This window comes from Lipophrys pholis (assembly GCF_963383615.2).
Source record: "Lipophrys pholis genome assembly, chromosome: 13".
Taxonomy (NCBI): domain Eukaryota; kingdom Metazoa; phylum Chordata; class Actinopteri; order Blenniiformes; family Blenniidae; genus Lipophrys; species Lipophrys pholis.
This window is the reverse complement of record NC_137632.1, coordinates 25,101,016-25,244,619: the sequence shown is the minus strand read 5'-3', so window position 1 is coordinate 25,244,619 and position 143,604 is coordinate 25,101,016. Positions and strand designations below refer to the sequence as shown.

At 43.1% G+C, this 143,604-nt stretch overlaps 7 protein-coding genes and 1 long non-coding RNA gene across 8 annotated transcripts in view; 3 read left to right on the top strand and 5 right to left on the bottom strand.

Annotated features, from left to right (window-relative positions):
* The window catches only part of gli2a (GLI family zinc finger 2a), an 85,961-nt gene extending 72,660 nt beyond the window's left edge, over positions 1-13,301 (top strand). The window contains exons 8-14 of the mRNA XM_080479064.1: positions 446-556; positions 1,710-1,850; positions 4,466-4,615; positions 6,321-6,485; positions 7,477-7,758; positions 9,573-9,936; positions 10,103-13,301. Of these exons, the coding sequence (XP_080335190.1) occupies positions 446-556; positions 1,710-1,850; positions 4,466-4,615; positions 6,321-6,485; positions 7,477-7,758; positions 9,573-9,936; positions 10,103-12,375 (3,486 nt within the window). The 3' untranslated portion in view covers positions 12,376-13,301. The remainder of the gene's footprint in view (positions 1-445; positions 557-1,709; positions 1,851-4,465; positions 4,616-6,320; positions 6,486-7,476; positions 7,759-9,572; positions 9,937-10,102) is intronic.
* Positions 13,302-23,052: 9,751 nt separating this feature from the next.
* On the bottom strand, positions 23,053-34,943 carry tfcp2l1 (transcription factor CP2-like 1; the record flags this gene model as incomplete). The annotated part of the gene is made up of 15 exons (XM_080479089.1): positions 23,053-23,199; positions 23,273-23,324; positions 24,103-24,245; positions 24,357-24,439; positions 25,090-25,180; positions 25,254-25,347; positions 25,475-25,526; positions 26,080-26,177; positions 27,024-27,134; positions 27,231-27,383; positions 27,470-27,576; positions 27,895-28,000; positions 31,705-31,778; positions 33,498-33,655; positions 34,888-34,943. The coding sequence occupies 15 exons, from the start codon at positions 34,941-34,943 to the stop codon at positions 23,162-23,164; spliced, it is 1,416 nt and encodes a 471-aa protein (XP_080335215.1). The 3' UTR covers positions 23,053-23,161.
* Positions 34,944-37,228: 2,285 nt separating this feature from the next.
* On the bottom strand, positions 37,229-93,185 carry clasp1a (cytoplasmic linker associated protein 1a). The gene is made up of 39 exons (XM_080478423.1): positions 93,052-93,185; positions 90,725-91,358; positions 83,376-83,454; positions 82,740-82,843; positions 81,961-82,052; positions 81,397-81,472; positions 81,177-81,274; positions 80,532-80,602; positions 72,178-72,318; positions 71,986-72,059; positions 71,767-71,859; positions 71,531-71,676; positions 69,443-69,578; positions 69,244-69,314; positions 67,831-67,890; positions 66,785-66,862; positions 66,527-66,694; positions 65,814-65,860; positions 65,269-65,439; positions 61,893-62,000; positions 60,065-60,229; positions 57,909-58,067; positions 55,933-56,036; positions 55,016-55,039; positions 53,507-53,751; positions 52,610-52,673; positions 51,889-52,052; positions 50,512-50,590; positions 50,292-50,435; positions 45,519-45,668; positions 45,077-45,183; positions 43,457-43,604; positions 42,841-43,087; positions 42,623-42,679; positions 41,234-41,424; positions 41,023-41,151; positions 40,120-40,326; positions 38,313-38,429; positions 37,229-37,698 (listed from the first exon to the last, which is right to left on the bottom strand). The coding sequence occupies exons 2-39, from the start codon at positions 90,920-90,922 to the stop codon at positions 37,612-37,614; spliced, it is 4,599 nt and encodes a 1,532-aa protein (XP_080334549.1). The 5' UTR covers positions 90,923-91,358; positions 93,052-93,185; the 3' UTR covers positions 37,229-37,611.
* A 1,966-nt stretch (positions 93,186-95,151) lies between these two features.
* Positions 95,152-100,835, bottom strand: nifk (nucleolar protein interacting with the FHA domain of MKI67). Its single transcript, XM_080478902.1, has 6 exons — positions 100,578-100,835; positions 98,760-98,888; positions 97,938-98,046; positions 97,286-97,497; positions 96,105-96,167; positions 95,152-95,869 (listed from the first exon to the last, which is right to left on the bottom strand). Exons 1-6 carry the CDS (start codon positions 100,698-100,700, stop codon positions 95,627-95,629), a joined length of 879 nt encoding a protein of 292 aa, XP_080335028.1. The 5' UTR covers positions 100,701-100,835; the 3' UTR covers positions 95,152-95,626.
* A 592-nt stretch (positions 100,836-101,427) lies between these two features.
* Positions 101,428-123,939, bottom strand: tbc1d8 (TBC1 domain family member 8). The gene is made up of 20 exons (XM_080478647.1): positions 123,560-123,939; positions 117,511-117,621; positions 117,151-117,269; positions 116,840-117,068; positions 115,856-116,096; positions 114,617-114,824; positions 112,671-112,868; positions 111,308-111,457; positions 111,035-111,185; positions 110,129-110,343; positions 109,873-109,990; positions 107,749-108,034; positions 107,122-107,263; positions 106,916-107,014; positions 106,744-106,812; positions 105,553-105,814; positions 105,057-105,122; positions 104,875-104,961; positions 103,855-103,976; positions 101,428-103,073 (listed from the first exon to the last, which is right to left on the bottom strand). The coding sequence occupies exons 1-20, from the start codon at positions 123,684-123,686 to the stop codon at positions 102,696-102,698; spliced, it is 3,378 nt and encodes a 1,125-aa protein (XP_080334773.1). The 5' UTR covers positions 123,687-123,939; the 3' UTR covers positions 101,428-102,695.
* LOC308118930 lies at positions 121,933-123,937 on the top strand. The gene is made up of 3 exons (XR_013935910.1): positions 121,933-122,793; positions 122,884-123,442; positions 123,515-123,937. It is a non-coding gene; the product is annotated as an uncharacterized lncRNA (long non-coding RNA).
* Positions 123,940-127,469: 3,530 nt separating the features above from the next.
* pdcl3 (phosducin-like 3) lies at positions 127,470-131,765 on the top strand. Its single transcript, XM_080478646.1, has 6 exons — positions 127,470-127,553; positions 128,168-128,285; positions 128,807-128,897; positions 129,246-129,389; positions 129,734-129,942; positions 131,233-131,765. The coding sequence occupies exons 1-6, from the start codon at positions 127,548-127,550 to the stop codon at positions 131,379-131,381; spliced, it is 717 nt and encodes a 238-aa protein (XP_080334772.1). The 5' UTR covers positions 127,470-127,547; the 3' UTR covers positions 131,382-131,765.
* nms (neuromedin S) lies at positions 131,522-139,471 on the bottom strand (the record flags this gene model as incomplete). The annotated part of the gene is made up of 7 exons (XM_080478230.1): positions 131,522-131,578; positions 133,812-133,886; positions 134,935-134,988; positions 135,085-135,111; positions 135,208-135,264; positions 135,791-135,837; positions 139,399-139,471. The coding sequence occupies 7 exons, from the start codon at positions 139,469-139,471 to the stop codon at positions 131,522-131,524; spliced, it is 390 nt and encodes a 129-aa protein (XP_080334356.1).
* Between the last annotated feature and the right edge of the window lie 4,133 nt (positions 139,472-143,604).

The following is a 143,604-nucleotide window of genomic DNA, read 5'->3' as shown; positions in this document are numbered from 1 at the left end:
TGGTGGTTTTAATCGAAGGACGGTAATGAGTAAGAGAGTGGACGGGTGATTGTTGAGGGAGTCAGGGGGGATTAATTCAACACTTAGGCTCAGGGCCTCGTTTAAAAGGCAGTCCGGAAGTAATATTCACCACGTCACCAACGTGTGACTTGGAACAGTTGAGCTCATGTTTGAGTAAAGTTCATATTGTTCACAGCTACATTTTCACCATCTGATTCAAAACGTGTAACATGCAACACATCCTGCATAACTTCAGTGATCTGACGACTCATTGAGGCATCAGCAGCAATACGGACGGAGCTTCAGAATCTCTGTCACGTCCAGGTTTTCGAATCGATTGTTCTCAGTCCGCCTGCTTGTTGATCAGGATCCGATGGGCCAAACCTACTAAGATGTGTGAACACACCTTCCTTACCACCTCTGCTCTTCCGTTTCTATCTTTCAGAACTCTGGTGGAGATCCAGCAGTGAGCAGCACAGTCAACCCACTGACCACCAAGAGGTCAAAGGTTAAGACTGAAGGAGAGGGCCCACTGCCCATTTCACCAACATCTCAGGTGAGTCAATCAAACTAAATTCCGCCAAACCAACCACTGCTATCATTAAAGATACCATATGTACACATTGACAATAATACCTTTTTTTTTTGCAATATGCGTGTTGCTTCTTATTACCTTGTACATAGGACAGACGAGGCACCAGAGCAAGGGTATCAGGTTCCTTCTGGTTCAGTGGTGACATACGTCCCAGTTTAATCATAAGAGATCTATATATAATACCTCAAATAGGTTATTTTTCTTTTGTTACAAAGTACTAAAACACTAATTTCACATTGACCTGGACACTTTTAAAGGAGTCAAATCATCCAGCTTTTCAACACTGTCACATGGTCTCGTTGGTCCAAAAAAGTTGTATTCAAAGTTTATTGACCCAAATCCAGCTTTTCCTTGATTTTCCTGCATTTGAATATCGGATCATATGAGCTGCATTCAGAATCTGCTGTGTCTGTGTGAGCTGGACTGGCTCCGCCCACACGTGCCCATCTTGGAAAGATTAGGAAGTACTTCCTCTCGTGGTGCCATGTGTCGAGGGCCCACCTTGATTGTGATTGGCTAAACCCCCGATGACACTATATAGGGTTTGATTTCGGATTGGCTGGTTGGAGTAACACACTTTTTATAACCTGAATCAAGCCAGGGAGAGAGATGATTGATTCTCAGGCTATTTCACATTTCAACGTTAACGTCTCTTCTTATGTTCCGCTGGCTGGCTCTGAGAGGCGTGACACAACAACACTAGTGAGTCAGCTCACTGACTTTTCTTGCCATCTGATACTCTGTGATACTGTATAGAATTTAATTTAACTTGCACACTGTGCCTTTAGAGGATGCAGTGTTTGGATCTGCGATTGCCATCTAAATATTTTTCTTTCTTTCAGTATAACTTACCCTCTATCAGCTACTTAGAGCAGCCTCACTGTTAATCAGAGGCGAGAGGTGTTGTCTTGGAGCGAGAGCAAACATCTCCCACTCTGTCTATAATCAGGAAGTAGATAAGATAAAATGCAAAACAGCACATCAGGCTTTCTGCTCTTATTGACCACAGCATTGGGTGAAAGATCTTTGTTTGCATATTTTCTCTTTAAGGAATTCCGATATCTGTACGGCCTGCGAGTCTCTGACAAACTGCTGTATTTTTCATTCACCCAAGGATCACGGCGGTGGGATCTTGGACCTGAGTGAGGATTTGGATAAAGATGAGTGCAAACAGGAGCCCGAGGCCATATATGAGACCAACTGCCACTGGGAGGGCTGTTCCAAGGAGTACGACACCCAGGACCAGCTCGTTCATGTGAGTGCTGAGTGAGACCTCGATTCGACATTCAGAGGTCATCTACTGTGTCAATCTTACGTTCAGCTCCACAGTACTCTGTGGAGTGGCTTGTCTGCGTGTTTAAGGCTCATGATCAGCATTAGATATGTCGCCTACAGATAGGAGCTTTTGGGGCAGTGACACCAGCAGCCATGGGGGGGCAGTGTTGAGATAAGAAGTGCTGTACTACTCTTCTTCTTGATATAAGTCCACCGTGTTGATGTATGAGCAGCGTCCTCTGGTAGATTGAATCCAAAATGGAGCACATGCATCCGTTTACATACGTACATTCAGCGTGAATAAATCTTTAGTTTGTTTCATTGTGGTCAATCCATCAGATCTTCAGTGTGTAAAAAGTCAAGCCACCGTTCATGAAGCCAACGCTGAGCGAGTCCGGCCTGAGAGCCGTCCACTGACTGATCCTTTCTTGTTTGGTCGGTATGTCCAACGTTAATGAGCCGTCCGGCTCTCGCCAAATTTAAGCCCTGGCTCTGCAGCTGTGACCTCGCGCCCCACCCCCTCCCCAACAAACCTGTCAGGGCTTCGTGACCCTTCACCTCTAACATCTCACTCCCAAGCCCTGAAGCCCAAAGGGCCGGCCATAAATCCATCGTCATGTTGCCTTTTTGGAGCCAACTTCTCTTTTCGCTCTCCGCTTCCTGACGGGCTGTCAGTCATGTCGCGGCGGGGGGACGAGGTAAGAGGGGCAGGTGTGTGTTCCAAAGACGGGTCGGGACCGGCGCCGTGTCACTGCCGACATCAGCAAGCGGCGAGCAGAGTTGGTTCCAAGGTGATTTGATGGATAACGTGAAGCCAACACATTCCTGAAGTCTCACAGGACGGCCGTGGGGATTTCTTCAGGTTTCTGCTTCTATAAACTCTCAGAATTCAACCTGAGAAGTTTTGTTTTTGTCTTCAACAATTCCCCACATATCCCTGAGTACTTCTACAGTTACACACATGGTTTTCACTCCCAGTCAAACAGACACACATGAACTTGCATTGTCTTTTTTTTTTTTTTTTTCTACTATTTCCTTCGTTGTCTGTGGAAAACTGGGCCCTCTAATAAAAGATTGAAATCGCTTCCTTGGGATCCTAGACATCCAGACCTTGATAATAACATATACTAAACTGAATCTGATGATGTTTAAATAAACTACATTTCTGTAAATAGAAGTAATACTGACGACTAAACAACCTCAGTGATATTAACTCAACCTTAAGCATGAAGAGTTTTCTATTATCGATTACATTTCTGTCTCTTTAATGTGAGTGTGTGAACCGATTCATATCAGTCAACTACCTAAATGTGAGCACGCTCACTCACATGCACACACACATACGCACGCACGCACGCGTACGCACACGCACACACACACCTGTGGGTTTCTCCTGGCTTCTGCTTGACCAAAGTGATCCCACTTTAAAAGGCCCATAATTGTCGACTCACAGCTGCGAGGAACCTGAAAATAGAGACCTGTTCTCGGGTCACACACTTTCCATCCCTCCTCCTCCCCTCAAAATAGATCTCAGCAGAATCGCCGACCGCAGAGCTTTCTCGCTGGTGACGACGTGACCACCTTGTGGAGCGTTGTGGGCTGGGATGTCCTCAGGAAATGAAGTGGTTCCTACGAGTGTGTGAATATTTGCATGTGGTGTGTCTGTTGACAAGTGTGTGTGTGTGTGTGTGTGTGTGTGTGTGTGTGTGTGTGTGTGTGTGTGTGTGTGTGTGTGTGCAGGAACTGGAACTTTAATGACTTGTGTTGTGACTGATCACCTGAGCTTTTTATATTTTTGTTTTGGTCTAAATCTCTTTTATATTTTGGGATCGTTGAGCATAAAATGATCCGACATATGTATTGCACTTTTAAGTGTAATGAAGTAATTTCAGGTCAATACAAATAGTGGACATTCTTTATTTTTATTGTTGGAAGGGAGAAAAATACGCCAGTAAATCGCAAGAAGACTTAGTTAATTGATGCATTTAATTTTTTTCATCAGTTATTTCAAACGCACGTTACATGCAGTAAGACATAAATATACACGATGATACATGATGGATTATGTAATATTCTAAGTATTTCTTTCTCCAGCAGGTCAAATCTACAAACTCTTTAATTTTATTTTGACAAACATGCAGAAACTTGAAGTCATCGTAAAACTCAGATGCAGGTTTTAAGCATCACACAGGAAACGTTGCACATTTCTTGCTGACATCCTGACGCATTGAGACGGAGGTCGCTAAATCCTCTTCCTGCTCACTTTTTACCCGGATCAGAGGAAGCTCCTCCTGCGGAGAGATGTTCACACGAACACACACCCGGCCTGAACAAACACGGACGGTGGTTTTACAGGTTGTGTCTCACTGACGGAGACGCAATAACTGTCAGCCGTAATGGATGACGCCGTCGGCTGACACATTGAGTGACGGCGTGGACGTGAATGGGTGAAACACAGAGGATGTTCCAGTGGGAAAGAAAAGACTCAAATCTGCTGACTTGTATTTAGTGTCCCAAACGCTCGGTATCCTGTCTGCGGGTTTTTCCGTCTGGGATAAACGGTACATGTTCACCCAGATGATTTTCTCTCCGCAGCACATCAACAACGACCACATCCACGGCGAGAAGAAGGAGTTTGTGTGCCGTTGGGAGGAGTGTTCCCGGGAGCAGAAGCCCTTCAAGGCCCAGTACATGCTGGTGGTCCACATGAGGCGGCACACCGGGGAGAAACCCCATAAATGCACGGTGAGAAACATAATAATTTGCCATGAATATATTTTTTGATGCAGTGTAGAAGCAATGGGAGGATAAAACATTAACATTCTCTTACTACTACATTTAACTGATTATGATATATTTATTAAAGGGGTCATATTATACAGCTTTTAAACACTTTCACATGATCTCATTGGTCAAAAGAACATTGTATTCAAGGTTCATTGCCCCAAATCCAGCTTTCCCTTGATTTTCCTCCATTTGAATATTGGATCATAGGAGCTACATTCAGAATCTGCTGTGTCTGTGTGAGCTGAACTGGCTCCGCCCACACATGCCCATCTTGGGATCAGGAGGAAGTACTTCCTCTCGTGGTGCCATGTGCCAGAGCAGAGCTGCCTAATTGTGGGAGGAGTCAAAGGGAGGGCCTACCTTGATTGTGATTGGCTAAACCCCCGATGACACTATACAGGGTTTGATTTCTGATTGGCTGGTTGGAGCAACACACTTTTTAAAAACTGAAACAAGCCAGGGAGAGAGAGGACAGACTTTCTTCACTTCTTAGGCGTCATTCCAGGTATGGGGACGATTATTACTGTTGGAAACCATTAGAAAGTCAGTTTTGTATGATATGTCACCTTTAATGTAATGACAACAAATAAAAAGCTATAAAACATGTTATAAAGTAAAAGTATGAGTGTGAAAGGGAGAACACTTCTAATGAATAACTATAGACTGAGCATCACTTTAGAACAAACAAGTTTTTTTTTTCTCTATTTTGATACAATATTTGCAACGACGTCATGTGAAACATGAGGTTCAGATTGAAAGAAAAGGGAAAATGCTTGTGCGGTGTGAGTTTAGAATTAGAATGCGTCCCCAGTTTCATGCCCAAAGTCAAATAAGCGCCATGTTATTTGGCCACATTGGCAGCGAGAGCGTTTCAACCCATCAAGCTATCCCCTTTTTTACCAAAAGCAAAAAACAGACTTATAAATAGTTTGTGGGGATTTCTTTGTACTCACCACTAGTGATGTCTTCCATGTTGATAAGTCATGGATGCTTCACTGAAGCCTTCGTTTGCATCAACTTGCGAGCCTGTTTGCTGGGCTGCTTCAAAGCTCCCTCACTGGCTCTTGTGAATGCATTAAAACAGATGACTTGTGAAGGTTGAAAAAGCTGATTGACAGCGTGGGTGTGTAATTAAAATCTGCAGACAGGCAGGGGGCCGTGGATCCTTATTAGAGCATAGCCGCAGATTCCGCGCACAAATCCCACAAGCATCTTCTCATAACACGATAACTCCCCTTTAGTCTTGTGTGATAAGGGAGAATCTTTTGCTTTTTCATCTCATCTCGGAGCCGCTCTAATTTGATTCTCTTTCAATTTCAAAGCCAATTATGCTCACAATGACTTCTCAGAAGGAATCCCAAATTATAGCTTGTACAGTACAAGCGAATACAAAGGCTAAACACAGACTTCTTTTTGTCTCAACAAAGCACACCAGACAAAGAGCTCCACCACACCTCACACTTAGTTTAGATATTTTCACATAAAAGTGCTTTTTCTTTCCCCCCCAAACTGTCGTGGGGCTTTGCCTTTGTGTGGCACGCCGCAGTAGGTGGGCAGAGGTCCAGGAGCAGATTACATTTAAAAACTGAAACACACAGCTTTTCTGTCATTGCCATCACTCTCAGTCAGTCTCACTCACTCTCTCTGGGCCATCTCTCCACAGTTTGAGGGCTGCTCCAAAGCGTACTCTCGCCTGGAGAACCTCAAGACCCACCTCAGGTCGCACACTGGGGAGAAACCCTACGTCTGTGAGCATGAAGGCTGCAACAAGGCTTTCTCAAACGCCTCAGACAGGGCAAAGCATCAGAACCGGACACACTCCAACGAGGTATGTTCACCACAACTCACATGCTGCAGATGTCGTTTGAGCAACCAGCATCGCCGTTCCGGCTCAGAGGCGGGCAAACGTTTTGGCTCAGGGACCACACTTGACTTTTCAAATGTGACAGACGGGCCGGGTCAGCTCCAGATGCATACACAGCAAACATAAACATAAAAAAGGCATTACGGTGTTAATACTTATATCCACACTCATCACTCATCTAGGATCTGTGGGGGGCACTGTTTCATTTTATTTAACTTTTTTATTTCGAACATGCTCAGATTGAAATATGAAAATCAACAGTTCACACCAATCAACCAAAGTTAATTCACCAATCAAAGTAAATAAGTACAGCAGAAATATAGTCAGGTTGCATGTCTGAAAAGGAGTGGAAATAAGTACAACTTATTAAATCCCACCCCTTCTCCACTATAATATAGCACTATGAAGACTAATCATCTGTTGATAAGGTATAAATAGATTACACATGCATTTTTTTAAAATAATATAATAAAGCATAATATACAATGAATATAATAAAGTATAATCAGGATTATGGAAGGATATTATTTTAAAATATGACAAATAAATACAGATACATTTATTCTATCACATTAGACTTTAACTACAGCCTGATTACAGTATTTTATTTCTTTATTATTTTTGTAAATTTTATTTAGTAGCTATTTCTCTGTACATACGTATTTTTAAATGTTTTAGTTACTTTGCTGGTTGGGGGACCAGCAAAGTAAGCTTTTCATTGTAAAGTATAAATATCTATTTATCTGTAAATATGACAACTAACAGTTCCTGAGACAAAGGCATGTTGCTGTGAGTGATGTGGAGTCGTACCTCGTCCACTTTATTCACCACAGACACACATTAGTTGTGGCACTGAAGCTGCTCATGGATCGTTTGTAGTTTTTGTAGGCCTGCATGCGAGCGAGTGAGAACCCCTCTCCTCCGATATGAGAATTCTTTCAATCGATCTCGACAGAAACCGTACGTGTGCAAAATCCCGGGTTGTACCAAACGCTACACGGACCCGAGCTCTCTCAGGAAGCACGTCAAGACGGTCCACGGACCGGAAGCCCACGTCACCAAGAAACAGCGGGGCGACGCTCCGCCGAGGCAGCAGCCGCCCAAAGGCAACGGGGAGAACGAGGTGAACGCCAAGCACGGTACGAGAGGCGTGGACGGCAAGATCGAGGCCAATAGCACTTCTCGAGGAGTGGAGGACTGCCTGCAAGTCAAGTCTATCAAGACCGAGAACTCTGTGGTGGGTACCGATCACACTGAGCGCCGATGCTGGTATCCGCATGGCGTTTTCCCTTTTTACAAGAACAGTAAAAGACGGTTTCCCACTTTACTAACACGAGCTGAAGTGATGTTTCCTCCTAGTGCCTGCGTCCTTTCTAACTCACTCTTTGGTTGCCGCTTGACCTTGCTTCTTTCTTTCCCCTAAACCTTGCTATTGGACAGACTTCCCTGAGGTGAGCACGCGGTCTCGAGTTACGTCACCTGCATTCTTGCACGACCGCAACGTGTTATGTTGATCTGTGTTCATATGCTTTGCTATTTGTAAGATATCAACATACTGTTGCATGTTTTCTGCATGAATCGAAATGACGAATATAGACACATGCGAATGTCCTCCCAATACAAAACAAACAATCTCAATGCATTTAATGTGTTGAAAAGGTGAACTCTTGAAAGAGTGCCCAGTGAGCCAACCTCAAATTCAAAACAATGAAACCACGTTTCAGTCGGGTGTAAATCGAGTTCGACCTTTCAGCACTATGTTGTTGGTTTTTTTTTGTAAACATTACAAGATTAACATCTTCATTTTGTGAACTGTTGAAACTTGTCTGTACACGTTGCCTGATCTAATAAATGTTCCCATGCATTAAAAACAAAACAAGCAGAAAGCATACAATAGAATGTACTCATGCTTGCATCAACAAGAAAAATACCACACACTAGATTTAGAGCTCTTGCCGCCGTGAATATGGAGTATCGCTCATGTGTTTCATGTCAACGAAGTACAGGGAGTAGTTTAACAGATTCATGTAAAACACAATGTGATTTACAAGAATACAAAAACGTTCTCAGTGACAGATCATCCCCTATCTTTTTCAAAAAGCTCTGCCTCGGGAACCGTTTCCAAAAGACTTGCTCCCAAAACACAATGAAAGTTTAATGTTTTCACTCGATGTCGTTCCCAGGTAAACGGGCTCTAAGTCAGAGAGCCCAGACCGTCGTCCAACTGAGATCCTGTGAAATGAGCTCAGAGAGAAATTCTAATCAAACACTGAAGCTGGAGCGAATCTCGACACACAAACAGTTTAAAGTTAATCCCAATTATTTGTCTGAATGAGAGGTTCATGAGATCTTGAATCCAGTGCTCACTTTCTTTTTTTCCAGCAGCACTATGAATCCTTAATGACCATGTTCCATAGAGACATAAAATCTAGAACTTGGAGGGCTAACAGGTTCGCCACATTGTGTGTTTCTGCTTGAGGCTTAGAGGCATGAATTCATGCAGGAAACTGGAATATCTGTAAAACTTAAGGAGTGTTCATGCACACTCTACGTCCAAAAAGTCACTGTGACAGAAAGCCTAACCACTGATCTGTGTCTTGTAACTGTGAAATTAATATTCAGAGCCCGGGACTGTAGCATGGATGCTGCACAAATAGTGCAAGCATCAAGCTGAGATCTTTTCTTTGGGTCAGCGAGAAATACAGTCACCACGGAATTGTTGCTGACAGAACCGATCAATTATCTACTCTTTTCCCTTAAATAAATCATACTCCTAATTAATTAATGACATTATAGAACTGTAGGCCTACATTAGTTTTTACAAAACAACACCACAATCAGAATTTTTTAACTGTGGAGTTTATTTAATATGAAAGAGTTCTGCAACACACTGATTCGACTTCCATGTTTTGTGATGATTTATAATTTGAAATGTTGTTTTATATTTGTTTCGATTCAGCTTCTCATCTACTCATTAAAGTATGTGTTTTGCAGAATACAATTGACGGACTTCTCTTTTAATCCAACTTGATTTCTGCTGTCCTCCTCCAGACGTATCAGTCCAGTCCTGGCGGCCACTCGTCATGCAGCAGCGAGCCGTCGCCCCTCAGTGCCAACAACAACGACAGTGGGGTAGAAATGGCCATGCACAGTGGGGGCAGCTTTGGGGACCTCAGCACGCAGGACGAGTGCCCCATGGTGGACTCCACTGTTCCCACCGGGGGGCATCACGCCGGGGTGGGGCTTCAGTTGAGGAAAGCTGCAGGTCACGGTGGCGCCGTTACCATCAAGATTGAAAACATCAAAAAGGAAAGGCTGAAGACAGTGAGGGACTCCTGCCTGTGGGGTAACTCTGCACCGCAGCCACCGCAGGGCCAACGCAACAGCATGAAGCTGCCGCCCATACCTGCAGTCGGTAGGTGCATCAGGTTAAGGAAGATGTTTAGAGTGTTCTGACGCCATGACGAAGGCACAATGTATAAGTGGTCAAACAAAAGATTTCCATATTCAGAATGTTTTGCTTTTAATCATTAGAAAAATGTCTCATCTATTGATGCCGTCATGTTGCTTTTGTCTCCCAGGTTCCCTGCTAGAGAATGCTAACATGGGTGGTACGTACCCCGGCCAGCGCATAGATCTGTCCTCATGTGACGTGACGCTGCTGAACCAGCTGAATGAGCGACGCGACAGCACCACCAGCACCATGAGCTCCGCCTACACATTGAGTCGACGCTCCTCGGGCATTTCACCCTGCTACTCCAGCCGCCGCTCCAGTGAGGCATCGCAGTTTGGTACCAACCGCCACAACAACATCAGCTCAGCGGACTCCTATGACCCGATCTCCACGGATCTGTCTCGTCGCTCCAGTGAGGCCAGCCATTGTGGAGGCGGTGGTGTCGGTGGAGGAGGAGGTCTTCCAAGTATTCTCAGTCTGACACCGGCTCAGCATTATCGGCTCAAGGCAAAGTACGCTGCTGCCATAGGGGGCGCTCCGCCGACTCCACTCCCTAACATGGACAGAATGAGCTTGAGGACACGCATGGCGCTTTACAGTGACTCCCAGGAGGGCTTATTGCACCAGTTCCATCAGCAGCCACTAGGAGGTGTGCCAAGGCGGTGCAGTGATACTGTCTATGGCACGCAAAGCATGATGCCCCATGAGGTACCCACCAGCCTTCCTCGCCGTGCCAGTGATCCGGTGCGCCGTCCCTCATTGGACCCTCTATCCTTTTCAAGGGTTCAGCGATATAACAGCATGAGCAGCATGAACCCAATGAATGCTCCTTCAGCGGCAGACCGCCATCACATGCTGGCTAAACAGGGCTACACTCGCTCTGATGGAAGCTTACAACGCTACCCATTTGCCCCCAGACCACCTAGTATTTCTGAGAATGTTGCCATGGAGAACATGGCAGTGGATGGAATGATGGGTGTGGGGGAGCCAAGTGGGGAGGATGATATAGTGCTTCCAGATGACATGGTACAGTACCTCAGGTCACAGAATTCTGGCTCCTCGGGTCCCAACGTAGGGCAGGTTGACTATATTTCCAACAATCAGACTCAGGGCTACCATCCAGCCATGGCCCCTCCGGTATCTTTCCACATGCACAGGAGGATGGCAATGGTAGACGCCACCATGGGCCAGTCAGGGCAGGATATGCAGCCGAGTGGCTCCCAGCAGCCTTTCCCAGCACCACCGGACAGCATTAGCAAGAATAACATGCCAGTGCAATGGAATGAGGTGAGCTCAGGGACAGTGGACTCCACAGCCAAGCTCTCCAAACAGCAGCACCATCCTCTTCGAGGGAACCTTGCTGTTGTTCCTCAGAGGCACAACTTTGGGTCTTTTCCGGCACAGGACCAGGGCCCAAGCAACAACCAGCAGATTGGGGCTATGAGTCAGAACATTTCTATACAGTGCTATGCAAACCACAACAGCCGAACAAATATCTCCCTTCAGCAGCACCAGCTTCAAAAGCAGTGCAACAGCATGACCTTTAGTGAGCAAATGAGTCCTCAGCAAGGATTTGGCCAAGAGGTCGTCCCAAATTCTATGTCTGGGAGCACGAGCATGAGACCCACCCGCAACAATATGGCTGATGCAGAATTGCAAAGTTATAGAGCAAGGACACAGGTTGATGGGTTTCCTCATGTGAGCCAATTGGATCAGCAGCAAAATTACAATGTTCTCTCTCAGCAGCAGCACAATATTCCAATTGGAGGCAGAGGAATGTTACAACCCAGGCCTCCCCCGGAGCCCAAGTCCAATGCCAGACAACACACTGGCATGTCACAGCAGAGCCGAGTACCCAAACTGTCAGACGTGAACCCCAGCCTTGGCAATGACACATCTGAAGCAAGCCCAAAGAGACCCAATGGGGCAGTGGCCCACAACAGCAACTCCGCAAATCAGAACTCCTCTGTGTTCTACACAGATCAGATTCATACGTTGGAGCCTTCTTCTGTCAACTTTGATGAACCCATGTCGCCTCGTACCAGCCAGGCTCCCGCCACCAACAACTCTGGAACAGCTAACCTGGCCTCACCAGGAGTGAACCAGGTCTCCAGCAGCACAGTGGACTCCTCCACTGGAGGGGCAGCGGGTGCAGAACAAGTCCAGATTGACTTTGACACCATGCTGGATGATGGAGACCACTCCAGTCTGATGTCCGGCACCCTAAGTCCTGGTCTTCTACAGAGCCTCTCCCAGAGTTCCTCGCGTCTCACCACACCCCGCAACTCCGTCACCCTTGCGTCCGTACCGGCAGGGATTGGCAACATGGCCATCGGTGACATGAACTCCATGCTCACAGCCTTGGCTGAGGAAAGCAAATTCCTCAACATGTTGAGCTGAGAGCAACTGAACACCTCATCGTCCCTCCATTCTTGCCACGTCCATCAGGAATAAATGGGCGACACAAGAAAGCACTGATTGTAAAATGCAAAACTGACTATTTCATGTACTTTTTCCTCATTGTCCATGGTGATTTTGTAATATATTTCCTTCGAATCATTATATGTTACAAAAGACAATAGAAATATAGCTTAGGTTTAAGGACCATTTTCTATCAACATTTGTTAAAAAGCCATACTTTTTAGCTACCAATATATGATAACCCAGGGTATGTAAATTCATTATTGCCATTCAGTATTTGTAATAGGCCTTTTACAAAGCGGTGCACTGATAGCAGTTCACATAGTGCCTTGCTGTGGACATCAAGTTGACCAGGGAATGGATATGACATGTATTTATCGGATTATTTTCCTCATGAAAACCATTATATATGTAGATTATACTGAATGGTACTCACTCTAAAATATGCCATGGCTTGTGAGCCTTAAAATAGGTCTGTTGAAGGCTCATTTGCAAATGATCACTTTCACCTAATTAAAATAAATAAATAAATAAAACCTGTTAATTTTTATTTTCATAACAATAACTTTCATTTTGAGCAATAGAACACTTTAGACACATGTTGACCTTTGCTCTTATGAAAGCTTGTGACCTTTTGAGAAGAAGGGATTTTTGGTAAACTCTGAAAGCAAACTTTTAAAAGCTTGAGTTATTTTATTGGTTTAACAGCTCAAAATCTGTGTGTAAAGTTGTAAAGTAAATACATTGTTTAAAAAAAAGGGTTTCCCGTGTCTCAAAGCTGATCATTTTAAGAACCACATGTGCTTGTATCCATGCAGACATGCTCTTGTGTATGTGCACAAAGTAAAAAAAAAAAAAAAGAAGTCAGTATCTGAGTTGTGTTGCCACGTTCCTGTAGGCCAAAACCTGCAGTGATGAAAAGTACAAGGGATTATATACCTGTTAAATCCTAATACAACCTGTTGTGCTGCCGTGGACAACGTCTTTTACTGTACATACACACAAAATGTACACAAATGTTAAGAAAGACGAATAACTGTAAGCAGCAACCACAATTACAGTAAATAATCCATGATTTTACAGCAAATCCGGGCATACGATCTTTGATCTCTTTCTGTTTTCTATTCCTTTCTGTTTGAAAATCCCCGTGGGATAGAAACCACATTTCAATTTAAAACCAACGTGAGAGCAGTCTCAATTTAGCAACTACTTCTCCACTGCATGTCTTTACTCCTGCATTTAACATGAAACTCTTCTCCTTAAGTCCTTAAGGGGAATAACCCAAGCCACAAACTATGCATGAAAAAATGTACGCATGTCTACTGTAAACATTAATCCTTTAGATTTGCACCTAGTGCAGGTATGTCACAACACAGGAAATAAGAGAAAGGAGTTATACTGTCGTAATCTGTGTTTTACATGCACCCATTCAGGAAAGGCTTTTTAAATTTAGTGAATATGCAAGGTTTTCATGAAAGTTTCATACAATTATAAGCAATTATTCCAATTAATAGGAAATCTGCCGTTCTCAAAATTAGGCATTTGGCAGCCCGTGGGTGTACAGCGTTTAGATTCACAGATATTATGTGCCTCGTTGATCGTGGTCTGAGCTTTTGGGGAAGGAGAGAAAAAAATCTGATTTCCTGCTTTGCCCATTGGATCAGAGACGCTAACTCTCCGTGGCCCCATCTCACAAGGGTAAATGATTGAAAAGGACAAGGATATGCCTCTGTTGTTCATCCTTCCAGTCATACAAACCCCCGTGTGTCTGTTGAGGAGCATTCTCTGAAAGAATATACAAGTACCTCTGTGTGTTCTCGGCAGAGATCGAGCCCTAATTATCACATTCATATATCCTCCCTCGCTGCATCCCATATCTCCCCTGGGCTCCGGATGAACTGCAGGGTCCGGGAAGGGACGCACAGACTCAGAAAACGAAATCCTGTTTTGGACGGGATTGGACAAACCAAGTCTGCAACTTCCTCAGTTTTATTATGTTTGTTGCCTTTCTAAATGTCTGTGTGTCTGCTACCATCCACTCTTACTATGCTTGGTGTGTGTGTGTGTGTTGGGGGGGTGGGGGGGTGGGGGTCTGCATGTGTGTGTTTGTGTACATAATTTTTGTACATTTCAAATAAACTATCATTTTTTTCGGTATAAAAATCTCTGTTGGGTCATCTTTGAAGCCTCATGGTCTGTGGTCACGTGTGTGTGTGTGTGTGTGTGTGTGTGTGTGTGTGTGTGTGTGTGTGTGTGTGTGTGTGTGTGTGTGTGTGTGTGTGTGTGTGTGTGTGTGTGTGTGTGTGTGTGTGTGTGTGTGTGTGTGTGTGTGTGTGTGTGTGATTATTAACTCCACTGCATCCACAACACAGTGGCTCAAATATTCGCAGTGTGAAAATAACCAGTTCTAATGATTCATTCAATACAACCAGTCAGACCAAAAACTGTGTTTACTTTGTTGATGTGGTGCACTGCAGTTTCACCACAAGTATGTGATGGCATACAAGATCATTTCAAGGGGGTCATATTATGTCAAATTTATTTTCTAATAGTTTTCCAACAGTAATGATCGTCCCCATACCTGGACTGACGCCCCAGAAGTAAAGAAAGTCTGTCCTCTCTCTCCCCGGCTTGTTTCAGTTTTTAAAAAGTGTGTTGCTCCAACCAGCCAATCAGAAATCAAACCCTATATAGTGTCATCGGGGGTTTAGCCAATCCCAATCAAGGTAGGCCCTCCCTTTGACTCCTCACATAGTCAGGCAGCTCTGCTCTGGCACATGGCACCACGAGAGGAAGTACTTCCTCCTCTTCCCAAGATGGGCATGTGTGGGCGGAGCCAGTCCAGCTCACACAGACACAGCAGATTCTGAATGCGGCTCCTATGATCCAATATTCAAATGGAGGAAAATGAATGAGGCGCCTCATTCTTACATGAGAATCAATCCAAAAACCGAAACATAGAATCAGAAGTATTGATATTTTGGAAGTGATGCTCACGTTAGCACCAACCAGCATTTTATTGTGGAGCTCCTCTGATAATCAATATTTTATTTAAGTGAATGATTCAGGCACAGGAGAGGCAGTGAAGAAAGGAAGTCAGTGTGAGCAAGTGAGAGAGGACGGCCACTGTATGGACGCAAAGCGCCGACAGAGCAGTTTCTATCAAGCGTTCTATCAAAAATTGATAGCCTGAAGAACTGGGCAAACACAAAGAAGGAAAGAAGAAGAGATGATAGGGAAGGAGGGGAAAAGTCAAGCTAGTCAGAGGTGGGCAGCAGAAGAACAGACAAGACATCAGGGACTGATGGAGGGTGGTGGTGGGGGGGGGGGGGGGTGTTCACAGGAACAGATGCTAAAAGAAAGAGAAGAAATCACTTTTAATTTGACAAGCAATTCAGCTGGGGACCACTGAGAAGAGGAGCACTCTGATTGCTTTTGCCACTGGAATTCCTTATTCTCTTAGAGAGAGGAAGGGAGAAAAATAGCCCCGGGGTAAGGAGCCTCGGCAGAGAGCAGACCCAGAGCCTGGCGAGGCAGAAAGGGATGATTAGACAAAAGCATACGCCATGAGGAGGGATGAAGAGGATGGAGGGCACGCCATGAGGAGGGATGAAGAGGATGGAGGGCACGCCATGAGGAAGGGTGAAGAGGATGCAGGGCACGCCATGAGGAGTGATGAAGAGGATGGAGGGCACGCCATGAGGAAGGATGAAGAGGATGGAGGGCACGCCATGAGGAAGGATGAAGAGGATGGAGGGCACGCCATGAGGAAGGATGAAGAGGATGGAGGGCACACACAGCGCAGGGGGAGTCGGAGGGTCGTCCTGTTTCAACATGTGTGTTTTAAACCAGAAACAGTCTGAATGAGGCTGTCAAGCTTCTAAACTCAGAGTAAAACCTTTTAAAGTGTTTTAATATCCAGGACACTCTCTCTCTCTCTCTCTCTCTCTCTCTCTCTCTCCCTCTCTCTCTCTGTGTCTCTCTCTCCCTCTCTCTCTCTCTCTCTCTCTCTCTCTGGCTCTTCATAAATAAAGTAGAATTGAACCTGTGCACATCTGAAGAGGCACTGGAGTGTGTCACATCTTGCTCTCTGACCTCTAAGGCCAGGTCATCATAATAAAGCAACTGGAAGGCCTTTCTCTGGTGGCGGCGCTCAGTTCCTCATTAAAGGTTTCCTGCTCTGAGCCTCAGATCAGAGGAACGTGACCCTCGCCAGCAGCTCCTGCTCCCCAGAAGCTCCGGGCTCATCCAGCCCACGCCGGCCCCGGGGGCAGAGCGTGCCCCTCCTAAACTCTGGAAGTGCAGGAATTGTGATCGGCCTCGGGGATGTGTGTGATGAAGGCCAGCATTGTGGTCTTCCTCGGGGGTCTTAAGAGTCCAGGGTTAGTCCGTGACCCCTGATCGTGACCCCCCTCCTAGGTTATCCTCTATTGCCAGGCGAGCCGGGGGTCAGATGCTCTGAGCTGGCTGCTGAGGAATGCATCATTCGATTGAAGTGAGGAAGATCTTTTCATTAAAGACTCATGTGGGAGACCCGGGGGGGGGCTCCTCTTAGCTCAGCTCTGTTTCCAGCTACTCTTTATGCTTGCTGGACTTTTACTCTTCCTGTTGTAACCAGCTCTGTGAAAGCACGAGTGGGCGACTCGTGGCTCCCACACACAGCTCTCCCACTTTGAAGTCTTGCTTTAGAACTTTGGCCATAGCCGTCAAGTTTTTTTTTTTTTCTTTTTTTTTGGGTGAAGTTCCTCCAGTTTGGCCAGCTGACATGCTGTCCAGGCCACTCTGACCCCGGCACCTCCCAAACACAGCACAAACCCTATCATTGAACCACTAATAGGTGTTGGCCCATTAGTTCACCACCCTGAACATGAACTCTTGACCTGTAACTGCTGACTTGTTGGACTGGTATTTTCACACAGGACTCTTAATTATGTCTTGGAAAAGCCGTCAGCAGAGCAGAGTAGCAGAGGACTGGAGCGACTGGAGCCCTTTGGCCTTCAAGCCTCGCAGACAGATTTTCAAACGTGTTCGTTTTTCTTTCATCACAAAGGCCTGGTACATTTTTTTAAAAGAAAACAGCACAGAGATAATCGTCATTCCTTCGTAAATCAAGGAGACCGTTGGTGCCATAAGGTGTTTTAATGAAACCAAGCCTGGCATGCAGAGGTCAATTTCCTCAAAGTCCCACCTGGTGGTTTGTATTTAGCATGAAGCTGGAGCATCTTAAACGTATCATATATTCACCTGGTTTTCCCTACAGGGATGGAGGCAGGAAACGGATACTGCTTCCTTTAGAGTAAGGATTTCAGCTACTTAGGGCCAGTGAGTAGGTACTCGGTTCATGAGGAGCAGTAAAACGTTTCTGAATGGTGTATGAAGTCTGTGTTTCGGTCGGGCATCTATTCGTTTCTATTTCTTGTGTTGTAAAACTGAAACTTGACATGTTTTCATCACAGTCCTGCCCTGAACACGTCCATCTGCTAAAGTTCATTCACAGTACTGGTGGGCGAGTCGATCTAAATATCGATAATATTGATACCGACGTTGGTATCGATATCGAACGATACCAGTGCAGTGAGACCGATATTTAGTTTCAGCTGTGCTCCTCTATGCATGCATGCGGCTCCATCCTGAACACTACTTGAAATGATATGTTGTTCTAATTTGTTCTGCAGTTATAGTTTTATACACTTTGTATATTTAGTTGTTGGTTTTTTTTGTTATGACAAAGTATTTTCTGTTTACCTATAAACCTTTACCAAATTCTGTTTTAGGTTTTACCTTATTAATAAACCAAAAGAAAAATCCCCAAAACATTTATAGGTCATGAAAAACCAGTCTACATTTGGCGATTTGATAATACATTCCTGGGAATTTTATCAGTAATTTCTGGGAATTTTAACTTGCCGGGAAGTCGATCAGTAATATCTGGGAATTTCAAAAGTAATTTGCTACCCTGATGTATTCCACAGACCAATATCCAGTCACAGTGAGAGCGCCACCTGGTGGATGGACATGAGGTGCCGCATACTGTAACTTTACATGAAACTTTATCGAATGTGATTTGACCAATCAGATCGCAGTCAGCCCTCATCGCATCCACAGGATAATGTACAATGTCAGTCGCAGCGCCACCTTGGGGACATGTTTTCAATCACTGACCAGCTATGACGCAATGTCTGTGTGTGTGCGTGTGTGTGTGTGTGAGACACACTTATGTCTACATGATCTCTACTTTATCCGAGCTCTTGGTGATCTCTTCTTTTAAGATCTAATTCTTTCGTGTGCGCCGAACACGGACAGAGAGCCTGTCTCCACTCGGCTCTGAGCTCAGAACTCACTCAGGTACCGTGTTAAAGTCCATGCCGGGACGTCAGCTTTTAGCACTCCGAAGTGTCAAAACATCCCATTTTAGGTGGCAAAGCATTATGACACGTCGAATATCCAGCTACATGAGTGGGGATGACTCAGAGCATGACTGCGACTCGCAAGAGCTCAGCTCTTAAATACCATCACTCCTGAGTAACACTCTGCCCCGTGAGCAGAGGCCTGAACCATGAAGCCTGATTTTCTCCTATGGTGGTAACTTCAGGGATGAAGCCCATCCTACGTCGCTGTTTCACTTCTTACCGGGGTAAATCACTGTGGTAACTTACGCTGCAGGGCTAACCTGTGAGATCAATCGTCATAAAAGCTCCGCCTCTTGACCAATCAGATCTCTTGGGAAATGGCCTGCCCATTCTTAGGCCACGTCCACACGAGCCAAAACGTCACTATGAACACGACTCAACATTCGGCTTGATACCATGTAGTACATATGCCAGGCCTTCAGGGGCGCTGTGACTCACCAAATACACCAAAATTGCGGAAGAAGACATGGAGCACATAGAAATGTAAAAATGGACTCCTGCGCAAAGATATCTATACATAGACATAATAACGTATCATAACACATTTGCCGTCCACACCTCAAAGCCGCGCCGGGGTTGTAGAAATTTCCCCACTCTGGAACTTTTTCCCTTTTCGGGCTTCTAAAGCGGCACCTCGTGTGGATGATCGGCGGGGCAAAGGGGCAGTCCCCCCAACCTGACCCCCCCCCCCCCCCCCCCCCCCCCCCCCCCACACCCCCACAAACGGATGGTGTCCATTTCCAGCCGTGTTAGTGTGACCTGTCTTAGACTATATCAATTAACTGGTGTGTATGAAATGTATGTCTCCTTCCTGTTTGTTTAGAAACATTTAAAATCCACCCCTTCATAACCCCCCCCCCCCCCCCCCCCCCCCCCCCCCCCCCCCCGTATGTAAAAGCACCCCCCCCCCCCCCCCCCCCCCCCCCTTGTTCAGGGTGAAAAACATGCTTTGTGATGATTCCACTGTTCTCCGTGGACTGCATGTCTGTGTGACAGCGGTTCAGCAGCCAGACCTCAGCCCTAAACCCCCCCGCCCCTACACACACACACACACACACACACACACACACACACACACACACACACACACACACTGCTCGTTTCTGTCCATTAGCAATCCAGAGGGGGAGGTTTGCCTGAAAACAAACAACAACAAACAAAAGACCAAAGTGAGGAGTGAGGAAGGTGGGGGGTGGGGTGTTAGCGGGGTAGGGGAGCTCGTACTGGGGGGTGGGGGTCGGGGGGGACTTGTGTGTGAAAATAATTGCGAGGAACAATTTCAAACAGATGTCTGTTTGGACTTGGCCCTGGGCTCGTGTCCCCGTTAAATATAGTGATTTGATTGGAAAACAAGCAGTGCGGGATGGGCTGGCGGCCAGCCAGACCATTCTGGGGCTCTCTAATGACCCCCGAGGGTCGAGGGGTCGTCGGAGTAAAAGCGGATCAGAAAGGAAGTGGGGCCAGCGGCCAAGACAAGGCCCATTAATCCAAGCCCACTCTCAGCGGAGGCCATCTTTTTTCACTCGGCCATCAGAATTAAAATACAATCACAATTGTCACATTGTGCTCCCTCCAGTGAGCGAAGGTTATAATTCAGACAGAGGAGACAGAGATGGGTGGGGGCAGGGGGGGCGTTAACATGGTGGCATGGGAGGCATTGCCTGTGTGTCGGGGGGGAGAAACTTTTTCTAAACATCCACAGGTTCCAAACTCCCGAAAAAATATTCATAAAAACAATCTCACTACTCGATTACATTTATGTCACAAGGAACCTTCTCCCAAATTGTCCTTGAAATGCTGGTTTAAGATCTCAGAGGGGGGGTGACTGTCTGGGCAAAAATCCCCGAAGGCAAAGCGGACCACAGGTTTTTCTCCCAATCTTTAGTCTGTCCTCCCCTGAGCTTGTCTCTCATGTGGGGTGCCACAAGGTTCAGTTCTTGGCCCGACCCTGTTTCTCCCTCTATACGCTGCAGCTTTGGTCAATTATTGCGAAGAACAATCTTTAGTGCCACTGTTACGTTAGCAATATTCAGATCCACCAGAGCAAACCAGCTTTAGGGACATTGAGGAGTGGCTGTTATCTAACATTCTGATTTGAAATAAGAACAAAACATAATTCATTATGTTTCGTGGACTGATAACTGACATGGCAAGTTTTGGTGGAGTGACTTTGAGACCGACAAATCTTGAGGGGACAGAGACTTGAAATTTAACAAACAAAGGGACACGGTCGTTTGAGCAAGTTTGTTTTATTTTGGCGTCCCCCCCAAGTCTCTCATCAGCTGCCTGCACTTTGTTAAAAAAATATTGCAGCACATCTTTTAACAGACGGGAGCACATCAGCCCGGTCCTTCTCACTCCTCATCGGCTTCCAGGTCGCAATTCTTTTTAAGTTTTCATGTTTGTTTTTAAAGCTCTGAATGGACTTGCTCCACTTCATCTGAGCTTTGAGCTTTACAGGACCAGAAAAAGAGTTCTGAGGTCAAACTCTAAACATTGGGGTGACTGACCGTTCTCTGGAGCTGCACCCAGGCTCTGGGGTGACCGGGCTCAGGAGTGACCAGGCTCAGGAGTGACCAGGCTCTGGAGTGTCCAGGCTCTGGGGTGACCGGGCTCAGGAGTGACCAGGCTCAAGAGTGACCAGGCTCAGGAGTGACCGGGCTCTGGAGTGACCAGGCTCTGGAGTGACCAGGCTCTGGAGTGACCAGACGGTCTCTGGAGTGAGCAGATGGGCTCTGGAACAAGCTCCGCCCTGACAGTCGACCATCACTAATCTTAGTCTTTTTAAATCAAAACCTTTCGGTTTAAAATAACTTTAAATTGACATTTTATTTGATCGATTGTCTTTTATACGTACGTTTTCGTGGCATTTTGTATGTGAGGCCGTTTGGGACATTATTCAGAATCAGCATTCACACAAGCGTGCGTGTGTTTTAGAACATGGCGCCACCGAAAATCTTCCACTTTATGTTGACTTACAATCATTTGTCTTCATGAGTGCCTTAGTTGTTGCCTGGTGAGAATCAAGCATATAGCTTATCATATAGAAAAAAAAGAAATATTTAGCACAGCATGAATACAGGTTGGGATACAGTACATTAAACTGTTTTGTTTGTTGTTTCTTTAAAGTGAAGATTTAACATATCAAATACAGGAGAATTCAAATGAAATAAACTGTCTGTGTCCTACTTGAGCACGAAACAACTCTATATTCTCGTATCACATATCTACAGCGATGATGAGCAGTCAGACTGATAAAGCACACGGTGATTCGTAGGATTGTGGCGCCCTCCTGTGGACAATATAGGTCGATTCCATTTAAGATCAGATTCTTCAACGTAATTGGATTTGCTTTGTATTTAACAAGATTGACTGTTAAATACTTAATTACTCACTGAACTGGGTATATTAAATGTTAGAAATTGTTAGAAATAGTCTGATACAGTTAATTATGCTTATGTTTCCTAGTGAAATATAGATGAACGAAGCATCTTCCTCCCACTGTCGGCTGTAACTACAGCTACAATCTAGATTACAGAGCATCTTAATCCTTATGTAATAAGATGACATCCAGATTCTCGAGCCATTGCCTGTTTAACATCACATTCAATGGCTCGTGTGAATGTACAGTCGATTGAAAGTACATTTTAAATAAAGTCTGAAATAGCATTATTTCAGAGCATCTTTATTATGAGACTGCATTTCAAATTTTCAAAGTAAATACATTTTTTTTTTTAAAATCAACTTTTAGTTCCTTAAACGTTATTGGTATACATGTAGAAAAAAAACTTTCAAGTACATTTCTAATGCTTAAATATTTCTCTTCAGTGACTGGATCAGTTATTCTGCTAATTGTGAAACATTATAAAAATGGCAGCATGCAACCTGTACAAAGTTCTACACATCCATCAGGCTCATTTTTTTCTCGCATTGTTTTTCCCCTTGGAGCTGTCGTACATGAGGCTGCAGATTCTCTGATTTACCAAAATATCACTACGATGCTGAAAATTGTTCCTTTTTTTTTTTAGCAGATCTGGTCGTCTTCGTCCAGCAATAGTTTCAAGCTTGTGAAGGCAAACATCAGAATATTATAACAGCAGGCTGATGTGTCTTTCTTTCCCCACTTTGTTTTATTATCAAGATAATTACCTGGCAAGTTCACATTAAGGGAAAAAAACATGAAGCAGAAAACCTCAATTACTCATTACAAGTCATATTAAATATGAGCAAAGACACAAAAATACAAAACGAGGAGAAACAGGAAGGACGAAGAGTAAATCAGAAGTCATATTATTGAGAGGAAGGGCGGCTCATTTACAATATGTACAATTTCACTGGTGACAAGATCCTGCTGGTCATTTCAACACGATGTGGAAGCCGTCGGTGTTTTCATCTGTTGAAGGAAGAACAAAGAGGTTCAAGAGAGCCACGCGTCCTTGGTTCTGATCAGACGGGAACCGTGTTACCTCTTACGGTGCTGATGACGAAGCTGGCTTCCTCTCTGAAGTTCTGCACCATCTGGAACGAGTCATTTCAACAGAAACGGACCATCACATGGCTGCATGCGTCAGGAAAAAAAACATATCAAGTGAAGCTTCAACGGACTAAAGCTGAAAGCTGGAGTGTCCAGACGTTGAAAACGTGCAGGACGGGTTTCTCAGAGTAGATGAGGCTCCATTCACACGACACACAAACTGAACCTTTTCAAAAAAAGACTTCCGCAGTGCAACTTTTTCCAGTTTTGTGTGGGAAGAACAACAACAACAGCAAACTGCAGACTGATGCTTGTGCTTCTTGTTCTTTTACGAATGTTCACTACGCCGTCGTCTGCATACAGACGTCTCCCTGCTTCAGCAGACCGAATCTAATGAAGACATCTTCATCAAGCTCCTGTCTGCAATTAGTTGCGCTGCAACTGGGAAAAACACGAACATACAGGACGCCGGCAACTTTCCTACAAACAGCAGATGCTCCCGGTGTGGCGATACAAAGAAGAAAGAGTCTGAAGGAGCTTCAACGTTTCATTGCCGTTCTGTATGCGTGTGTTGCAAGAAAAACAAAAAACACAGCACCCACTAGTGGCCGGAAATGTGAACTACAGCATACTCGGGGCTTGCTGGTGTTTCCGTGTCTCAAATGTTTGAAACGTTACTGATGTCAGAACTTTTTAAACATGAAAAGTTGACGCGTGAGATCAGGTCAATCGGACGTGGTCATGTGAGTTGAGAGACGTTTGGCAGCTCAAGTCTGCACCCAGGGCCTGCAATCATTCCACCAGCAGGAGGCGCCAGCGTACCTCATCACAGACTAAGACGTAGATCCCCGAGGATTTCTGCCTGTAGATGTGTATAATCTGCTGCGGGGTGATGCTGTACATCTTGGCTATCTTTTCCGACAGGTCCAGCAGAGTCAGCTCCTCCAGGTACACGGCCTGGTAGACTGCAGGGACAGAGAACGCAGCTGAACGTCACAGTGGACAGGTCACCTCTCTAACAACCCACAGATTATTATTAATCTAAATAATATCTCTGATAAAACAAGCACACTCACTGTCCGCCGCTCCAGGTTTGAGGGGAAGTTGATCCCTGGCCTGCTGCTGACACACATAGATGGTGAGACGGGGCTGAATATACCTGTGAAGTCAGAGCAGAGTTGTAGCGTTCCAGTTAACTCTGGACAAGATAAACACAGGACACACTGTGGCACGAGTCCTTTACAACGAGCATTAATCTATGAAGAGCAGTAAAAGCATGTTTAAACTAAACTACGTTCAAGGTGAAAAGAAAATTAGTGGGAAATTACTGAAACTGTTGGATTTTTAGTTAAAAACCACACGTAAGGCAAGAATAAAAATAAAAAAATAGATGTGTTTCTGTAAACGGTTTTAGTTTATGGATTCAGATTTGAGAATTAATCGTTTTGTTTTGTTTCTTTAATTGTAGAAGCTTTACTTGTATTATGTTCAGGGTTAGGAAAACAACTTCTAAAACCTTCGATCACAAATTATAAGAAGGATGTTGTCACATTGACAAAATGTTTTTTTTGTTGCATTGTGTATTTGGTTAACTGATTAAACTATGACTAAAAAACTACTACTACAACGCAGTTATTTTTTGCTGTTGTTTAGATGTTCATGCATTCATCAAAATATCCTGGTACATACTGTCTGGGACCACTAGGTGGCACTGTATGCTTGCAGAAAGCTGCTAAGGTACCACAAAAAAAACTCCATTACTGCTGTATTTTAAAGCCAGAACAAGAAAAAAAACCTCCTGCATCTTACCTTCCCTTCATGGTGTTGAAGAGGCGAATGCCGTCTGCCGGACCGCAGATCTGGATCAGGTCCTCCCTGCTCATCCTCATTAGATCTGCCCCTGCAACGACAGCAGAGAGTCTGCAGCTGATCTCCAGCCAGATCCTCTGATGCAGGGATCCACGGGTCCTTACCTGAGAAGCTGGAGAAGAGCCTGGAGTACGGCGAGAACCTGTGGCGGTGCAGCCACTGCTGAGTGTCCTGCGGCGAGCAGGAGGGCAGGAGGTGCTACGGGTCGAACACGAAGAGGAGAAGAAGAAGAAGAAGAAGAAGAAGAAAGAAGAGTGAAGTACAACCGACTCCAGAACAAATCACCTGAAGGGAACAGAGACGTTCACGCAGCTCAGGTACTCACATCGGAGCAGCTGGCCACGAACAGCTCCCCCTGCTGGTTTGGAGAGCAGTTCCTGGAGAAGCACCGACATAAAAACCAGAGAAAACTATAGTAAACCAAATATTAGAGACAAGGCAACAGACGGATAATGTTCTCAGTACTGAAAGAGAGAAAACATTCAGATTCACTACGCAGAGCTGTGAGGAATCAGTTTCAAGAGGAGGCTGCCTCCCTGAGACGGAACAACTGTGGACATTTAATTTACTTTACTATGAATACATGTGGAACTCTGCTATGTTGTATGTGTTCTATAAAATGTTGAAAATAAAGAGTTAAAAAAGGAGAAAGAGATCAGATTATCCGTTGAGTTTTCAGAAGTAATAATACTGTAATCATTTAAATTTACACAATTTGTCTTAAATATTATCACTACTAATATTGTTGTTGTGTGAAACATCCTCGTTCAAAATTCTGAAACTTAATTTGAATAATTTCCTAAATCGTTCACACCTTCTCAATATTTCAGAATCAGAATGGAAAATGGCGACGGTGGTTCGGGGGGGGGGGGGGGGGGGGGGGGGGGGGGGGGTGAATGTAGTTTTTGATGGAGATAAACGCAGACTCACCCCTCGGGGAAACTGCAGGGCGCCGACGAGCCGTTGTAGACCGGAGACGGGGCGCCGCTGTGGCTGCTGAGATTCAGAGCATGAGGCCACGGGGAGCACTGCACAGAGGGACGAGACGGGTGAGACGCTCTGAACTGCCAGGTTCTGCTGAGTGCTGGTATAAAACAAACTTGTCTTTTCTCCATGTGGGACCCGGAGCTGACAATCTTTTCTGAATCGTTTCTTTAGCCCGTGTTTCATCACAGCTTTGACTTTGTGACGGATCAGCCCCCAGAATTAGGTTGGTTTTTTTGTCTGTTTTCCAATTTCAGACTTGCAGAAACGCTCGGATACGCTTGATAACTCCTTCCACCAGCAAGTCCATTATCAGAGCTCCATCCACCCACTTCAGGAAACGACGCAGTATCGAGCAGAATGTTCTCATGTGAACAGGACTAATGCGTGATCCTCATCTGAACACACTGATGTTGTTCATGGTGGTAAATCGTCAATCGATCACCAGCAAAGTGAATGTGAATAGCCGACTCTCTGCAGGATCTTAGTAGATCTCAGTCGTTGGCCAAAAAACATGGAATTCAGAGTTTATTGACCCAAATTCAGCTTTTTCTTGATTTTCCTCCATTTGAATATTGGATCATCGGAGCTGCATTCAGAATCTGCTGTGTCTGTGTGAGCTGGACTGGCTCCACCCACACATGTCCATCTTGGGAAGAGGAGGAAGTACTTCCTTTCGTGGTGCCATGTGCCAGAGCAGAGCTGCCTAATTGTGGGAGGGTCAAAGGGAGGGCCTACCTTTATTGTGATTGGCTAAACCCCCGATGACACTATATAGGGTTTGATTTCTGATTGGCTGGTTGGAGCAACGCATTTTTTAAAAACTGAAACAAGCCAGGGAGAGAGATGAGCAGAGAGGACCCGGTGTTGTGTCTCGGTTTACGTCTCACCTCTTTTAGCAGGGTGGTCTCATGAGACGGCTGATACTTTTCTCTGTCCTGAGGGGACTTTTTATCCATCTTTTCTTTATCCGTCTTCAGTTTGCGATCAGCTCCTTTAGGCTTAAAAACGGAGGGAAAAAACAGTGACGCTCAAGTTTTGTTTTGTTTTTTAGAAAAAAGGACCTTTCGCAGGAAACGGTTGAGAAAGTGTCTTACCTTAAAGACTTTGACCTGGCAGCTGGACGAGTGGACATGCTCCATGTACTCGCCATGTTCGTTGGTGGTGAACGTGTCCACCTGGATCCGAAAGGGCACCCCCTTCTCTCCGCCATGCTTCCTGGGGGTGAACTCGGTGCTGATGCAGTTGACCTGGAGCGACGAGCGAGAGCAAGAAAGGGAAGTTGAACAAAAGGCACAAACCTCCCCGAGGACGTGTGGCGGGCGTCGGTTATCACCTGGATGAACACGGAAGCAGTCTTGACGGGATCCCAGAGGAACTCGATGGTGTTGAGGTGCAGGGGGTGCGATCGAGGCTCTACTATCCCCACGGACAACGGGATGTCTGCCAACAAGGGTTTTTGTTTGTTTTTTCAATCATGACAACAATTTGGGTTTTCAGTTCTTCTCATCCAAAATATTTATGCAAAGGTGACATTTATTCTGTGACTTAATGATGTAAAGGCAATATAGTACATGTTGAATTATTAAACTGGGAATTTCACCAGCGAAGGAGCCGGGGAAACAACTGCAGGAATTCACACGTTATGTAAGTCGATAAAACAACGAATTGAGTTGATTTTAGTGCTTCTGAAGGACGTGTTTGGTCCTCATGGCCAGGCAAAGACAAACACGGTGTAACAATCTACTTTCCGCAGCTCACCGATGTCCAGGATTCGGTCGCCGGGTCGGTTCCACCTCCATCCCTCCAGCTGCTGGTGCTCCATGTACTGCAGCCGACGGTCGTGAAACACCACACGCACTATGCTCTGTGGAGAGGCGGGATCGGGGGTCAGGGGTCAGCCACCACAGGCGCTCTCTTCATGTTGCACGTCACAGCCGACTGGAGAGTCTCGGTTCATTTCAGCTCCTTCCATTCCCAACAAAGTCACACTTCCGACAGAAAAACGGAGAGGCGCCGTCGTTCAGTACGGCGAAACTAGACTGTCGGACCTGCAGGGAGAGGTTTGTACCCAACATGTGCTCTGAATGACCCCGCTCATTCAAATTGTTATCTCATGACAAAAAACAAACAAATGGACTTTTAATGTCTGAAAAGAGGAACAGACCGGCCAGCTGATAAATAAATAAATAAATCGACACATCATCACGTCCGATGCTGCTCTGAAGAAGACTGCAGTCGAAACACGTCAGCAGGATTAAAAAAAAACATCTTTCTCTACAAACTGTCGCTTAAAATCAAACGATATCATAAAGTGCCAAAACATCCTACAAAATAATAATTGGGAAAAATAGGGTTAAAAAAAAAAAAAGCAAAAGGGGACTTAAAACAGATGAAATTGGTAAAATGGGCAAAAAAAGTAAAGCAATGAATTGATAAAGCAGCACCACCCCCCCACCCCAAAAAAAAAACAATAACAAAAATGGGGCATTTTTAGTTGTTTAGAGGATTTAATAGTTTTAGCAGTTTCAGTGGTCTTTTTCTTTTACCTCCAAGGTTCAAACTATTTCTACCATTTTTAGTTTATTACAAACTTTGAGCTATTTTAGCTGTTTTGATTTTTACTTTTTTGTAGTTTTTAAATTTCAGCTACTTTAAGCTGTTTTAAGCACGTTCCCTTTACCTTTTTTTTTTTTTACCCCATGGAGCAGTTTGTTTTAAACTTGTAACGTAACCTTTTCTCCACATAAACATGGATGTAAACCAAGTTTTCATTTTCTGAAAGGAAACTTTTTTCCTCGACTTTATTTGGATTTAATCCTGTTAATCTCACCAAGAGAAGACTTAGCTGAAAGGTAATGGATTTGACAGTCGTTTTTAAGGGTTGCCTCGCATGCATTTAAAGGGGTCATATCATCCAGCTTTTCAACACTTTCACATGGTCTCGTTGGTCCAAAAATTTTGTCTTCGTAGTTTATTGTCCCAAATCCAGCTTCTCCTTGATTTTCCTCCATTTGAATATTGGATCATAGGAGCTGCATTTAGAATCTGCTGTGTCTGTGTGAGCTGGACTGGCTCCGCCCACTTCTGGGGCGACAATCATTACTGTTGAAAAAACATTAGAAAGTCAATTTTGCATAATTATGACCCCTTTAGAAATAAAACTTAACAGTTCTAAACCCTCCCAGCTGTAATTCTCTACGATCGTCAGCCTCAGTACAGACGAGGACGACACAAAGCCATTTTTATTTTTCAATTCTGTCTTTTTCCCTTTTAAAACATTGTTCCATAAAACGGGCAGGGACACAGATATTACTAGTTGAGAACATAAACTTGAAAACTATTGGTGGATTTCTGAGAAATTTGCACAGCGGTTCCGAGTAAAATTTCCAGCGAATCCCAGTATTAGTAAGACTAGTGGGTCTTTCCATTTAAGCTTTAAGCGCACAGAGGTCCTCTTAGCAAACACAATGAAATGTTCCCACCACAACCTCCAGCTTGATTTATCTTCTATTCTATTATCCTTCAAGGCCATTTATTTTCTCTCCATACAACACAATACTCATTTTACCCAAAGTCCACGTGGCTTTCTAATGCATGTGGAACCACATGATGAAACGTGTTCTCAGAGAAGGATTTTAGAGGCCACACCAAGTACAAAGAATCCACGTTACCGGGACATCCGACAACCTGTGAAAGCTCGCGGTGGCGGGAACGTTTCACTCATGAGCGAGCGCCACAAGTCAAATTGCTCTGGATCCAGCACGTCATGTGTTTGCTCGGACGCCAGCTGTCCCCGTTCCCGCGTTACTAGGATGCTTCAGCTAACATGACAGGGCGAAGCAGTGGCAGGCTGACGACGCAGACAGGCGGCGGAGGGGGGGGGGGGGGGGGGGGGTGACCTCCTCACACGAGCTGTGGTCAGTATTTATCCAGCAAACCCACAAAACCCAAAGTGAACAAGTTCCACCTGATGAAACGTTAAAGAAAAACATCCAACTTCTAATCCCAGAAAAGCCGGGATGTCGTGTGTGGAAGTCCGAACTCGTCCTGTCGAATGTTAAAAGAGCCAGAATAACTTTCTAAACGTTGCACGTATGGAGTTTGTAGTTTGCATCAAGACTCTTTTTTTTTTTTTTTTTGAAACATGGGGCTCTCAACAAAGTAGAACGAGCAGACAGCAGAGCGCATACCTTCGCCAGCGCCACATTTGTCACCATGGAAACCAATGGATTACAATGTAATTTAATCCACCACACCCTTCCTCACACATTTCACTGTTTCTGTGTGAGCTGGCAATACACCGCTCTTTCTGGATACTTGCTGAAACGAGATATTAGCTGCGACCTCCGATACGCCGAGTACAGCACATGTTCACTACGGTTGTAGTGAGCAGTTTTTCTGCACATGTGCGAGTCAATTGACAATAACAGTGGACGAGCCGTATGTTCACTAACATTTCTGACACCATCGTCTGCATACGTGGAGTCTCATTTCTGACACACGGCAGATACAAAGACAATTTAAAAGAGCTTGAATGTTTCAGTACTGTTCTGTGAAAGTGTGGTTTAGAGACTGATTAGTATCATAGCAAATCATCGCATTATCTGTGTATTTGCATTGGACACATTTGCCTCGTTTCCACCGCACAGAATGTCACGGGACGGTACAGCAAAGCGTACCCAGACCCAAATCTAGGCCGCAGATATGTGACGTCATTACACAACAGCAGTCTCAGCTGGGGGCGGGCCCCGACCCGGCCGGCCGTTCGGGGGAGAGCGGACGCGACGCGGGGATGGATGCCCGACCGTCTGGCCCGTTATAAATATCTCATCGGCATGGTCTTCGGTAACCCGTTAAACCAAAAACACGCTAACAAAACAACGAGTGCAAAGCGGAGTACGTAAACAACAAAAGAGGATTCATACGGCCGATGAGATATTTAAATATAGCAGGCGTGTCGAGAGTGACGTAAATCACTGACCAATCAATTTGCTCCTCCTTAACCGTTGTTGTGTGTTGCTGGGTACCCGAACAGAAAGGTGCCGGAAAAAAAAAATCGTAACTCTTTGTTACGGTTCTTTCAGTACCATCCACAATTTTTGCAGTGGGAACGCACTGAAACCCGAACCGAACCGAAGCGGCACATTCTGTGTAGTGGAAACGTGATTCTGGAACCAGCATTGGGACATGAAGATGCTCGAAGTCTTCAGAGAAATCGAAGAAGAAAGTAGAAGAAGATGATAGATGAGTGTGTGTGTGTGTGTATGTGTGTGTGTGTGTGTGTGTGTGTGTGTGTGTGTGTGTGTGTGTGTGTGTGTGTGTGTGTGTGTGTGTGTGTGTGTGTTAAAGGGGAAACGGTAAAGGTGAGACTGGGTGATGGTACCGAGCTCTCCGAGGTCGACACCCCGCCCCCCGAAGTGGAAGGTTTGAGGGACCTGCCTCGAACCGGGAGAGCAGAGGAGAAGAAAGAGGCAAGAGGTCACATGGGAGTCAACAAAAAGAAACTAAACAAAAACAAACAAACAAACAAACAAAAAAACAAGACAAACATAATTCCTTAACACCTACCTTCACATATTTGCTGCTTATATCTGTATACTCCACTAGTTTTCTGTTAAGCATACGGATTTCGTAGGACTGACCTACATTTTAAAACATTAAGAAAAATCTGATTAAAATTGAAAACTGGGAGGAAAAAAAAATAAAATCAGTCAATCAGAAAAGGAAGAATCGAATTAGAAACCTTCAAAGCCAGCCACTAGAGAACTGTTGCACATCTCCAACCAGATCAGATGTAAAAACATTAGGTGTTATTAACGAACGAGGACCGGAGCAGGTCCAATTCCCCCGGTGCAATTAACTTCCGATCAACACATCGCAGATGTTTTATTTATTTATTTTTTTGTATTTTAGCTCCAAACAAATTACAGCAGAGCAGAGAAGCAGAGCGGTTACCAAAGTTCACCAGGAGGCAGAAAAGAGCAGGACGAACATTAGAGAGCAAAGAGGCACAATTAACACCGAGAACCAGCGGAGAGAAGCTCATGTTGTAAACGTTTCCTGTGTCAACCAACCGGATTCACTACAGTAAAATGATTCACAGATTATGAAGATGTGGAACGTTTTTTTTATGGTTATAAAAGGTTATAAAAGCTTTAAACCGACTTTACACCTTGGAATGATTTTTCTCATTATTTTAACACAGTTTTACCTGATTACGGCTTGAATAACATTCACCTCCCAAACGTCCCAACTGTTCAGAACTGCGGGGATCCCGCTGCAATAAGAGTAGCATTTTGTTTTGTCCCAGCTAGAGGATTTTATCTTGAAGTATAGGTGGGCTTTTATGTTTAGTCTGCAGAGGTTCACTTTTGTTTCACGGCTCAGCAAATGTATCGTGATAAAAAACATGGAAGGAGTAAAGAGCGTGAACCAGGGAAGGAAATCAGATTGTGGTCAAATCACACAAATGATTGACAGCTAGAGTCATTTCATGGACCAGAGCAGAAGTCAAAAGACAAACTTAATTTTTATTATTTCTTAAAAATTATGACGGGGAAAATATCATGCTGACTTCGGCAGTCTGAGGTTCTCTACCGCCCCCTGGAGGCCACATGCTATGCTTTAATTTGGAATTTTTTTTAAAGATAATCTAGATTCTAGAATGTACAAGTTTTAGACACTTTAGCAGCGTTTTTTAGTCATTTTAATGATTTTACATTAGTAATTTGTGCCATCTTTCATTAAATATTTATTGGCATTGGTTTCTTTAAAAATATAATTTGCCGTCTGAAACCAAATATTTTCGCCCGTCAGTGTCGTCAAAGCCCTCACGCTGTTTACGACTGTATGAGACGGATTTAATTACCATAATTTCCGGACTATTGCACCTGAATATGAGCCGCAGCCACCAAATTTAAAAAGGGATGGAAAAAAATCACGGAATTACGTGATGCACCTGAACGCATCGTCCATGTATTGGCGGCTTAAAGCTCTTTAACATGTTCCACATCGAGATCCTTTGCTGTGCAAAATGAAAATAGGATAAAACTGTTTTATTTACATGAAATTCTTTGGGAGCTCCTGCAGGACTGAGTCCATTTGACCTGAACATTTTGCTGGAAATCTGAGTGAATGATTTTGACAGGAAGTCCATATAGTCACAATTTATTTAATTTGGTCGGAAAAAAAACAAAAAAACACACACTCTTTTTTGGGGGGAAATTTAAGAATTAAAGGGGTTCATTTTGCTTCCACAGTCAGCGAGGTGTTTCTGTACATGTGATGTCAGAGTGACTGGAGACGTGACAACATGAGCTCCTTCACCCGCTCACCTCACGCGCAGCAGGCGGGGTCGTTACCTTGGTTCAGGTACGTGAGCGTCTCGTCCTGCCGTTTGACGGCCGGGGAGGTGGCGGCACATAGCTTGTAGTGGAAGGGCGTCCCGGTGTCGCTCTGGGCGTCGCTCCGGGCCTTCAGCCGGGCTTCCTCGCTCTTCAGGAATGGAGCCAGCGCTTCTCTGGGGGTGGGGTCGGGGGGGGGGGTGGGGTCAGGGGGGACAGGGAGGCTGAACCACTGCTTCACCGGGTAGAAATATTGTCGGGTAGAAAAAGTGTTTCGTTTCTGCAGAAATAAGTGGAATGCATTTTCCTCTGAACTCACCAACTACGGAAGAGTATTAGAACCACTGAAGGAAAAAAATTGTAATTCTGAGGTGTTAAAAAAAAAAAAAACGACATGCACTTTCAGAGAAAAATCAAAAAATCAATGTCCAGATATTTTTTATTTTCAAATCAATGTTGACATTTTTTTTTTTCACAGAGGAAAAAAAGAATCCTCTTTGAGAAAAAAGTCTTATCTATTCGTCGTTTTTTTTTTTTTTTTTTTAAATACAAACTGGAGAAATGAGTCTCTTCTGGTCCATCCCTCATCATTTGTTCCCCTGGATGTCGAAATAACCACGTGAAATCACATGATTCCGACTATATAGGGTTGCTTACCTCTTCTGAATTTCTGACTTTACACTGAGTTCCTGGTTTAATCATGCATGTTATAAAAAAGAACCTATGACCACCCTGCAGGGGTCGGCTGCACTACCTCTTGAAAGTCCTAATAGTACTGGTGAGAACTGCACTGTGTTTATGAGCTAAGGCCTATTCTGAAGTATAGTTTCACCTGTTCATTAAACTGCCTGCAATGCACTTTATAGAAGCAGTCACATGCGCTGGTTTAGACTTTATTGCAAAGTGCATGATGATTTTTTTTTTTGGTAAATTTCGGCATTGAATATCGACTTCTTTCTCGATTTATTTAAAAAAAAATTAACCTCCGAATTTTTTCTTTATTTGGCCCAACACTCTTCCATACAATTACACTTTGATTCAATGTGCATATTTCCTTCAACTGCTTTAAAAATGAGTTTATACTATTTTTCATCTCTCAAGATGTCAAGCAGTGTTTCCAAAAAGAGAAAACTATACAAAGATATGTCTTTTGATGAATATGTTTAATATGAATATGATTTTTAACCTGTATTGGTTCATTTACGCCCTTTTGACTGCTCATACCTCCACCCTGGTATTTATGTTTCTTTGTTTTCTCTTTGTGATGGATGATTGCATGCTTAGCCACCACGAGAGTTTGTAAATGTGTAACTAAAAACAAAACAAACCAAAAAAATATATAACCACAATATTTTACCGGAGTTTTCTGCCTCGCGCAAGTGGAAGCAGCGCGAGACTCCTGCTTTACCTGATGAACCCAGCGGAGTGCTGGTGGTAGGACTCGGGCTGCGGGCAGAACAGCATGTTTTCCTGCGTCTTCTTCTTGGTTCTGGACGGAGAGACTCTGGACGGACACCCCCGGAGGACGGAGAATCTGGACGGACCTCCGCGGCTGCAGCTCGACAGGTTTGTGAACCCGCGGCTCGCGCCGCCCGCCTTTTATATATACACATACGCGGCTCTTCGGTGACGTCATCCCCAGAGGGCTGGGAGCGCGTGTGGCGTGCACGCACCTCGGATAACCCCTGACGGGAGAACGTCACGCAAAACTCCGTGAAAATGGTCCCAATCGTTCATGCTGCTTTGTTTTTTGTTTTCTTTCTTTTTTTAAAGATACAAATTTATCATGACAGACAAGTACAAAATAAAACAGGAAGTAGGAAAACACACCGGCAGTCCTTAAGGTTTTATCTTAAAAACCAAAGCAGCAAAAAGTACATTTATTTCAGCAAAGGCATGGAGACCATTTTTGTTAAATTTGGACATTGGGGGGGTGCAAGAACTTAGACTGACCTCTTCAAAAGGAGTCATATTTTCCAGCTTTTCAACACTTTCACGTGGTCTCGTTGGTCCAAAAACGTATTCAAAGTTTATTGCTGTAAATCCAGCTTTTTCTTGATTTTCCTCCATTTGAATATTGGGTCATAGGAGCTGCATTCAGATTCTGCTGTGTCTGTGTGAGCTGGACTGGCTCCGCCCACACATGCCCATCTTGGGAAGAGGAGGAAGTACTTCCTCTCGTGGTGCCATGTGCCAGAGCAGAGCTGCCCAAGAGTCAAATGCGCAGGTATGGGGACGATTGTTACTGTTGGAAAACCGTTAGAAAGTGAATTTTGTATAATATGACCCCTTTAAAATATTGTTTAATATCTTGGAAAAAAAAACCAAAAGCAGCACAAACGGTCATTTTTTTCGGCACCAACCAGAACTAACGATTGGGACTAATTTGACCGAGTGTTGTGTGGTAGAACAGCTCCAGAACCAGAGCCTGAGAAGAAGCACAGTGCAGCTCCAAGAAAAGAGGAAACAGAAGAAGCAGCTCGGGTCTGTCCAGGTTCATGTTGCTCTGGTGAGCGGATGACGGAGGACAACACACACCGAGCTCCGCTCGGTTTCCCCGCCACAAAACTGGAGCCAGAAGACAAATGAGTTCTCGGTTTATTTTCTTGAGCAAACGGTTTCTTTACATCATCATCATCAGCAAACCGGACGAGGGTGGATGTTTAACAGAAACAAAAAGCTTCTGGAGAGTTTCCTTGTGAGAACCAAATAAAAATCAAATAAAATATATAAATACAGATTTTAATCTTACATGAGCGACGGAGACGGGCGAGGGACAGTTTGGACATGCATAGTGAGCAGCTGGAGGGATGGAAATTGGGGGGAGGGATGGGTGGGGTGTGGGAGGTGTGTGTGTGTGTGTGTGTGTGTGGGGGGGGGGGGGGGGGGGGGGGGGGGGCTTTACATGAACACATGGAAATCCTGTACATTCATTTACTTAAATACATGAATCCGTGTCATCCTCCAAAGAGCGTCTAATAACTAAAAAGTTCCACAATCAGCAGTCCAGCATGTAAAATACTAATAAATCAGATCAATCCGATCTCAGACAGAGTTTCTGTACCGCTGGGGGGGTGGGGGTGGTGGCGGGCGGGCGGGGCGGGAGGTTCCCGATCAGCGGACATAAGTTGAGAACCAAACAATTAAAGCTTTTCTAAAAACAAATTTCCTCCCTGAATACTGAGACAAACAAAAAGCTCCAATCAGCAGCAGGTTCACACAATCCTGGACAGACGTGACAATGTTTACAAGTGCACTTGAAACGGCTAAAAGACCCCCGGACGCCCCCCCCCCCTCCCGAGCAGCGTGCCGCCGGTGCCCGCGGCATTACATGCAATCTTATTTTGCTTAACGTGCAAAAAAAATGATAGTCGACTTTTTTTTTTTCTTTTCTTAAACACGTTAGAAAGTTCTGTGGAGCAAGAAGTGTATGTACAAGAAAAAAAACAAAAACGCTCTGAGTGTGTGTGTGTGTGTGTGTGTGTGTGTGTGTGTGTGTGTGTGTGTGTGTGTGTGTGTGTGTGTGTGTGTGTGTGTGTGTGTGTGTGTGTGTGTGTGTGTGTGTGAACACTGTGGTAGCTCTCTCAGACGTCGTGCAGGTTCACAGTTTCCTCTTCAAAGTCTCTCTCCATATTTACAAAGGTCCGCCGGCCCGGCTCGACTTAACGATGACAAGTTCCGGAGTGAATCCCGAAAATGTAGACCACGCCCCCTTTCACAGTCGCCCCATTTTTTTAAGCATTTTTTTTGAAAGACAAGAATCATCAGCTTTCAACCGCGGCTTCAACTTCTGTACCTTAAGACCTGCACACTCAGGATTGTCAAGTCATGTATCGCGGCGATCGCAGTTATTTCAGTACCTAGTGGAGTTAGGATTTCAAAATAAAAGTTACAATCAGGAACTTTGAGACAACTCGTGATCATTGTCAAAACCTTTTTTCTTGTAATATCAGTAACGTGTGAATTGATAACCATCACTGGGCCAGCCAAATGACACTTCATCCCAAATGAAAGGCAAGTGGATGATTTGATCCAGGAGGAAGTGCTGCTCCGCTCCTCCAGCTGAAAACAAACACTGTGGCTACATTCAGACTGCAGAGCCTGGGGGGGTGTGGGGGGTGTGGGGGGGTAATTAGCTGTGTGAGGAGACGTCAGAGGAGCTGCTGCTGTTGCTGTTGGTGGTCTGGGCACGTTTGATGTACAGATTCAGTAACTTCATCTGTAAACATAAAACAATTTGTTAAAGGAAACGTATTATTATAGTAAAACGGCCCAATATTACAAACCGACATTACGAAAGAAGCTTTAATGCAAAATAGTACAACAGAAAGATGCTACTGCGAAACTTTGAAGGTTGAATAAAGGGCTTTAAATCAGAGCTGAGGAGCAAGTTGACAGAAGGTTCTAGAATAGCAGCTGCCGAACCGGCAAGTTACTTCTGGACATGGACAATGAAGACGAACTATCTGTTTGTCCCCGTCTTTATAATGTGTGGGGGGGGGGTTTGTACTTTTGTTAACATAAGCAACTCTTACTCAAGTGCGACTTATAGTCTGTGAGGTACGGTTGATCTCAGGTTGGAGGGGAAGGTTCTTCCAGTCAGGAGAACCTGACCCTCAGACCTGAACTTTACTTAACTCAATGACCCTGTTTTTTTTTTGTTTTTTTTTTTGTTTGTTTTTTTTAAATTGGACAGCCGGCTGGAACCGGCTAGAAATACCAACCTGGGAAGATGATAAGGCTCTGTGTCTGCTGAGGAGCTTTAAACCAGTGTGTGTGTGTGTGTGTGTCTGTGTGTGTGTTTGTGTCTGTGTGTTTGGCGCTCGTCACTACCTTGCTGCCCGTGAGCTGTGCCAGGTGGGGTTTGAGGTCCTCTCCAATCACAGCGTAGATAGCCACCAGACAGAACACGCTGGCCTTGCGAACGCTGCTCTCGGTGTTGTCGTAGCCCTGCGGAGAGAGCGGGCAACATCAGGCGCCGCGCACACGCATCCCGTGCGCGCACGCACACACACGCCGGGGGTCAGCAGGAACGTGGGAGGAGCCCCAGGGAGTGCAGAGTACACGCAAACACTTTCAGGGACAAATAAGGCAAATAATTCCCAGTGTCCAAATATGAACATTGTCCAAATAAGCCTGTTTGCAGCCCACAGCCACGTTTCTGCTGAATCGGCCCCCAAAAAAACTTTGCTCCGACGTGTTCTACTAACTTTCCCAATTCAACATGGCATTTCACACGGGCAAAGCAAAACTATTCCACTCTAAGAGCCTTTTTATTGTTGTTTTTAATTTATCTATATAAAAAGAAAGAATAAGACACCTTCGGGTGGTTTAATTTTAAACCATTTAAAGAGAGAAACGTTATGTGTTTAAGTCGATAATCTATTTTCATGTTTCATGTCTTTAACAAACTCACAGAACTGCTGGAAAGAAGAAAAGCAGCCTGGATTAAAAAAAAACTGCATTGAACCTTCTTTTAGTTCATAAAGTCATTATAAAGCTGCCGTTTCTTCATTCTCATGTGGCAGATTGGATGGAGCTGGAGGAGGATGGAGCCGTTCTCGGTTTTCGGATGATTCGGTTGTAAAAATTAGAAAATGTTCAACATCTTGTGAAGCACAGAGAGCCTCCACCTGGGAGTTCGCTCTGGCTTCACCGGTTGAGAGAACGTGCTCAGCCGTGAGAGTTGCTAGATTTATCCACACTCCTGAGTCATTTTAAAGAATTAGGGCACACATAGACCGCCTGTGTAAAACACTACAAACTTCAGAAAACACTACCAAATCCCCAAAAAACACTGCAGAATTTAAAAGAAAAACACAAAAAAAAAAGAGAATAAAATTACAAAATCAAGAAAACACTACAAAATAGAGAAAATACTACAAAATCCCCAAACACTACCAAATAGAGAAAACACTATCAAATCTATAAGATACTACAAAATAGAGCAAATTTTCTATCAATATTATTATTATTGTATCTACGAGAAACCAGACAATCATTTTGTGGAGCTGAACACGAAAGTTTATCTTAAATCAAATCCAAAACAATCTATGGACCAATCAACAGCACGTCCCCATCTTTTTCTCCATTTTGTAGTGTTTTTTTGATTTGGTAGTGTTTTCTGAAGTTTGCTGTGTTTTGTACTTCCAGGCCACCGTAATCTCTTTTTCAAACATGAGGTTAAAACTTTATGTTGGAGCTGTAATGTACACGTGTGTACGTATATATCTCTCCAGGCGCGTCAGGCACTAATGTAGTTTGATCCGTGATCCAGCAGAGGGCGCTTTAACAGCGTCAAGTTGACCTGCCGACCCATCATGAAACAAAGCTAAAGCTAACATGTTGCTTTGTTACGTGTGAGGATGATAAGAGTGCAAAGTGACAGGCAAAGATAAAACTCACTTCACTCTGTAAAAAAGCTGCACGAACCAAAAGAGATCTTAATAACAAGCAGCCGGCGTCTGGGAGAAGCTCCAAGTGGAGCCTGTCGGGGTGACTCGACTGACCAGATGCCCCCTGGTGGCCGCAGATTTAATCTTTTGAAGCCCCTCAATAGAGCTGGGGGTAGATAACTCTTATTTTTCCCTGCAGCACTGTGAGTGTTTCATGGATATGTTCAAGTGGTAGTGTTGTGGACCTGCAGCAATCCGGGGATGATGTCGGGCAGCAGCCCGACTAGCGAGTCCTTGGCGATGCGTTCGATGACTTTGGTCTGCATCTTGATGGCCGCCAGGTTGATGGGGTAGTCGGCCGTCTGCACGATGGGGCACAAAACCTTAATGCACTGCTCCGGGTGGATGGAGCCGGCCAGGGTGGAGGCCGCCTCCTCAGCTGCACGCACCACCTGCGGAGGACACACACACACACACACACACACACACACACACACACACACACACACACACACACACACACACACACACACACACACACACACACACACACACACACACACACACACACACACACACACACACACACACACACACACACACACACACACACACACACACACACACACACACACACACACACACACACACACACACACACTTGTCCAAGTTAAGCCTGCGATGATACCGCGACCAACAGAGTGATACTAAAGAAGAGCCGAGAACAACAAGTCCAACCTTTGACCCCTGACTCTGGAACGCACAGGTCAGCGGTCAAAGTCACTCGGAGTTACAGTGAAGTGGAAAACTTGATTCCTCTAAAGGTTTTTGAGCAGATCAGTATCAGTATTAATGGCGTCAACCGTTCCGCTGCACGATTTTCAGGTAAATCAAATCTGTGGAAAGATCCAGATGTTGTTACTCTGTCAGAGGCGAGTATGTTTGAGTGCTTTAAGTCAAGACTACTGTAGATTAAAACTATTAGCACCGATTTTGTTCAACGAAGGCTAAAGTAATAAATATGTATTAAAACAGGACATGAAAATAAGGTGACTTGACTTGACAAAAAAAAAAAAAAAAAAGACTAGAGACTTGCATGTGAGACTCGGCCCCGTGTCTAGTTTGAAGTATCTGCGGGAGAGTCGTACCTCCTTGTGAGAGTCTTTGTGAGCCTCCAGCGTCTTCATGATGGTCAGCTCGGCGTAGTTTTTGAAGCGAGCCGGCTGGTTCCTCAGGATCTCCTTCAGCACCCGCAGAGCCAGAGTCCGGATGGTGTGCTGCAGCGCGGAGAGAAAGACGGTGTCACTGAAAAGGTGGAGTGGCTAAAAGCCGAAGACCCAGGTGGTGCGGACGACGTACGTCTTTGTCGCTCAGCGTCTCCAGCAGGAGGAGCAGGATGGTCTTGAAGTGTTCGTCCCACACGGCCCGGTTGTCCTCCCGCGTGATCTTCAGCAGCTCCACCAGGGCGCCTTTCCTCTCCTCGGACCGCTCGTTGTGATTAGACAGCTCCTTCAGCAGGTCGGCCACCAGGTCTGAGTGGTCCTGACCGACTGCTCCGGGGTGCGAGAGGGGCGAGAGGGGGGGTGGAATAACTAAATTATTTCATCCAAAAGCAAATATAATTAAAATGTCATTGATACAAAACACAATACAGCAAAAATCGACTGTTATGTCTCATGTAAATCGTCAATGTGGGATGTTTTATCAGAGGAAATATACAGTTAATGTGAAGTAATTGTGTCAGCAATTCTACCTTTTTCCTCCATGTAAATCTCAGGAATAGATCAATTGAAGACAAAACTTTACTATTTTATGAAGGGAATTACTTTCACGAGCTACTGGATGTGTTGTGGGTGTAATCGAGTAATTAGAGAAATAAAACACATCTAGAATTGTGACGTTTTCAGTTAATATACGCTCTCATTTTTTCATGAGCTGAACTCAAAGATCTAAGACTATATCTAGGTAGACAAAATTCCTATTTCTCTCAAATATGATCTACAAATTTGTCTAAATCCATGCTCGTGAGCACTTCTTCTCAACATGGGGCCGATGGTCGTGGATGAGCGGCACAACGGGTGTAGGGATCTCGTCACGGTACCTCCGTGCATTCAACGTGCCGTCAATGAAATGTACCTGTATTTGTTGTAACATGCCATACGCCTAGCCATAGCATAACTTTACCGCCACCACGGGCCACGGGTCTGTTATGTAAAGTGAAAACTGGGATTAATCCGTGAAGAGGACGCCATCGAATGTGGGCAGTTCTCCACTCAAGTCAAAGGTCCAACAACTGCACGCTCCCTCAAAACGTGTGGCGTCTGTGGCATCGTGCGGTGGAGCTCAAACTGCACGTTTCGGAGAGGCCTTTCATTGTGGCCTGCCAGCACCTGGATATGATGATCCGCCTGTGAGGTGGCTGCATCATGGATCATTGTTCACAGATTTAGACAAATTTGTGAACAATATTTGAGAGGAACCGGCTTTTTGTGTACATAGAACAAAAGTTTTAGAACTTTGACTTCAACTCGTGAAAAATGGGAGCAAAAACAAAAAGTGTTGAATTTATATTTTTGTTTGTTCGTGGTATATAGGTCAACCAGATTTCAAAATAAAAAGAATCATTGTTTTTTCCCACGAAAATGGGAAGGTGTTCAGCTATAAATGACTACATGATATGAGACAGAGGTGGGAGGCCAGGGTTGGCGGTGGCGGTGGGGTGTCAGTGAACACACAAGGAGGTTTTACCGGGAGCAAAGACCTTTGGCGGCGCCATCTTGTTCTCGCCGCTTTCCTGACGTCGGCCTGTGTGTGTGTTGGGGGGGGGGGGAGAGATGGGGGCGTTGATGACAATAAATGAAACAGACAAAAGACAGACAGGAGTGTTCACTCATGATAAACTGTAGGGAATGTAGATGATGGGGGGGGGGGGGTCAGGCTGAGACTTGGTGGTTGTGTACACTCACAGTCGCGGAACTGCTCCACGTCGTCGTCGAACACGGCCTCTTTCAGGGCGCTCTTGTCGTACGTGCAGATGCTCTCTCCGTAGCCGTACGGGGCGAACTCCCGGCCCCGGGGTCCCGAGAAGGAGCGGGGGGACGGCGTGTTCAGCAGCGACGTCTTGTTGTCCAGGGCGGTGCGGCCTCCCTCCACCGAGTCCAAGCCCAGACGGGCATCGGGGCCGGGGGACGAGGCCACGCCCTCTCTGCCCGCCTGCACCACAGAGAAGAGGAGGCATCTTCTACAAACTCTCCGAATATTACACTGCTCAGAAAGTTGGAGGTAGTGGGCTTTGGGGTGAAATTTGAGGATCAACCTAAGATGTTTTATGACGTTTCCAGGTGAACTGATTGTGACCTCTGAACTAAAACAACTAACACGAACCAAAACTGTGGCTCACAACCCGAGGCTTGGACCCCAATGCCCACTATTGTTGACGCCTCTCTTTTCTACTCAAGTGTCCAACTTTCATGACATAATATCGCTGTCGCGTGAACTTTTTATGTTTTCCATATATTCCCCACAAAAACTGAAAAACCAAAACTTCTTCCAAAAGTAAAGCAGGGCGTGTGAATCACTCACTCCATCGTCCCTCTTGCCCTCCCGCCTGACGGGCTCGTTCAGGTCCTCCTGACTCCGGTAGCTGAAGCTCTGGATGGCCTCAGTGACCCCGCGGAGCGAGCTGTAGATCTCCTCCGAGTTCATGTTCTCCGTGTCGTACTCCATCATGCTGAAGTAGGAAATATGCAGGAGTTCATACAAAATGCACCGGGGGGGGGTTAGCATTAGACCCTGTCCACACGCTGTTTCACGCAGCTGCATCATTTGAAGCCAGTCATCCACAAGGTGTGGCGTTTTAGGAGCATATATACCGCATCGTTTTGAGTGTTTGTTTTTTTCATGGAGTCGTGTGGCAGCAGATATTTCCTGCATCGATGTTGTGTGGACGGAAAACTTTTTTCTTCATGTTTCCTCATGCTTTAAAAAAAAAAGAAGAAGATTGTTTTGGCTCGTGTGGACAGGGCCATTACACAGTGTTGACGAGGGGATTAAAGCTTAACAAACACTTTAAATTACAAAATTATAAACACTGGGTCCGAGGCCGCCGGTTACCTGGGTGAGTACGCTCTGCGCAGGGCCCTGAGGGAGGGGGCAGCAGGGGTGGAGTGAGGCGGAGGAGGAGGAGGAGGAGGAAGAGGGGTGGCGGGGGGGTGTTTTGAAAGTCCGTCCACACCCCAACCCCATAACCGACTGTTGGCACAGCGCGGCCAGGAGGCGAGGGGAGGTGGGGAAGGGGAGGGGGGGATTTACAAGCATGTGGGAAGAGTGACAAGAGAGAGAAAAGAGAAAAGAGTCTGAGCGTTGAGGGTTAGCTTAGATGAGAGAGAAGGACTGCAAAAGAACCCCACCGAAAGCAAACTTACAGAAGTTAGTCTGGAGCAGGTGAGAGTGTTAAAATCAGATTAAAATCAGAAGGTACAGGTGAGGAGCGTGATTCGAGAGAGCTTCTCGCACTGGACAGGATTTAAAACGTTTGTCAGACGACGAGCAACTAGATCAGGGATCCGCAAAGTGTAAGACCAGAGGAGCACGGGTTTTTTTTGCAGTTTTTGCAGTTTGTAATCATATTAAATGAAAAAACTAACCTAAATAAAAGCACTCACAAATATTTAGGTTGCACAAACTGGAAAGGCACCCAGCCGCACCATTATGTTTTTTCTTTTACAAAATTTGAAGGAAGACCCACAATTGAGTACAATATTTATTGTAGTTATCTCTTTAATGACGTAAAACTAAACTAATCTCAAAGTGGGCATTATTAAATGCATACATTTTGATTGAATATGCTTAAATTAAAGCAGCTCTGTTCACTCTTTAGGTTAACACAATAGCTTGTTACAGGTTGAATTATCCCGGCTCGATGCTCCAATCCTGTCCACAAAACAACCAAGTCAATTATTTAAAAGAAAACCTGCACAGAAACGAGTGTCTGACATGGCGCCACATTGGGAGCATTGAGCTGGCCACCTTGTTATCAAAGAAGCATTATCCTGCAGGCCATGCTGTCAGGGAGGGCTGTAGAAATATCTATAAGAGGTGGGGTTTTTTTTGGGTACAATTCACTGGGTTTTACATGCGATCATTATATTTGGCTACTCAAAATGAAACTGTGCCGTGTGTTGAAAGACGTTTGACAACTACCTGGGCGACAGTCCACCATGGGAGCAGTTTGTTGGCGAGGTGAGGGGGCTGGTTCTGCTGGCGGTGTGGCGCGGCGGGGTCCGGCCGATGGTGTTACAGGGTGAACTCTAGAAGGCAAAGACAAGGAGTCCAGTCTCTGCAGTGTTTGTGTGTGTGTGTGTGTGTGTGTGTGTGTGTGTGTGTGTGTGTGTGTGTGTGTGTGTGTGTGTGTGTGTGTGTGTGTGCGTGTGTGTGTATGAAATGTGTATGCGGTGTGTGTGAAGTGTGTCTCTGTGTTGTGTGTGAGAGGCGTGATGGACCCAGCACGCCACTGCTTGTGTCACTGGAGATTTTCAGGTATGTGTGTGTGTGTGTGTGTGTGTGTGTGTGTGTGTGTGTGTGTGTGTGTGTGTGTGTGTGTGTGTGTGTGTGTGTGTGTGTGTGTGTGTGTGTGTAGACCCACCACGCTGCTGCCGGTGTTGCTGGAGTTCTTCAGGTGGTTGTGCAACAGCTTGGTGGCGCCATCCTGGAAGGTTTTGGGCAGCGCTCCCAGCAGCATGGTGAACTCCGGCGTGTTGAGCTCGAACAGGGAGATGAGCACCACCTGAGCCGCCTGCAGCCGGGGGAAGCACCACAGGGTTGCTCAGGGTCACGGGGTCTCTGCTTCAAACTGAATAACGTCTTTAAACGCTGGGTGGGTTTCTTTAGATATCTCTGTGTTCAGATCTGACCTACTGGTTCAGTCGGAATAATAAAGGAACTGAAAAAGCTCAATAATAATAATAATAATAATAGGAAACTTGAATTGTTCAAAATGGGACATGAGCTCCTCCACTCTTGTCATTGAAGGTTTTACATGTTTGAAACTAACCATGATTAAATCAAAAATAAATACAAGCTTCGGAAGATAATAGAGTTTCAGACAATGTGGACAGAATTGTTTGCTTTCACTGCCACCAGTAATCACTGGTTCATGTAAAAAAAAAAAGTTTGATGTGTTGAGAAGAATGTGCCAAATGGCTAAAACTGCAAAAATGCTAAAAGAACTACGACAGTCAAAAACGATAAAGACGGTAAAAATGTAGTCTGAAATTGCTAAATATCTTTAAAAAAAACTCCAAAAAAACTAAACTGGCTGAAGCAGTTAATGATTTTCAGTTGTTTGTTAAAATTGTAGCTCTGATACATGTCCTCAACGGTGAAAATTATTTTAATATCTGCTCCTTTCCAACTTGATCGTAAAAAGAAAAACAACAAAAGTTTTTGTGTTGGAAGCCACCTCTGAACCATTAAAAACCACTTCACCGGCTCCACTGTGTGCACACTGGTGCACCAATAAATCCCTTAACCTGTGAAGGAAACTCGTTAAAAAGCATTTGAAAGGATCATTCGGCGGATAAAACTTTCAAGACAGTCGATACATCAAGTCTGAAACATGCAGGTGAGTATTGAGAGAGTTCAAGGAGCCTGAAGGACACGGCGCACATCTCCGTGTCACCTCAAATCAGGACTGACCGTCACTGGCTACGCTACTCTATGCCATTACCGTATTCTCCAGACTAGAAGTCGCACCAGTTATAAAATGCTTCAAGAAAAAGAAAAAGGTATTCCTCCATGTTGTACCTGGTGATAGTCCTGGTCCAGAACCTTCTGTGAATTTGTTCCTCAGCTTTCAGCCCATGTCTTTATTTTCTTTATCACTGTAACAGTTCCTCTACTTTTCTCAGCTCCCTCAACAAGTTTCTCACACAACTCTGAAATCTTTCTGCTGCACCTTTTTTGTTTTCTATTTTTACTTTAAATTCCGCTGTGGACATTTTCCTTTTTTGGGGATATTTTTCTTGCTCCGTCACTAAAATACAAATGTTGTTCTGTGGTACTGTAGCGGCTTTCTGCTGTCATACACTGACATCTAGTGGGCACAGATGGTATGTACTGTATATTTACCTTCGCCAACAAAATTGGCCGAGAAGTTTATGTTTTTTGATTGCATGTATTTATTTATTGGTTTGTATGTATATACTTTAACAACTTACTGAAAAAGCTACTCACCCGAATTGCATGAAATTTCAGGGATGATTTTTAATCATCCAAGGACCAATCCATTAGATTTTAGGACGTCAACGGCTAACCCTTTCCAAATAAATTCCAAAAGACGGCGACAAAATTTCCCATACAAAGCAGATGAGAGAGGCACCTCATGGAGGAGATCGAAGGAGATCAGCCTCCGTTGCCATGGAGACGCTCCCTGCTCAGTGTTTCTGCCTGACAGGCTAGATAGCATCGATATGAGCTCACGGCTATTATGCTAGCGAAGCTAACTCAGTTCCGCAAACAAATGTGGCATTGACGAAGGTCTGCGCTCTACCAAATTACGTTCTAGTTTGATATATAAATCGCTTCTTCATACGAGTCACATGACCAGGAAAACAACTGAAAGATGTGTGACTTCTAATCAGGATTATTAAAACTACAATTACATTTCGACATTGTGGAATAAATACAACTTAAACATGTTATTTTTGTCTTAATGATGCATTTTCTGACAGCTGCAACTTATAGTCTGGGAAATATGGTAGTAGCTTTCAACCAGTTTATGAGAGTTACAGAGCCTTTTTAAACACATTTCCCACACTATAAATCACACCTTTTACGTAGTTTGGCTGGTCATGTGACCTATATACTGGCACAGACCATGAGGGACCATTTATCTAGTGTAGTCAGTTAAATATGGCAGGAATGGAGGGTTTTCTGTTGTACTGTATCAGCTGTCTGCTGCCATACAGTGACATCTAGTGGTCATAATTTGTATGTACCTGGACATTTCGATATAAAAGTCATATGACCACTGAAACAAACAAAAGAGTGACTTATAGTCTGGAACATATGGTAAACTAGTATGTCTTAGAATGTACAAAAAGTCCTGATAAGCCAGAACGAGTCAGGATCACAATGCACTTTAAGAATCACATCTTTTTAGGGCTGTATGTAATGTACCACTGGTGAATCCTTCTCTACTTTTGTTGCACTAAAAGTCTTTGATTGACTGACACAAAGGTTAAACTGCAGCGCTTTCTAAGAGAGAGCACGTGATTCTCTTCACTGGTGTTAAAAACTCCAAGTGCTCCAGCATAGCTAATAAGATCTGTGACGAGCACGCGGGATCTGAGCAGCATGCGGGTGAGTGACAGGTAGTTAGTTGGAGTCCACAGAGAGGACGTGTTAGGCAGTCCATCCACAGTTCACACAGAGCTACAAAGCCAGTCCGGCAGGAACCTGCAGTCCCACCTGGAGCTCAGCCTGCAGGCGAGTGATCAGTTTGCAAGGCACGCAATCTTTTCGTTCAGCAGCTGGAGCAAAACTGGTGAGTCTATTGGCGCTTTTCCACTAGTTCCTACTCGCCTCGCTTTTGACGTGTTTCCACTACGTGTCCGTCGCCGCTACCAGGTACTTTCCTGGTTCCTTCTCGGTCGAGGTTCCAAGCGAGCTGAGGCGAGTCGACAATGTGACGTCGGCAGACGATAGGCTGCTGATCGACCGGCATGTCATGACACAGATGAGTCAGAGGGCAACTCATTCACCCCGCCATTTTTTAACTCGATCACAACAAAAACGCTCACGAACAGAGACAGATGCATAAAAATAAACTCAGAGGAGCAGCGATGAGGTACAGACGTTTTATTGTCTGGTGGCGACCAGAGGATTCAGGAGCTCAACGGAGCGACGCACTACGAGTATCAGGAGGTCACGGATACCACCAGTGTTTTGGATTAACCGGTTTCGTCCCCTTTTCACAGCAGATGTTAAAAACCCGACTAAAATCTGTAGCTGTCCAGGCGAACATTGTTTAACCGCATTTCTATTCAAGTTTAAAGTATCGTACCGTTTGTTTGTTTTATTTTAACACCAGCTTCTGCTAACGGCTGGTGGCTGAAGTCACCAGTTAACAGGGGCACCAGTGAAACCGAAACACTGGACAGTGAAGCACGATCATAACGATCCCCGTTAGGTAATATTAATAATTACATAAAAATATATACCATTCAATTTATTATTTGAGCTGATATCCAATGCATGTTTGCTCCGCATCATATCGGGGGTGATTACTTGTGCACGACGGGGGGGAAACCTCCGATGACCCACACCACGGTGGATATATTGTAATGATAAAACGACCGAGGCTGAGTCAAGTAGAGGCAAAGCGAGGCAAGTCCAGTCGAGTCAGGGTGAGTAGGTACTAGTGGAAAAGCGCCACACAAGAGCTGGGAGGTTAGGTACGGCGTGCTCGGAGGCGTTGTGGCGTCGGGCCTCGGGGGCTGAGCCTCTCTACCTGCTTACACCTCTCCTCCTGGGGGCCCTCAGCGGACACAGAGGGGCCCGGGCTGGACCTGCCAGCAAGCTCCTCGCTCACCCAGCTATGGAGGGTCTGGGACACAGAACGGGCGTTACAGGGCATTACAGCTCCTCCTCTAGAAACCACACAACCAGACTCTCAAGAGAGCCGCAGACACAGCGGGTGGGGATGTTTTTTAGGAGCACAACAAACTCAAAGTAAGGATGTTTTTTTTCCTAATTCATTGCCTTTCTGAGGGTCTTCTCACACGCTTGGTGCAAACACGGTGTGACAGCTGCATTGGAGAGTATAATGAGTTTCACAATCTCTAAAAATAAGACATTGAGTACATTTGTTAGATTTTCACAATCCATATTTTTTTGTCTTTTGGAAAAAAAAAAAATAAATAATTGAAATATCAACCTTATGTGATTAGTTCAATATAAAAATGCAACCAATGACTTGACATTGCTTCATCTGCTCTACAGCAGTGTGTCTACGCGTCGTGCCCAACAAGAGAAAAGTTAATGCTGTTGATCCTATGATCCCAGTTTATAATCGCAGCTTGACAAACATCCAAAGGTATTCTGACCAGGGAAATAAAATCACATCAGATTTAATCATAATAATTCAAATTAATATATGAATACAAGGTTCCAATTTCAGAATACATATGTGGTTTGCATATTAAATCTGTATGTATGGATCAATAAATAAATCAGCTTTAAAAAATATAATAGAATGTTTAATTTCAACCTCGTGAGTTGATATTTTCTCATCACTCCAATGATACGGATCAAAAAGTTCAAACAGTGAAGGTCTTTAAAGATGGATAAAAACATAATGCCAGGGGGATTTTTGGTTTCTCGTGAACGCAGAAGCTTCTAAGGGGACTGAACATACCTTCCTGACATCTGAGCTTTTGGGCTCGGTGGTCCAGGTGATGATGCGAGACACCGCCAGTCGAGTCTCACTGGAGTTGATGAAGTCCGTGGGGTCCATCTGCCGAGCCAGGGACTCGATGTACTTCAGGATGGACACTTTCACCTGAGGACACGTCCGTCATGATCACCACAACGTCACGAGGAATCATGAGCGGCCGAGCCTTCAGACAGGTTCTCACCTTGAGGTTTGGCGTCTGCGTCTGATCCACGATGAACCTCATCAAGATGTTGAACTGCTGGTCAAACGGGAAGGACTCTCTAAAACACACACACACACACACACACAGAGGAAACATTTCAACACTTTCCCACACAGAATTGGGGCAAAGTAGCTGAGTAGGGAGCGTGTCTGAATCGTAACCCGAAGGTCATGAGCAGTGTTGCCACAGTTAACCTTGAAAAAGTATTCCGATTAATGATGACTGATTAGTGTGTGTGTGTGTGTGTGTGTGTGTGTGTGTGTGTGTGTGTGTGTGTGTGTGTGTGTGTGTGTGTGTGTGTGTGTGTGTGTGTGTGTGTGTGTGTGTGTGTGTGTGTGTGTGTGTGTGAGCAGCCCGGTTAATCTCTGTATGTTCTGCTCAGTAATAAAGTGGTTTTACAGACAAGAAACTCATCTCACTACCGAAAAAAGTCATATTAGAGTAACGCATTACTGGTATCACCGGTCATGAGTTTGATCCCTGGCCCTTCCCACAATGTGTGTTACTGAGCAAGGAACTTTGCTCCAGTCTATTCGGATGGATAACTGAGTATCAGCATGTGCTGGGGAGTAAAGGCACACTCCCATAAGAAAAAAAAAGAAGAGTTCAGCTGTGATGTCAGCCAGCTGCCAAAAAAAAAACTTTTTCAGCAGGACAGTTCATACTCCGATACTCCGAGAAGAAGCTGTGGAACTCGCAGGCCACGCCCCCTCACAGCAGGCACATTTCTGTGAAGCAGCGTTTGAACTTTTCAACTGCACGGTTTATTTCTCACTTCCAGTGCTTTCAGAAATACATTTCACTGAACTGTTTTAGTAATAAAACAGAGAGTTTTTGTCCGGGCCTCAAAGTTGGTTTGGCGTTAACCGCAGGACCTGACAGCTTTGAGTGATGCGTTCAGGTGCATCACATAAATCCGCCCACCCACATGTTAACGAGCTGTGGGACTCATACAGTAGTGAGGTTACATGCTAAACATGATTAAAATATGACTGATAGTCATTAGTGAGCTGGGACGTGCATGCACAGCGCATAGCAGTACTACAGTTTTTGCAGTGCAACACCGACATACTTTGGCCCAGACGGTTGACACGACCGATCTAAATTTCTGTGATGTCATTTTGTTCGGCAGAACCCCAGAGTGCCAAACTTTCTTCTTGTTCTTATGGAGTATGAATCGGCCTGAACCCAGGTGTCCCATCCAGGGGGGAGTTATAAACTCTCACCCACTTTGCACTACGGAAACCAGAGATAAGCGCCCGCGCAAAAAGCCCTCGTGGCTTGGAAGGTGTTTAGATTTTGAGTTTCTCCCACAGTGACCCTCGACAGCGTGAAAGAGAGGAAAAGAGCGGAGACCTAGTGATGTCCAAGGCCTTCTGGACTTTGGCCTGCACCGAGCCCAGCAGGTCCGCACCCATCTTCTTCAGCAGTTGTGTGAGCAGCACAAAGAGCCAGTCCTGCAGGTCCTCCCGGTGCACGGTGACAAAGTCCACCAGGGTCTCCAGGAACATGCTGAACACCTGAGCACAGCAAGGTAAGCACAGACGCTTTCAGCCGCAGAGCTCAGACATCTCACAGAAAGACCGATGTTTGATATCCGGACCAGAAAATCAAGGAAATCACACTTACTCTCTGATGTTAGATCCACAGCATGGCCGAGCATGCAACAAGAGACACATCATTAGTACCACACGGGTCAAACACATGAGTTCAGGAGCAGTTTTAAACCAGGAACCGGCTTTTATTGGGAGACACAGTTCTGTTCTGATAGTTCAAGCTTAGAGAACCACAAATAACCAGTATGATAGTTTAGCAAAACACACACAAAATAGAGAAATTAGTGGTTCGGCATGCTTATAATCACAAAGAGAAGAAACTTACATGATGCAAAAGTTCAAACATTTTGCAGTTTGATCACTGATGCAAATATACATTTTTGCACAATATTGAATCTGTTCACATTTTGAGTGTGTATTAAAAATCTGAAATGTAAAATATTATTATTTTAATGCAATCAGATCACAACACTAAAAGACACCAAAGTTAAACCGAGGTTTGTTCGTTTTTTTTTCTCTACCTTGCTGTGTGGGTCTGCAAACATCCTGGTGAAGATCTCACAGAGTCTCTTCAGCTCCACTCGGCTGCAGAGACACAAGATGAATGAATCAAACACACCACATTATCATCATATTGCTCAATTCATAGGAATATAATGGGGCTGGATAAGAAACACATAATCCCAGATGTGAGCCAACATACATATTAGACAGATTTCAGCATTTTTAGCCTCCCGCGTAACATTGATACTCACACTACAGTGGAGGACTAAGGCCATCTACAACTCTTTCATTGTATGTCTTTAAAATACATTATTCTGACTTTCTTTCAGACACCAGAGATAATTTTTTTTATAAGAAAAAACAAGTTTTAAACACAGCTTCTGTGGTGAGGCGGTGGATGGGAGAGAGAGAGAGAGAGAGAGAGAGAGAGAGAAAGAGAAGGCAAGTGAATTACAGCACAAATAGACAAACACTGAGGGTTTCATCTCTGTTGATTAAGTATTTTATCGGTTATTTGCTGAGGAGGAAGATTGGTCAGCCACGGAGCGCAGCAGTTCAGATTTACGCGATGCACCTGAACGCATCACCCATGTATTGGAGGCATGAAGCTCGTAAACTTGTAAAAATCCATAAATTAGCCGCGTCATTGTTTAAGCCACTGGGTTCAAAGCATGTGAAAAAAGTAGCGGCTTATAGTCCAGAAATTACAGTAGTAAGTATTCTCAGATTTAAGTCAGAATCAAATAAAGTTTTTCAGATTTTTTTTTTCCCTTTGATTTAATTGGTTGTCCCTGAACCAGCCTCCTCAAATGTTCACCAGAAGCCCGTCTAATCTGAGTGAGGACCCCCGCCACCACAGAGTACTTTACTTGAACACCCTGACCACAGGCTGCACTTCCTTCACTGCTCCCCACCTGAGGATCCTCTGGCTCTTCAGCAGGTTCTGCAGCCCCAGCAGGCCCTCCTTCCTCTCGGACCAGTTGGAGCTGGCGCAGTGGTTCAGGACCTCGGCCACATCCTCGGTCTGCCGCAGGTAGTGCGGGATGCCTCCGTTGCGAGAGCCGTACGAGCGCTCCGAGCAGGCGCTGGACGCGTCGCTGTTGGCGTCGTCGTCGGAGTACATCCCCGGAGACTCGTACCGCCGCCTCAGCGGCTTCCTCTGTGGGTGTGAACAGAGAGCACATGCAAGATCCCGTCTCGTACCAAACGTTACCCGCACCCGGGAAATAAGTCTCGTAGCCACGCGGCCATCTCCTCTCTTCCAAACAGGTCAGTTTGTTGGACGTTACTACGGAGCTTAAGAGAGACCAACAGTGGAACTTTGAATTACTGACACTCTTGAGTCCTTATGTCCTAATCCGAAAATATTTTCGTGAATAAATACAAAATGAAGACTCTTATTGTGCATGTGGACAGAGTGAACATCTGTTGTGTCCTTCTAGAAGCTTCTAGCTCTCGTTTGCACTTTCAGATTTCAGCTCTTTCCAAAGATCTTCAGTATTATTTAGGTCAGATCTCACTACCTTCGAAGGTGACGTCAAACATGAACTGACTTTGAATTTGACATCCTGCTTTAAACCATCTTCTTTTTTGTGGTTCTGGACGACAAAGACAGAACATCATCACCTCAAACTCTGCTGAACATCTCTTCTTCTAAAACAATCAGATTCCTTTGTTCCTTTTGATGCGGCTAATGCGTCAAGTACCAGAGGAAGCAATGCAGCCCCACGGCACGATGAAACCTCCACCGTGTTTCACAGAAAGTGTGCTGAACGTTTCTGTTTGGGCTTCATTTCAGTGTCATTTAAATTGTCTACTTTGATTTTTCATGTGTCCACAGAACACTGTAGAAGAAAGAATGTGTTGTGGTCAGATGGATTCTGTGTTTTAGTGTATAGTGGTAAAGACTGAGAGAAGCACAGCGTTCCACTCTCCAAGCTCTTTATACTTCCTGTTGCTGGTTCTCTCAGGAAGTTTCTTCTGAGCTTCACATCCAGAATCAATCTGAACACTAATGATTAAAAGACTTCAGAGATTTTATTGGATTAGGTGTCTATTTATAAAAACCCTGTTCATATACGACTTCCTTTCGATGTCAGTAATTCAGAGCATCCCTGTAACTCTTTTCAATCATTCTTCTATTGCACAAACATGAAAAGCCGGTCCAGTGGTTCCAATGCAATCACAAACAAACATTCACGAAAACAGATGTAAAAAAAAAAAAGAAAAAGGGTGTGTATTTACATAAATGTCTTTGCGGGGGGGGGGGGGGGGGGGCACAGGCACATGTTTGTGGGATAAGATGAGGAAAATAGAGAGTGAGGGGTTTTGGAGGAGGGGTTGTCACAAGGCAAGCTGTCGTCTGAAGGGTATCAGAGTGGGAAAGCGTGGGAATGTTAACGGGATGGGAAAAGATTGACTACCTTATTCCTGGAGTCTCCTAACAGCTGCAACACAACAAGGAGGGAAGGAGAGAGGGAGGCTTTTAAAGGAGGAACACACAACGTGAGGACAACCTCGCCTGTCTCTACGTCTGAAACACATCAAGATAACATGGCTTCATCCGGCCGTCCAAGAAAAGTCTCAAAGAAACAATACTTATGAATAACTAAAGAGGACTTAAAATTTGTTTTAAAACAATTTGACGCCTTAATTACCAAATTCCAATAGCTTTGCAGCTAAATTACATGTCACCTGTCAACTGCCTCTAAATGTTGAGTTTCAAACCTTTGGAAAGCTCACTGTGGAAAACTCCAAGCAAAAGAAAATGTTAGAAGGAAAGTAAAGTATTTCCCTTAATGTGGAAAATGGATGTGGATTTGGGGCAATATACTTTGAATACAACGTATTTGGACCAACAAGACCATGTGAAAGTGTTGAAAAGCTGAATAATGTGACACCTTAGACAAGCTAAAAAACTGCTAGAACATCAACAATTTCTGTTGGCTTATCCAGGCAAATATAGGTAAAGAAAACAAACAAAACAACTGAAACACTTAAAAAGAAAAAGGCTTTAGCTAGAAACAGCTACAATAGCTATAATGGTCAGATTCAATCAAATGGCAAAAAAAACTAAAAAAAAGGGGGGGGATCCCCTCAAATTGTTAAAACAGTTAACAATGCAAAAAAAAGGTGAAAGAATGTAAAAATGCTAGACTTTATGGGGTAAAAACCATATATATACACTTTTCCTGATGTTTCTGCTGTTATATGAGCATTCCGTGGTCCATTACAGTAAGACCACACGTACTGCCTTTCCTGTGGTCGATAGCGAGCTGATTTCTCGTGCGGCCCCGGTGATGTTGAACTAAACCCTTGCTTCCCGCGAACGGCGTCTCACCAGTGCATCGGCCACCGCTGCCTCCACCTCGGTGCCCGTGTTTAGGACCCGCATGGCGTTCACCGAGGCAGAGATCCTCGCCTGGTGGATCAAACCGTAGCGATCTAAAAGGAAGAAACGAAGGAACAGGTGAGTGAAAGCACACGAGGCAATCGGCACGTAACCCCACCTTTATCACGACTGGAACATTGGAGATGCAGTTAAAGCTGAAAAGAATATGATCTGGGAGCATTCCAACCACCGAAAATCAAAACCAGTGAAGGAAAATGAAATATCACAATTGGAGGGAAGAAACACAGGCGTGAGACGGTGGATACAGAATACCCACAATGCACAACAGAGGAACAAATGCAACAGATTTTTAAAACAGAAGAAGTGTGTACGGGGGTCTGGGAACACACACCGCTGCAGGAGGAGGTGTGATGATTCACATGCTCCACAGATGAAAACTGTTCGTACCTTCAGGGGCTAAAAAAAAAAAAATAAATAATAAAACTATGAACCACAGAGGCATGCTGGGAGCAGACATTGCTGTTGTCAACGAACTAACACCATCTAAAGACGTATGGAGGAGGAGCCGGGGTCTGAGCATGCATGTCACCTGACTGGCCGTGGGGGTCGGCCGTGGAAAGAGCGCTGGTAGAACGGGAGTGACGTCGAGAGGCTGGGGGGGGGGGGGGGGGGTACAGGTTCAGTGGTGTACTTACGCTATGCAATCACTGATAGAAAACTAGCAATTCTTCACAGTGCTAAAAAAAAAAAAAGTACTCTAAGCTCAAAATGATGAAGTCTATAATCTGTATAATCTGGATGTTAGAGGAGGAAGATTCTCTATAATCTGGATGTTAAAGGGAGAAAGATTCTCTATAATCTGGATGTTAGAGGAGGAAGATTCTCTATAATCTGGATGTTGGAGCTTCTTAAGAAAAACCTTTTTGAACTAAAGACAATGACAAGAGATAAACTAGCAACATGCTCTTAAGAAGGTACGCTAACGATTTAGTTGAGGACGCTGAACCGTCATAGCTGACGTGGAAACAGGCTAATGCTAATGCTAATGCTGCCCCATTCAAGAGGCTGGCAGGAGGACTGAGTCCGTTCAGGATTCAGTAAACAGGAGATTGTTGGACTAGTCACAGTTCAGATAACAGCCTCAGTCTGCAGGTCAATGGGGGACAGTAAAGACACTCAAGTTTTTTTTGTCACTTTCAGTTCAAGTGAACCACCACAGAAATCCACCAGGTACAGAGCAGAAGACATGAGACAAGTGGCATCATGTGATTGTAGAAACATACAAAGACAATAATAGACGGACAGAAAAAAAAAAAAAAGGAGTTTTATGTGAACGGATGAAATGGAGTCAAAATAAATCTACTTCCTGGATATGGTGCCGTTACAGAGAGAACAAATAATGTTTAAGGCCAAAAACAAATCGTGAGACACATGGGAGTTATAATCTGAGCAGGGACATTTAATAGACTGAAAACAGTTAAAGCAGTTCTCAAAATAATCTATGTAAAATCTTTGATGGTATCATATTTTGCGGGATAGCAGGACTCTGTCACACGTAGACAATATTTGAAAAAGAAAAATCTATTGTATTCTTAACTAGAAATGGTGAAATATGTGTCCCGTTTCTCAGGTTTAAACTTTACAGCTGATTTTTATCTACTGGAGAGTGACAAAATGATGTTAAATTAGTCCCAAAAGTCAGGCAAGGCTTTTTTTATTTTGTGGTTAACCATGGCAAAGTGTCTCTTGATCTTACACACAACCAGAAACAATCAGAGTCTCAAGAAGTGAACGTCAGGTGAGAAAGGAAAGTTTGGACAGCGAGTGCATGCTCAGAAAAAGACAGAGAAAGTTGGGATAGAAGGGTTAAGATGGGAGTGACTGGTTTTGGGGGGTGGGTGGGGAGTGGGGTAGGGGTTCCGTGCCCACTCCACGGCTGCCCAACCACCCAGAGCTATACTCACCCAGAGGAGTGAAGCCCCGAGCGGGGCTGGTGTCGCGGCTGCTCTCGCGACTGGTGTCGCGACTGCAGCCTTGACTCATGCTGGGACGGGGGATACGGCTCCGGGCTAGCGTGCGGTAGGGGAGAGCAGCAGGAAGAAGAGCTTTACCACACAGGCTGGCTGTCAACAACAAGTTAGGAGGTGGGAGTGTCAGTGTGCATTCATGGTGGGGGGGGGGGGGGGGGGGTCAAAAAGAGGGAAAAGGTCCAGACTTTCATAACAGGTTAATTACACTTTTAGTCAACTTGTGTACAAGCAACCAGCTCCACTCCACAGCCACTGCATGAGGTACGACTTGACTGATTCAATCCTCTATCGTTTCAACACGGTGGTGAACAACAATGTTGTCGTCACCGCTAGGATCTTTTGAGATGATCTTTATGTGCTAGAAGTGTCAATGAGAAGACTCCCTTTGCCCCTCCCCCACAGGGAGATGAAAACATACAAAGATTACTGATAAACTGAATAAATTCAGTGTAATATGAAAAAGCCTAACACCTACGACCAAACTAACGTATTCAGACACACAATATTTCTAACTAACATTCTGAAACATCCCGTCTGAACTTCTTCAGGAGCCTCTCCTGCTATCGAGGCGTGAGAAGAGTTCTACCTGCGTAGTATTTTTGAACTCTAAAATGTGTCTAAAAATCCAAAAGGATCCACATTTTGTCTACAATCACGTCTAGAACTGCTATAAACTCATCAATCTGGTCTAAAATCGTTCTGAAACAGCCACAAAACAGAAAGAGGCGTCGTGTCAGTATCGAGCCAAAAGGTCCAAGGAAGGCTTGCAGCGGCTTGCTGAATCTATTCCACCGAGAATGAGATGTGAAGAGAACAGCGTGAGCAGCCTGCTACTGGTAAACTACCTAACACTGTAGCTGTGGAGAAGATTTGAACAGTGGTTGAGTTGTAACTTAAGCTGCCAATTAGACTGCTATCATTTAGTATATACCAAGAGAAGATGAACAGAGAACAAAGATGATGATATAGATGAGAGAAGAGGAGGAGGATGTGAGTGATACAATCCAAACAGCAATAGGTTAAACTGTTAACTTGTGGCAAACATTAGACACGTCAGAGGTTCACGGGGTCTGTGACATGTGGGTTGCATGTTATTATCAAACGGATCGAAACCGATTTGAAAGCAGTGACCATGCAGGAGACCACGTCCAATGACCAATCAAAAAGCTCAGAGGAGGATCCTGAAGTAGACAAAACTAGAGGACAGCATAGTGAATAAACTGGGATTACTCCATTTATCCACCATCTCTCAATTATTCCATCCGTGCAACTAAGTACAAGTTCACTCTGGGATTGGAGCTGAAAGGATTTAATCATTGCCTTCACTTGTAATTATATTTATTTCTTAAGAGTCAGGAATTGAATCAAATAACTCCAAGTTATTGTATTGCTCAGTACATTTCAGGGAACAAAGATCGCATGGATCCATTTTAGAGACATAAAGTCATTGTTTTTAGTAACATTAGCTTCTAGTAGTGAGGATGGCGTTTTTGATCAAATGACTGTCAAAATCGAAAACCTTTCCTTCATGTACCACTAGAGGGAGCCGGTGTGCTGGTTGAAGAGAGAAAGGTTCAGACTATAAAGCTGTAAACAAGTCTGAATGACTCCATCCATGCATTCATACACAACCAGTCTATTATATGGCCCTGGAGCATGGGTGTCAAACATCAGGCCTGCCAAAGAGTGAAGTAAAATCTGAAATGAATTTCAAGATCAAACTAAGCTGTGTGGCTAAAGGACTGAAATGAATTTGAAATCCGGGTTCTGGAGCAATTCAGGTCAAAGCCCGACTCGCTTGGCGCCATCTTCCATTAAAACCTTCAAAGATGCTTGTGGTCAAACTAGAAATCCCACAGCTGATGACACAATGACTCAATCGCATTAATGTACAAATTCAAGCTATGAATACAAAAACTCATTCGGTGATTTGAGAAGCTGATGACTGATGGAAGAAAACTCCTTCAGCTGGATGTAAAGACCCGGTCCACCAGGATGAGGAACTCATCCCTCATCACACTCCTTCGCCCATTAACCTCGGGAGAAGCTGGAGGATGAAAAAATAAATAAAAATGAGGTGTGTCTCTCACCGAGGCCCATCCGGCTGGGGCTGGTATCCCGGCTGCAGCCCTGGCTACGGGGGACGCGGGTGCGTTTGTCCAACGTCGTGCTGGAGGCAGGCGCCGTGGCTCGGGGGATGCGACCGTAGCTGCTGTGGCCGAGCAGCTTTCCTGGAGAGCTGGAGCGACTGCCAGCTAGAGGAGAGGAGGACGAGCACACATCACATCACACAGATCAGATACAACATTTAGGAACATAGCTGGACTCTGCCGTTGTCCAGCAGACACGGCGCAGTGATATAAAACGTCTTCTAGCCGGAGTAGAACCTGCCTCATGATAATGCAGAAGTCTGAACAACTCACTGGTACAGTGTGGAGCTTCTCAGAAACAGTGCCTAATGACAAGGACTGTGTAAAATGACCTACACTGTTCAAAAGAGCTACAAGAAACAACCGTCTGAAAGCTACTAAAAGATACGTCTTGTGTGCAAATGATTGAAACATGTGGACGTTAAACCTCAGACGTGTTAAAAGTCACGTTTACAGACTTGTGATGACTTAATTTAAACACCTGATTTCAGCTTTCTCTTTCCCCACCCTCATTAAATTATAATGAATGAGGTTGATTCCTTTCTGTTAAAGCACTTTGTGAAATGCTGGGGGGGGTTTCTTCATCGTTTTCCCTCCATCTTCTTTGTATAGTTTAGAGAAAGTATATGTAATATTGATTCCTAAATATCTGAAGCCAGATTAAGGTAAATGGAATGGCAGGTCACTTTGTGGAGTTGCAAGAGCGAGATAGTTTTTTTTTTATCTTATTTCCCAAAAAGATACCAAATCTAGGCAACCCTTGAACTTTGTGGGAAATTCCATTTAATGCTGGGTGTGATTTGAACGTGATAAGATAGAGGCAAATGCAAACAAGAGTGGGTTTGTGTGTGTGTGTGTGTGTCCCTAAATGAAACACTTAAATTCTAATCATTTGCACACAATTTACCACCTGTGATGAAATCTGATGGATTTTTTTTTTTTTAAAGTGGGAACTGGAGGATTTCACCCACTTCTGAATTGGGATCACCTTCCTGCCTCTTTGCAGTGTGAACTCATATTTGTTTGTTTGATCCATCTGAACATGTGCAGTGAGGTGATATCTAACGGGTTTCGCTGATGAAGGTGGGCGGGGTTCTAATGTGGCACTGATCACCAATGGAGTGAGAACAGACACCAAACACCACTTACACCAAACGTGGAGGGTTGGAAATGAGAGTATCTGAAGGAGATGGAAGGAGCATGCTGCTGGAAGGACACATAAAGGGGTGAGAACATGCAAGGGGGGGGGGGGGGGGGGTAATGTCTGGCTCCCGACTGGATGATGGTGAGGCCTTACCACTGATGGGATTGGCTGATCTGGATCCTGGGTGATGGAAGCGAGAAGCAGGACAGGGTGGAGAACGGTCAGAATGAGACAGAGGGGGTTATGTTCTCCGAGTTTTGAGTCCAGCATGCTGCACTCACAGATCATGCACGCACGCACGCACGCACGCACGCACGCACGCACGCACGCACGCACGCACGCACGCACGCACGCACGCACGCACACACACACGCACACACACACGCACACACACACACACACACACACACACACACACACACACACACACACACACACACACACACACACACACACACACACACACACATACTGAAGATCTGTGAGTGGCTGGCAGGGTTGTTAGGAAATATCACACAGTACGATCTCAAAGCCAGCGCACACAGTGATAGCAGCGATCATGTCAGCATGTGAGCCACACACTGGAAGGTAGCAGTGGAAGGCCAAGTGTGTGCAGCTACATACGTTGAGACTGGGAGACCACTTTGGCCCGGCTCCGGCCCCTGCTGTCCACCACCGAGGGGCTGGCTTTGCCCACGCTGCCCGAGCTCTGTCTCCGGGTACGAACGCGACCTGCAAGGAGTGAGAGCGGGGAGGAGGGGAAGCAGAGGTTTAGTACTCGCGGTGGTTTCAGCAAACGCTGGAGAGTAGATGTAGGAGACAAAGGAGGAAAATGGAAGTCTGGGAGCACGGGATGAAGCAGACCTGGATGAGGGGACAGAGCTGCTCTGGAATCACAGAGGGGACAGACAACACACAAGTCAGGGTCCCAAACTGTTCGCTCATAACGCACAGTTCCAGGGTTGATCCTGAACATGGGGCTCAAGTTGGCACAGTGCGAGCAAACATGTTTTAAACTCAAAATAAAGCAAGTACAGATGTTTGTTTCTAACTCCGGGGTGTCAAAGGAAGCATGTTTAATCTCAATTTACCCGAAAAATAGCAAATTCAGAAAATATTTACCTAACTATAAGTCTAAATTCTTCAGGTATATATTCTCGAAGCGACTCATATTCATCAACAAAAAGCTCCATTATTACTGTATTTAACTTTAAGAGCAAGAAAATAGCCACAGCAGAATTTAAAGTAAAATATGGACTATGGAAGTAGAGCAGCGGAAAGAGTTCAGACTGTGTGAAACATTTTTGAGGGACTGGAGAAAAGCAAGTGTTACCGTGACGAAAAAAAAACAGAAAAACAATCCATACTCCATAAGAACAAGAAGAAGGTTTGGACACTCCAGGGTCTTTAATCATCATTAATGACCATTAATCATTAAGCCTTAAACCTGTTTTATGCTTATCGAGCTCCGCGCGGATGAATTATTTCATTTCAGCAGCCACGCCCTCCTTCCCCCCTTCTCGCACAGAAAATCTCCACTTCCTGACCTTTAGTCTATAAATGAGCAATTTTAAAAACTGCCGCGTTTACTAAAAAATAGACACTAAAGTTAAATAAGCTAAAAATGTTACTTAAGACACGGTTCTTAATATGACATTCACACCCTTATGAGCTGTGTTTATCCTTGTTTTTAAGGTTTAAAGATGTTTTAAGACTCCCAAGACTAATTTTATATGGTGGACAGCTGATCAAAGGTTTCAGACCCCGAGTTACTCAGGTTAATAAAAGGTGTAGATGTGTTTGCCTTGGTTGCTGGTGGCTGATTGGTATGATTTTTGTAATTCTGAAATTTAGGAGATATACTGTAGTATTTAATAAAAATAAAAAAAATTTCCCCATCACCTCCAAGTTTTGTCAATCCACACCCAAATAACTCAAATCAAATTCATACAACTATTTTCAAGTAAATGGCTTCAAATGTAAGGTTAAGTAAAATTAGTAAAAGAAAAAAAAAAATATATAAACATATAAACTTTTTTGAATGAGAAAGACAAAAATAATTTTTACAAGTAATAAAAGGGGTAAAGCATTTAGCTTTAACTGTCGACATTAGTAGTATCAATTAAATATATGTAAGTTATGCTGGATAACTGCTGCATTCTGATTCAAAATGCTTTTGACACCTCAGTTTGACATTGCGCTTTCAGTGCAACACAATGTGACACGGAAACCGCGAGGACTGTCGAATTTTGGCACTTTGCATGCCACTTCCTGCTTCTGGAAAGAGGGTAGAAACAATTTTGTTGAAGGACCCTGCAAAGAACATTGTGATGTGAGACACTGGATCACACCCGTGATTCCCAACCTGGGCTCCCAGCAGCACTAGGCGGTCAGGCTGAACTTTAAGGCTTTTATTTTGATAGTTTTCTTTAGAACGGGGAATTGGCTGCCGTCTCTGGGCAAAATGTGAGGGGGCTTCTGGGAAGAAATGGTTGGGAACCATTGGATTAGATCACACGGGGGGGGTACATAGTTAGGGGGAGTTACAATGGAGGATATCCATGCAGACAGTTCATGCAGAGCTTTCTCCTTAACCGGAGACCACTTTGAAGGGGAAAAAGAGAGGAAGAGAGAGACCATGGATGAAGAGGAAATGTCAACATGTTAAGAGAGAAAGACACACACTCGCACTAACTGTTAACACTCACGCACGCAAGCAGATACGGAGACACACAGTTCTTACCCTCGCTTTTACCGGGAGTGCCATCTTTAGGGCATTTAATAAAGGCAGAGCAGCAGAGGGTTGGAGGAGAGGTGTAGAGGAAGACATTAGTAGCAGGTAATGCAGGAACAGGAAGCGAGCCGGGTGGTCTTCAGTGAGACGTGGGGAAATAAAAGCACGCAGAGGAGTTTCTCCATGGGAAAAAGAGGACTGTAAATGTCATATCGGTTTCCAGTGGCTGGTTCGAGCTCCCAGTATGAGCTTAAAAGCTGCGGTGGAAACAGTCTGGGAGCACTGGTGAGCAGCTCAGGCTCCTCAATTAGTCAAATATGCCAACGCAGGACTGGAACAGTTCCTGTTGGCAGAGCAGTCTAATGGGCAACATCAGGAGTCATTTATATTCCCCGTCAGGTCCATAAAAGCCACTGGTTACATCAGAAAATGCCTTAATACTCCATCATCACAAGAGAACCACTTCAAAGAACCAGCGAGAAAACACTTTCTGAAATCAAGGTTGGCTAAACTCTGACTCAAGTCAAGCGGTTTAATCCTTTAACACGCTGTCCAGATGTTCAGTAGAAATTAATCTCATGGTTGTGAACTTTTAAGACAGTCTTTTGTGTGACGGGGTTTATTTAGGAGAGTAAACATGTTTAAAACAGGACCACAACTGACTTAAAGAATACAGCTCTTCTTATAAGATTAAAAAAAAATTGTTCTATTTTGAAGAATTCAAATCAGGTTTAAAAAACCAATGAAGTTTGAAATCCATCTTTGAAGAAGTCATCAGTCTGGGTGCATCTTAAAGGGGCCATATTGATTTTCCTCCATTTCAATATTGGCTCATAGGAGCTACATTCATTGTGGGAGGGTCAAAGGGAGGGCCTACCCTAATTAGGATTGGCTAAACCCTCGATGACACTATATAGGGTTTGATTTCTGATTGGCTGGTTGGAGCAACACACTTTTTAAGAATTGAAACAAGCCAGGGGAGAGAGGACAGACATCCATCACTTCTGGGGTGTCAGTCCAGGTATGGGGACGATTATTACTGTTGGAAAACTATTAGAAAGTAAATCTAGTTTATTCTGGATTCACTTTAGAGAGTGTCGATCTACTTGAGAAGTAGTCTCTTCTTAAAGAGTCTGGATCTGAGTTCTGCTCTGGATCAAGAGGTTCTCCCATCACCTTTAATGTCTTTTCTGTACTTTGCACCCATAGCCGTGGGTCATTAACAGTCAGTATGGGCGTTAGAGGGGGATGACTGGGGGGGTTTACCTAATGAGGCGTAGGATCCAGGAGGGAGGGCGGCTGCCGAGCCGAACGGTGAGGAGGCGGGGACAGTGGAGAGGCGGGACTTGGCGTTGCAGGCAGCGTTTACGTCGATGTCACTGCGGGAACGTTGGAGGGATCCTGGAGTGGTGGGCGCTCTGCTGCCCACTAGCTTACCTGAAGGCAACACACGCATGTTGTTACTCACCTCCTATACAAACTAGCAACACCCACTAAAAAAACCAATACTACATTGTTGTTTTTACACTTTACACAAACATTTTATTATATCAGGCTGCTGCAACACAGAAAAGTCCAAAACTAGGGTGACTAAAGTACATCCATCCATCATGCATCCATCATGTATTCATCCATTCATCCATCATGCATCCATCATGTATTCATCCATCCATCCATCATGCATTCTCCCATCATGTATTCATCCATCCATATTGACCTGCTACTGTGATTTTGCTGCGGTTGTCACATAATTGGCACATTTCCCTTACTATCCGTGTACAAATGAAACCACAGAGCAGGAAGTGACTTACTTCTTGTGATGCTCCCTCCAATGACGCTCTTTACAGAAAAAGGCCGGCTGGAAAGAAACAAGGAGACACAGACTTTAGAACTTCACAAGTTCAACACATCAATGAATGTAGATTCACTATCATACGGTTTCATTACTATTTCATCTTACATTTATAACAATGTAGAATAATTTGTCTGGAACTGCAGAACATGTTTTATAAAATACATATAAAGCTATTTTCTTTACCTTTTTATCATATTTTAGTGGATTTAGCCTTTTGACCACTCTAGCTCTTGCTTGAGCCATTTCAAGTTTTATTAATTCATTTTAAGCATTTTTAATATTTTTAGCCTGTTTTGCTGTTTCAGTTTTTTGGGTTTTTTTGTCATTTGTATGTATTTTACAAATATTATATGCATTACAAGTTGACATTTTTAAGAAGGTGGGAATCAAACTGAAAGAAAAAAAAACTGACATTTGAATATGAGATGCATTTCTGTAGGTTTTAAAAACATAAATTTGACAATATCAGCTCAGAAATATATATAATTATGGTTAATTAGCTGGTGCAAAAAGCAGATTTATAAACTGTAAGAACAATTAGAGAGGAAATCTATGAAGTCTCAGTGTATTTCACTATGAGTATTTTTCCTGATGATTATTAAAATCCAAACTCTGGATGGACAGAGAAATAAAGGAGGTTTCAGCAGCAGAAAAGACAGCGGGCCTTACTTGAGACTCTCCTGTGAGGATGAGGAGGAGCGGTCGGACTGGGGTAAAGACACAATGCTGTCGGAGCTCTTCAGGTGAGACTGCAGGGCCTTCTGATAGGTGGACTCCAGAGCCTGGAACAGGTGCTCCGCCTCCCGGCTATAGTGACCATGGAAACCCCAGTAGCACCTGCAGGTGGGACAGACGGACGAAGGACACGTTCGTACAGCAGAGGACAAAGTAATCATTAAAATGAAGAGGTGGAGGATCCACACTCACTTCCTGGCGATGGACCTGGCTTCAGAGTCGGCGTCGTGGATTCCTTTCTTGATGGTCTCCGTCAGAACCGCCACATGTCTGGGGTAGTAAGGGAACATGGTGAGAAACAGATCAGGGGAGGAACCGGCGGAGCTCTGGTGGTCCTCAGGGAATGAGACCACCTGCAGCGGCGTTCACATGCTTTATAAAGTCCCTGCCACCTCTGTCGTCATGGTTACAGAGCGAGGAACACGACGACAGATCCCTCAGGATTCATTAATTTAACGGAACTCGTCATCAGAGGGGGAGGAGGGAGAGGAAGAAGAGGAGGAGGAGGAGTAGAAGAAGGAGCCGTCAGAAACAGGAAACGGGGGCAGGCGGAGGAACAGGAGGAGGATCAGGGGGAGGAGGATGAGCAGGAGGTGGAGGCGCAGGGTGAGGGGGAGAAAGGAGGAGCAGCGAGGCAAGAGGAGGAGCAGGACAGGGAGAAAAAGGAGGAAGAGCAGGAGGAGGAGAGGGAGAAGAGGACCGGGGGAGGGGGAGCAAGAGGAGGACGAGGGTAAATTCCTACACTGATGCATGTGCCTTTACTTCAGAGGCACTTCATAGGACAGACGTCTGCACAGGAACAAATACTCTATTTTCTCATATTATCAACAATTCAGCTGCAGTAACATCGAAGAAGAACTGTCTCCTCACAGGAGTTCAGAACGATGTATATCATTTTTTAAATAAGGTTTACTTCAATGTAAAAGAACTCACAAGCTGCATGTTGTTTCTAATATAAAATGCACAGTTTTTAAATGATGAAATACTTATTATTATTATTATTATTATTATTATTTCCAGGCCATATAACTCAGTGTTTCATTCATTTTTAAGTGTATAATAATTTTTTTGCTCCCCTTAAGACGTGATGAAGGTGAGAAAAATGAAATAATTGAAGATATTTGATTGGATAACATAAACTACAGATAAAATAATTTTCTAAAAAGATTTTGAAGGTTAAATTTATATGTGTACGTGCATAAAGTCTTTGTTTTTGTGACTTTGGAGGCTGTGTTCACCTCTCCAGTGTGCTGGTGGGCCACTCCTGCAGCATGAGGTCCAGAAACTCATAACAGCGTCTAAAGAATCAAGAAAAAACAAGATTTTAAAAGTGATTTCAGTGTTGGTCAGACATTTGTTGAGCAGAACAGAGTGTGTTAAAGTGACTTCTCTATACAAGAGGTCAATGTGTGCATTCACCAACATGGAGGGTCAGATGACTGCCTTTTACCCAAAAAGATTTGTTTGGAGACATTTTTAATGCAGAATTTGTTGTTTCACTGATAAAAATGTAAAATAGTCTTTAATGCAAAGAGTGTGTAACAGTTGTAAATTATGTATGAACATCTAGAAGATTTTTATTTAACAGCATTAAAGGAATGTGGTTTTCTCAGATTGTTCAGGATCCAAGAAACTCAAGAAAGACATTCAACTTTTCACATTTATTGAATTGAAATAAGCAATATGTTAACACACACAAAAAACCCAGTAAATGTGGATGTAGTGAGGAAACTATTCCCCAAAACTGTTCACGTTGGTAAACCTTGGCTTGTTTGAAACAAATATGAAATGAAATTGATCTCTCCTGCAGCGTAGCTTCATGAAGCACTACATGATGCGTCAGTTTCCATGGATTTGACAGGAAACTTGTTTTTGTCCTCAAAATGCTAAAATACTAAAATCATGCCGCATTGGCAAATGGAATTGGCCGACTATGCAAAAGAACACGAACACGCTGAACAAATGCAACACGCCTGTATCTTTTTTTACACAGGCAGTAAAACGATACCGTCTCCACACGTGGAAGGCAAATTTATTTCTTTAGCACCGTTCAGACGGGACAATTCACAGTGCTTTACGGGGAAATTAAGGAAATAAATTAAAAAGGCAGCAACTTGATTTAAATCAAAGTTTGAGAGTGTTATGCCTTTCACTCTGTATGAATCCAGACATTTTTCTCCGCTATGTCGAGTATACTAACTACACAAGTGGGTTTTGATTAACGTCAATGAAAATTGGGCGACCAATGACAGTTGGCTGAGAAGGTTATGTTTTCTTCTGCGTGTAAGGTGTGCGCTCTACCGAGTGTAGTTCTACTTTGTAATATTATCTATGTTAATAAAAAGCAATTAAAAAAGGAAAAAAGTCAGAATCCAAATAGTTTTATCAAAAGACTGCGACATTTCATCAAGTGATCAGTCATCAAGTGTGTTTCTTTGTTGTAACAGTCAGAAATGGTCATTTTGACTTGGTAAATGTGTGTTTATTGGTTTAAGGACTGATTAGCTTCCACTTCTGGCTTTAAGTAACATGCTCAACACTTTTTAATACAATATGTGTCGATAATATGTGTAAGAAAGACCAAACATCTAAAGAAAAAAAGAAAAAAAGACAGCGAATTAACAGTTCTCACACATTCCTGGAAGCCTTACCGTCTGACTGCCACTGACTTGGATGTGCAGTTACTGGTGATGATGGGAATGAGGCGAGGGTAGTGTGTGTGCTAGGAGAGAGAGAGAGAGAGAGAGAGAGAGAGAGAGAGAGACACAGAGAGAGAAACATCAGCAGGTCAGATCAGTGCTCACAATCCTCTCCGATCAGCAGGGTTGGGGAGGGTCCTCCCTCACTCACCCTCAGAATGAGGCGGATCGTGGCCACCCCGGACGTGGCCATGACTTTGGCACTGTTGGGCACCAGGTTGAGCAGAATGGGCATGACGCTCTCCGCTCCGTGGTCAAACTTGTTCCCCAGAATGGACGACAGATATCTGCCGATGAAAGGAAGAAGGTGAAAGGGAGCAACTGATCCACCTGAAAGAAAATGAAAATCTCCCCACTGTAAGATGCAACTGAACTCAAGAATTCAGAGAAAGTGAGAAACTTTTGTCAGACGGGGGGGAAAGCAGGGAAACGGGTACTGCTGAATCGGCTGTAATGTTGCCAACTGGAGGTAAATGTGAAATACCCACAGAACTTATTCAAGAATGAAAATATCTTACAGAATATTGTGTGAATATTGTGCAAAAAAAAAAAAAAAAGAACAATCTATATTGGCGATCTCCCAGTAGGTCCATCTATTCATCAGCTCCTGCATCTCTTGCTCCGTTCCGCCTCATCAGGGGTGGATTTCGTCTCAGAAGACGGATGTTTGGAGTAGTGAGCAGGCCGCTGCACGCTTCACATCCAAGTAAAACTGATTTTAATTAGCTTTGCTAGAGAAAGAAAAAGTGCAGTATTTTGACAGCGTGACCCAATTAGTTCCATATTCACGCTAATGTCAGAGCTGTCAAAAGACACCGTTACGACGAGTGATGGAAGAAAACTGAACAGCAAGTAACACTTCAACCGAGCTGATAGTTTGACTGACCGACTGTGAGAAACTGCATTAAGTCTCTGCATATAACAACGTGCATTACAACCAATAATTCCTAAAAATGGCAGAACGTATTGGTATTTTTCCTTTTTCCTGAATGTGTGGCTATAATTTTTTGAGACCCTTAAAGGAATCGGTTCCAATGTTTCTGAGTAAAGTTTGTCTCAGAACAAATATGTTGGGAGTGAAACCCGAGATGCTCAGTGTGAATCCAACATAATCACAGCTTCCTTTAGCATTAAGACACTAACAAGCACAATGTGGCCGCTATACTTCCTCCTACTGCTTTTCAAGCGTGTGAAGATACATGGAAAATCCAAAAGATTATTTGTTGTTGGTTTTGGGGGTTTTTCCCCTCCTTTTTTTTCTTTACTTTTTGTGGGCCTGTTTCAATCTGGAAGAAATCAATACCGCAATTTCTGGACTATTGAGTGCAGCTGAATGTAAGCCATACCCACCAAATTTAAAAAGACAAAGAAAATTGTACATATATAAGCTGCAGGCGTGCATGTTGTAACAAGGCATGAATTCCACTGCGGGATTCCGTTTTTCTTTTTTTATGTTTTGTTGTTGTTGAAAGTGCAGAACGTCTGAAGAACTTAGTGTGAGTGCGTTTTGATTTACCGGTAATTCAACCGTGACCCGTTCGACAGTTTCATTGGTCTGATGTGACGAGGCTGAATGGATCGGCGACACGAAGCTCATTAACCCGCAGAAATCCATAAATTAACCGCGTCATTGTTTAAGCTGCAGGTTTCAAGGCGCGAGGAAAAAGTAGTAGATCATAGTCCGGAAATCAGGGTAAGTTTCCCTGCCAGCCAGGCCTGTTAAATTGTGTATGGAGGATATGATCAGCAAGTCAATTCTACAATTCCCACCTGGAAACGCTGTTCAAGATGATGGAAGAAAATGTGAGCATAAAGAAAAGTCATGGTTGAGCCTGGAGAGACGTCCGGCTCACTTTTGGTGATTCAGTGCTGGTGTTCCCACCTCCAAAATGTTCCATTATTCATGGAAAACCACACAGAGGAGATGGAGCCAGACTGGAAGTTTCTATCAGGAATCAGGTCATTTTCCAAATGAAACTAGGTTTTTTTGGGGTTTTTTGTCGAATTGCCTCGTATTTTGGCAGAAATTGGAAAAAAAAGGTGCAACCCAACATACACATTAGATGGAAATATGAGGGGTTAATTGGGGGCAAGAGAAAGAGTACTGTTATCTGGAAGAACGACTTCATTAAAATTACCCGCGTACATGTTCTAAATCAGATCACGTCTTTGTCATTTCTTTCGAAAGGATTTTCTCTGCTAACTTTGGGTTGAATTGGGTGAAAGGTGGGCGTCTCACCCCAGCGTGATGCAGGCCTCACGGACCACCGTGGATCGCAGGTCTTTAGCCGACAGCTTCAAGGGGGCTTCCAGAAGCCTCAGCTGCTGGGGGAAACCCTCGTACTCCACAGCCCCGGCCAATATAAGTGAACGCACTTTCTTCAGCTGCATGGGGAGACGAGGCACATGCAGGTTTGAATTGTTCCCCCTTTATTTTGTATTCTACATGTGAGAGCGGACGGAGGGGAGAGTTACCGCGACCACTCGGTGCTCCCAGTCATGCTTCTCATCAGACAGCATTTCTCTGATCTTCGTCAGCTGGTCCTCCAGCTCTCTGTTAGAGTAGATCTGAGCACACGACGAAGTCATGGAAGGTTTGAAAGTTAGTAGAGTATGTAAAAAAAATCAAGAAAAGCAAAAGAGAACAAGCCCATGATCTATAGAGAAAGAGCCGCTCAGGTATCGGTTAATCACCTGGACTTGGGGCACGTCGTCAAAGGCCTTCATGAAATCCTCTTCATCCACAGCTCCAGCTGCTGCTTCTTTAGCTTGAGAGCATTTTTAAACAGTCATCTTAATAACAGGTCAAATCTTTCACAGTGTCTAACGATATTTTTTCTTGGTGTGCAGCAGGTCTTTAACAGTGCCGCCAAACCTCTTCCTCACCTGTGATCTTCGTGGAGCTGGCAGAACTGGGTCTCCTCATGGAGCTCATCACCGCCCTCTTGCCACCAGTGGCCGCTTTGGAGGACGAGGAGGAGGAGGACCGGCCTCCGTCCACCGAGTCCTCATCCTCAAAGTTCTTATCTGCAACACAAGAGACAGATCAATCAATCAAAGTTTAATTGCGTTGCCCTATCAACAGCCTGGAGGGTGACCAAAGTTGAGCTCGGATAGTTTCTGAGTCACGTCGTAGAAAAACCAACTGGTGAGACTCCACCCTCCCTCAAATCTGGGGCTCAAGTCCGAGCGGGTTAGTCGAGGTGGTGGGCATTCGCAAATGACAGTGAGGAAGTGCATGTGAGCAACTGACTCAAATGACTCAGACACCCGGTTCACTTTGATGAACGACTCATAAATCCTTGATTCAGTTAAAGGAGTCCAGTTTCATCACTAGCTGGGGCGGCCAATATCCAACCAGTTGTTGTCGCCTGCTACCACTCCCTTCCGCTCTCCTCAGGATCACCTGTTGGCGTCTAATTTAGTGCTGTGGTGGACGTGTGTTCACGATGCACTGCCCCCTGCAGTTTGGGAGCAGACGCCGCATGGAGTATAAAAGCCACGCACATTCTCTAGCGCAGATTCCATGAGTCACGGTCATGTGGGAAGCATAATCCAGCATTAAGCCCTAATGCTGCCCCATGCCATCAAACTGGATTTATTATCTGTTCTCTATATCGCCGCACTACTTAGCCTAGATTCTTATATTTTTATTTATTTCACTTCATTCTCTAAACTCTATGCCTACATACGCTGCTGGAGAAACAAATTTCGTCTGGATGTGGAAGCATGGAAATGACAATAAAGACCATGAACCTTGATTAAGTGCAGAAGCAAGCTGCATTTTTATTCTTATAATGTCCAAAATCAACCTGAGTGTGTCAAACTACTCAAACGATACATTACGACCTAAAAATACAGAAGATTGCAGATGTTTCCCCTTGTTTCAGTGTGAAAGGAGACGAGTAAACCATGGATACCTCATGCCAGTGGTACCTTGGATGTCCACTAGATGTCAGTATACACATTGTGACCACACAGGGAGCTGAATCTGCAGAAACTGAGCTGTAATCCGTCTCAAACGGGGATTTTCTCTCCTCAACGCTGCACTCTGAACCAAAACCAGAAAGAATCTGCAGGCACAAAGGATTCAGAGGAAACATTCTGCATAGAAGCAGATCTAAAATGGGTAAAAACAAAGAAACAGAGTACTTAAATGAAAGTTTTCCACCTCCTGTTTCTCCTCAGGGATAGCCAAGGGGGCTCAGACCTGCTTGCCCACTGCAGGCCTGCTGAAGATGGAGTCTATCTGATAGGTTACATAACAGAGGGAGGACTGCTGGAAATCACCGTTATGTCATAAAACACAAACGGTGACAATTTGTGCAGATTTCATTAACATGAAATCTGCACAAATTTCATCAGTTCAGCTCTGTGACAGACGCAACTGACCCTGACTGGATGATCAAAGGGCTTCTTCCTAAGGAAACACATCCCTCCCTCCCTCCCTCCCTCCTCTTTCTAGCACTTTCCTTAGAGGAGCAGCTCCATGATACGCCTCCCTCGCCTCCCCTGCACCCACACTGGAACAGAAGCACTTGTGTCGCACCAAATCCGCCACACAAACGGAGCTTTAGGGAGGCTGTAAGTCTCACCCTCGCAGCTCAGAGAAATGATTCGTTCCACGTTGGGGAGCAGCAGAAAGAAACGCTGGTTCTGCTCCGAGATGAAATTGAGAGGGTGTGACAGAGCTGAAGGTGACTGGCTCGGCTCCTCACAGCTGGACGCTCAAGCTAAAGATGGACCTGCAGTGTCCGCACTGTTTATGTAACGGCGAGAGGGGAGGGAGTGCTTTCTCACACACAAACACAAACACGCACAGTAAGCCCTGGGAACACCGCCAACAGCGGGGGCTTTCTGTGATTGATGAAGAAACTGAAAAGCCATTGGTGGAAAGGATGTATGTGGAACAATCCTTCCATTTGCTGCTCTCCCAGTTTGTTTTCTTTAAGTCATGGCTGAAGGTTGTACGGATATAAATACTGTCTGTGTTTGAAGCTTCATTTCACACTATACAGCGATCTGCTGTACATGAGACAGACTGAGGGGCTGTTTACACCAGAAGAATCTGCTTTTTCATTTCCGATTCAGAAACGTTGCATCCACAGGAACACGAGTAAGACTGAAACACTGTAGTTTGCATATAAGATAAGATAAGAGTCGTGTGGACGATGTGCAACAAGAAAATGTAGCACTCTGGAAGACATTTTCAAAAAGATTTCATTGCTTTAACTCGATAGGGACTGATTCATAATGGAAATATGTGACTGTAAAGCACCATTTTTGAGACAAAAAGATCACAGACACCCCAGGTGGAGACCGGGGTTTCACCTGATCCGAGTCCATCAAATTAGATTTGCACATGTCAAAGAAACCAAGACGAAGTTCTGTCTATACAACATTTTCAAGTGAAAACATTACACTTTTCTCACATTTTGTTAACACAGCAACAGCCTGTAATAAACATAGTTTTTGAAGTTGGCTTCCAGAGTGCAACATTTTAAATCCTCCCTGTTTTGGCAGGGAAGCAACTGGTCTGAAGCACATAGTGCACCTGATGCTCTCAGTGGGTTTTCTGCTCATGTGCCGATAGATCAACAATAACAACGACTGTTTATGATGCTCACTCTTTTGATTTCGACAGCTCTTCTCCAACAAAGTGGAGCAAATGTTCACAATATTGGGGGATTTATTCAGAAACAGTTAGCTGTTAACTCCCTAAAATCTAATCGATTAGTCCTTGGATGATGACAAATCATCCCTGAAAATTCCATGCAATTCATGAGAGTAACTTTTGCAAAAAGTTATTAAACTACATACAAACCAATAAATAAATCAATAAATAAATCACAGGCCATGGCTAGCTGTCCAGTCACTGGTTTGGTCGGGGGATGGTTGGGCTTTTTCTGTCCCTCTTGGATGAATGATGGTGCTGTGATGGAACTGGTTGCTCTCAGGGGCACGGCATTAGTGGTATTCCTCTTGCTCACAGTGTCTGATGCCACATCATAGGTGGCTCTGATGATGAAGCCGATGTTGCTTGCCTCCATTTCCAAGAGCTCCCTCCAGCCGAGTTCTCTCATCTCCCGGCCTTCCCACCTTGTCTATTGCCCCTGCTTGGCGAGAGAGGCAGCTTTTGCACTTCTTTCTGCCTCATCCTGACGACTCTCTGATGTTGAGGCCTTACACCTGGATGGTTTACTTACTGTAAGGCCAAAGCCTCCTCGTCACAGTTGGACATGCCACACAGTGTCACTGGAGAGGTGGAGCATTGCTGATGGTCTGGTCTCTGGAGTCCTTCAGAGTCATCTGGAGTCTCACTTTAGAGCACTTGTACTCTTAGGTGAGACTCGTGAAAGGCACTTGAAGGATCTCTTTGCCATAGAGACCGGGACACCCTGGACCATTTTCTAGTGAAGCTGCTGTAGGTTTAGACTGCTGGCCTGTGCTCTCTCTCTCTCTCTACCTGCAGGATCTTCGACAATGGAACTAAAGGCAAAGGCTTCTTTCTATCAAAAAGGAGAGTTCTTCCTTTCTGCAGTCACTTATCAAGTGTAAATGTTGGCTTTTCTCTGCAATAGTGCCTTGAAATTGCTGTGTTGTATTTGGGCTACGTAAATACAATTGAATTGAAACCATCATTTTGAAAATTCGATGTCACATACTAGAATGTGGCAACTCTACATAACATTTAAAGACAAGTTAGTACATAAATGAAGAAACGAGTGAATGGATCACGACACAAATCATGCGTATCATAGCAAGCATTAGGAAGCGTACACTGGCAGTTTGATCTCTTGGGCAATGTTGGACCGGGAGCAAAGTGTTGGCAGGGAACACATAAGCGCCCACTAGAGGCTCTAAAATGAGACAAGGCTGCTCCCACAATGGCAAAAAGAGGAGCCCTTAAGGAGCCATCCTGATTAGTTTGAGACATTAGAAAAGTGCGTCAGGTGCGTCCGTTTCCACCTCCACTTGCTTTACTATTGAGTGCTCAGACTCAGTCAGAAACCTCAGACAACAGAAATGATACCCAAAAAAAAAAAAAAAAAGGAATGAAAAACCTTACATAAGAGTTTAAAGGGGCAGGTTGTTTTTTTCCTCGTTAAACTGCCACACGTGCACCATGAGGAGGATGGATCATCCCCGAGCAGTGCATGCAAGGCGTAAAGGAGGAAAAACTCACCTTCTCCAGCTGTCATGGTGCAAAGCTGCTTCCACACACGGCTGATCGCTCTCTGTTTACCTCCTGCTGAATGCTACAGAAATGGCTGCTTTGTGCTGCTCGCTCACCCTGCCTATTCTATTTATCCCTCCACAATCTCTCTCTTTTACTCTGCCCCCCCTTCTCTCCTCGCCTGTGCTACAGTCAGAAGAAGAGCATGCCTCCCTCTGCCTCCATCTCACTTTAACTGGCTTTGTGAACTAATGTCATCGTTTAACACCCTTGTAAAGCAAGTGTAGGGCTACTTTTCTTTTAGCATGCTTTAGGGGATGTGTGCTCATCTGTGAAATGTTTGTCAGCAGTAACTAGAGGTCCTGTTTTATTTACAAGTGAAAATGGTATACTTTCATTGTATTTTGGCTGACACACCTCAATCTCCTTCATATTTCAGATTTAGCTGTTTCATGGCCTCCTCCCAATAACATAAGAACTCTATTTAATTCCTCTGCTGACCTTGGAAGGTGCAACGCAAAAGTCTGTTGTAATAAATTACATAATTGCAGATATCTTCAAATTGTATTACCTGTAAACTAGGGCTGGGCGACTTGGCCTAAAAATAAAATCCATGATTTTTTTTAAAGAAAAATTCCAGTTATCGCTGTGATTGTCCTCAGAGTTAAAATGCATATAAACAATCCCAAAATAAATGGTGAATGCGGCTGTCATTCAATAAATTCAACCCAAATTTAGTTAGCCCACATTTCTAATCGCACTCCGACGTGCGCCAAATCTCAGCATGCGCCACGTTCCAACGAGCGTGGGTGTGCGAGGATCCATCCAGCGCTGCTCGCAGCTTTAATTCTCTCCTTGTTCTTTTGCATGTGTTCCTTTGGAGGAAAATGCTTTTTATTGCCCCTGTATGTGATGTATGACATTAACTCCTCACTGCTCATTTCCACACTATATGAAGCCTCGTTTCTCATGAGTGTACCTCTTCTCGGTATACAGAGTTCAATCTGAGACTGTTGGCATAGCTGTGAAACTGAGCCAGAGGCCCCGATGTTCAACATGAACAGTGGGCATTCTTCTCAGATCGAGGGGGCGGGGGGGGTTAAATTTAAATGAGTCGTCATCCAAGTCAATTTCAGTGCAGCTGTGAAAGTCAGCCGAGGAGCCAAGCAGCTGATGGTGATGGATACAATGACGGACTATCAAACAACTGCTAGAATGACTCACTTTCACAGTGGCGCAAATAAAGAGCCGAGATGACGGAATGAATGGACGAAAGAAACCTCCACCGATAGTCATTAATTATTTTTCTCAGGGCCAACTACAACAGATTTACACACAATCTAAGCAGAGCATCAACAAATGGACCACACCACGGAGTTAGCAGCTTAACAGTGCAGACCACTGACGCACTTGAGCACATTCCTTCTCATGTTTAAACGAAGACTTGTTTTTCTGTTGGAGCATTTTTCTGTGAAGCTCTAATTTGAAGACATAACACATTTATATATTATTATATTCCGTAATATTCTGGTCTTTAGTTCACTTTAAGGAGGTGAAATGTCACACGGTCTGTTAATTTGTCACTAAATTTACATTTTTACATTTAACATTTTGACCACCCGACTCTCACAGGGACTGGGATGTGGCGATATTACACTTAAAACACTGATTTAAACAATAAGAGGAAAAACAAATGCACATGGATTATCCACCATTGAAATTGTGCAATCAAGTAAAAACCTATTTTGTCGATTTTGTTTGAGACGAGCTTCACCGAGAAAAGCTGAGGTAGCCAGTCGGATGTTGAGATAAATCCCTTAAAGCGACACAGAGAGGCATTTCTCTGGATCGTACTTGCCAGCTGACTGTCTAGCTCCACTCCCCACAGAGAAAATGTGATTTATCTACACTTAAACTGCAACAACCCAGATGACATTGTCATATTTTCTCCAGAGAGCGATTACATAACGCCTCGCAGGCCAAGAGGCTCTCCACCACCTGTATTTACAAAGTGTCATCGCCAGAAACACAAGGCGTCTATTGAACAGTAAAATATGTGAGTGAAATAAAGTGCGGCATGAGCCTGCTGGAAGGCATTTCCACACAAAGGTGGGATTCAGAGCAGCAACTTCTTCTCTGTCCACTTTTTGCCCTCGTCCCGAGCTAATAAATGAACAGCGCGGTGTTCAGGCTGTCAGCTCAGACTTGCTTGAAAGCCTGGTCTTTGTCTGAGTGTCTCCTCTGTGAAAGCAGCCTGCTCAGCTGGAATGGCCTCCAGTCAGCAGCGAGGGCATCTGCACAAAGGTCACAACTCCGCTAACACATCAAACATTTATCCATCTGCGCCACAGCCGTGTCGCAGGTTAGTTTGATGCTCTGAAACGGTGCAGAGAGGAAAATCAGCTCTGGGGACTCATTGACCGTGATATATTCCCCTCCCCCAAATTATCCAGCCATAATGCAGGGAAATTAAAATATGGAATAAAACAGGAGTGTCGGTGTTGCATGAGTGACAGCTGCAGGTGAATTCAAACTGACAGGCATGATTTTAAAAGGGAAAAGGCTCGGAAAACTGGCAAAATGAAGCAAAAAGAAAATATCAGTTTATAAAATCTGCTGAAATTAGACGCCCTTTGCTTCCTGCAGTGCTCCGGAGGTTAGCATTTAGCATTTTCCCTGCACCGTGTATTCAGACTCAACATCTTCCAGAAGCTTCTTGAAGCCTTTAAAGCTTCAAGTGAAGAGAAGCAGATCTTTGAGCTCATTGTGGTGATGAGCTGAGTTTTCTTCTGACATTCAACATTTCAAACTCGCCTGAGCATGGCCAGCGAGCAGCCAGTAGCAACCAGCAACAGCCAACAGCAGCAACCAGCAACCAGCTGCAGCATCAACCACCAGCAGCAACCAAGAGCAAACAGCAGCAGCAGCCAGCTGCAACAAACAACAGCAGTCAGCAGCAGCAGTAGATACCAATAGCAGCAACCAGCAGCAGCAACTAGCAACCAGCAGAAACCAGCCGCAGCAACCAGCAGCAACTAGCAGCAGTAGCAGCCACCAGTAGCAAACAATAGCAACCAGCAGCAGTCAGCAGCAACAACCAGCTGCAGCAACCAGCGTCCAGCAGCAGCAGCTGGTGCAGGTTAACAAGCAAAGTGGATAAAACAGTATCAACTCATACGTCTGGTGGAACTAGTGAGGGAGGAGATGTTGAAAACTGTTTACTGTGTGGGTACTGGGTGGAAAAGAATCATTTTATTTTCCATTCCTGCAGTAAAAGCCTTTTTTGCGAAAACAGAGAGCACATTCAATTTGTTTTTTGATCAAGTGTCACTCAAACATCCATCAAATATACATAATTTCTTGCACTAAAGTCATCATCCTCACTCGATCGTGAGAGGAAAAGTATAAAGTGGATATCATAATCCCTAGAATAACCAGAATTAAAGTTTCCACCGCGGCCAACTCCACATCCCATCTCCAGAACCGACGCACACACTGACAGAGGATTGAGATTTTTAATCCCACCTCCACATTTCAATCTGACCACTGCAGCTGAACCATGTCTCACTAGTTAGCACCACGAGCATTAGCCTGAGCAGCGGCCATCGCTCTGTGCAAACCTAACGCAGCAAACCATCACTTCAGGAGCGGCTTGGCGTTGAATATTCATGGTTAAATGTGAGGCACATCTGCACAAACACACTGTGATTCATGGTGGGAATATCGCATGCATTGCTGGCGTATAGAAGAATAAATTCCACCAGGGATGAATTCTGTGAATAAATTAGTCTTCCTCCTCCTGTGAAGAAAACTAATCTGTGGGAGCTGCAGGGTCTCTATCTGCACCGCAACCCCCCTCCTGATCCTCCATCCTTTCCTTTCAATGCAATACACACACACACGAACCTACACGATGAAAGTGCTGATCCAGAGGGGGAAACATAGAAGTGAAGGCACCATGCGAGGAGCAGCCATGGAGCTGTGTCACCACTCCCAGCTTTTCCTCTTCTCCTCACACACAGAAACCCCCCCCCGACACATTCCTGTTTCCATGTGGACTCACCCGAGCCAGATGACATCATCATGTTCCCAGATCTTTGGACTTCGTCGAATTTACTGAAGATGACATTCAACCTGTGAGGGAGCACAGGAGCGCCACGATGAATACAAACGTAACTCCAGAATGGCAAAAGAAAAAAGAACTAAAACATGACTGAAAATGGTATTGGGCAAAATATCTTTCATCGTTAAAAAAAACAGGGGGAAGCAGTTGAAGAAGAGAGCTGAAAACCGATTTTAAAAAAAATGGAACTTTCTGAGCTGGTGTTGTCGCTTTAAAGGTTAAACATGTTTTTTTGTGAAACTGGCAGAAAAATGACAAAAATGGTTTAAATTTGTTTTAGTCATAAAAGTCACAGACCTCTGGACAAGACAATATTGAAAGTCTGAAGGTGAAGGCGAGCTGAGTGTGTGTGTGTGTGTGTGTGTGTGTGTGTGTGTGTGTGTGTGTGTGTGTGTGTGTGTGTGTGTGTGTGTGTGTGTGTGTGTGTGTGTGTGTGTGTGTGTGTGTGTGTGTGTGTGTGTGTGTGAGAGAATGTGTAAGTGAGAGAGACATGCAGGGCTCTGTGGAACTGTATTTGGATGAAATAGCAATGTGGCAGTCCACGTTTGAGGCTGCGCCGGGGCACACGGCGACGGGCTGGCGTACCGTGACTGAGGCAGACCCTTCTTGCTGAGATCCAGTCTCACCCTCTCTCCCACATGCCTGTAGATCTCCACGAGGCTGCTCATGGCTCCGTCACGTACCTGCCGAACAACACAACGATATCTCCTCAGCTGAAGATGATATTCTAGTTACTCCTCCACGGAGTGGATTAACAGACACAGATCATCACCACCACCACGGAGACTGGCATGACTGGGATTACCTGACTTGTGGGGTCTCCGAGGAGGTTACATATATGAGGGACGATTTTACTGAGGGTCAGGCCTTGTGCTCCGTATCTGGAAGAGAAGGGTTATAGAAGCAGCATCAGAGATGGGTGGACATCTGAACTGAAGGAGACGTGAGACACAAAAGATGAGTTGTAATTCCTACACCCTTCACGTTAAAGCTGGGAGTCGGAACTTGTGGAGGTGTACAGAGGGAAAAGAAATGTTTCCCTGCATTTACTGACCTGCCTGTTAATGGATGTCTGACATGCTGTTAATCAATATACAAGTATAGATGAACATAGTCAACATGACATGAAAACAGACTTTGAATGCCCCCTGGTGGCCATTTGTGGTGCGTGTCATTAACTTTAGCCATAAATGAAGGAGTTCAAGGAGATTTTATTATGTTGTTGAGATCAGTTTTTTCACCTAATTCTGTGAGATTGAAGAAGTCTCTTTCTAACTGGTCAGTGGGAGTGTGTGCACTATACATGGTGTCAAGTTAAACCTACAGGATGGAGAGATGTGGAGGTACTGTGTGGAGGCGTTGAACTCACGTGTTCAATGTGGCAATAAGGCAAAGGCACACTCCTTCTCTGGTCCGGTTGTTTTTATGCTTGAAGCCCCCCAGCATGCGGTCCCACACGTACTGCAACAACACACACCAGCGACATCGGCGCTCTGACATCAGAAGCTTCACAGAATTGTTGTTTTGCTTTTTTCCAAGCACCAATTTGTACCTCACTGACACCGAGTCAAATCGACTGTTCTGTTCCGAAAAACACTTCATGCAGTGCGATATCCACTAACAGGGAGGAATGGATTGAACCACATTATCCAAGGTTTACTGGTTTTTAATTTGTCATTCATTGTGTAACAAATGAGCTTTTATTGCACATGGTAATCTATAGTTTAACACTTGTTCACTGAAATACTTGCTGGGCTTGTTGCTCACCTACTCTGGTCTCTGAGTCAGCGCTTGGGTCCTAATTCCACAGCACCGTCACAAATCCACCCAGTGCCGATAACAGAAATCCTAACTATAAAAAATCAATATACAATGTGACCCCCTCAACTTAACCCCTCCTCGTCTTACATATACGCTTCAGTAGATCCTCTTATAGTTCTTTTTAAAGTGCTCTATAGTAGTGCTTCACTTCAACTCCTCATCCAACCCGTTTCAGTGCTACCCCACAAACTGAAATACATACACTGGACCATGACTGAGCACTTAATATCTGTGTGTGTGTGTGTGTGTGTGTGTGTGTGTGTGTGTGTGTGTGTGTGTGTGTGTGTGTGTGTGTGTGTGTGTGTGTGTGTGTGTGTGTGTGTGTACCTGTGGCGTGGTGGCTTGCTCCATGATCTTCAACAGCAGAGTTTGGTCCTGGTCTCGGACTTGGTCTTTGGAATCTCCCAGTCGATCGATGAGGCTGGGCAGAACTGAGCCGGAGGAACCAGGGATCATTCACCACAGAACAAAAGAAACCACAACAATCCGGATCAGACAGAGAGGCTGTGAGTCAGATTTCTTCTATTACCATCTAAAAACTTGGAGAGGAGAGCTGTGGGTGAAATTAATATTCCTGCCAGCATTCTATGTTATTTGAACACTTGTAAAAATGGAATTTGTAGATTTTTTTTTCTCTCTCCAATAATACAACAATTGTTGCAGTAAATGTGGTGCTCCTGTATGGGTGTGAAGTTCTTCCCCAGGAGTTACAGGTTCCATTTCCTCCAACAGCGAATCACACGTCACAGACCTCCGCTGAGATATTTAGTGAAAAACGATCGCTGCGTTCAGCCTATTTATTTGTGGAGAGAAAATAAATCGACAGGCACACAACTCACTGTACACAACTACTTGAACCTTTTTCACCAATAACACCTCGATAGGTTTCCCTGTTCTTTCAGTGGATGAGCAGATACAGTCATTGTATGTTGTATGTAAGAGATGAAAACCTGTGCGCCTCACCTGTTCCCACATGGGCCCTGAATCTCTCCTGTAACCTGGTCACTACTGCAGATAGGAGGTCCAATCCGAGCAGAGCCACCTAGTGGACACACAAGAACATGCACCTTAGCACGTTTTCATTTTTAAAACAGCATTTAAAACAAATAGACCACAGACAGTGTTCACATTTCAGTTTTGTTTTTCTAATAAACACATCGACACATAATTCATTTTGTGAGAGACAATCCCAGACCAGTTTATAGGGCCGGCCTCAGCAGCAGTGTATTGTGAGTAAAAACAACATTTAGGGGTTTTGATGCTGCTGCTGCTGATTAAAGGGAATAATAAGCAGCCTTAAATCGGTGACAGGCCTCAGTGGTAAAAGATAGAGGAGCTGTACAGCAGCTGAAGAGCAGTGTGTATGCAGCACCATGACCAAGCAGACTGTGTGCGAGTGCGAGTATTGATCTAAAAGCTGGAACGGCTTCTGACATCTTTCCTTGTCATGGAGTGAGAGAGCTGCTTAATAGGAGCATAGTGAGTGCATCCCTGCTAAAAACAAGTCAACACATAGGTACGCCCAAACACATCTCTGGGACATTGTGTAATTTTGGGAAAAACTCCATAACATGTCAAAATAATATTCTATAGGTACAGTGAGAGCGAAAGCTCTGCCGCCATCCGGTGGACAAACTAGGAAAACACTCATAAATCAAGGTATCGCTTGGGTCAGATTTTATGTTCTGTTTACATCATTTAGTGCAACTTACATGCACATTTAATCAGATTAATGGTTGATTTTATATGAAGAAAGAGCATATGTTTAAGTTTATATGAAAAAATATGATGAATGATTACATTTGTATCCAAAAAGAAAACCATGTGATTCATTCTGTGGATCAAACACAAAATCCTTTGCAGTGTGGCAGTACTAGGGGCGACTGGCCATTATGAGGCAGGTAGGGCTGTGTCCAACCTGGTGTCACCAAAAAGGACTGTAGGCAAAGTATGTTGTTAATTCTTTAAGACTATCTACAATATTTTCTTGCCTGTGAGTAAAGCTTCCTCCTAAATTGCATATCATTTCTGTGAGGATTTTAGTTCCTGGTTATTGGTCTCCGTCTTGCCGCTTCAGGTTGTGTTCTCTTGATCCATACTGATGGTTGCATGAGTGGGGCGAGCCTCAGTCTCACCATGCAGTGTGTATTACTGATTGGCTGGAGCCAATGTAGGCACCGATGGACAGAAAAAGAGAGAGCTGTGACAAATGCCAGCTCATGCTCAGCTCGAGCCAACAGTTAAAAAACACAATGAATTTATTAAAATACTACATTGATTTTACTGGATGCTGAGTTGGCGCTGTAGGCTCAGGCTAAAAGGTACCGCGGCCTGCTGGAAGTGTAGTAGGGATGCAGGTACACTGGTACACGTGCTATAGGCACGCCCCAACATCAGCCAGTCTTGGATTAAGATTCAGAAGTACATTGTCAATGTCGTCAAAAAGGCAAATTGTGCTCCGTCCAAAACTGTATATTCTCGGGGGACTGTACAGTGCTGTCTGGTCTCCCACAATCGCTGCAATATTGGATGCAAACGGCTATTATGATTGGCTCACGGATCATCCTCAGGAAGTGGGAGAAGCCTGGAGAACCTTCGGAACCTCAGGACTGAAGAATTGAATTGGGCAGAGCTGCTGCCTATGAAGCAACACGTCATATAGGATACTGGACAGAGCAGAGAAGTATTATTTAAAATGGGGCATGTATCTCGACAATCTCCACATGTCACAGTAAAGATGGCACTGAACATGTTTGGTTTTAATTGACTCGTTTCATTGGTCAGTCAGCTTAACCAATATCTGCACTGTCTTACATAGTAGTTTGAGAAGCAGGTCACCTCTGGGAGTGTTTGACTCTGCTCTGTTGTGGGTGGGATGGAGGTGTTTGGGTGCTGATGGTTTGTACGTTTGTAAAAATATTGAATATGCTGTTGCTGTTCAAAAAATAATAAAATAATATAAACTGTAAGTCATTACAAAAAAAAAGTATAAATGACATATTTCAACAGGGACAGTGAAAAGGCTCAGTGGACCCTCTGTCCTCAGTCACTCTAGAGTAGGTGGTCTGTGACGAGGAGGTCGTCTGTCTCCAGCGCCGGGGCGTCCATATTGTTCAGCATTACGCAACGGCTCTCGCCGCGCTATTTATATGCCACCTCAGAAATCAGACTGATTGTTACCCACTTTGTCACATAATCAATCGGTGCTATCCAGCGCTCTGTATCATTTCAAGATGAAGGTCTGACATATGAACATGGTGCTGCTGATTCAGAAGTAATAGCTCACTGAGAAAACAAACCAGGATCTAGCCGGAGGGTGCATCCTCAGCACTTCAGGACTGTTTTATGACCACTGACTAGGGGATGTTGAGGAGTATGTACACAGAGGATGTCAGTGTAATTCAGACTTTCACTGCACGTGGCAACCGAAAAGCTTGAATGACCACAGAGGTGATCCCACTGCTGACGGTAAGAGTAACAGCAAAACGCAGCTCTGATCCGATTCCAGATTCGAAACAAAAGCAAATCTGGTCAAATCTTCTGTTGCTCCCAAAAAGTAATTTGTGACTAACAAACATGTTATTCTGCCTCTGTCTTTTGTCTTTTGGTGTCTCAAAGCCATCTCCCCACTGTCCTAGAGCGAGAACCGGGGCCTGTCAGACGGGAACCACGGGACGAGCTGTGACGCCAGCTGAGGGGCTCATGAGTCCCGTTTGCCACAGGCAGGTAGCTAAAAACAGCTACAGAACAAGAGATCATACTCAGAAAACACTGCTGGGGTAGCGCGATGTGAGAGATTGATAAATGGTCGTGAAATGGTTCTTATGAGTGCTGTCAAGTTTAGGAAGTGGTGGTTACAAACTAGTTCTTCTTTCCCTCCTAGACCGCATTGTCCAGCATTGGTTTTGGAGCCGAGCTGTATTGCTGGAACACGTAGAACAAAGTTAGGATCCAGAGGCGTCATTCCTACGCTGCCTCTGCACATGCCAGACACAATAGAGAAGAGTGTCGCTCCACCGGCAGACGAGGATCTTAATCGAAGTGGCGGCCATGAACTCCTGGAGGCTGACAGCTGACTCAGGGTGATACTGTGTTCAGAGCTTCATCATCCCTTTCATGAAGATGGAGCGAAATTAACTCTGGGGAAAAAAAACTGGACCAAACAACTTAAGACTCTTAACTCTGACGAAATGTTTCACTCACTGCCAAAGCACATGCAACCAACACTTTTATATTGGAGCTGCACATTCCTACCTGCAACAGAGGGTAAATGAGACTAAATTGATGAGGATTTCTTCTTGTTATTGGGTTAAAAGCTGCTCTCTCTCCTGTAAATGTACCACAACCTCTGGTCAATCACATGTTTGATCGACTATCAGCACAAACTACAAGCGTCTGAAGTCCAGGCTGACAGGAAGTGATCCAACAGCTGAGGAGGGTTAGTCCCTGCTGTAGGTGCCGGTGTGACCTCTGACAGGATAGATTTAAATCAGAGCGCTATAAAGAATGACACAACATGAGAAAGCTGCTGGCTTACACACATACACAAACACACACACACACACACACACACACACACACACACAAACACAAACACACACAGAAACACACACACGAGAAATTAGGCCGTCACGATAGCATGGACGTCCAGGTGAACAGCAAACTTGACATTTCAGAAACGGCACGGGTGGCCGCTGCTAATCTTTTACTTTCTAATCATATCTTTGTTTGGCAAGTACACAAAGCCAACAGTTGCACAAGTAGCAAAAGAAAAAAGAAAAAAAAAAAAAGGTTGTGTGCAGTCCTTGGATCTGTGTAGAAGTGTAACCCTTCTGTACAAACTGTTCCAGAGTTCCTCTCAAAGACACAACACTAACCCTCATACCGACGCTCAGCTGATCGCTGCCTGCAGCCTCGGTTGTCAGGAGCGGACACAAATAATGGCCCAGCTGACGCCACCTCCAAGGCTCTAATGTGCTACGACTGCTTCCTTAAAGGCGTCGGACCGAGTTTAACCGAAGCCAATGTTTACTGAACCAAGTCAATCCATCTTCAGGTGGTAACAACCGTCCTCGACTGGGTCACACTCTCTTTAGTTGTACGGCTGGTCATATGACCTACATATCAAAATATACCATACTATATATACACTACTGTATGACAAAAGAATACGGATACAGTACCACAGAAAAACGCACAAATTTAGACTCTATTCTTTAGTAGTCTTTCCAGATTAACGTCAAATGGAAAACTCATCAGACTGAAGGACAAACAAATTGTATTTTTTAAAGTGTTGGATAAATTTGACTTAAATTTTTTTAACTGGGTGGTTAACAGTTCTCATGGCGTATATTTGGACCGATGTGATTTATACTCAGATGTGACTTATGCTGCATTTACACGCCAAGTCTTGATGCTCAGTTTGGGGTTGCTGCCTAAATCAGATTTTTGTTTTTAACTGTGTGGTTACATTTATTTTATCAAGTGACCCATGTCTGATTCTCGAGAAACATCAGGCATGCACACTTGTAGTGTTTACAGACTTTTGGCTCCTTCTAAACCAAGCATTAAGTTGTTTTTTTTGTTGTCGTTTTTAACTGGGCAAGAACACGCGAGTATGCACAAATTACGGGTCAACATGAACAGCACCGAAGTATACCAAATGCAACAGGAAATGACAAGATAGAGAGCATAGCAGTGAAAGTTCAATTAAGACAGAACATATACCAGAAGAGTTTTAGGAAATTAAATTAACAAAATGAAGCACATTTATTTTAAATAAGGGAGAAATAATATCAATTAGCAGTTTCAGGAACAAAAAGTTTCTAAAGCTTTAAAAGCGGAATCGATTTTTGCTCATTTTGTAAACTGAGCGACAAAATAGTAATGAAGATTTCAGAATTGAGATTTGCAGATGATGCACAAATCTATTTACCTATGAAACCAGATGATACTGACAAACGTCTTAAACTAGAAGCTGAATTGGACTGAATTAAGTAAGAGATGTAAAGTTACTGAAACAACTAGTTTGTTTTTGCATATGGCAGAAATATTTCCACCACTGACAGTTATCCAAAAGAAAAATGTCAAAAGGAAGAAATCCTCACAACATGCAGTGAAATGTGAATCTGTGTATCTGTGTACAGGTGGTTCCTAGGCTGCATGAAAGCACCTGGAGGAACCACACGAGCTACTTTAGACGTCGTCTAGTAACGTGGAGGAGGCGAAAATGTCAAGCATGGAAAGGGCAAAATTAATTGCTGAAGGGAGGTCCTTAATGCCTCCATATCACAAAAACCAAAGTGTGACACTGCTCAATAGCTGCTGAGTGTGTCGATGTGTACAGAAAGTACCAGCTCCTCTTTGTGCCAGCTCTGCCTTCCAGGTACCCAATTATCGGTGTTGGAACAGCCTCTTTAATGGCTCCTGGCAGCTTTCACAATAATAAACACTTTTTCTGGATTTTTCGATGTTGTTTTTTTTCTCTTGTTGTGTATTTTGAGGTGACAGATCTGACCTTTGAAATCAAAATGGAGGGGTGCTAGAACAGCTAGCAGGTTAAAATTGACTAGAATCGCAAAAACTAAAAAATTAAGGAAAAGCGGAAATTGGCAAAATTGATAGAATCAAGAAAAAATATTCTAAAAAAGAAAGACAAAATCTAAATCAGCTGAAATGGTTATAATGTATAAAAATCTTTTAAAAAATAAAATAAAAGCTAACATTGAAAATAATTAAAACGGTTAAAATTTAAATGGTAAAATAACCCTAATCAAGTTATAAAGGATAAAAAAAGCTAAAACATTTAAAATGCCAAAAAAACAAAACCTAAAGCCATTAAAACAATTACACATCTTTATAAAAGCTAAAATTGCCGAAAAACTAATGGAACAAAACAAAATAGAAAAGCTAAAACTGTTAAAATGGCTCACTCCTAAAACGTTCTAAAAAAAAGCGATGAGAACTAAAATGGGAAAAAAAATAATAAAAAGCTAAAACATCTATAATTGCATAAAGTGTTTAAAGAGGGTTTAAAGAAAAAGCTAGAACAACTAAAATGAAGTTTTTTTTTTTTTTTAACCAACAATTAAAAAAAACTTGCTCTACATGAAACTCCAAAATAAAGTCCATTGAATCAAAGACAGAATAACCTCAGCATCAGGCTGGGTGTTGAATGGAGGACAATGACGTTTGCTTTACTTTAGACCTCCTAAGAAAAACTAGAAATTCCTCCTTAAACTTAATTTTTCTGCAGTTATATCAGACGTGACCATTATTAATCTTATTATTACAGATGAACCCCTCATGAAACTAAACAGACTTGGGTCCAAGTCAATGACAAGAACAAAAACACCCTTCAAAGCTCAGTGACGAGGATTTATTTTATCATGTCGCTCTAAACTCTCCATCTCTGCTCTGCCGCACTCTTGAGAATCACAAGTGGGCGGTATGATCCGCACACTAATCAGGATATTGTAAAAATAGGCAGGTCATTTTCCAAGAGATTTGATTAGTCAGGAGACGGTGCCGTCATTCTCTGCTCCGTAGTTAAACCTCAGAGTACCGGGGTGATTTATCCCGGTAAGAAGTGAATCTACTTCGCAGTACGGAAATCCCAGGGTTAATCCTGAAGTTACCTCGATAAAAAAAAATCCAGAGTCGTTACAGAGGCCCGAGGTTGATTTGTTGAGGTTGATCATCAAGTGTGTGTGGCCTCTTAATCTGTGAAGCTTTGAAAAATCTTGTAGTGCGTGCCGGCTCGTAGCTGCGGCTGTAGCAGATCTTATTCAAAAGGACCGTCGGACCACATCCTGTCTCCGTTTGATAAACTATTTGACGGAGAGGAGAGCCGGAGGCCATGAGGTAGAAACCTCCAGTGATCAACAACGAACACAGCTCAAGAAGAAAATGTATGGAAGGCTTAGGAATTCAAAATGCTCAACAGGCACAGAGGCTGTTAATTAATGTTAATAATGTCACGGAGCAAGACAGTGCGCAGCAGAGCGGGGAGGTATCTATCAGTGGAGACGCAACATCTCTTGTGTCTGTGAGGACACTGTAAAGGCACAACGCAGAGCAGAGAGGTCAACACGGAGACGCGTGCTCTTTGTGGAAATACTACATTAAAGTGCATGAGGGCAGTGTGGAACACATGGAGCCATTGTGGTGGAACGCAGCCGAGCCGCAGTGGAGACACCTGCAGTGGCGGTGTTGAAGACGTGCGATCCGTATGTCGTAAAGGATCAAACCGACGGCGTGTGGAAACATTGCCACAGTCGAGCGTCATGTCCTCAACCACCAATGAAATTTACCTTGAAGTTGCTGGAGTTGACCCAGGAGCTGGCAATGCCGTCCACCATCTTGTCCAGCGCCGTCTGATCCTGCTCCAAGTCGGAGGACTTCTCTTTGTCCAGGATGTAGTCGATGATCTCCTGGCCCACCTGCAGCCGTCGGCCCACGTCCTTCTGCAGGACCAGGGCCAGGCAGTTCTCCATGCTGGGCTCCATCATCCTGCCCCAGGATCAACGCCCGCCCCGCCTCCCCCCGGTAGTCTGACTGACTGCGAGCGATGAACAAGAGGAGTTCCACTTAGCGGGTGTGTGACGAGGAGAAAAAACAGGGATTGACTGCCTGTATTTTGATCCCTGAGGTCAGACCTCCTTTCTGTGCTAGCAGGCCGAGCCCCGGTGGGTGGATGGACGGCTCAGGGAATGGCAGCAATGCAGCATGTGTGAGTCAGGACAGCAGCTGGGGGGGAACGTTTACCACCACCCCCGCCCCACCACCCCCAACTTGACTTTTTTCTCTTCACTGAGGAGTCCGAGCCAAACCGCTGCAGCCGGACGACGAAGGGGTGACTTGGGGGCGAGTAGACAGGAAGTCAGCAGACGGAGGGCGAGGGCGAGCTCACAGCTTGGAGAGTTTCGGAGAGAGCCCTGGGTTACCCTGGAGGAGCAAAAACAAAATCACAACAGAACCAGGTCAATCTTTTATCCAAGCTATAAACAGGGACAGAAAAATTAAAAGGTACTGAATGTAGGATCTAAAAATGCCAACGCTAGTACCAATGCAGGTTTCAGCACTTTGATATTGGAAACGACTTTAGATCTCCTAAATTTTTTTACCATAATTTAAGTTTGAATCTTCTGCTTCTCCTTCTGTGATTGGACTCAATACAAATAGTGACTCACAGCACCACATAGTGGTACAAACTGATATTTCAGGACTGACTGACAAGAAAAATAAGAACTCCTGAGATAAATTGTTATTCAAAATAACAGTGCTCTTTTTGAGAAACCAAGTATGGATCTCATTGCAGTGGTATCATTCGATATCGATATATTATCGATATTTGGATCAATCCGCTCACCACCCTACGTTTCACGTGACAATCCGTTAAGAAAAAATAAGAGGTGCGTTTACATACTGCAGCAGTGAACACCCTGACAACGATGTATTTAGTCTGCCCGGCCATGGAAGGGCGCTGTTGCTCATTTTTAATTTTTTTACGCTATAAATGTGAAGAAAAAAAATCGAGGGAACCCGACACTCGTTATGGACTGATGACGAATCGGATGCTATCAGGGGAGAGTCCCAACTATTAAACTACAGATATGGACGATAAAACCAGAATACAGACTGAATATATAACTAACGGGGGGCCGCCATGTTTGTTTACTCGCACATGAGCAGAATGCAGTCTCTGCAGGGGGGACTCGCGACCGTGAAAGAAACGTTCCACCTTGTGAGCCGGTATAAAAACTCCACGGATGCAGTGGATCTCCACACCGGCGTGGTGTAAACGGACTCCCTAAAAATAAAGAAAGTTTTGGGGGTTCCATTTTTTTTTTTTTTAGTTGTCAGGGCCCACTGTAAACAATTAATTAAACTATCAGTTTTAAATGTATATATCAGGATTGCTTTTCTGTTTGTTTCGTGCATATTAAATAGGCAGGGAGACAATCAATAACGACTGAAACTTTAAAAGCTCTTGCTTCAATAAAAGGCTGGGCACCCCTTGCTGTAGTGTTTTGGTTAATTTCATCCTTTCTGTGCCAACATTAGTCACCGGTCACGCCTTGTATACATTAGAATTTCAATTTACTTATTGATTTTTTTATCCTGTCTTATTTGACATTTAGCTTGCGTCTCTATTTTTTTATTCTGTGTGTGTTTAGCAACGCTTTAAAGGAACTACAATAAAAACTCGTCAAAAACACTTTCAGCTTGTAAGCAGGTGAATGTGTCCCGTCATTTCTCACACACACACACACACACACACACACACACACACACACACACACACACACACACACACACACACACAGATGTGTTAGCTTAGCTTGTTAGCTCAGACCATCCCTGACAGCTTCCACGCACCCACCCCCGACAAAACTACCCCGCGCCCCATCTTTTACCCTCTCACGGGCCCCTCACCTATTCCACCGGTTGAAGGAGGCGCGTGAAGTGACTAAAAGCTAAAAAATGAAATTTAAAATAATTGATAAATATGAAAATAAAACCTAGCTCTCCTTCCTTGTTTCAGCGGAGCCCTTCCTTTCAATGGAGCGTCACTCACGGCACAAAGGGAGGAAAATCAGCCGGGAGCCGCGGCTACATCCCCCGGGTTTCCACTCACCATATCCCGGAGATCTGACACGGCTCCTCCGGAGGCTCACCTGGGATTTTATTTAACCGAGGTGGAAAGAGCGCTGCCCACGGCCTGAAAAAGCTCTCCTCTCCGGTCCCTTTCTCTCTCTCCCCACCCGGAATGCTGCCTGCAGGACAAGAAGGGATCGTCGCGCGCATGCGCACCAGAGGCCGGGATGATGTTGGCACTTGGAGGACTGTCGCATGGCAAAGCTGCGCGAGCGCGCACGCAATACACACATGGGGTGTTAAACGTTAATAACACGTTTTGGACATATTTTGGAAAAACAAATATTGATAGATTGATTTTTGTTTTGTTTTTAAACGAAGCGTTTGTATAAACATATTTATGGTGTTTATAGACATTAACCATTTTAAACAGAATTTGGAAACAAGATGCTATTATGATAAAAGTATTGTTTAAACATTTCTAAATGTATAGATTTGAAATAGAAAGTATTATTTTATAGATTTATACATCTTATTAGTCAGGAGCTGTTTAAGGTGGCCTGAAAGTGCAATACACTACAAACTTCAGAAAACACTACCAAATCCAATAAACACTACAAATGATAGAAAACACTACCAAATAGAGAAAACAGTAAGCAGGTACCTAAAGTTTTCATTGTCTTTTCTGAATTCTGTAGTGTTTTCTCCATTCTGTAGTATTTTGGGGGATTTTGTCGTGTTTTCTCTATTTATTTTAATTTGGGAGTGTTTTCTCTATTTTGTAGTGTTTTGGAGATTTGGTAGGGTTTTCTGAAGTTCGTCATGTTTTGCACTTCCAGGTCACCATAGATTTCCATACAATTGTAGAAATATTAACACCTGTAGTATTTCTCGATCTAACTCACTTTTGAAACATGTACGTTTACTTGTTTACTTTGCAGTGTTATGCATTGATGTTGTCCAAGAGTAGTGATAGTTTTGTCCAAATAGAAGTGTTGGAAAACTTCTGTTTTCTTCCATTTCTTAATTTTGTGACGGGATAATTTATCTATATGTATTTAATGACAATCGGGACCTATTACAGATCAGAATATCACATTAAATAAATACTAAGTAATAAAAATCAAGGACTGCAAAGCTCTCAAACTCACCCAGAAGTGTCATGTAGTAATTGAAATTTTACCTCGTTTCCCCCAGTTTATGTAAAATAGCCCCAAAAGATGCTCAGAATTCATCACTGTGTTTTTCACCATTCTTTTCCCATCAGTTTTGAAAAGTTTTTTTTTTTTAAGATCAACATTTTTCATGTTATGTTTCTGAGCTTTTATAGTATTCTGTTTTATTTAAGACACATATTCAGAAGATTGCCTTAACAATTCAGCAGGTTTCCATTTCTTTTTTTTTGGGGGGGGGGGGGGGAGTAAATATGTATGCATTCATATTTTCTATATTACTTTATATAATTCAGCTTTGACATTCAAAAGAAAGCAATGGAGGATGATTAAGAATTTAGATTTTCATTTAGGTAGGTAACATTTTGTGGCCTTATCAAGAGTTAAAAATTTCAAAGAAACATATTTGAAAGTCCAAGGTGAAACCATTTTAAGAAGATTCACAGGAACTGATTTGTGTTAATATACTTTATTGGATCAATCTGACAGCAATATGTTAAAAACACTATACACATTTCACAATAATCAGAAATCACAGGCTGGAGAAGCTCAAAAGCTCCAAATCGAATCTAAATCAGTGACTGTGCGGCTGTTGAAATCCTGTGTTCATTGCGTTCTGGTCCAAGTTGATGAACGTGGTGAGAAAATGGGAAAAAAAATGTAATTTGAATCCCTGGACTGAAAGTTAGAAGTTGGCCGAAAGTGATGGTGAGTTAATAAAACCTGCTGAAAACTAACTTTTGAACTTTCACTGCATGGTTGGTGGCATGATGTGGACATTGCATATATTTTTCTTTTGACAAAGCAGTAAATGCAGGAAAAAAAAGAAAGTGTGTGTGTTGGGTTATGATGCCGTCATCGTAGATCTGTCCAAACATGTCCGACACTCCCGATGTGAAAACCTGAAGATAAGTCACATCCTCTGACTCTTTAAAAATCCAGTGTGCTGTAATAAACACTCCACCACACACTTTAAACGTTTTATTTTCTCGAGGTGTACGTCAGTGTACACTCTCTCTTACAATATCAAAGAAGTGTTTACTAAGCAAAAACACAGTTAAATACTGCGACCTGGTGGCCGGCTGCTGTAATGAAACACTCAATCTACCACATTCATGGTACGGGAAGCCAAAACTGAACATCGATTAAAAAAGGGAACTTCAGGTTTCACTTACGGATAAGACTGGAAATAAAATGCACTGCCTTGTTGTGCCGTTCACCTACGGTTGGCTCGGAAAGTGGGCGGGACTTTGACACCCCCCACGATCTGATGTCAGCGCTGAGGGGCCGCGCGATAGGCCGCCTCCTCTGCTATCCAGTCTCCACTCTTGACGGCGCCGTTCAGTTTGTTCACATTACCCACAATCCCTGTGGCCTCCTACAGAGGAGCCTCCCTCTGCACACAGTTCAGACCGCCCAAGTCCACATCACAACCTTCCTCAGTCACTCCACCTCCTCCTCGCTGTCTGACTCCTCCCCCTCTTCACCAGCACTCTCCTCCTTCTCCTCCTCTTCGTCCTCCTCCTCCCCATCCTCCTCCTCCTCCTCTTCCTCCTCCGAGGAGCTCTCTTGAGCGTTCTGCGGAGCTGGCAGCTTTACGATGATCTCGTGGTCGTCCTCGTCTTCACCCACGACTGTGGACCTCCTCCTCTCCAGGAGGGACGGGGTGCACAGCGGCGTGGTGTCCTGAGGAGAAAGGTGGATGGTCATGGCATAATCCCAGGCTTCGGGTTCTCATGTAGGCGCATGGGTTTTATTCCGGTGATAGCCACACGGAATAAGCTTAACGCACCGCTTTGCTGTGTGCACAGTTATCTGACCCCAGCTCACTGAGACAGCTGGGCTCATTTTCAGCCTGTGCAGAACCACAGTAACACTGGGAATCGTAGGAAGAGGAAAAACAAAACAGTAGTGTTCTTACGTTGCTGCACGTGGACTCATTCATGTCCGAGAGCTTCTTCTTCTTCTCGGTAATCTGGGCGGCCTGCAAAAATTAACAATGTTAGGAGGCGATTTCCATCCAAACAGACAAAGTAAAATGTCGCAAATGTCTTTATATCAAGACGGGCAACAAAACACTGTAAAAGACTGAGCGGCTACAACATTTTCTCACAGATTTTGTATTTAAACCACTTCAAAAGGTTGAAACTTTGAACCAGGAAGCACAGCTTTGCTTTGTGAACGAGGGGGCACCAGGGGAGTTGTGCTCAATCAGAAAGGTGCATACTTCGGATCGTATTCCAACTTAATGACTCTGAAGCCTCAAACTGGTGGTGGTAAAAAGCCAGAACTCCCACATATAGCTGCAGATTAAATAATATTGTAGCGACGGCCGGTGGCGAGCAGCGGGCGGACAACTCGGAACACGGAGAGGATGCTGGTCTATTCTGGATGGGTCAGAATCTTCTGGGTCGGAAAGGAACCCCCGCCTTCGCACTTATGTCGTGTTTTTTGTAAAAGGGAAAAGATTGAACCGAGTGAGGTGGTGATAAAACCTTTGTCGGAAGCCGTTTCACCCACGCAGACACTGTATTCCAGTGGTTATGGCAGGAAAAACCCTGCCATGGGTGTGGAAATGAACCCATTATAACGGAATTCTATGGAACTTGTGCCTCTGTGGTGTCAGTAGCATCGCTACTATGCTTTAGCCAAGACTCCTTTTTTTCTTTTAATTGTCAAGGCGACAGCAATTCCATGGAGCGTGTGCTCGGTTGCGTCAAACCATTCTGGTGGGGAACACTCTGGGATTTTCAGATAATGAAATTTAATAGCCCACGGTATAGAACATTTATTTTATGACCTTAAAGTTGGGATTATTTGTTAAATAATTACTTTTGGAATGGTTGGGTTGTTTTGTTGATTCGGTTTATAGGTGCAGACGCTCCTCTCAGTAACGGTAGAGGAGGAGATTCAGCCGGAGCTGGACGCTGCCGTTCACAATGGGGAATTTTAAGCTGCGTCACAGAGAACGGAGGCTCAAGGCTTTACTCGGACAGCCATTTTATGTGTTCTGTAGGCATCTCTCACACTGAAGGACCAACTGTCCACCTTTTTTTTTTCTTCTCTGGGTTTGTCGTTGCTTCATTCTGGGAGATTACTTACAAACCCGGGGAAGTCGTAGTCGACGCCATGAGCTGCCAGCCTCTTGCGCAGTTTGGCCTCTTTGCGCAGCAGCTTGTTGGTCATCTTGACAATCTCCTCCGCGGCGTGCTTCTTGTTGTAGCGAGACACGGCCGGCTGGGACGGCCTCTTGAACTGCGTCTTCGAGCCCACAAACAGCTTCTCGTGCACCTTCTCCGGTTCCACTACGTGGCCTGACAGAGAGAACAAGTGGGACGAGTCAGAAGAGACGTCAACGTGAAAAAAATAACACGGGTTTATTAAAAAAGGCAGAGAAAGTACTGCGACAGACGGCAGCTGTTCGACTAAAACTATTGTCTCGACTTGTTCTTCTTGATTTATACCAAATATTGGTTTTATTCTAACGTTGAAGATCTTTATCAAACCAAACCATAACCATATAATGAATAATATCTATTTATAAACAAATAACAGTCAATTAGCTTTTTCGATGCATATACATCTGCATGTCAACATTTTTAACCAATCAGAGGAGGTCTACTAGGTCACCGTTGGTGTAAATGAGGAAGTAAATGTAAACCAGTTGAGCCTCGTTATTAGAGTCCCTTTTTAAATAAACAGGATGGTTAAATCCCAGGTTGAACCTCGTGGTAAACTCTCCAGCTGTACTCACACTTGATGAGTCTTTCTCCCATGAGGTAGTTGTTCATAGTTTCTGCCACGATCTTGGCGACTTCGTCGCAGTCAAACTCTATGAAGGCGTAGCCTTTACTTCCTCCGGTCTGCAGGGGAAGGAAACAAACGATTGGAAGCATCACACATAAAGCACACGTTTCCTCACGCACCGGGCAGACCGCCGCAATGTTTGTAGGCACATGGGTTTTATCAGCGTCCGGGTGGGCCGAGCACGCAATAAGCTTAATGTACCAAATGCTTTAGGCTCAGTTATCTTAAGCTCAGACCACGGTCACATCTGAGCTCATTTTCAATCTCAGCCAGGTAAAGATCCCCTTCGTTCTTGTCGTATGTGAACTTATAAGACTGTCAAAATCTGTAGGAGCCTGACGGGGAAAAGTCACAGTAAAAAGACTGCGTGTGATCTGAGCTCACCTGAGAGCTCAACATGGTCTCTTCGATGAGTCCGTTTGGTGGATTGGAGACAAATACCTCAAAAATTCTTAAGACCATTTATCTTCTGAAACCAAGAGATCTGCCCGCCAATTATCACACAGACCATCCTCGTCAAATATCATGTTCAAAGCTCAGCTTCACTAAAAAGACCAGACCCAGTGTGGCTGTCAGCTTGTGATGTCACAACAAGTAAATCACAGGGTTGAATTTACTCCCATCACTGAATCTAATTAAGAGTATGTTTTTATCTGTGACATGGATCAAAACCTTTAGAAATCCTAATTCACAAATTGAGTATTTCTAAAAAAGAAAAAATGGCATTTAAAGGGTTGACGACTTTGCTTTTTCAAGAAACTTGTTTTACCTTCTTACTCCGGGACAGCCGCAGTCGCAGCACCTTCCCGAACTGTCCGAAGTAGTCCTTGAGCTGCGGCTCGAACAGGCCCAGAGGAAGGTGGCCCACGTATATCACTCCTGGTGTCAGCTCAATAAACTGTGAGGAGACACACAGACATTGAACGTTACCCGAGAGACTAAAGTAGTTACCACTGTTCCATGATATCTGATGACTTGTGATGTGCTTTCACTGCCACACCATGACGGAGGAACAAGACTTTCTTCCCAATAACAATCGAGAGCGAATAATTACTGTTCAGTACCAACAGTCAAACTAATATCAGAAGAAAGCAAACTGCACAAAATAGCCTCGGCCCTACTGTGTAGTACGTGACGGACCAGTACGGTAAGGCAAAGCGCACCCAGACCCAATCCTGTCGTGCGGTCTCAACACAGAAAGAACGGTTAAAATGTAGGTGGGGTTGTGAGAAGATGGATGGATGATGCATCCTCTCAGTTATAAGGCTATTCAATAGAATCTAAAATATCTGAACATTTAAAGGGGTCATATTATACAAAATTCACAATCAGTATTTTACTGAGTAAGACTTTTCATTGCTTGTTTAAATGTATTTCTTTTATAGCTTTAATGTATTTACTTTATTAATATCTTTCTTTTATTTCTCTGAAAAGGTTTTCTGTATTTCCTTGTAAAGCACTGTGAATTCCTGTGTTTGAATGGTGCTCTATAAAAAAAAAAAAAGTGCCTTGCCTGATGGTTTTCCAAAAGCAATATGTGTCCCCATACCTGGATATGGCGGCTTAGAAGTGAAGAAAATTTGTCAACCCTCTGTTTGGCTTGTGTCAATATTTAAAAAGTTTGTGCTCCAACGAGCCAATCAGAAATCAAACCCTATACAGTGTCATTGGGGGTTTAGCCAATCACAATGAAGGTAGGCCCTCCCTTTGACTCCTCCCACAATAAGGCAGCTCTGCTCTGGCACATGGCACCATGAGAGGAAGTAATTCATCCTCTTCCCAAGATGGGCATGTGTGGGTGGAGCCAGTCCAGCTCACACAGACACAGCAGATTCTGAATGCAACTCCTATGATCCAATATTCTAATGGAGGAAAATCAAAGAAAAGCTGGATTTGGCACAGTAAACTTTGGATACAACGTTTTTGGACCAACAAAACCATGTGAAAGTGTTGAAATATGACCCCTATAGGCATTGTTTATAACCTTTCTTGATAGTGGAGAGAACGTCACATTTCAAAATGAGGCAAATCACTTTGAGCGGTAAGAACGTTTCACAATGATTGACATTATTGAGAACCAATGAGAGCTGGCTCCATTTGGCCTGTAATAAATATACATACTATACATACACGTGTCATAACATATTGTAAATGTTTTCTTTACTCCTGTTGAATAGTTGCTTTATACACACACTTTTAAATGCATAACATTGACATTGTTTAATAGTATTACCCTTACGACATCCTGTCCTTTTATACTTACTGATATTATACAGCTAATACTGTAATCACTACTTACGTCTTCAGAGAGGATCAATTAAAATCCATCTAAATTAGTGTTTTCAGAGTTTCCATGTAATTCTAAAATCCCTGGTTTCCATTTAGAATTATACGTGTGTGTGTGAGTTGAGGACAAAATGCAACATGAGCAAATGCTAACGCTAACCAGTTTTTAAAAAGACCGCGGTGCTCCAGTACCGAGCCCGTTACAACAGGTAACGTGCACGAGGTGAGCACGCAGTTTGAACCATTAATCTTAAGAGAGGTAACTTGTCCGTTACACGAGTCGTCTCCGCGTGGAGCCCACCTTCTTGGATTTGTTCTTCTTGGCTTCCTGGACCTTCTTCTTGAAGTCGGCCTCCTGAGCGGGGTCCAGAGCGAGCAGCTCTTTGGCCGGCTTCTCGCTCCGTTCTAAGCCGCTTTCAGTCATCTCTGCCCGGTCCGGAGGAGACGCGAAGTGAGCCTGGTCTGGAAGGGGAAAGAAGTAAAACACAATTTCGGGCCCAACGGAGTGCGAGACCTCGACGAGCTGAGCACGTTGGTAGTCGTCTGTTTCCGCTTCCGTATGTGTGCTCACAGTGCTGAAGACCACCACGTGGAGCTCACAGCGCCGCCTGCAGGCGTGGGGGGCTCAAAGACGAGTAAACGACGCCAACGAGCCTCGTCTGTGTCGCTCAATACTGACACCTACTGGATCTTAGACATCATTGCAGGCAACCTAGAAGAGACTCAACTGGCAACCCAGTCTCAGTATACAAGTTATAGTATTTCATATTGTATGAATGTATTTCTATGTTCAAACTGTCTTTATATAGTAAATAAAATAATGTGAACACGTGTCATAACGTGAAGCTCAAAGGGAAAATGTTGTGAAAGTGATATGTGGGTTTTTTTTTAACATATACGTTTTTTTCAAAATAAGTCTTATGTATTGCTGCCTGTGTGTGCCAATTTGAAGTGTTACACTCCAGTGTATGATATAGTATTTTCATCATTCCACTGAAATCAATTTAAATAAATATTAAATTAATTAAATACATGAAACATAAACCCTTCTGGACGGCAAAACATATGATGGCCCAAGGACCTAAAGCAGCTGAATGCCTTAATCTCAACAGTGCTGAGGTTTTCAGAGAGAAAAACACCAAAAACATTTTCTGTAAAGTGTTTTTTTATTTAAAGAACATTTCCAGTGACATCACCTCCTTCTTGCTTTCTAGAGAACATTAATAGTCTAGATAACATTTAACCGATCGGCATCTATTTGCATCAAAAATAGGTTTAATCAAAGTGCGTGCATGTGAAAACATTTTATGATAAACAAACAGATCATAAAAGGTTTGTGTAACAAAAAAAACAGAAAAACTGCATGCTGGATTTCCTCATACTTTTAAGGTTTTATCGGTTAAACTCTAATAAGGCCGCCTGTTTGATGCTTTATAATCATCTATTAATAAGAATGTGACATCTTGTAAACGTCTGTGCCTTAATGGAAAGATGTGACAGTGTTCACCCATCAGCCAGAACATTATGACCACGTGCGGGTCCTCCTTACGCATCAAAATTAGTATTTGGAGAAAATGAAGCGTGAAAAACTGTCCTACATGTCGAAGTGACACGGCTTCATGGATTCCAACACCGATCAGCCAGAACATTATAACTACATGCTTATGTTGCGTAGTCGAAACAGCAGGTCCTTTCATTCCTGAAGCCCTCATGTGTTTAGAGTTTTTATAGGAGCAAAACATCTTGCATGTGGAGAGTTGTGTGTGCCGATTGATATAGTCTGGGCATTCTTCATTTGCAGTAGAGTTTGTGTGTGTAGAGTAGGACCTGTGAATGTTGTCTCCTCAAACTCAGAGGGTTTTCAATTCTCTGCTGGGGCGGATTCATCTGGAAGTCTTGTTTTATGCTCTCAGTCTTCACTTGCAGTGTCTGTAGCCACAGAGCTCCGGTAGTGTTGTACAGACCGAAGAGCGAAGCATGAGCCTGTCAGTCCACATCCAGGGAAAACAAAAGGCGCCTTACACACACACACACAACTCTGTCAAAATCCAGCTGAGAGTGAAACATCTGAGGTGGAGGTGAAGACAGGGACATTTACGTGTCCTTATATGGTTTTGATTGAAACTCCTGCAGGCAGGCGCTGATAAAGAGATTCACTTCACCTGTAAGTGGTTGTAATGTTTTGGCTGACCGGCGTAACGCAGGTGTGAGTTCTTAATAAATATCGATGACTAACTCCCTCCACCTTTAGTTGGACGGAGCAGAGCAGATGATTTGGAGAGAAAAAAATATTTTTGGCTCAAATTTTAGCAGAAAAAAAAAAAAAAAAAGATGTTATTTTTGGTCGAATCAGGAAGTGGGCGTGTCCCGGTTTGTCCCGGCTGGGTTTGAGCCACAGTCAGTGGGACCCCGGCCACGGTCAGCTGCCCCCGTGCTGCAGGGTGAGCAGACCGGCTCTCTGCTGGTACTGGTTCTCCCTCGCCGCAGAGATTTTCGCCGCCAGCTCCACCGGCTTCTCGAAGAAGTTCACCAGCGCCTGCTCGGTGAGCAGCGACGCCACGATCTGAGAGTAGCTCACCGTCCACTCGCTCCCGTCCACGTCCTTGCCGTCTGCCCCCTGCTGGACGGCGGCGGCGGCGGCAGCGGCCTCCGACCCCGGCGCTCGGCTGCGGTGGCTAGCCTCGCCGATCTGCAGCATGAGGCTGGTTACCGTGGCGATGGCCTGGAAGAGGTCGTTCTCCTCGGGGTCGCTGTGGAACAGACTGTACAGCGTTTTACAGAGCTGGATGAACTCCCGCTGTGGATGACACAAACAAAGAACGTCAGTTTTAAACCTCCACAATCTCAAAACCACACGAGAGAGAGAAATCCTCTCTTTTATTGAAGATCATCTGTAGAAAATGAAGCAAATACACTTCAGGGCCCATTTTTAGTTTGTTGGCATAAACATATTCTGACAGAATTACAGAATATTGATATATTTTATTTTTTTTTAAAAATCTCTCTTGATCCCAGGGAGGGCTGCGCCCTGGCGCCCTCTATTGGCCGCCACCCGCCACTGGGTTTAAACTATCATAAACACCAGTTCAACTAACTTCTCCACATATTTCCAGATCAACAAGCTTTATATTAACCTAAACCGATAACAAATGTTTAAAAGTACTAAGTACTTTTAGCGGCAGAAAGTATCTTTTTGATTTGACGGAGAATTTCAGGTCACAAACGTGTCTCTGATAGCTGTACTGCAGAAGTCTTGGGAGACGTTGTGATGATTATATCAGCGCTCAAAGCTGTAGTTCTCTGCTTTCTGGAAGTTGTGGGATTTTCTTCATTATGGTAAAACGTTAAGGAGTGATGGTGAGAAGAATTCTGCATGTCAGCAGTCAAAACAAAGTCAACTAGTGCCACTAAACTACCTCAACATGAAGCCGTGTATCGAAGTAAAACCTCTCGGACGATGTGGAAATCTTCATTATGAGTGTAAAAGAAGAATTAACCGCGTGACATGAAACAGTGTTTCCCCAACATTGTTCAGCTTATCTCGGGTCAGAAAGTTTGACCGTCCTGGTGTCAGGTACCTGGTTCATGAGTGGAAGAGGCTTCTCTGCGTCCTTCTTCTCTCTGGCCAGATCCTGGAGCATCTGCTTCAGCTGCTCCTGATAGTCCTTCACTTCTTCTTCTTCTCCCCCTTGACCGTCACCTGAAAAAGCCCCAGACTCACTCAAACTCCCCAACAGTTCTGTTCACACGACCAAACCAGCCATAATGCATTAAAAGAGGGAAAAGTACGATTCAAAGTGCAACAGAAATGAACCACATCGTCCAGAAGTCACATAAATGTTAAAACGCATAAAAAAACATCTTAAATTATCGATCAGTTCAGATAAAAATCCAAAGCCCATATATTGATATAATGGCTGTATGGAGGTAAACTGTGTTACATTTACACTGATGAGGAGTTTATTGATAACATGAGGATGAAAAAAAGGAAAATAAAACCAACAAAACTCATATTTGTTGTGATTGTAGTTAACCCCAACGCCTGGGTATTTCTTGTATTGTTATGTAAACAGTTGCATATAAATGTGTTGGTTTTTTTTAAATACATTTGTGCATTGGTTTGTACAAATACTAATTTGATCTGCTTTCCAAATTGTGAAAATATTTCATTACATATGTTTGTGGCTCTCATTATAAAAAAAAATCTAATATTTTCCCCAATTGAAATTTGTATTATTTTTTTTATAGTTTTAGGACCAGTGTGTTCAGGCAGTATTTCAAAATGAGAAAAGGAATTGTAAAATCACAAAGTTGTGCTGGGAAAAAAACAAAAAAAAGACACCAAGCATTCAAGTTAAACAGTCAAACAGTTGAAATATAGAGGAAAAAGCTCAATTAGATAAAAACGGCAAATTGACCCCAAAGTGTGAAAGAAAAATCTTTTAAATGTTCTATTAACTTTAGAGTTTTTTTTTTTCTTTTGGAAATTCAATGAAATCCATTATCTGATAAAGCTGTGTGTGTGTGTGTGTGTGTGTGTGTGTGTGTGTGTGTGTGTGTGTGTGTGTGTGTGTGTGCGTGCGTGTGTGTAGACCCACCGGGGGGCAGATTGACGCAGAGGGGTCTGTTGGTGGACACCAGGGGGCTTTTCGTGAGCGACGGGTCGTCCTCGCTCTCCGTCAGCGCTGCAACGCGCCGACACAAACGCACAGGGCGAAGCGAGCGCGTCAGACTCCGGAGCGTCGGGAGAATTTAAAGGTGTGTTTTCGTGCAGTCTGACCTGGAGGAATGTGGAGGCGGTACAGCAGCCGGATCTTCTCGTTCAGGTCTTCACAGTACAAAGTGTCTGGAAAAGCAGAAACGTCCCGTCGTCGGGCGTTAATGTAGTTTCTCCACTTTGGAATATCTTTAATAATATCTGGACTCTATGCTTTAAATATATATATATAGCTCTGAAGCCCGTTATGCTCTTTAATAAATAACTTGATGTATGGAAGGATAGAAGGGGTTAATAGTGTCGAGGCAAAACTCATAAGAAATGATGAATTGTGGCATTTTACTCAATTTACTCGGTTTCTTAATATTTCTGACTTTTTAAAAGTCATCTGTCTTTTTGTTTTTTTGCATGAAATATATTTGTCGTGTTCAAACACTTTATTTACACTTACTGGCAAAAACAAAAAAAATCAGTTTGAGCTTAAAATATTTGTATAAAAGTGCTTGTGTGGCTGAAATGTTTAATTTCCAACTATTTGAATAAACCAGGTTCCACTCACCGATCCAGCTGGCGAACTCTCTGAAGGTGACCAGGTTGTCCCGGTCCTGGTCCAGCAGGGTGAAGGTCCGGTTAGCCAGCGTGTCGGTGTGCTGGTCGGCGGCCCCCGGCCACGGCACCAGCAACCCGTACAGGCTCTTGAACTGAGGGAGGTCCAGCCGGTACTGCCGCTCCACGAAGGAGCTGGTGTAGCGCCACGCCGCCGCCTCGGCCGCCGCCGCCAAGCTCCGGTCTCCCCAGTACAGACTGATGAAGTGCTCCATCTGAGCCCGGGGGAGGAGGGGGTGGTGGTGGGGTGGGGGGGTGGGGGGGGTTGGGTTATTATCAGGGCTGTGACTCTAATGTGCTGATATATAAAAGAATAATAACACATTGATTCATGTCTTACATTTAAAATGAAAATGTCTCAGTGCACCTGGGAAAATTCCATTAAGTTGGTTCAGTTCACGCATTCAAAGTTACATCCTGGTATTAAGGGCGTGTTCCTGTTCCCCGGACCGATCCGGACCAGAGTCTCTTCACTGAGGCAACACTGAAGCATATCTAACAAGAGATCTCTAGTCCGCTTGAAAACGATCTTTCCAGCGTGAGAGGACGTGACGAAGTGCGCAATGCATTCTGGGTAGTGAAGAAAAAAAAAAGCTAACCGCGCGAATCAGAAGAAGCACGCGCGGAAAGAAAAAGTTGGAAAAGATCTCGCGGGCAGACGTGGAGGAGTGAGGAAGAAGTAGTGAGGAAGACTCATTGATATCTGGTCTGAAGGCTTTATGTCACGGTTGTTTGTTTCTACCCAGTGGTCACGAGCTAACTAGCCTGATAGCGGCGGGATGAAAAAGGCGGGATGAAAAAGGCGGGATGAAAAAGGCGGGATGAAAAAGGCGGGACTTCCGCTTTCGGTCCGGACACAAACAATGAGCCGTGTTTCGTCTTTACTTCCTCTCCGGTCAGTGTTTGTTTGGGACGACAGCGCCCCCCAACCAGCAGCTGGTGTAATTGCGGGACATTTTCCAGGCGGTTTGATCCGGTTTTCTAAAGTGCTGCTTGAACGTCACCCGGACCAAATGGAGGTGTGAAAATTCTCGCCCCTTCCAAGTGAACGGCCCCCCCTACTAAACCGACACAACAACATTTCAAGAGAAAACTTTTAAAAAGTCTCTTTTTCCAAGCAAGTTTGATTACCGCCACTAGTTACCTTGAAGAGGTCGTAGATGTCGGACAGGTTCTCTGGCGAGATGGAAACATCCGGCGTCACAAGCCTCAACTGTGCACAGACGGAAAGATCATCAATATTAGTACAATATTAGATTGAATTCAACCCCGGACTGCAGATCTGTACAGAGTCTCAGTCAAATCTTCTCACTCACTGCGTTTTCTTTGATGGTGTCCTCGTGAGACTGCAGCACCTGGATTCTGTGTCGACAGCGGAGCCGCTCGATCTGACGCACCGTCAGATCCCCGAATTTCTGAGAAGAATCCAAACCCCGGATCAGAGCGAGACCTCAGCTGCTCGACGGAGATCAAACCCGATCGCGTTATTTCCCGCCGACGCTGCGGACGAGGCCGAGCTCACCTGGTACGACTCGTTGATGAGGGCGGTGATGTTGACGCGTCCCGCGGTGGGGGGGTCGGCGTCGCTGGCGGGGGTCTCCTCAGCAGCTGGTGGGGGGGTCGGAGGGCAGGACGCGTCCTCGATTCCAACCTGGTCCAGAAAACTGAAGAACAGACGAGATGAGCCACTTCCTGTTTAGTCTATAAACTGAAAATTAACGTGTGTGCGTGTGTGTGTGTGTGTGTGTGTGTGTGTGTGTGTGTGTGTGTGTGTGTGTGAGAGAGAGAGAGAGACTGGAAGTCAATAAGGTGCCCTATAATCTGCATGTTATGAGGAAGATGCTCTATAATCTGGATGTTATGAGGAAGATGCCCTATAATCTGGATGTTATGAGAAAGATGCTCTATAATCTGGATGTTATGGGGAAGGTGCTCTATAATCTGGATGTTATGAGGAAGAAGCTCTATAATCTGCATGTTATGAGAAAGATGCTCTATAATCTGGATGTTATGAGGAAGATGCTCTATAACGTGATGATCTATCAGTTCAGGATTAATGCGTCTCCACCAGTGAACAGGAGTTTAGTGAAACAGCATCAGTGCAGAACAGAGAGCGACAGCAGCATCGGAGTGCACCGTTCCGCTCTACCTGGAGAGGATCATGAGCGCCTGGCCGTCGTCCGTGCTGGCCGACAGCGCGGCGGCGTTGGCCTCCAGCACGGCGAGGCCCAGCTGGAAGATGGCCTTGATGCCGTGGAAGAAGAAGCAGTCGACCACGCAGACGGCGCTGCTGAAGGGCAGCACGCTGAGGAAGAGCGTGAGGAACCAGGAGAGGGAGACGGAGGACAGCGTGGACAGGTCGGGGACGTTCTCGGCCAGCTCCGGCAGACGCTCCTGGATCAGCTCCTCGAACACCGACTGGTCCACCTGAGCTCCTGGGGGGGGGGGGGTGTAGGGTTAGAAATGAGACAAAACCGCCTCGTTTTGAAGCGTTTTCCTGTCCTGATGTTAAAGAAAATCTCAACAAAACCTTAGTTTTAAACACGTAACACGAGACAAATAATATCCTCAATGACAGAAAGGAACAATGGATGAAATGAGTGCAGGAAAAATAATGAATCTTCACTCGATGGCTTCTTTTAGGCAAATACCTCAAATGTAATAAAGACAAAAAACAAAAAGACATTATTTTTAACACCATTTACTACAAAAAATAACCCTGAATCGATAGACATTTTTTTTATATATCATTTTAGCTCATAAATCACAAAAAATAATATATTAGGAGATATTTCAACAATCCACTCCAAAAGGAAATAAAACCCTGAAACACTTTTTTGATAAGTGTTGAAATAATGAACAAAACCATTTATCTTTTTATATACCGAGTTATTAAAGTTAATCCAAACCGACTAGATATGTACTTGTAGTTATTCACATGTGATGCGTTCATGAAAAGTGGGAAAATCTCAACTTCTGATGATATAAAATGGGACGAAAAGCTGTCGAACTCGTAATTTCCCGCTTCAGAGTGTGCGTGAATGACCTGTGTCGTGTCTTATTATGGAAACATTCCCGACTCGGACTTCAACCTTGTGCAACTGGTAATTTTCCAGGTTTCCAGTTAAACAAACACATCGTAAATGAAAAAAAAAAAGTAATTAAAAACTCGCCAATAAAAGAAACTGAAAGTTTAAACTAAAATAAAAATCCTTAAATTACATAAATGGAGAAATAAATATACTGATAAATGCAAATAAACACAATTATGTTTGTATATGAGAGTAGGTATTGTAATTTTATTGTTTTTGCTGCACAAACTGCATCAGAAATGTGTTTTCTTGGATAACAATATGATAAATATAGTTTATTTTCTCTGCAGTCAAACTGTTTGTGTCTCGTCCGGGGAAAAAGGGAAATTGATGAAAGTAAGAAAAAAATAAAATAAAAACCTCCACTTATCCTTAATTGTCAAATCCGAGTGACACATACAGAGGGAAGACTGCTACGAACAAACATGTTCAAGAGAAGAAGAAGAAATCACCTCAAAATGCAGCTTTTAGTCAAAAGTAAACAGGAAATGAGCCGTCGTCTCAGAGGGTAAAAATAGGACAACACAAAAACATCACAAGGGGACAAGAAGATGCTTTCAAAGCAGAACTGAAGAGAGTAAAGCTTAAAAAGAAACCAGACTGGCGGATCTCGTTTTTCACCGTCTTAAAGCCGTTTCTCTGGAGGTTCTGAGAAAAACATCAAACACACAGGAGATGGACGGACAGGGATTCCAATGTGGATTGTGGGGGCATTAAGACGGACGTTGGAAACTGAAAACTTTTATTATTTAATCATAATATAATTGTTGCTTTCTTTTTTTTCTGGAACGGTGGGAATAGTATAGACGAGCTCGAACCAGCAGATGGCGGTAATGTGACTTCACCGATGCCAACTGCCTTTAAACCCAAATGAAGATTCTTTATTTATACATTTAATTTATTTTTATATTGATAATACACATTTTTTATTTAACATTTGCAATTTTAATTTAATTTTTTTATTTTGTAATTATTTTTATTCATTCTATATTTTCAATATTAATTGTATTTTTACATTTTTTTTTAGATTCTTAGTTTTATTTAATGATATATGATTTTGCATCATGATTTTCTTTTTTCTTCTGAAGGCTCCCGTTTCCTGTACGTTGGTCGGAGTGGGTGTGCATGTTTAGTTTGTGGGTTGCCGGCTCGGTTTGGTTGAGGGCGGTTCCCTCGCTCACCTATGACCCTGCGGTTGAAGTAGTCGGGCAGCATCCGCTCACAAACGGCCACCAGCAGCCAGAAAGCTTCTTCTTCTTTTGCGTAGAGCAGCAGCACCGACGCCAAGATGTTCATGGACTTGAGAGAGAATCACAGATAGAAGAATTACTGGAGCGTCACCGGCCTAGATTTTGGCTGTTAATTCAATACAGGCTATTGATTGACGAATCCACACAAGATCTGGCTGAAAGCGCGACTCCCGTTTCTCTGTTCTACCTGGCAGTATCCGATCTTGGGGTTGCGGTGGGCGTAGGCAGTGAGGACGCGCCTCAGCGCGGCGATGCCGGTGGGGTTCTGGAAGGCCGGGTGGTCCGGCAGCGAGCGGTGCAGGTCGCGCTCGATCTCGTCCGTGGTCAGGCTGATCTGCCCCATCGACTTCTGCACCAGGGTGGAGTAATACCCCTGGTGGGCCTCCAGCTCGGAAGAAGCTCCTGCGCGGAGACGGGGAGCGGCCGTTCAAATCAGCAAGGAAGCAGGCATCATTGAGGCAAAGCTTCTCTTGGTCAATGTTCTGACACGAAAATTCTTAAAATCGGTCGCGGTTGCATTTCTTTGATAAAGGAAAATTATTATTATTTTTTAAAAATGCATTATTTTGTCTCTTTGTTGTGAGAAGGGTTAAAAAAAGAAAAAACACTGCACGTAAACAGAATACTTTTTAATGTTTTGCAATTTAAAAAAAACCCCAGCTAAAGTTGCGATATATTGTGCACCCCTTGTCCAAGCATCCCGGTATGACATGTGACACATCAAAGGAAAGCCCAGGAGGTCCTTTATAAGATTAAATAATAATAATCAGAGTGACAGAAAGGAGTGAGGAGAGACGGCAGAGGATGACTAGGAGGCTCAAGTTATAAATTTTATTATATTTTATGAGCAATAAAAGCATCAACCTTAACTTAAAGAAATTTTTTTTTCTATCCACTGCAGACTTTGTTCCTGTTTTCTGTCCTGCCAGCGACAGTTTGAAGATGTGAAAGTGAGACCGAGTCTGACGGGACGAACTGAGGAACAGGTAATAACAGATGTGAAACCCGAGCTGTGCTCCGAAGCGACCGCACAAATAAAAGCCTCTCCTGCACACGACAGCCTGGAATCAATACCGAGGTTTTGCTTCCTCACCGGAATACGTCATCCACAGCTCCCCCCGCAGCGAATCCGGGACGCCCATGGCGGCCAGCCGCTGGATCCTCTGCGTGCGAAACATGTGGACGCCTCGGCCGAACTCGGTGAAATGATCCTCCCACAGACGCTCCTTCATCGGCTCGGCGCCCTGAGGTCGGAACGCATGAACAGTTTGACGACGCTCTATAATCTGGACGTTCTTTAAAGAAACAGATTTATGAAATGAAGGGTGGGGTTAGAGTTTGAACCGGGGTTTTGGGTTGGCCCGACCTTGCTGGCGTCGCCGCCCGCTTGGTTCAGGTTGAAAGCCGTCATGAGGGCTTCGCTGTTGACGGTGTTTCGAAGGACCTGCTCCTCGATCTCCTCCTCGTCCGAGAGGCTGCTGTCGTAGTAGAAGGTGTAGTACGGAGTCGGAGCGCTCTGCCGAACATGTCAGCAAAAAAATTTAAAAAATAAAATTACATTTGCATGAAATCACTCGGGGAAAATAATAAGATCAGCTGCAATGTGACGGAAGTCAAGTTAAATGATGCATAAAAGATGTATTTTATTCTACAAACGGCACAGTTTGTAATCAAGCAGCACAATAACGAGTCAGAGAGACAAAACAACAACAAATAAGAATAAAAATATGATTTAAATGATAAATATTAAATGTATGACTTAAAAAATGTAAATAAAAGACTTTAAAAAATATATGATTAAAAGAAAAAGAAAAAACTTGATTTTAAAAATGAAAACAAAAGAACGTGACTAAAGTGTGTCTGGTTGAAATTTCATTTAAAAAGTAAAATCAAGTGAACTAACTTATTCATTAATATATTAACTCATATAATCCATGTGTAACAGGGTATTGACGACAGTATTTACACTATTTTATATTATATAAAAAAAACTAGTTACTTATCCACCTGACATCTTTCACTCTATAGAAGCCACGGGGAATTATAATTCTATATACAAAACAATTTATAAATTCACTTATATTACTCTGTATAATCCAAGTTATATATTTGCTACAGCAAGCCGCTTATCTGGATTTATAGTAAGGATACGAAATCAATTAAATATAGCCTTGATAGGACATTTACTCAAAGAAGAATCGAACCAAACACAAAAGAAAACAAGAGTTACAAAAGAAAAATTTGAAAAAAACTAAATACAATAAGAAAAGAAATGTGAACTTAATGTAAAACATGAATGCAGAGCTGCAACTTTATTATCTGTAAGAATCATTGGATATAATGGGGAACGAAATCTGTGGAATTGCATGTTTCCCACATCCCAAACTGGCCATAATGAACCAATAAGACGACACAGAAGCAGTCACATGTGCAGAAATGGCTCATGGGATGTTGTACTTCATCACTGGGAAAAACTTCTTACCGTGTAGAAAACCCACAAAAAGTTGAATTACACTTTATAAACCAAACAAGCTGTTGCAGATATTCTGATATTTGTCACCGTTACTCCCACATTCATCACAATTATGCCTCAGAAATCAATGATTAACTGCTTGTTATCAAGTCAAAATGATGAATTATGACTTTGTGTTGTCTGACTTCCTTCCTTCCATCCTTCCATCCTTCCTTCCATCCATCCTTCCATCCATCCATCCATCCATCGTACTCACCACGCTCCTCTTTCCGTCCTTCCGGCTGCGGAACATGGACAGCTTCCACTGCACAGACCTGAGCCTGGAGTTCAGACTGTCCACCAGCTCGTCTCGGTCCTGCAGCTCGATCATCTGGAAAGCTTTTTTCGTGCGCAGACTGACGATGAGCGGGTTGGGCAGCGAGCTGGTGCTCTCTGCTTTCTCTATGGACAAAACCTGGAGCGGGGAGAGGGAGTGGAAACGGTCCGTCAGGAAGACGGGACACCTGGAATTTTCAAACAAACCCTCACGCTCGACCTGGAGACGTTAACACAGTCGAAGTGAGAAAATCTGGATTTAAAAATCCAGTTTCGTCACAAACACCTGATTGGACTCTTCAACCGGCAGCTGTGGAGCCACATGTGTTTTCATCTCGTTTTAATTGGGCCTCATGGCAAACAACCTCTGACAGGGAAGCTTATCGTATAGCTAAAAGGGATGGATGAAAAACTCTGTGATAAACTAATTCCTGGATTTTTGACTATAATCTGCTAGAAAAATCATAAAAATTTTGCTTTAATATAGTTTTTGTTTAAGCAAAATGGCTTAAAATTGACATAAACTTGAGAGTTTCTGCAGGAAATGTGCATAAATAAGGATCTTAAAAAGACAATGGAGGATTTCCAATAGAGCAGAATGAGAATTACCCTCTAATCTAAAGCAGATTATGCAGAATGAAGCGATGAAATGTTTCTATCAGGAGGAAACGGAGGATTAAAAGACAGCGTTGGTTGTTAGGATAAGTTTCCATGAACCAGCACAGACTGAACAGCTGGTTGATAATCCACTAAGCTTTTATTAAAACACTCAACATGTGGGTGAATAGAAGCTGAATGGAAACCACAACTTCATCTTTTATTTGTATTTTGAACACAAAGCAGGAAATGAATATCTGGGTTTTAATGGATTGAAAAAAATAAAATCCATTTTAATAAGCGTATTGTATATAATTATTTGATCGTCTCTTTGTTTTATATAGATTAACTCCAACGGTTCAATCAATTCTCATAACAAAAAGGACCAAATGAAGATTTACTACAGTTTAAATTCCCTTCAGAAATCGAAGTGTTGCGGTTTAAAAAAAATCAGTAACCACCTAAAAGCAGGTTGGATGTTAAACTTCAACCAGTGTAAGAAATAACAATTTAACTAACTGCCCTAAAAACCTGCTAGAAAAACACAGATGTTAATGAGAAGTTACTGGTTTTATAGAAAAATGCACACATAAGAGACCCTTGGATGTTTGTTTTGAATCTGGAAGCAATTACACGTTTGCTTGTAGCTTTTGCCTGATGAATTAAATTTAATGATGCATGATACTTTTATTGTATAAAAATACAAGATTCAATGTTCAGTGGTTGAGCGCTGTTCAGACCCGATATGCAACGACGACCTGAATTGTTATAAAATATAATGTAATAAAACCTGAAATGTAATAACAAGTTGATAATGTAACAAAAGTACTGAGCCCGAAATGTAATAATTAAAAAAAAAAAAAAAAAGTAGTAAAACCCAAAAAGTAATAACTGGTCAATAATGTAAAAAGATTGAATAAGAATTTAAATGTGAAGGTAACGTTTTTAATGATTATACATTATTTTGGACTGATGACTGGAGATCAAGTCCAATCCATAAATCATTGACTCACTTTTTGATTTAAAAAAAATTATTACAATATTGTAGGATAATACATTATTAAAATATTTTTTTTTAAGTTTTGGACTCAGGGTCTTGTTACATTATTTACCAGTTATTACATTTAGGATTATTTGAAATAAAATATATATATATATATTATTACATTTCAGGTTTTATAACAATTTGGGCCATGGTTACATATCAGACTGTCAACAAGCCCTCGGTGCTTCACAGAGACGTAGCCGTCCGTTGTGAGGTGATTTAAGAAAAGAGATCAGGTACGACACCTCCGAGAGCGGGATGAGCAGCACGCAGCTTCCTTCCTCCCGGCTGCAGAAGCACAGGAAGCTGTCAGTGGTGTAGAGGCTCCCGGCCGTGTGGCAGCGGGCGTGCGGCGTCCACACGGCGCAGGAAGCCACCTCGTACAGCTTCTCGCTGTGGGGGAGTCGAAACAGGGCCAGGACGTACTCGCGGAGAGCCTGCTCCTCCAGCACCCTGAGGAGGAGGAGCACCAGCGATGGACCATCAGAATCTAAACCTGGCTTAAAGGCCGGAGCTTAACTAAATTAAAAGCATCAGTTTTGGCTGTCAGATATCAGAAGTTATGAAGTATTGAACTAAATATAAACAAAACTGCATTAATGAACCAATTTTGCATCAATAACCAATATTTATGAACCGATTGCAGATAAAAGAATTAGTGCCTTTACGTATTATTTCATGATATTAATTTGAAAATAACCTCTATTCGGTATCTGGTGGGATTTTTCTGTTCAGTTAAACATTACTGAGTTTGAGGCAGATCAAACTTCTAAACTTCACTTCCTCTTTTGGTTTCAAGGTTTTTATATAGATTAAAACCGTTACTGCTGCGTTTCACTGTGACGACTGAAGAGGAGCCGAGGGAGTAAACGTGACATTAGTAGTGAGGAGGTTTAAATCGTTCACTTCAAAAGATGCTCGGGTTTAGAGAAATGCTCAAACTAAGTACTTATTCTATAGAAACCTTATTTCAACATCTCGCATTTTTATATCTTTAAATTACTAAAAAAAAAAAAAAAAAAAAAGCTGTGGGGTTTACAAGAGGTACAAGAGCTAAGCAGAGTAGATAAAGATAGTAGAGCAAAAATATACTACTTTGAGTACAAGTTTAAATATAGCGCCTTCTCATTAAGTAAGTGTTAGTTATCAGGGCTTAATTAGAGCTTTTTTACTCGCCATCTTAAAGACTTTTAAAAGATATTTATCAGCTGTGGACAACTTCTGAACTATGTTCCCTCGATATAAACATGTCAATGTTATATCAAAGCCAAGAATATTTTTAACTAATTTACTCCTATTTATACAATATTTGCTGCTTTTCCATCAGCAAAGTAGAGGCTTGTGAGTCTTGAGGCTGACACCATGTTTAATTTAAGTTTCCTGGAAAACATTACATGCGACAACTGCATGGTAGAAAATGTAGCGCTCACTCTTTGTGCTTTTTTTTTTTTTTTTTATCTCGGCACATGAAGAGGAGTTCTGACCTCTTGGTGATGTGTGCCGGCTGCTGCAGGACCCGGTCCAGCTCCAGGCCTTCGCTGTCCAGCAGCCTCCTCAGGGTGATGTCAGCCAGCTGACCTATGACCCCGAAGGCCTCGTCCATGTTGAGGAACATGGAGAAATCCCTCTGCCGCTGCCGCGTGTGGACCCGGATGGCTTCGGTCATCAGGCCGGTGGAGACCCGCTCCAGCCGGGTCACTTCAGCCCAGGGAACAACAAACTTCACTGTGGGTCAAAGAGGAGAAGAGAAGGTCGTCATGCCGACCTCATTGATGAATTAACACCATTGTCTAATGATGATTATCTTTATGATGAAGAGGTGTTTGCTGATATTCCTTTTTTTGTCATTTTTCCATAATGTGTTTAAACAAATAAGGCTATCAGTCAATTAAAATATCAAGATGAGTTGATCGCATCGTTATTTTAGGAGAGCACAGAATGAGAGAACACAAAAAAAAAAGTATTGGCAAGAAAAGAAATAAGAAAAGGAAAGAAAGAATACATAATACTAATTGAAATGAAAAAGAAAGACCATAAAAACAATGAAAAAAGAAAAGAAAGAAAAAACTAAATTTTAAAAAATAACACATTCTAAACCTAAACAACCGGAAAATAAATAAATAATATAAGAAAAAATAAAAGCGTATTAGGTCAATTTAATTTGAATGACTTTTACAGTGATTGTTATGGGACAGACAGTTAGAGGACAGGCAGTTAAGGGGACAGGCAGTTAAGGGGACAGGCAGTCAAGGGGACAGGCAGTCAAGGGGACAGACCGTTAAGGGGACAGACCGTTAAGGGGACAGACGGTTAAGGGGACAGACGGTTAAGGGGACAGACGGTTAAGGGGACAGATCGTTCAGGGGACAGGCAGTTAAGGGGACAGGCAGTTAAGAGGGCAGGCAGTTAACGGGACAGACAGTTAAGGGGACACACAGTTAAGGGGACACACAGTTCAGAGGACAGACCTTCCTTCCCCAGCAGGAAGGAGTAGAAGGCCATGTGGTTGATGCTGAGATAGAGGAAGCCCTGCCGAGGCACCCGGCCCTTCCAGCAGCAGCAGGAGTAGAACGTCACCAGCTTCTCGGTGGACGGGAGGCCGAAGTGCAGCTCGAACTTCAGCAGCGCCTCCCTGAACTTCTCCGGGTCGTCCTCCTGGGCGGCCTGCCGACCCCGCAGCTCCTCCGCGATGAGGCCCTGCACACCAGAGCTCCGCTCATCACCCGTCAACTCACAATCAGCGTCCGGCTGGATTTGCGTCTCTGACGCGGGTTCACACCTTCACTTTTCCTCTGACGAAGCTGGCGACGTCCTCCTTGTTCTCAAAGACGGACAGAGACTGGAGCAGGTTGTGCATCAGCCAGTCCCAGTGCTTGTTCACCTCCTCCATCGCAGCTCCTGACGACACAAGGAAGAAATTCAATAGTTTTGTCTGCACGATGAGCAAGTCAATGTCGAGCAGTTTTCAAAATAAAATGCAGTTTTCAGGGTGCAGCGTTTTAGAAACGCACCGCACCTCAGTCCCCCGTGTTAACGGGGGGGGGGGGGGGGGGGGGGGGGGGGGGGGGCAAGACTTTTTTCACTATCAACCACGTTCCCTTCACAGTTTCACAGATGCAGGTGTGACGGTTCAGCTCACCGCTCGCGATCACCCAGCTGATCTGGGAGCCTGGAACCTGCAGTAGGATGCGGAAAGGAGTGACCCGGGCATTGGAGTCCAGCACCGTGTCCAGCGCCCCCACCAGGAGACCTGCACAAACAGCACAGCATTCTTTCTCTCTCTCTTTGTGTCTCAGGAACAACAGAGGGGTGAGGAGTTCCCACAGTATTTCACAGCTGCACGACAGAAATACCTGAAAGACAGGGACCCGTCCTGAGGGGACACACACCACAGTGTCAACACTCATTTTACATCTGAGGATAGACACACAGTTCAACTTATTCCCATCATAGCCTGTAAATATCAAAGAAACTGAACATTCTACTTATGTTTTAGTGAAAGACAAATACAATATGCTCACATTTAATGCATTTTTTTTTAGACATTTTTGAAACGAGTATAAGCGCAATCCGGAATCTCTCACTTGAGCCTAAAAGACTTTTTTCTTTTAAGTTCAATATTATATTAATGCTTTAATGCTCAAGTTACTTCTCCAGCTGACTTCCACTGCTTCATCAAGGATCCTTCAGGCATTGTTGTCATTTAGTTTCGAGTCCATTAAAAACTGATTAGGAGCAGCAGATATATATAAATTTATTTATTATTTTTTTATTTTAATGTATTAACATGTACAGTAGATATGTCAGTTCTGAGGTTTAAATACAAGTTAAATAATTAACGTTATACATTTTCTTCAGGTTCTGCTGGTTGTTTTTATAGAGCTGTAATAGATTTTCATTGACTGAGTATTATTGGCATTTCCATTTCCTTAACGGGATATTATCAGTTATGCATTTCAGGAATTATGTAGGAATTTCAGAAAGTCTTGAAACACTTTGTTTCCAAAAAAATTTGCATTGACTGATTTTTTTTTTTTTAAATAAACAGCCTGGATTAAACATTTTTTTAATAAAAGAGGACTTAATACGGAACCATGATTTTTTATTTTTTTAACCTTCATTTAAGAAGGATAAAAACATGTTTGAAGAAAGTTTAAAAAAAGTCTCCTGTTATGGAACGTTTTCTCATAAATACAGAAATTAATTGACGAAAAGTGTCACATAACGGAGCAGAATCAGGTCTTCAAGTGGAGTTAACTTCATTATAGTTTGTTCATAAGTATTTTGCTTTCTTCTCATGAGGAACAGCGTCGAAACAGAATGACGTCCAACAGAAATCGAATACATTTCTGCAGCTGCAATCAGGTTTTTTAAAAAAAAAAAAAAAAAGAGAATTCCCTTTAACAACGTCTGAGACGACTTTTGTCATTCAGCTCAACTGAATCCCACTTTTCCAATAAACACTTTCCCTGTGACGCTTTGATTCAGTTTCCTCTGTAGATATAACCAATATCAACACTTCAGAGAAAGGACCATACGCATAGCAGGACATCTCGACCATACCAAGAGATAGTTCATATTGTCTCATACATTTAAAGTTGAAAGATAATTAATATACAAAGCAAGAAATAAATCCCTTGAATCTAACATACAGAAGCTTTTTATAGACATAGAGGGGTTATAATCACAGACGGACTCTAGATTTCAAACACTGTGTAAACGCATTGCATAAAGTTGATAAAGTAAGGAGAATAAAAGCTGCATCTTCTCGGTAAGGTAAGGGAGGAATGAGCGCTGCGTTTTAGAGTCAGAGCTGAACATGATGCTCTCTTTGTTTTTCGCTGACTCTGCATCACGTGATACATGAGACAGAGAAACCGTATCCGTTTGCTTACATACATATAAACCTTCAGCTTGAGGATTATCAGTCTATAAAACACGTTGTCGAACTGCCTCAGCCGCCCCAAAAAAAGAAAAGAAAAAAGCTTCCAACCCCTGAAAATATTTCAACTGAATGACATCATCCACGGGAGACTTCTAGACTTTTACAGTCTTGTGAGTTATGATGCTGTTTAAAAAGACATTCCCACTCATGGACGCCCGGTTTATTCTCCAAATATACAAGTCGGGGTATGACTGAGGACAGCGCATTAAAGCCACACACATTACAGGCCCGGTATGACGCCCCGACACCGGCGAAACCCTCAGCAGGTGGAGCGGCGGTACGTCTCCTCCGGCAGGCGGATCCGGCTCCCGGCCAAAACATAAACCACGTCTGAAGAGTCGGTAGTCTGGCCTGCCTGAAGCTGCAGACCGCGCAGCCCGGCAACACACTCCCATCCGTCTGCCAGCGCAGGACAGAGGAGGGCTTGACACACAAGAGACCGTCCAGAAAGAGAGTCGCCGTCTTTCTCTGCCGCGGAGACGCCAAGTCTGCACGCCGACTTAACGAGCTGCAGAAAGTAAGAACGACACCGTTAACGTCCGTTTGCTCTTGAACTCGCCAGAGGTTGTTGGTCCGCATCCGGTTTTCTTGTAAAACGTGGAACCAAAAAAGTGAGCAACGTTTGTGTTTTGGTAGTTTATATATCTCAGCTGTAACAAAAGCTGCTTCTTCACAATCTCACAAGTTCGGTCAAAAAGTTAGCAACGCAGAGACGGATCTCGAGTCTCCAAAGCGTCTGCACTTGAAAACTCTCGACCAACTGGAGGGTCGCGACACAGAAGTGGGTCGCCGGACCATTTCCAATTGGTTTGCTTTGAAAAAACAAAACGACTAAACTTGATGGTCTGATCACATGGCTTGTGGCAGAAGTCACCAGTTAACAGGGGCACCAGTGAAACCGAAACACCGGACAGCGAAGCATGATCGTAACAATCCACATTTATAAAAAATATATAATACTTAATTTATTCTTTGAGCTGCTATCCAATGCATTCATCATATCGGGGGTGATTTTTTTTGGTGCACGATGGGGAAAAGCTCCAATGACTCCGCCCACGCCGTGGTCGCACTATATTGTAGCGGAACACGACGGAGGCCTTGTCGAGTAGGGCTGAGTAGGTACGAGTGGAAAAGCGTGTTTGGATTTGAGCTCTGCGTCATGACACCATTATGTCTCTCTCCTTTAATCTGTGCTTTCTTACTCTGGTACCTGGATTTCCATGATTGGAGCTTCCAACCCCCATAAACCGAGTGTATTATCTTACTATCGTCACAATCTTGCTGCTCAGAGACTCAACAAGTTCCAGCAGAAAGCCGCCGCCGCCGCCGCCGGACCCGCCGCAGGATTCTTCCTGTTTAGAAAGGGAACTTCTCTTTTCCACAGTTGTTTACGCTTGCTCGTGTGCTATCGTTGCATTGGAAGGTAACGCTGCATTGAAAAGTTATGGGACCCAACACAGAACCTTGTGGAACTCCAGAAAAGTCAGCATTGGCATTTCCAAGTTAAAGAATTACTGACGAGAACAGGCATCCGGTAGAGCGCATTCCCTCGCCAACGCCACCTGGCAATGTTAAGGTTAAATGTTGGTTCACATTCCTCATAGAGGGAGCTCGCATGTGATTGGCTGAGAGTGAAGAAGGGGCGCAGGGGTCCTCCCATGTGTCTCCATGGCAACAGACGCTGATCTCCTTTGCCTCTCATGGGACATTTTTTTTACAGGTTTTCGGGATTTATTCGGAAACGGTTTGCCGTTAACATCCCAAAATCAAATCGATTGGTCCGTGGATGATGACAAATCATCCCTGAAGATTTCATGCAATCCGGGTGAGTAGTTTTTATGAAAACAATAATACAAACATACAAACCAATTCAAACTAAATACACGCAGACGAAAACATAACGTTCCTCCCCAAACTTTGGTTGGCGAAAGTAATAAACAATTGTTTTCCCTTTAAATTGCGCAGCGTTTCTGAGGAATCTGCATTTGCACCAAAGCCAACAACAACAAAATAATCTGTTGAGACAGTTCCGTAAAGTTTTTCACGTGCACAATACCTGGCTGGGTTAAAAAGGGGAACGTGGCCTTTCCAAACAGTATAAGATTTCTTCCCGTGTATTGCATCAGAGTATTACCTCATCGCAGAATAACCAAACACGGACAACCTCAAAGACGAGATGAAGCAACTTTATCTGAATAAAAACACACACGGGGCGGTGCGGGCGGGGGCCGGTCGGCCGCAGATGTTTCGGTACCCAGCCCCGCTCAGAAATCCCTCTGAACGCCGGCCACCGCGGCTGAACAGAGCGTGTTCGCAAAGCTTCACGCCCACACTGGATTCCCGTTTCTGCTTGAAGACACCGAGAGAGAAATAAAGAAGTAGCCACATACTAAAATACCCGGTGAAAAACTGAATGTAAAAGGGCTGAATAATTGAAAGAACGCCGCCTCCTTCAGCTTATTGCAAACTGTAAATCATTACCTCATGTTCGCCTGGCTTCGCGCAGAACAGAAGGCTTGGATGTCACTTCAATTTTAAAAAGACGAGATGGTATGGATTGTACTTAAAGAAAAAAAGATACCAGAATTGATTAAAAGATCTTGTCTTCGTGATTAGGTACTTCCACGGCTCCGCTGGCCTGCGTGGTGAAGCGGAGGCCACTCCATGAGTTAATGTTGAACCACATGACAGCGGGCCTCGGCTGGACTTTACCTCTGACCCGTATCGCCATGGGAACAGTAGGAACACACACACACACACACACACACACACAGACAAAGTAAACCCCGGCCAGGAAGTTCCTCCTATTCTGTTTCAGCAGGAGAATCTCGAGCTGCGTTTCTCCACAGGGGGAAGAAGGAAGAGCACGGCGTTGTGAAGTGATTGTCTGGTGTCGAAGGCGACCACGCGGCTCACTTCCAGCGGCGCGTCAGCCGAGGAAACCGGACGGAGGAAGCGGCAGAAACAAGCGTGGGGAAAGCCACCAGACGGGCCGCGATGAGCACACGAGACAGAAATGTGATCAGATCATCAGGAAACACACGCAGACAAAACCGGTTTCTGGAGAGAGACACTGGGAAATCTGAGCAGTTTTCTCTCAACGGCAGCAATTACAAGAGAGTCCCAAAGCGTGAAGAAACCTGTTGTTCTCCGGCAGGAAGTCACAGACGCTTCTCAGACAATTACCTGTGTCTTGTATTTTACATATTTTTCTTAAAAAAACTAGTGAAAGTGCAAAATACTACAAACTTCAGAAAACACTACCAAATCGAGAAAACAATCAGCCGGTACACAACGGTTCCGTTGTGTTTTCTGTAGTGTTTTCTCCATTTTGTAGTGGTTTTTTATTTCTTATTTTATAGTGTTTTTTTTATTTCTTATTTTGTAGTTTTTTTTAAATTTCTTATTTTGTAGTGTTTTCTCCATTTTGTCGTGTTTTTTTAATTTCTTATTTTGTAGTGTTTTCTCCATTTTGTAGTGTTTTTTTTATTTCTTATTTTGTAGTGTTTTCTCCATTTTGTAGTGTTTTTTTATTTCTTATTTTGGAGTGTTTTCTCCATTTTGTAGTGTTTTTTTATTTCTTATTTTGGAGTGTTTTCTCTAATTTGTAGTGTTTTTTGGATTTTCTGAATTTTTTGAATGTTTTGCACTTCCAGGCCACCGTAGTTTTTAGTTAGGTCGTTTCAAAAACTTTAATTTCTTTTTAAATAGAATAGAAATACTGTATTCATCCCAGAGGGAAATTCTTTTCCAACGTTGCGCCACACAGAATAAATAGAAAAGAAAGTTAAATATCAAATAAGACAGGATGTAAATTAAAGAAGCAATATTAAATATGAATGCTGACAGGCTTTACTGTCATTTTGAATTCGCAGAGCAGGACTGGAAACCTGATTTATCAGAGTATAATTTAAAATGTGTGATGTATTGAGCAGCCAATCATTCATGACTGTGGAGTTTAGAGAATCACTGATTAAAAAAAAAAAAAAAAAAAAAAAAAAGTCATAATCTGTGAGGAAGAGGGTTTTTCCTGACACTCATGTGACTGTAATGATCCAAACTTTATCAAACTGCGTGTGTGTGTGTGTGTGTGTGTGTGTGTGTGTGTGTGTGTGTGTGTGTGTGTGTGTGTGTGTGTGTGTGTGTGTGTGTGTGTGTGTGTGTGTGTGTGTGTGTGTGTGTGTGTGTGTGTATACAGCTGTTTGTACCTGCCTTGTGTCTTATTGTTGTTGTTGTTGTTTACCTGTGATCCTGCTGCTGGGCTCTCCATGGCCTCTCCTCCGCTGCAGGAGGAAGAAGTCGTTGCTCCTCTCCGTCACCCACAGCTTCAGAGCGTTTTTCAGCGCTACTTCCTCCGGGTGCAGCCACATTTCTTCCCGCAGGGAGGGACCGGGAGGAGCGGGGAGGAGGGTGAATCCCTCCGCCGCGTCCCGGGCTCTGCTGGGCGGGGTGACAGTGGACCGTGTCCCGGTCCTGGAGCTGCTACAGCCGGGGGTCGAGGGTCCTCTCCATAGTCCCCGCTGCTGGCCGCTGCATGTTCGGGACTCGGACTCTCACACACACTTTCTCTCACACACACACTCACTCACTCACTCTTTCGCTCTCTCTCTCTCTCTCTCTCTCAGACACACACACTCGATCAGCAGCAGCTGTACAAAACGAGCAAAGATCCTCTGCTGACGTGACGCCTCACTCGGACAGCCACCCCGGAACCACGTGGAGTTTAAAATCATATTTACAGGTAAGTGTGGGAATATAACAAAAAATGATTTCAATTAAATTCAAATTACAAATTAAGGACTTTTTTGATATGTTTTTTTGTGTAAACATCTCTTTAGTGGTTTTTATATTAACAAACAATGCATTTACAGAACACATGACGTTTAATAATGAAAAAAGACAAAGAGAAAAACATATATTAAAAAAAAATAGAACTGGTGACAGGCATAATTTACAGTCTTCAAAATAACATATACAATATGAAAAATACAGATTATTCCAAATGGTGATTTTAGAACAATGTGCCAATGACTGTGTTTCCCTAAGGGTTGGAAGTTTATAGTTTATCTATCTATCTATCTATCTATCTATCTATCTATCTATCTATCTATCTAATAAACGTGTAGACATGGAGTGTGCACATTATCAATATAAGATGAATTGGTGTGTGACAGGTCTGATCTGTGGGGAGAATTTTAATTTAAAAAAAAAAAACTGTTAAGAAACTAAATGAAGTGAACCCTGAATGCTGTCAAAGCTCCTCCCACACCACATTTGAGTTTTTCTGGGTCCAGTCTATTAAGAAAAAATAAATCTGACCGGAAATCAAAATACCTCATGTCTGTCTGTTTCTGTGTGATTCTCTAAAAAACAGGATGGAGTGAGAGCTCTTCTACTACTTTAGCCATATCCGCATTTCTCCACCTTTCTCTCACATCACTTCCGGTAAAGAAAGTAAGTGGACGCTCACGTGAGACAAAGTTATTATTATTATTATTATTATTATTATTATTATTATTATTATTATTATTATTATTATTATTATTATTATTATTCTTCTTATTGGCTTCTTTGACAAATCAAGTGCTTTTGAGAAATTCCACTTAAAATTTTGAACAACAGCAGCTGAAACCTTCAATTGTCTGTCATGGGGTGGGAGTTCATGAGAGAAGACAGCTCACCCATGGTTCTCCTCTCCCCCACCTCCTCCACCGGGTCCAGGGGGCCTCTCGGGACTGAACTGGGCTTCTGGACGTGCTTGTCTTGTCCTTCCTCTCCACAGTGGAGATGCTGCTTCCCCAGCAGACCACCCCAGAGAAAATGGCTGTTGCTGTAGATTTCTGTTGATATTTTCTGTCTCTGTGTGGTTGCTTTGTCACTTATTGGCAAAGTCCTTCATGTCTTTGTCAAAGTTTCACATCTAACCAATGTGGTTTTCTATTTCCTTTGTGCCATTTTGGGGTTGTTTTGTGTCTCCATTATGTTGCCAAGTTATATTTTGCCTTCTCTAAAATATCATTTTAGTGTGTTTGTTTTCTAATTTTAGGGATCTTTGAAGTCTTTTTGCACCTCATTTTTGTCGTATAGTGTAATTTTGTTAATATTTCATTGATTCTTGTGATGTTTGGAATTGATTTGTCCTAATTATCTATTTCTCTGATAGTTTTAAGCCACCTAATAGATATTCTATATCTCTTTGTGCAAGTCTTTGATTCCTTGTCGTCATTTGGTAACCTTTATTACCATGTGTATATTTCAGAGACTGTTTTCGGTCTGTTTGTTGTTATTATACATACATTTCTGTAATTTTGTGCCACTTCGATGTTGCTCACTTTCACGTTTTACTGTTGGTGAAATAGTCTTTTGCTTTCAGATTGAGCAGACCTCTGGGTTATTTAGTAAAAAGAGGAAGAAGAAAAGGGGAAGTCAGATAAAGAAAAACTCTGCTGACAGTTTCAGATGTGGATCTTCTTGCGCAGTTCACTTTAGGGGTTTGGATTCAGAATCTGTACTTTAAATAGCAAAGAGTTCATGTCAAAGTTGTGACAGATAGCTATAAACTGTGTGTATAAATTACACTTTCTTTTTATGGATAATTAATGTGTTTTTAGTTAATAATTTTTGTACTTTTTTTACTTGTAATATAATTTCAGGCATGTTTTTCTTACTTTATCACATTTATTGGGTAAAACAAAACACCTAAAAATAATTAATCTATGAAGCATCCTCAAGAGTGGATGTATGTACTTTTTTGTTGACATGTGTAATTTCAATTGTTTTATTAAGATTTAAGTGACGTATAGGTCTTTATATGCTGAAAATACATAATTTTGTAACGTACTGTTTACACAAGACTAAGTAAGTTAAAGAAAGATTGCTGTATTTCTGAATTTACAAAAGTTTTCAGAAGATCTCATCAGGTTTTCATCATTTAATTTTCTTTAATTTTTGTATGTTCTTTATAAACATGATTCATTCTGATATTTTAAAGACACAAGAGTCACATAACATGTAGAAAAGTCCCTACAAACACAGTAAGTGTGTTTCTTTCTTTGTGCGAGCTCCACCTGTTTGCTTTTATTCTTCAGAGAAAAGTGTTCATGCATTTATTTGCATTTTTCTGGATTATTCTAATGATGTGTTTACAGGTCTCACTAGGTGGTGGAGCACATTCCACTTGAGCTTCAATATCTGCTCTGGCTGCCTGTGTGTAAAAAGATCCACTTTAAAAATCTGACTTCGATCTAAAGATTCAAATGGTCTCTGATCTAAATACATCTCATATGTCTTGTAGAATATGAAACATCCAGACCCCTGAGGTCCTCAGGAAGACATTTTCTAAGTGTGTCAGTCAAATGAAACAAGGTGACGCAGCTTTTAGTTCCTACCCGCCTCACCTGTGCAACGAACTTCCTGCTGAAACACTCACTTATTTTAAATCAGAACTTTTATTAACTCATGCTTACATTAAACAATACTTTTTAATTATGTTATTAGCTTTATGTTTAATTATTCACCTTTTTATCCCTTTTTCTTTGTTTTAATGTGTTTTCATAATCTTTTTGTTAAAGATTCAAAATCTTAATCACCTTGTTTTAATGAATTTCTTTTTTCCCCATGTAAAGCACTTATTCAATGGTGTATTTATTGATTTAATTTTGGCACGTTTATTCCTCCATACTGAATTATCTTTTGCCAGAAATAAAGTTGGCATGTCTTGCAGCCACAAACACTTGAGTTTGTCTTGGCTTTTTTTTAATCGTCTTGATTCTGAAGTTTTAAAGATACACGAGTCACATAAGATGTAAAACTGTCCCTACAAACACTATTTTAATTCTTTGTGTGAGTGTGTTTTCTTTCTCTGTGTGTGTTCCACCTGTTTAAGTTTCACGCTGCACTCCATTACCTTATTTGGTTAAAGTGAGCGTAAAACGGAAACGAGTGTCGCTTTTATTATTGTCTTATCGGCATATTCTTTTTTCTGACTGTTTTAAATGATAATTTGCCAACATTTCATATAATTATAAAACAGTATATAAATAAATAAATAATAATGTGGACAAAATGAAATTTATTAGTTCTTTAATTGACATTTTTTCTTACGTGAACCATTCATTGGTTCTTGTTTCCTTCCGGAACCTTCCAGCGTGTGCTCCTTCTGTTTCCGGGTCTGGGTGGAGACCTGCGGTGTGATTTTTTTCTGAACTCATTTACTCTTTAAAGCTATCAAAATGCAGGTTGGTACATGTTTTTTTCCGGATTTTAAATCACGTATATCAATATTGGTGAATGATACAACGCAAGATGAGTTGTTGTCGATGAGACGTTTGACGGATAATAAGGTTATTCGGGTCGAAATGTTTGATAGTTAGCATTGAAGCTAGGTTTAGCTTTAGTTTTAAAGCCTCAAAATCAACAAAGTACTGTTAAAAAATGTGTTTTTGACGTTAGATTGACACAAACTGGAGGAAAATTCAATGTTGTTTGTTTCCTGGTCACGTTGCCTTCTGAAATACAAAATTGTCTGTCTTTTAGAGACAGGTTTTCCCAAAATAGTACAACAAAGTGTCACATTTGAATTGATCCACTAAGGGACATCCAAAGTGTCATGATTACAGTTTGACAGCTTTTTTTGTTTGGGCTTACCTCATGTACTATTTTAGTTTAAGAACTCGGTAGTATTCATGATCTGGGCGAACATGTGCAGGTAATTTAATTTGTCTCATGTAAAGTGAATAGTGACATTTAATGTCAACAAAAAAAAGAGGTCTATAACTTAATGTGTTGTGCTCCAGGATAACAGCTTTAAATATTCGTCTATGTTTGATATTGTGGTCCGTTTCCCCACCAGGACCCCAACGAAGACACCGAGTGGAACGATATCCTGAGGAAAAAAGGCATCCTTCCTCCCAAAGAGACCCCAAAAGATGAGGAAGAGGAGGAGTTGGCGCTCCAACAACAGTCTATTGGTAAAGAATAGAGAATTTTCATTAAAGATTTGTATTCAGATTCTGTGAGGTACTTTTTATACACCTCAGAAAACTGTCACCGATCCAGATTCAGCAAAAAATATTGTCTGACGTGTAGTGAGGCTGTTAACATTAATCTTCAAATGTTTCTCCTGCAGTTCAGTCATGGATCAGGAATTTGAATCGGTTCTTGAGTGACTGAAGAACTGATTCATCTCAGTAGTGTCCCTTCCTGTTTTCTATTCCGTTCTGAATTTGTGGGATGAAATACGAAAATGTACACGTAAACTAATCTACATACAGAAACTAAAATAAAAAAATATATTTATCTTCCCCATTTTGTTTGGATAACTCATCAACAGATTGTATGTCCTCTGTCAATCCTCAACGTCTGCTCAGTTCAAGTTCACGCCACAAGTCTCCGTAGTGAAATCTAAGAGTTTATACTTGAGGAGTTTAGAGTGAGCTGTGAACGTTGGATCATTTGCAACACTCGTGATCCTCTGCTGAATGTCCAACAGTTAAAACGTATGAAAGCATGACGCTGGAAGAACTGGACGAGAACGAGGACGAGTTCGGTGAGGACGACGAGGCTGCCATGGAGATGTACAGGTGAGTGGAGGATTTTCATATTGGTGATTTTCAGACTGAAGGTCAACAATATATTTTGTATGAATCTCAACTTGATCCTCGCTTTTTGGAATTACATATAAGGCCTTTTTTGGGTCATTTTTCAATAATGGGATGGTCTCTAGTGACTCTGACTTTGGCATAAAAGATGAACGGATGTGTGAGACGGGACTGCGTCTTTAAGATTTCATCTATAAATATTAATACCGGTGCAATACAATGCACAGTCCTAAATAACACAAGATTAGGAGATGGACATGTTGCATAATGAGTGAGAAGTAAATGTTTGTGCTCCTCCGGCCGCGTTCACTGAGCTGCGTCTCCTTCCAGACAGAAGCGTCTCGCGGAGTGGAAGGCCACACAGATAAAGAACATCTTCGGTGAGATCTGCGAAATCTCCGGGCAGGACTACATCAAAGAAGTCAACAAGGCCGGGGAGGGCATCTGGGTGGTGCTGCACCTCTACAAACAGGGGTAGGTCACCAACATCTCTGACAGAAAGAATCTAAAGATTTACCATAATTTTTACAATCGTGTATTAGTTAGTCATTCTCGGCTCCAGTGACTGCAGGAAGTTTTCCATCACAGGAACTTTGTGCACTTTGACCTCGGTAACCAGGCTTTAAGGGTCAAACTGAGCAGGGCTGCACACACATCGTTAATTAAATTGTCATTTTGATGTCGATGTTCCCAATATTGATATCACCAAACCACAAATATTGATCAATCTTGTTTTAGAGGACTCAGTCAATCAGTCGTGCACTGAGTCCGTCCTCGGTGTCCAAAAGTCCGTCACTCACGTCTCTTCTGTCCTGCAGCATCCCTCTGTGCACCCTCATCAACCAGCACCTCAGCGCCCTGGCCAGAAAGTTCCCTCAGACCAAGTTCCTCAAGTCCATCTCCACCACCTGCATCCCCAACTACCCTGACCGCAACCTGCCCACCATCTTCGTCTACTTCGAGGGCGAGATGAAGGCCCAGTTCATCGGCCCGCTGGTGTTCGGCGGCATGAACCTCAAAGTTGAAGGTGTCCGTCTTCTGCATGTTTCATTCACGTTAGCGTCCGGGGGGGGGGGGGAGTTCCCAGCTGACTGTGAGTAAGGGAGGCAACAACCTGCATAGCCCAGGACTTTAATCTGGAAAGAAAAGTGAAACTAGTTCTGAATGATTCACTGAAACTTAGCGATTAAGATGTTTTGATTGATTAGCAGGGCTGATTATTTCAAACCCCGTGGCCACAGAGCAGAAATTAGGAGCAATGAATCTAGAAAAACTGACAAATTCATCAAAGTAATGGGGAAAAAAAACCCAACTGTTGCAGCTGGAGTGAATTACCGTAATTTCCAGACTATAAGTCGCCACTTTTTTCACACGCTTTAAACCCTGCTCCTTAAACAATGAAGCGGCTGATTTATGGATTTTTAATGGTTAATAAGCTTCATGTCTCTGATATATGGGTGATGCGTTCAGGTGCATCACGTAACTCCAGCTTTAATTTGGTGGGTGCGGCTTATATTCAAGTGCGCTCAGTAGTCTGGAAATTATGGTAAGTGAAAGACGAAGATTAACATAACCTACTTCAAATCTTGGCATGTATCGTGAAATTCAAAACCTTTATCGTATGTTTACATAATAGCAAACGTCCTTCACAACCAAACACACAAAGTTAAAGACAAGAAGTGGAAAAAGAGCCTGATTGTTTACATTTTTATAAAGGAAATAAAAAAATCTCTGCTCATCCGATTTATATATTTACTTACTTGTGTGTACTTTTGTTTTCACGTGAGTAATAAAATGTATTCATGTGTAATTAGATTTTAATTACATTTTATTCATATAACGCCAAAATACAAGTCATTTCAAGGCACTTCTACTGATAAAAACCGAAGAATTCCATTTGTGCCTCCAAGCAGCTTGAAATGTCTGTTGTGAGTCTCGACAGCCACAAAACCGTTTCCTAGTTTTGTTCTCCCGATGCCACAAACGTCCGTCTGTAAGTCCGTTAACGTCACGGCCACACACTCATTACGAATGCACCGATTGTAGCACTTGCGCCAAAAAATAGTTGAACGTACCTTTTTTTATTGTTATTTTGGCCTTTTATTTCAATATTGGGTTTCGTCTTTCTATATTTGCACATTTTTTTAAAGGTTTAGTTGATTTTAATTGCTACCCTCTAGTAGTGTTGATACTTTATTGAATCAGTATGATGCTTCTTGTTTGAGCTCCACTTGGCTGTCGAACCATGTCGTAGTATTGAGCTCACACCTCTTACGTGTTGATGATTAACTCCCGTGTTCCCACCCCTCCCCCGCAGAGCTGGAGTGGAGGTTATCAGAAAGCGGAGCGGTGAAGACGGACCTGGAGGAAAACCCCAAGAAACAAATCGAAGACAAACTCATGTCGTCCATCAGAAGTTCGCTTCCCACACGGGAGGACAGTGACTCGGAGGACGAGGACGATTAAAAAAAAAACAACCAAATACTCCAACCTGGAAGCACCATGCAGACGATGCATCGGAATCGGTCATGTGAGGAAAGAAGAGCCTTGTTTATCACAGAGGAGGTGCCGAAGTGCAGCATTGCTCAGAGGCACCCGGGCAGACCTCAAGGCTTCAGGGACTCGAACCCATAAGCCACGTCTGAGCTGCTCATTGGTCCTTTCTCACACGTAAAAGCGACGTGAACACACGGTCACATTTCTCAATAAGTGTGTTTAAAGCATCTCCAACTTCAAAACGACATCCGATAGAATTTTTTTTTAATTGTTACGTTTGACAGTGATTAAAACACAAACTGTACATTTTCATGTATTCTGTTGGATTAAATGTGAGTTCGCCTCTTTGCCACAGTGACGTGTCGTATGTTGATTCCTAATGCTGTGTGGGAATGCTGCGTTCTTCCACCTGGGAACTGGGATGGTTCCAGATGGTAAAGTCCCATTTACCAGTTGCAAACGTTCACCTGACTGCAAAAAAAAGAATAAAAAAAATGGCCCCATATAAATTTGTAGGTAAAAATTATAAACAACCATGACATGCCTGTGGGGTCTGTATGTTTAGCAGTGGGCTTCCACTGGGGGGTGCCAGAGAGCTTCATCAGATAATTGTTTTTTCTTTCTTCTGAGATGAAATCATGAAAAAAAAGTTCAGAATTGAATTGTAAATTGTATTAGAGACATCAATCAAGATTCTAAGTTTATTTTAAAGGTACAAACCCAACAGTTACAACAGTTGCAGACTACGTGAGGACATTGTCGTTTGGTGGCAGCTCGTTCGCCATGTAGGCTCAAATAAGTTCCTGTTTTCGCATGCACGCTAGCAGCGTTTCAGAAAAGTTGCTTTTTCCCCGCCTACACGGAGTTAGACATTTTCGAAAAGTTCCATCTTGGTAGTAATTAAAAAAAAAAAAAAAAAAAAAACGCAATGAAGGTTTCGCATTTTCACACAACATTGTGGCGTAAACTTGGACTGAGATTAGCCAACGGTGCAGAAAGATCTAGTGCGGCGATACCGAAAGGAAACGCTGTTTATCGAGGAAACATTTGTGAAGTTAAACGTACGTAACAACCGTAGGGGCGGGGCTTATAAAATCTACACACTTCTATTGGACGCAGAGTTTGGGACACGCCCCCGAGTGCAGGATGAGGCATTCAGTCAATTAGTTTGATGAACTTTCCACATATTTTATTTTTTTTTAAAGAAGTAGGTAAAGGTGTGGAATCATATTTCATGGGGTCTTTAATGACGTCGTCTCTTGCGGCAGGGTGATGAAGCCGATTCGCTCGTTCGGTGGTTCGGACACAGTGAGACACGCGTTCAGCCACTTAGTCAGCTATTTAGTCTTTAGTTGTTGTTTTTTTTTTTTTCTTTCCATCTACACAATAATTTATTTTCTATGAACAAAGAGTCATGTTTCTGTCCCGGAGAGGCTGCTCCTCCGCCTGTCGGTCGCTCTTGGATGTGACGGACGTCCGGAGGCGGAGCCACCAGCTGCTCCTCTTCCGTAATCCTCCTGTCTTTTCCCTTCGTTCGTCTGACTCGCCGTCTGACTAGATCCCTTCTGGCAAAGCTCGAATCTTCTGTTTCGATTAGGAGGAGAGAGAGAGAGAGAGAGCAGTCAGTGTCAGCAGTGAAATCGAGCCTCAGCAGTCATGTGATCTAAAGAGACTCATCAGCGATTCATTACTTGGAGACGCTTCCTGGAAAGGTCAAGTCTTCATTCAGTAAACGGTGTTTAACAGTGAGAGGAAAGTAACTCTCTTCTGTTTTTACATCAATTTTCAAAGAAAAGATTAATCACGAGTTGGAAAAATCAGCAATCAATTGTCTCAATCAAGCTAAAGCTAATCTAATCTGTGTGAGAGCAGGATACAGGCCCTTAATCTAGTTATTCCAAATTACAATTACATGAAAAAGCTCTATTGTTTTCTCTGGAGATAAAAACAAAATCTTTGGTTTGCGCTCTGAAATGGTTCCGCTTCAGCTTGGAACTTTTCAAATTCTTGTTTTCCAGTTTTTCGATTCTAAAAGTTTATTTTGGTGTCGGAGCAACAACAAAACAAAAAAACATATAAAACAAGGACAAAACGCAAACATAAATGATGTCCCGACATATCCGAGAAGGGGTAGGACAAAGCAGAGCTGATTGGCTCCTCCACCTTTCTCCACTTCAACCATCAGTCATCTGTTGGTTTTTTGAATCTACGTATTTACCAACAAAATCTGTGTATTCATATTTACAAGAAAGAAGAGTAAATATCAATATAAATAAATAATAAATTCATTCCTATAGCCCGTCCTTCCTGCGCTTAGTGAACGCCATTGCTTTGTTCTGGTGTGTGTGTGTGTGTGTGTGTGTGTGTGTGTGTGTGTGTGTGTGTGTGTGTGTGTCTCACCAGGAGTAGCACCTTCTTCTTTCTCCTCTGGGAGAGTTTGGGTGAAAGTCGCAGCAGAGGGTGAACTGAGTGAGGCTGAGGGAAACAGGCAAGTCACATTAGAGGATAATCAACGACAAATACTGCAGTACTTCAAGGATCACAGTATACTACTATACAAAACAGAGGATGTATGACAAATGAAATCATGCTCTCCTATTATTCTCATTTATTTGTGACTCGCTGCCATGAGCCTCACACACACACGTCGCTGCTCGGAGTTTCTGATACAAACGTTCCCAACTTTTTCATTTTCCAACAAAAGCCTGGAAGGTTGTCTGAAAAAACACCTCCATGATCCGATTCCATCTTTCTTCCACAAACGATTTATTTATTTATTTATTTTGTAACATTTTCAAGTGAAACCGCAAAATCTCTGTAGTGTTTTGGGTGTTCGTTTCCATGACAACGGCGCTCGGAGCCACTGGAAACTCAACTTTTTGAAAATACTCTGACTCCATGGAGACGTGTGTGTGTGTGTGTGGGGGGGGGGGGGGGGGGGGCTTTTCTGAAACTACTATGCGTGAGCGCCAAGTCCGTTCTGCACATGCTCAGTAGAGACAATCATAAATAATGCTTCCTCCGCGGTGTCACGACGCCCAGTCCATTTTCTCCAGGTACTTTTATTTTGACGGTCGCCGTAAAAACAATCCAGCTTGGTCGTCTGTCCACTGGAGTGTTTGTGTTTTCCCTTCGCTGACGTTTAGAGCGTGTGGCTGTTACAAAAACAACAGTGCCAACTAGTGGCCCAACAAGCTAACTACACTGTCTTCTGCACCGTTTTCAAAAAGTTGCAGCGCAAACACGAAACTTTTAAAAAACAATGTGTTTTCATTTGTTCCGTTGCGTAAACGAGGCCTAAGTCTGTGTTGACCGACTTCCTGCAGATTGAAGTGGAAAGTGATTTAACCCTTTATAGGACCACAGAGCGAAGGAACTTTAAAACTAAATATTCTGTTTTATTTTGATGCTCTTAGAAACTATGACAAATATTAACCTTCGTTGATGTTGAATTAAAGTGTTTTCGCACAGATGGAGTGACAGACAGCCTCCGCTGCTGCTTCCTGTGTGCTTCTGTTCTCACCTCTTGCTGTAAAGCTCCGACAGAGTTTCGCGCTTTCGAATAATGAAACAGGAACTGGGAAGAAGAGACGAACCAATCAATAAGCTGCTGCTCAACAAATGTCAGAAAATGAGCGCAACCAAGCACAGAAAAAAGGGAGGGAACACCTACTCTTTTAAAGACGTTCTGGACTTGCTCCTGTGGAGGAAACACAAACGAACGTTAAATCACAGAACGACAAAGTCCAGTTGTATCTATGGACGAGCCCCGTGGAGCACGTGTGGCCTCGGCTACCTCGTTCTGGTCCGTCCACAGCACATCGCTCGAGTCTTCGCTCTGGATCCCTCGAACCTGCGGGGGGAAGCCCACTCTGAGTCACCAGCCAGAACATTAAGACCACTGATGGTTGAAGTCGGTAACACCGATTACATCTTACACCGACAAGACACCTTTTAAAACAAATCTTAAAACTTTCCTTTTTTTTTAAAAAAAATAAAGCATTTCCTTTGAGGTCTTTTGTGGATTCTCTTTTGAGCTTTTTTTACCTTTAAAATTTGTAAAAAAAAAACATTCCTTTTAAACTTGTAGTACTTTGAGATTGTTCAAATGTAAAGTGCATTTACAAATTATTATTATTATTATTATTATTATTATTATTATTATTATTATTATTATTATTATTATTATTATTATTATTATTATTATTATTATTATTATTATTATTATCACCATTTTTACTTTATGCCTGTATGATTGTGGAAACAAATGTCCAATAAATAAAAGATGAAATTAAAGATTTTCTCAGATACCTAAAAGGTTTGATTGATGAAGGGATGATTGGATGAAGATTATTATTGAATTAAAGTTGAATTCTTACCCTTCTTAGCTGCACTCCGTCTTCCCACAGATCCAGAGGATGAGCATCTGGATTAATCAAAAAAATAAAATAAAACAATTTGTTAAAAAATTTGATGTTGAACTGAAGCAGCTAATCTTTTTCAGGATTATTTATTGTGACATTTTGATTTAATATTAATTATACTTGAGCTGTGTGTGCGCTCCACCGTTAAAGGTTTTAAAGGGATTTTTTTAAAGCACAATATTCATAAACTTTAAAATTAACAGTGAATGTTTGAAGCTTTCTCTCAATAATGTTTTTTTTAAATATTCTTAAATTGTCACGTGAGACACATAAGAGGTTTTATTATCTTTTTAAAAAATGCATGCTTACATATGAGGACTGATAAGAAGAAAAGAAAAAGAAAAAAAGGGAATAAAAGAGAAAAAACTAGAAAAGATTTTAATAAAGAAAGCAATAAAAATGAAAAGAAAAGAAAAGAAAAGAAAAGAAAAGATGAAAAAGAAAGAAAATATAAAAAGACCCAAAAAATTTACCATTTAAAAAATTTTAAAAAATAAAAAAGAGGAAAATAGAAGAAAAAGCAACTGAGGTTCAAGTCAAAGAAGAAGAAAATATAAAAATTTGAAATAGTATTTTTAAATTATAAATTGTGAGCATCCAAAACATGAAGTTAGTCTAATAACAGACAAAAATGTGAATTTGGTGTGTTTACAGATAAACACTGAAAGTTCAACACTTAAATAAAACAAAGTAAATAAAGCTGATTTAAAAAGAAAGAAAAAAGAAAGAACAGAAGAAGACGTAACACTATATTGGTCATAAAACCATAGACACATTTACTTTCAAAGGAATTAAACGACTTTGTTTTCATCAACACTTATATAACCGACAATCTAGTCCTCATATTTATCTAGTTATTTACTTAATCTTGATTAAAGTCATTAACAAAGTGACTTCATCCTAATTCAGTTTGACTGTTTTTGTCGTCTGTCTTTTGCTCATTTTCAGATATTTTCATGAATAATAGAGCAAAAATAATCATAGATCAAGCGTTTACAGGTAAATGCTGAAAAGAAATAAATCTTAAACACAATAATGAAGATAAATAGACTAAAACCTCACCGACATATGAATCAATATTCACAAAGTTTACAAACAGATTGAATGCATGACTCACCAAGAAGTGATAGAGCATGAAGAAATCAGTATATCAACATAATCGGCAGGGATTTAATAAAATACGATTCCTTATTTACTGTTTCTGCATGTAGAAACTCTTTTTTAGCACAATTTATATATACTTCAAATGTTGTTAAATGATATTTAAATACTCCTTTTAAACTTTTCTAACCTTTTAGAATTAAAAAACTGTTGCTTTTATGTCATTTGTTGACATTTATTGTGTTTTATTTCTCTTTTTGAAGTTTTCAAAACACCTTGTGTTGCAAAAGCATTTATGAAAAGTGCTACGCAAATAAAGTTTGATTGTATATATATATATATATGTATATAGGAAGAGATGATATTCCAGAGTAAATAAAGTTCCAGTCAATTTCACAATAAATAGTTAACAGAAATAAAGATAAAAAACAATCAAAAATAAATTGGATTGACTTATCTTCCAGTTCCCACACGCTATTAAGTCTAATTCAACTACGTATTGTGTTCCCTACAAAAACCAGAATATGATGTCCTGATGTTTGCCTGTTTGTTTGAAATCAGAAGTGCTGCTACAGAATTTGATGTCCACTGTGCATATATTCACATCAGGTGCCAACAGTTCTCATATTTTCCAGGTGCAGTCACTGATGCGGTGCACAGTGCAGGTTGCAGACACCCTGGACTCATATATGTGGGAGGATGACACTAACAACACAACAAAGCATGATATCGCTGAGGTTTCTGCAGCCATCAGTGGACACGGACACACACACACACACACACATTCGCTCTGTGGGTCAGATTGGACCCGGTTTTGGTCCACGAGCCGCGTGTTTGACACACAGTCTGCAGAATCAGGCTGATTCATCAGAGCTTTTAAACTAAGATCACGTTAAAACGACAGACAAACACATCCTCCATGCGCATGAAACTAGTAGAAGTGGAACTATGTGCTTTTATATGTTTCTTTAAAATTAAATGGATTCCAATGCGGTCTCGATGATGTGATGTTACACATTCTAAACGAGTTTTTATTTCACTTGTATAATCGAGGAAGAGAATTGATAAGACTTAAAATGTGCTGTAACTTTCCTCCAGTAACGCTAAAGGTTGAACTATTGTATTTTCAGGTGTGTTGATGAGCATCCCTGCAGGATCAGGTGAGAACAGTGTTTCTTAAAGTGTGAGGGGGGCTCCTCTGGGGGGCGCCAGAGAGCCTCAGGAGTGCAGCAGCCAGAAAATATACAGTTTTTTTTTTATATTGAAAACAAATCATGATAAAAACAATACGGTGGAATGTTAAACTATTATTTGATATATTAAACCAAATACAAACTGTCTGGGGTTGGTTGAAATTTTGCTAAATATCGATTTAAATATAGAATAAATCTGGATATTCTTCAAAAGATGTATTAAATATTTGCGTTTTTCTGCTGCTGCACTCACCAGTACCGTCTTATTTATAAATGATTAAAACTCAGATTTACAATCATCCCACAGAATTAATGCTAAAAATATAACTTAAAAAAGAAATCATGTACGTTTACAAGTGTGGCGCTAATGGCTGTAATATGGGGAGAAAAAACACGTGACCTTTAATTAATGACCTGCAAACGTGCACATGGTGACCTATTACCAAGTCATTATTGAAGAATAATGAACCACCTTGTCACTTCAGGAATATCCATCCAATTAACAAGTAACTCATAGAAAGTAGTGAAATCGCCTTTTATATAATGAAAGTCCATTTGTGGTCACATATTAAAGTGCAGGCATATACTAGGATTGCGCGTATTTAGGTAAGTAAAATTCCAAATGTTTTGTTTTTAATTAACATGTGGAAAAAGGGACAAAGCTTATCTTGAAGACATTGTATAAATGTCTATTCATCTATCGAAATGACCTCATAAACATATATAAACCACCGGCAAATGATTCAATTGCAAAGAAATAACCCTTAAAAAGTACGCTATATCATCATTTAAACGCTATTTAAGACTATTTTAAGTGAAAACGTCATTCTAATGTAAAACGAGGCAATTGATTGAATATTTACGCAAACACACCCTTGTATCTGATCTTAATCTTTCACTTTGTTCTCAAATACATTCAGTAATCTATTAGAAATTGTACGGTTTGTACCATTTCTATTATCTATTTGCAGAAATATGCGCATGGTTCAGTCGCACTATGAGTTTGGGGAACTCGGGTTCGAGTCCCGGTTGCGGCACTCCTGCGTAAAAATGTAATTTCTGGTGCAAGTTGCAGTGACTTGCTCTGACAAGTCCAATATAACCGTAGTAAAAGCCTTGATATGCATTAAAAAATATATATTAGAATCCATGCGTTTATAATGTGATGATGATGCGCGAATTTGACAGGTTTTACAATTTATTCAAAAGGAGCTAATCAACAGATCAAGACTAAGAAAAAAAATAAGCGTTAATCTCATTATCACCTACCTATTAACTTCCAACATCCAAAAAAAGCGAATAGACATAGAAGAAAAAGTAGTCTCTCAGTTGGCACCGTCATGTCTGCAGCGCTTCCTCTGCTCGCTCCGCTCGGTTCTGCTCGTCTCGGCTCGGTTCTCCTCGGCTCGGATAGCTGACGTGCACTCCCGCCGGTCCGGTGTTGTGGTCTGAGTACAATGTCCCTCAGTTTAAAAGCACGCAACTTTACTCGGCTGACGGGGTTTCCCTCAAGTGGCCAATCACGCTCCGGGACGATTGCGCAAATCCAACGCGCCTTTTACGCGCGTCTCCCTCTCTCTCTCTCTCTCTCTCTCACACACACACACACACACACACACACACACATACACACACACACACACACACACACACACACACACGGATATGACTGGACTTTTTCTTTTTAATGGATAACGAATAAAACACTGAGCGACTTTATAATACTTCATGAATGTGCGGCTCCTCTTTCCAAGCCCCTCGGTTCCCCATCAGTTGCTCTAAATCGGGAGGTTCAAACGCAATTTAATCCACATTCACATCAATTTCATCTTGAGTGAGCCTGTCCGGTAAGATAGTGCCATAATAATCTTTAAATGTGAACTTTCAAAGAACATACAGAACCAGGGTGTATGTGACGGAAATGTCCTTATTGTCACAAAGACAATCTCAACATGAAACCAGTTTTAATGAAACCTTCTGGTGCAAAATACAGTGAGAATGTCCAGAAAACTTCATCTAGAGCTGTTGCACTCACCCTGACAGCATGGCTTTGAGGTTAATGCTCATTGGCACATTAAACTATATAAAACGTACACAATGGTGATATTTCTAGTAAGTAAATGTAAAAGGAGGATTTATACAGTGCTATAAAATAAGAAGATAAAATATGAAGTGAATAAACTTACTTACTTGGTTTAATTTATGTAGTTTGCGACAGTGGCATATTTAAACATGCGTCATTTATTTGACATTTACTCATGATAAAATAGATTAAATAGATTTACTGACCAAGAAATTAGACAAATTTCACTGTTTGTGTCCGAAAAAGTATAAATTCAATAAATTTCTCACTGGATTTCTGCATCAATCAGAAAGAAAAGTACATTTATATTGTATTTTTTACAATATTTATCTGTATTTGTTTAAATTAAACAGGGAAAAGTCACCAGACATGGAGAACGAAGCCAAACAGAACAGTGTTGATCAATTGCAATAAAGGTTTAACGGAAACTCTTAAAAGAAGCTGCTTTGAGTCACTTCCTGAACTCCACGAGAAGCAGGCCTCCCGTCATCAGCGCCGCGATTTTAATCAATCTCCTTTTCTGACGGTGACATTTCACAAAATGTTCCAAAGCTGTTTTTATTTGTGAACGCAGGAGAAAAACGGCGGCAGGTCTTTTTTGTTTCATTCACACCATCGGGAACAACGGAGGATTTGGATGTTTTCCGTATTTCGGCGATTGATTCTGGGGTGTTTTATCACAGAGTCGCTGTGAACTACACACGTTAGTGACCTCGTGTTACTTACTGTCTACTTCACTGTGGGGATGACGGAGAAAGAGACGGAGTCACGTTTGTTAAACACGACTCAGTAAAAAAGCTTTGAAAGGAGACGGGCGTTTTCATGTGGAAACGCAAAAGTTCCGGAGCGTTTTGTCGGTCCGTTTACGCGACATTGGCAATGCAGCTTTTTGAGAATGTTTCGTAAACACTCCGTCTCCATGGAAACGGGGGGGGGGGAACGCAACCTAATCCAGAGTGTCTCTGGATCGTGACAGATTTACGAGGCGTTCGACGGATACGAAGCTATTCGGAGATTCTTCAGACGTAAATGAAGCTCGGGGAGAGTAAACAGGACGTTTCACCTGTTTTCTAAATTGTAACTCTTAAGACGGAAACAAAACAAAAAAACGCTTGTCTTGATCTGGGAAAAGAAATTATAAAAGCGGACAGAACTACAAGAACGAGCAATCCTGTTTTCTTTATCAGGACGGTCTGTTTGTGACTCAATCATTCCTATTTCCTTTGTTTTTGCTCAGACCAATCACACATGATGGTCTCTGATTACCGTCGTCAAATCGGCTGCAGGAGAAGAAAGAGTCAAGAGGAAACAACAAATATATATATATATATATAAGGACCTGGTGTCCACATATGTGGACATTATTATGGGTTGAGCAGCAGTTGGCTGGATTATTGTCAACACTGAAGACTGTTGTTTTTTTGTTTTTTAGATCAATAATCTTTTTTATTATTTCAGAGTATGATATGTTTTAATATAATATATACATAATATAATATATAGCAGAAATTATTATGAAGTCGGAATGTTGTTTTTAAGCAATTTCTGTTCATTTTAACCTTCCAGGACCTGGCATCCACATACAGTATGTGGACTTTACTTTGGGTTGTCTAGACCACAATCAATACTAATCTAGTCTGGGTCTATATATATATATATATATATATATATATATGTGTGTATATATATTGAGCATAATAACTTTCTCCAGCCTGCTGATTCCAGCTTGAGGTACTGAAATTCAGTACTCAGTTGTAGTTGCTAGTTTGTTTGTTTTTTTCTTTGGCCTCTTTGTTTTCAGTGGTGTGAAGCGTCCATTACAACACAGCTGACCTTCTTTTAGAAAAGTCTATCAATCTGTTCCTGACGCTTTTTCTGACTCACTCCTCCCCACCCGCTGCAGGTCCGGCCCGTTCCAGCCTGTTTTACTCTGTTTTGCCTTCCCATCCTCTGGAATCGATGACTGTTTTGGCTCCTGAATTGAGCTTTTTGACTGCATTCATTCATGATTACGGCTCGGGTTCTTTCATTTAGCGGTTTTATAATGTAACGCTCGCTGCTCGCGCCACTTGTTGCTGTTTTCTGTTTCGTAGCAGGAACAGAACAGTTAGACCTGAGTCCATAATCCTGTTTACAAAAGCTCTGCTGGACCAAGTGAGTGAGAGAGAAAGAGAGCAACAACATTTAAATGGAAGGAATAGTATTGGATGTCAGAGGTGATTCAGAGGTGTGGGAGGCTTTTTTTTTTTTTATAGTCCTGCATGAAGTCACCACCAGAGATTAACAGCTTTTTTTTCCAGGAAGTCCAGGTATCAATTTTCATGAGATCTTTAAAGCTCTGTGTTTTTCTTCCCCCTGCAAGAAAGTCTATAGCCTTGATTTTCATTTCTGCGTAGTTTCATGTTTACATCCATGGTTTTTGTCCGTGATGGAACAGCTCTGATGCCACATGGCGGACGGCATTTCTTCAGATTTACATTCTGCCATTTTTAAGTAAGTTACAAAAAAACCCAACACGTAATAAAAAGTAGAAAAATAGATACAGGTTTGGGTGGGTGTTCCACCTTCTTATTCTTAGTCCATTTGTCCATGGTGTGTATTTCCTCAACAATGTTCCATCTTGTCAAGGATTCTTTGGTAGGAATTGCCAATAAGTTAAAGTGGTGAATGTCTTTCTTTTTGATTAACTACAGCTCAGGTAACAGTGTAGGTCTGTGAGCGGCTCAGACCGCCCCCGTCTCGCCTCATCATCTGACCTTTAACCTCTCATCTCCCTCGGTCCAGGTGAGAATTACATACGTTCCTTACAACGCTCATTAAAGCAGCGTCAGATCCAAACCTTCATCACCAATATCAAGGCGACGAACGCGCTTCTCATCCGAGGGCTGACGTTGTCGACCAGAGATTCGTGTCTGTATGAGTGCATTGTTAATGTTTATAGCGTATTGTTCCCTGCTGCGTCTGTGTGGTTTCATCACAAAAAACAAACAACAGCGCCCACCAGTGGCCCAACATGGAAATTACATTGTTTTCAAAACATCGCCGTGCAAACGTGAAACTTTCCCGAAACGAAAATGGAACAACGATTCACTTGAAACGTCGTGTAAACAGTGTTTCTGCTGGTATTTAAGTACAAATATAGCAATTGTCATTCAGTATACACTTAATTGTTCCCTGGATTAAGAATTTAATGATTAAAAAGTTACTAAAATACAGATGAGTTTCTATAGATACTTTTACTTTAGTATATTTTAACCAAAATAAGAGTCATTGTCCTATGGGATACAATAAGAAATTACAATTGAACATTCCGTGGTTGACAGGTATCAGATAGTCTGAGTAATCTCGTGTAATCAGTGACAGTACTGTTTTTTAAGTAAAATATAAGCAAT

Bases quoted from the DNA above. Each gene is read 5' to 3' on its own strand.
- clasp1a (XM_080478423.1), bottom strand. From the start codon at position 90,922: ATGATGGAGCCCAGCATGGAGAACTGCCTGGCCCTGGTCCTGCAGAAG. The intron at 72,319-80,531 runs GTGAGTCCACAT...CTTGTGTTGCAG, and splicing joins GATGATGTCATCTGGCTCGG to ATAAGAACTTTGAGGATGAG. The intron at 66,695-66,784 runs GTGAGTGTGGAT...TCCCACCTGCAG, and splicing joins GCCAGGTCCATCGCCAGGAA to GTGCTACTGGGGTTTCCATG.
- nifk (XM_080478902.1), bottom strand. From the start codon at position 100,700: ATGACTGAAAGCGGCTTAGAACGGAGCGAGAAGCCGGCCAAAGAGCTG. The intron at 98,889-100,577 runs GTGGGCTCCACG...GTCTCCTCACAG, and splicing joins AGAAGAACAAATCCAAGAAG to TTTATTGAGCTGACACCAGG. The intron at 95,870-96,104 runs GTAAGAACACTA...CTTTCTCCTCAG, and splicing joins ATGAGTCCACGTGCAGCAAC to GACACCACGCCGCTGTGCAC.
- tbc1d8 (XM_080478647.1), bottom strand. From the start codon at position 123,686: ATGTGGCTGCACCCGGAGGAAGTAGCGCTGAAAAACGCTCTGAAGCTG. The intron at 110,344-111,034 runs GTGAGGAAGCAA...GTCTCCGCGCAG, and splicing joins GCTGTGGATGACGTATTCCG to GAGCTTCTTCCGAGCTGGAG. The intron at 108,035-109,872 runs GTGAGCGAGGGA...CCCCCCCCCCAG, and splicing joins CTTCAACCGCAGGGTCATAG to GAGCTCAGGTGGACCAGTCG.
- pdcl3 (XM_080478646.1), top strand. The intron at 128,898-129,245 runs GTGAGTGGAGGA...GTCTCCTTCCAG, and splicing joins GCTGCCATGGAGATGTACAG to ACAGAAGCGTCTCGCGGAGT. The intron at 129,390-129,733 runs GTAGGTCACCAA...TCTGTCCTGCAG, and splicing joins CTGCACCTCTACAAACAGGG to CATCCCTCTGTGCACCCTCA.